This window comes from Capsicum annuum, chromosome 10 (assembly GCF_002878395.1).
Source record: "Capsicum annuum cultivar UCD-10X-F1 chromosome 10, UCD10Xv1.1, whole genome shotgun sequence".
NCBI lineage: Eukaryota > Viridiplantae > Streptophyta > Magnoliopsida > Solanales > Solanaceae > Capsicum > Capsicum annuum.
The window spans coordinates 113,620,632-113,764,810 of record NC_061120.1 but is presented as its reverse complement, the minus strand read 5'-3'; the positions used below and the strand labels follow the sequence as shown (position 1 = coordinate 113,764,810).

Sequence of the window (144,179 nt, the reverse complement as noted above, 5' to 3'; positions counted from 1 at the left end):
TAAGAAGTTGTATACATTTTATATCTTTAGTCCCCATATATTCATCTAAATTTATTTTTATTTGTTTTCCTGTTGACTGTATAATTTCATATCCATTTTCCAAAATTCTAAATATATATAATTTATCATGGTTGATATGTAGGTTTGGTATGTAGGTATTTGTAAGAGTAGTTAGGTAAGTGTGGTATATAATTTATTCTAGTCATAAAATATTTATCAAATATTTTTTTCAGTATGATTTTTATTATATCTACAATTTCTATATCCTTAAGTACATATAAAATAAGTATTTTAAATTTATCTACCATTGTATCAGATAAATAATAATCTATTTTTCATAAAATTGCTATTTTCAAAATATTTCCTTCATTCATGCACATAACAAAATATGATCACTTTAGATTGCTAAATACTAGATTAATCTTAAATAACATATTTTTCGGTCACTATTAGCGTGGTAATCTGGATACTTTTCCCTTAAACAACGCCTCTACTCTGGTTACTCCCCTATCATGGCTTTCTTGCCTCATCGGTTTCACCTTTAGGATAACATAGTTCTTAGAGATTTTTCTCCTTTTTCACTTTGCTAATAAACTTCTTAACATGCTATTTTTTGAATAATTCTACTATAAAGCAACTAACATGAACTTATTTTATCATATTATGATTGTTAGAAATTTATGAATTTAGTTATTCATAATAGTAAATGAATATACCTATTCTGGTAGGTTTAATAATTCTAAGATTTGTTCCTCCATAGATTTTTCCATTGAAATATACCTGTTTTTTAAATAATCAAATTATTTGTCGTAGACAAGAGAGAGTTTTTTGCTTCAACGCATGAAGGCTTGCTTCTTTCTGCCTTCGATGCGTTCATTTATAATGGATGATTTACATAGTTTTTCAAACTAATGTTTTACAAGTTCCTAAAAACTGTACACATATCTACATACTATTCCTAAAAAACAATAATATTTTACATAAAGTCTTACAAACTTAAAAAGTCAAAAAGTCTATAGTAGGCTAATAATGGTATCTACCTAACCTAGTAAAGACTAACTATACAATGTCTTTTATGTAAAAGAAATCAAAAGCTATAATAATTCACATGTTGAAAACTATAAGTCATATGTCCTTTTCATATCTTTTATGATCATTTATATAATGAACATAATTCTTTTCTATTAATTTCCCATTTTATTTCTGTTTCATTAAACGTTCCTGAATAATATCCACAATGATGTTCTATTTTTTCATTTTCGTACCTATATTTAAGTACTCCTCCATAACTACATTCACTAGCATCTGCTTCTACTATATATATAAAATTTTTATTTTCGTCAGGAAATTGTAATTTGGGTAATTCTTTACAAAGTCTTTTTATTTTCGGGACTTGTTTTTATCTTTTTTGTTATAATTATATTCTACATCCTTTTTAAATTTTTTCTGTAAAGGCTTTAGATTTTCTGCTAATTTTGATATATATTTCCTTACTTGGTTTACTAATCCCAAAAATGATTGTAATTTCTTTTATGTATCTAATTCTTCTTTCGATTTTATTATTTTTGTACTATATGTTGTTGAATTTTTACTCCACTTTTATCTATTTGTATTCCTAAAAATTCTATCTGGTTTTTCATAATTTCAGCTTTCTTTTCGCTTAAACTTATTCTCAATTTTCTATTATATCTGTAAATTATTCTAATAATTTTAAATGTTCTTCTTTGATTTTTGTATATAATAGTATATCATCTATATATACTATACAATTAGGTAATTGTTTAAAATAACTGTCAATGAAATGTTGATATCTACCTGGTGTATTTTTATATCCAAATGGTAGTACATTCCATTCATAAAAAAATCCTTGTGGTACCGTAAATGCGGTTAATTCCTTAGACTCTTCTTCTAACTTTAAATGGTAAAATCCTGATTTACAATGAAATTTACTAAAGTAATTATATCCTTGTGTTTGTCTTATTTTTAATATTTTATTTGGTATTGGGTAATTATATGTCATAGTTTTTGCATTTAAATTTCTATAATCAATAACCCTTCTACTTTTTCCTCTTTTTTGTTCACTATGTTTATTTACTATAAATGCTGAACTATTGTGTTTACTATTACTTTTTTGTATATATTGTTTTTCTAATAAATCATCTATATGCATTTTAAATTCTTTTAAATTGTCAAAATTATATGTTAATGGTTTTTGAGTTATTATGCTTAATTTAATTTTTATAGTAGTTTTATGTTTTTTCCATCCTTTTAATGTATCTTCACTATATAATTTTTCTAATTTTTTCTTAATTATTTCTATCTTATGTATTGAAAATATAGTTATTTCCTTTTTATTTATTGAAAATATGACCAGTTCTATTGTATCTTCAGTATTTTTTATATTTTCTAATTTTTGTGTAATTTTTATTTCCTTCTATCCAATCAATTTTATTTCTTATTTTATTAGTAACTCTTATTGCTCTTACTTTCTGTTTACATGGTGTTGTAAACCACCAATCCATTCTGGTTATTATATGTGGGTATATTTATCCAAAAACGGTATTCCTAAAAGTATATCTTTTGATGTTAGCTCATAATTATAAATTTCTTCTATTGTTAATATTTTATCTCATACTTGTGTTTTTACATTCTTAGCTTTATAAGTAATTAAGCTTCCTTCGTTATTAAATCCTTTAACTATTATTGGTATTTTTAATTTATCTCATTTACTTTCTGGTAAACAATTATATCTACATGAATTAGATTCTGCTCCTGTATCTATCATAGGTGTATAATATCTATTGTAATACTCTTCTACTACTATCTTTATTAATACATATATTTTCATATCATGTTAAAGCTCTTCTGCAGAATACTTTCTCTCTGTTATATGTTATAGATAATTGTGTATGCTCTATATTATATGGTTTTACTTGTTCTAGCCATTTTATTTCTAATATTATGTCTGCTTTTTGCATTTCTTCCTTTATTTCAAATTTTATTTTTATTTTTCTAACTCCTATTGTTATTTCTTTTTCTGCTATATTTTTAGTGTTTATTAAGTTTCTTGGTAGATCTGGGCATATATTATTGTCAGATTTTATTTCCTCATTTTTTACTAGATATCTTGCTCTATAATTTTTTTCTTGTCCTATATTTAAGAGTATTAAATATTCTTTTTCATTTATAGTTTATGTTATGTAATATTGGTTTAAATTAGTTATAAAACTTGTTTCATAACTTGTTCTTTTTTATAAACTTGATGATTCTATTTTTTCATAAGCTATTCTTTTTATTGTACTTATTCTATCATTTATTATTTCTAATTTTTTTTTATATCTATGTCTCTATAACTATAATCATTATTATCAATTGGTTTTACAAATTGTTCGAAAGGACTTTCTATTTGTATTAATTTTATTTTTTCCCGTTATTTTATGTTTTGTTGTTAATACATATAGATTTTTACATCTTGCTGTAAATATTTTACTTCCTGGAGTTAGTTCTATTCCTGATATTTCTCAATATAATACTAATGATTTATCTATATTTTTATCTGTTATTGCTACTGAATAATTCACACTTATTATAAATTTAAATTTTTGGTATATTAAATTTCTTTTTATGGCAGTTATTATACTTTTTTCTATAGGTTTTATAATTCTATCATCTGCTAGGTATAATTCTATTGGTGTATCTATTCCTTCTCTAAAACATGTTTTTATCAATATCTCTGTTCCTCCAAGGTGTACATATTTTATTGGGTCTTTACTTTTTATATCGTTTATTTCTTTATTAATTATTCTTTTTGTTACTAGTGGTATACTAGCTCTTCTTTTGCATATCTACAATCTATTACATGTTCTTTTTGGCTTACTACGTAGTATTCTTCTTTTCTTCTACTAAATATATTTTTTATTGTTGGTATTTTAAATATTTTTTCTACACTTAAATCTAATTCTTTTCCTTTTATTTCATCAAATATATGACTATCAAATATTATTTTTTGATCTGTTCCTTCTTCATTTAAATATTTTTCCTTTGTTATTATTTTTATATCTTCTTCAGTTATTTGGTTTATTCTTATATCTTCTTCAGTCATTTAATTCATCTAATTCACTATCTATTTCATTATCTGTTTCATTCTCTGAAATTTCATATATATTATCTTCACTTTCTAATTCATAATCTATATAATCTATCTGCATATATTCTGTATTTTCTATTTTTATTTTTGATATTTATTTATTTATTGGTTTTTAGGTAATTTACAATCTCTAGCTAAATATCCTAATTTTCTGCAATTATAACAAGTACATTCTTTTATAGATTTCTTTTTCCTATATGATCTTTTTTTATAATTTTTTACATAATATCTTTTTCTTGGTTTCTTATATTTATATTTTGATTTTTTGTATTTCTTATATTTCTTATGTCTTTTTTTTCTTATAATATCTTTCTTCGCAACCAAATTGAGGTGTTATTTTATCTTTGCAACATGCTAAGTTTCTTATTAGTGTTTTTTCCATTTTTATTTCTTCTCTATATTTTTCACATAGGTTTCTATACCATTGTTGTAAAAATTTTATTCTTGCTCCTAGAGTATCTACTATTTTTGCTTCATCCCAACTTTTTATTATTTTTGAACTAAATGGTTCAGGTAATTTACTAAAATATAATTTTCTTATTTCTTCTTTCTTCTGTATTACATGTTCCTTTATAATAATATTCTTTAAATGCGCAAGTATATTCATCTATGTAACATATATTACATATTGCTAATTTTAATATTAAATTCCTATTTATATCTTTCTCTTTATTTTGTTCTTCTTCTGTTGTTGTCATGCTGCTAAATTCGTCTTTTATAGCTATTTCGTATTTTTTTAATAATTCTATAGGTGTTAATTTAGTTGTAGTTGTTGATGATGTTTCTTCTGTAGGTTTGTTAGTTCTTAATACCCTTTTACTATTTTCAGTTAGATTTGAAAACCATAATTTCACTGTTTCTATTAGTGTTCTTTCTATATATTCTGGTGCATCTGTTACATTTATATTATTATCTAATAATTATTTTGTGATATATCCTATCTATAATTATATTGTTTTTTCTGTATCTATTACACAATCTAAGTATAAAAAGTTTTAATTTTTATTAACTATTTGTTTTGGTGTCCATTTGCCATATTCATCCTTTAGATTATATCTTTTAAACTTATTCTTATAATATGTAGGTTTTCTTATTTCTGATGTTCTAGGTATTATATTTTCATCTTCTTTTTTATCAAGAGTATTTATTTCTGTGTTTCTATTTTCTAAGTTTTCTTCATTAATTACTTCTTGTTTTTCATTGATTTCTAAATTTTTTGTATTTGTTAAGATTTCTGTATATGTTTCACTATCTTCTGAGTCATAATTATCTGTTTCTTCTACAGCTATTGTATTTATTTCTAATTTTTCTTTAAATTGATTTATCTCATTTAATAATTTTTGTTCTTTATCTTTTTCTTCTTTTCTTTTTGTCTTTTGTCATACAAATCTTTTAGCATTTGTAGTTCTTTTTCTAATTCAGCAATTCTACTATTTTTAGTTTCTTCTATTTTTCGTATTTCTTCTGTAGTTTGTTGTTTTATTTTTTCTATTTCATTTTTTCTATCTATTTCTTCATTTTTTTTTCTATTCTTACCATAACTGTCAATTTGTCTTCTAATTTTAATTCTTCTTTTTCTAACATTAAATATAAATGTTCATCTATTTTCTTATACCTTCTTCCTAGATTAGAAAATACTATTTTTATTTTTAATCCTTCATGGTTTTCATATATTTTTTCATCTATTATAAATTTTTCTTTGTTCATTTTTTATTTAATTGTTAATAGATCATGTTGGTATGTATATTCTAGACTATCTATTGTTGATTTTAAATTTGATATTTCTTCTTTTTGTGCATTTATTGAGTTTTTACTAACTCCGGCAATTATGTTATATTATAGTCTTTCTATCCTTATTTTTTATTCTTTACGTTTTTTAGATATTATTTGCTTTAATTCTTTATATTTTGGTAATTTTTGTACGTTATTCATCTAAATAATATTTTGGGGAATATCTAAATCTAGTTTTATCAAATAAATCATAATTAATAAATCAATCAAATAAATCCAAATATATACTACTTTCGTAACTTTAAACAGCATACACCCGACCCTTTCCTAGACCCTACATAGCAAGAACTTTAGTACACCTTTAAATTTCATACACAATTATGTAGGGTTGACTGGATATACTGTTGTTGTATAACTATGTGAAAGTTTATGGTTTTGTGCAGTGTCTTACATCTTTTTTTTGGATGATTGTTGGTGTTTCCACATACAATTTACACCTTAGTTTCCTATAAACTAGTTTGCTATAGGGAATTAGTACTGATTTAAGGCTTCTCCATAAACAAACAATGTTGGAAAATTCTTGCCTATTGTTTTTGTAGAGCAAGATGGCTTGTAGGGCCCCTCCTTATAGAATGTAGAACAATTTTACTGCTTTAGTACTAATTGCATAGGACATAATGATACTATAGCCATGCTGTGCCTACATGAAAATCTTAATAGATGAAATATTCTTATTTAGAATGCATATGAAATTAGGATGGTTTCCAGTGGCCTTTAGATTGCTGCTTGTCAATGGAATGATCTTTCACTTAACAAATATTATATTTGTAACTTTTAAGTTCTCTACTGTAAAAGTAGAATATCCTATAAACATAGAAAAGAAACAATTTGACAAGTGAGATCTTAGCTAGGATACCTGAAGAAAGACAGAATTGAATAATATGTTTATCTGGTCTTATTTGATATATTTTGCTTGTGCATATGCATTTTGAATATATCTTTGTCGATGTTATTTTAACAAGAAAGAAAAATGCATGGTTCCTCGATGCAATGATTAATTTCGAGTAAATAGTCTTCTATGTATATCAAGCGTTCAAATTCCCCCCAAAAAAATTCAAGCGTGGAATGTTTTCTGTGTTTGTGAAGTTTATGGTGGTTGTAAAGTAACTATTTATTCATATTAATATTAAAGAAACCTAAATCTTAATGCTCTACTGATATTTCAAAAATATCTAATCACACTTTTGACACAGATAGAGTGCAACTTTGTTATTTAAAGACTGACATATGCATTTCTTTTCTTTTATGTTTAAATGTATTGGAGAATTTAATATCTGGGAGTTGATTATCTACCAGATTAAGGTTTATATTATATTGAACTTAGAGATTTGAAAATATTGGTCTGAGAAATTAGTCCTTTGCTGGAATATTTAGTGATGATAATAATTATTTTAGAAAATTTTACCTTCGTAGCAGATTGGAAATTATGAGACCTGATTTGTGATTAGGGTGGTGATAATAATGCATCTGCAAAAATCTTCAATGTTGTAGTAACCTTTTTCTACTTCAATGTTATAGTGAGGAACTGAGATTAGCTGGATGGTTTCTGCTAAATGTGCTGGCCTACAAAAAGCCAACAAGAAACTGTTGTTTACACAATAATAAACTAGATGAAAAATACTTAAACACAACAAAACTATAGAGCGTACGTAGAGCATACCTCTACCTTGGCAGGTAGAGAAGCTATTTCTGATAAATTGATAGGAACTACTTATACCTGAGCGATTTTTGTGATTTTTTAAGATCAGAATTAATTTTTTTTCCTGCAACATCATTGCAGAAACTCCACGCAATAAGAAAAAGGCACTCCCTAATTTGTGCTGATAAGAAAGTATACATGTTGACTCAAAAGGAAAACAGTTAGATCTTTCTCTATAAAAACTAAGAGATAAAACCCACATTGTCCTTAACTTTTGTGTCCAAGCTAATCAACATCACAAGGAAGCAAATAAACACAAATATGCCTTTGTTGGTAAATGCAAAACTATTTACACCAGTCACATTATTTGTGCACTGTGGTATTTGTAGCCTCTATGCACTGTGGTAACTCAGTGTTTGATAATGTATATTTTATTCTCAGTTGTTGCTACTATTAAGTACTACTTCACCTTAGTTATTCAGTGTAATCCTCTTTAAGTTTTGTGTCTGTCCATGGCTCCATGCATATTTCACATATCTGTTATTATTTTACTCATCGATTACACGGAAAAAAGCGCACTCAGAGTAAAGGTGATAAAGATTCATAATTATTATCGTATCATATATATTGGGCCCGTGCGTACACGGGCATCCGTCATCTAGTCTAATATATAGAATGAATGACTCCTATTCTCTCTTTGGACGTCCTTTGTTACATTTATTAGTTTTCTCCTTAGTATTTATTTTATAACACATTATCAATATGAGATTATGTCATCTAGATCAAATACTTTCATGGGTAATAAAGCTAGAACTTATTTTTCTTAAAATAACGTCAAATCTATCGAAACATGAATTTATTTCCCTAGATATATTGGGAAAAACCTACTTATCTTAGGCACTTGATGCCGGAATTCATTTGAATGTTATGGCTCTAGCAGATGTAATCAAAGATAAAAATCAGGTATCTAATCAAGACCGTGTCAAAGCCATGATATTTCTCCGTCACCACCTCGATGAGGGCTTAAATGAAACGTCTCATTGTTAAGGATCCATTGTCTGTGGAATACTTAAAAAAATATTCTGAATTAATTTTGCATCCTTTTGTTGCTGAACTGCATAATGATCTTTTGATGAAAAATCATAAAAGTCAACCTCTTAATATTGCTCCATTTTTTGAAGTGAATGGAGTAAATTTTCACCAATCTAGACGTGAAAGAGGTCCTGACTCAAGTTATGATTGTGGTCATGGTCGAAGAAGAAATCTCAATCATGCTAATCATCTCATACTGAATAATAACCTTCATCACTTGCAGCGTAAGAAGTAGGGTAAAAAGCCTGAAACGGGGTAAAAGAAAAATATAGAAAATAGATGTTATAGTATGGAGGAAAAGGGCATTGATCATGTACCTGTTGCACGCTAAGACACCTGGTTGATCTCTATCAGGCATCCCTCAAGAAGGTAGATAATAATGCAGAAGCAAAATTTATCAATGAGGATAATGTTGAGCCTATTCATTTAGATATTGCAGAGTTCTTTAAATTTCCTAAAGGAAATGTAAATCACCTTGTCGATGATGGATCTGTAATGATCTAAGTATTTTACTTTTTTGTTGGTTGTATTAGGTTATATTCCTATTAGTAGTACTTTTCTAGTCTTGTAAATAAATAAAATTTGCGTAATATGGTGTTTGCTAGTAATACTATAATGATTACTTTGTTTGTATTTTCATCTTGAAGAATACATGGATACTCCTTAATTTTTATTTGGATCAATGATCAATCGCAAAGATATTTATGTGATTGATAGTGGAACAACGCACACCATATTTAAAGATGAGAAATATTTTTCCTACTTTTTTAGAAGAAAAACAATTATTGCAACAATCTCTAATAATTCAAAATTAATTGAAGGCTATGAAAAAGCTATTATTTCTGCCTAAGGAGACAAAACTTGTTATAAAACATATTTTGTTCTTTTCTAAATCCTCGAGAAACTAGTTAAGTTTTAAAAATATCCGCCAAAATGGGATATCATGTTGAGACAGTAAATGAAATTAATATTGAATATCTTGGTATTACCAAGAATGTATCAAGACAAAAATATGTATTAGAGAAATTACCAACCGTGTCTTCTAAAATATATTATGCAAAAATTAGTACAATTGATTGTAATACCCCAAGTCTGTACCCCGGATACTACACAGTGCTTATGACCCTGAAGGACCATAAGCTAGTCCATGACTGATACCTACTGTGAGCACTGAATAAAAATACTGTAATAATGCGGAAGATGGACTGAAATTCCATAAGGTTCAAAATACTATAATCCAAACTGAATAAAATTCTAAAATACTGAACAACTGTCTTAAATATTCTAGTCTGAAAAGCCTCTAACTGTCTGAATATGAAGTTGATGGGACAAGTTACCAACTAACTCCGACTACTAAAATAATGAACTACTGAATGTACTGAAGTAATCTAACATCCTCAGAGTATGAGGACTCACTACTATAACTGCTGCTGATAACTGGAACTGGCTATGTGCAGTCAGGAACCTGAGCATCCAAACCTATGGTATGAGACATCATAACGCAAGAAACAAGTATAGAATCAGTACATATGAATGTACTGGTATGCTAAATGAGGTAAAGCTGAATGCATGGGTTTATATGCATGAACAATAACTAACTGAATGATATGCAAGAGTTGGATTAGCATACATAGAGGATCTGTAACTACTGAACATACTGTGCATACTGTAACTGAGTATACTGGAACTGAATTTGATAACTGATAACTGAATATACTGATAATCTGAGATTATTGATATCTGAATTACTGATGACTGCGTGACTGTATCTGACAGTCTTGATTTTGTAGGACTGAACTGAGTTCTATTCTGAAGACTGAGACTGAAACTGAAACTATGGGAATTCTCACTTAACCAACATTCCCCTGCGTAAACTGAGTGGGGTCCAACCTGTAACCCAAGTTGGAAGGGTGCCAGTACCGTGCCACGGGTAAAGACACTGCTGTGGTCAAGTTTATTTGACGGGTGACCCTGAATAGGAAGTTGAGCCTAATCTGATAGGTGACCCCTGGATGGTAGACAAGCCTTAATATGATGGGTGACTCCTCACATCCTATACTGGATACGTAGTTCTATAATGTGATACTGCTACTAACTACTCTACCTGCCTGACGAGAGAAGTCATCACCTCTACACTCGCTCGGTGTTAGTTCCTACTCCCAACTTAATGACACTGACTGATTAGACTGGACTGGATTGAGTTAGCTGAGTTCGGTAACTGACTGAGTTCTGCTATTCATGATACTAAAGAGTTTATTCTGTAATTACTAAGTCTCTAGGTAAACAGCTAGATTATCGAGTATTGAGTACCCCCAGGACTCGATAATATTAAAAGTAAATCATGGCATAAGTTTTGGAAATATGACTATGGCTACATGTTCATAAATCACTCATTAAGACGTTTTAACGCACACTTGGGATGCATTGACTAGTACATAAATGGGGCTATTTTATTCACTTAGGCATTTAGACAAACACTTGGGGAACATGCTTAGGTCACATAATAGTAAACACACATTGTGATCATAGCTACATCAATCAACTTGTACATCGTAGGATCTAACATAAAGATCATGAAATTAAACACATATGATGACTAATTCCATGAAAACTTGTAATTAAATCATAGATGAAAACCCAACAATAACATGAAACATGAATTCAATTCAATTCTAACATAGAAAGCATGGAATCCAAAGTCTTATATTTTGAAAGGGGATTCTTGGGCTCCATGGAAGGTAAGGATCCATGAATGAACATCTAACATACCTAGGAATCTAAATTATTGAAGTTCTTGAAGACTCTCGTAGGGATTCTTAAGATTGCTCTTAGAACTTAGAGGCTAGGGTTTTCTATCTTTGAGAGAGAGAATGTCTTAAATTGGGAAAAAGTGAGTTAATAATGACCTAAATGCATTTTTAGGGATTAAATCCCATATCTGGATGGATCAAATACATGGAAAAAGACTAATTTAACCTTGGATAAAACTTTAATTTTTCATTGAAATTTTCGATTTGGGGCCCTGGCGCGATGCGGAGCTATCGTCGTGTCACTGAAAACTGACAGCTGGGAACTGGGCTGACAGTGCGACGCGACGTAATCACAGACCATTACTGGATTTGGACATTGGGAATTGGAGGCCCTACGTGATGCGGTGAGATCGCGGAGTCACACTGGAAATTAACAATTATCATTTGGACCCATGGCGCGACGCGCTACTGATTGAAATGACGGTGTTTTACGACTGAAACTTAAAATAGCCATAACTTCTTACCCGATTATCGGATCTGGGAAAATTTTATATCGTTGGAAAGCTGACTGCATTTCCTACAAGATGGTGGTCTAAATCTGGGAAATTTAGCCTAAAACAAAAATTCTACTTAGGGATTCTCATGTACTGAAGACTAAACTAAGCTGGGAAATTGTGGGGTATTACATTGAGGCATGCTCTATCATAAATCAGAAGTTTACCTATCTAAATATGTTTGTGCTTTGGCATGACTGAATAGGTCATCCTGGGTCAATAATGATGAGACGTATCATTGAAAATTTAAATAGGCACCCGTTAAAAAACCTAACAATTTTTGAAAGTGATGAATTTTAATGTGTTGCTTGTTATCAAGGTAAATTGATATCCAAGTCGTCACTACTAAAAGTTGGCATCAAATCCCCTTTTATTCTAGAATGTATATATAGGGATATATGTGGAACTTTCACTCATCCAATGGGTCATTTAGATATTTTATGGTCCTAATAGACGGATCTTCAAGATGGTCTCATGTGTGCCTCTTATCGTCTCAAAACTTGGCTACAATAAAATTATTATCACAAATGATATGATTAAGGGCACAATTTTCATATTATCCAATTAAGGCTATTCGCCTCGATAATGCGGGAGAATTATATCTCAAGTTATTGATGGTTACTGTGCATCAATTGGGATAAAAATTGAACATCCTATTGCTTATGTTCATATTCAAAATGGCCTTGCTGAGTCATTTATTAAGAATCTACACTTGATAGAAAAACCACGACTTATGAAATGAAATTGTCCATTATTGTTTGGGGTCATGCTATCTTGCATGCAACATCACTTGTTCGTCTCAGACCGAATCATTATAATAAATACTCTTTGTCACAATTGGTCCTTAGTCATGAGCCAAATATTGCTCGGCATGCCTTGTTGCATAAGGATATTCTCAAAGATACGATGTCGACTATGAAGAAATATATTCACTTGTAATGGATGCAATAACGTTTTGGTATCTCATCAGTCTAGTTGTACATGAAAATCTTGAGATACATCTAATGGATGTGGTTAGAACTTATCTTTAAGGTTCACTTAATAATGAAATTTATATAAGGACTCCAAAAGGATTAATGATACCTGATGTATATAGTCCAAAGTCTTAGAAATTGTATCCAATCAGATTACAAAACTCATTATACAGTCTAAAATAATTAGGGCATATGCGGTATAATCGTCTTAATGAGTACTTAATCAATGGAGATTACATAAATGATGTCATTTGTCCTTGTATTTTTATTAAGTAAACAACCTCAGAATTTGTTATACTCATTATTTATGTTGATGGCATAAATCTCATTGGAACTCTAGAAGAAGTCCAAAAGACAATGGAATATCTAAAGAAAGAATTGAAGATAAAAGATCTTGGAAAGACAAAACTGTGTCTTGGTTTGCAGATTGAACATTTAGCAGATGAGGCCTTCATCCACCAATCGACCTAAACCGAGCAGGTTTTAAAATGATTTTACATAGACAAAGCACGTCCATTAAGTACTTCAATGGTTGTTTGATCACTTGATGTAATTAAAGACCCATTTTAACCTTCAGAAAAAGGTAAAGAGATTCTTGGTCCTGAAGTTCCATATCTCAGTGCTATTGGTGCACTCATGTATCTTGCTAATGCCACAAGAACTGATGTAACATTTTCTATTCATTTGCTAGCAAGGTATAATTCTTCTCCTGCATATAAACACCGAAATGGAGTTAAGCATATATTGCGATATCTAAAAAGGACTATTAATATGGGTTTATTTTATACTAATAAAAATAGTGCAGATCGTATTGGTCATGTAGATGCATGTTATTTATCTAACCCATATAAATCTCGATCTCAAATAGACTATGTGTTACATATGGAGATACTGTTATATCATGGCGATCTACAAAGAACTCTATTGTTTTCTTTAAATCATGCTGAGATAATAGCTATTAATGAAGTAAGTAGAGAATGCGTATGGTTGAGATTAGTGATATATTTCATCAAAGAAAGATGTGGGCTGAAGTATGATATTAAGATACCTACCATCCTATATGAAGACAATGTTGCATGTATAGCCCAATTAAAGGGAGACTTTATAAAAGAAGATAGAATGAAACATATTTCACCAAAGTTGTTATTCACACATTATCTCCAGAGAAATGGTGACATTATGTGTAGTAAATTCGTTCAAGTGACAATCAAGCATATTTATTCACTAAATCTTTACCAACTTCAAATCTTGAGAAGATGGTACGCAAAATTGGAATGCAAAGATTGAACCATTTGAATTGTTGTTTTCATCAGGTGAGTAAGAATACACACTGTACTTTTTTTTTCTTAACCAAGTTTTTATCCCTATGAGTTTTTCTAATAAGATTTTAATAAGGCAACACACAAATACATATCCACTAGCTTTTCTTTTACACGAACATCTAAGAGAGTGTTGTAAATAAATGAATATCCATTCCTTATACATTGGATTTATTAGTTTTGTCCTTAATCTTTATTTTATAAGATTTTTTACATAACAAATGCAAATGTTATTTGTGTTTGCACTCAAAGAGTAGAGTGGATCTGGTACGATGATTGAAATGGTATTTTGCATGGTATTTGATATATTTTTTAAAGATTTTTTATTTTTAATATTTATAAGAATATTGAATACCATATGAAGTGAATTGTCACATATACAATAAATATATATTATTATAATATTAATAAATAATAATATTTTAATAAAATTAATTATTTGGAGTTAGAACTTTGAATATCCTATTTTGCTTGAAATTTCCTTTTTGGATAATTGATTAAAATTTTGAATTGCTTGCCTATAATTTCTTACAATATTTCTACATGTGTAGGGTATTAGTATGATATAATAGAAACGTTATTGAAAAATGAAGTCATGATTTACTATTATATAAGCATGGTTGGAATAAGAAGGTCCTACGGGATTCATCTAAATCATCTTTGATGAAAAATTATACTATTTATACATGGTTAAAATTAAACTTTATGTATATAGGGTAAATACTGAACTCTCTTTGTCTTTTTCATGTGTTTATTTTTTCATATTATGAACCACTGAAAATTTTGATTTCATCACTATATATGAGCATATGCAAATCAAAATCGAACAAACTATGGTTATCGATTTACCATACCACAACATACTAAAGTCACTTTAAAATACCAAATCATATTGAATTAATTATAACGACCTATTTCACTGTTATTAAAATATACCTCGTTATGGGTATGAATTACAAAGAATTTTGAAAACGCAATATCAAATTAGTGTGGGACGACACAACTTAAAAGTTCTGAATTAGGAATTTTTTGGGGCTTTCATCATCGCGATATAACGGATAGGCTGTTATATCGGCTTAACCATAGAGGCCTGTAGGCAGCTATAGTGGGACAATGAGACCAAAAAACCCAGTTGCAAATTTGTATATTCTCTTTTCTCCCCTTTAATTGCAAAGGGATGAGGTTCATTCAAAAAACCCTCCTAGGATTACCTCATGGCCTAGAAGCAATGGAGAGGAGGGATTTTTGCATTAATGGGGTAAAACCCATAGATTTTCACTAAATTTCACATCAGAAATCATGTTCACAGAGCTTGTAATAACCCTCTAGGTCATTTTTACATTTCCATACTTTTTCACCATATAAAGTTTTTCTATATCTGCCCCAAGTCATTTGTGACTTGGTGGAGCCGATAATTTAATTATAGGCTAGTTGGTTAGGTTTTTAGAGCTATTCTTTGTTTTGAAGTCTTCATTATTAAGGATTGAATATTGGGCATAAACTTTAGGTTAACAACCTTGTATGCCAATTCTAACAGTTTCATCAGCTTTGAAATATCGAGTTTAGGCTAGAGGGACCTTTGGTTCGGGTCTCGGGGCTGCAGGACTTATTTCAAGCTATGAAATGGATTTTGATAAAAGTGGCCTTTAGGTGTGACGTCCATATTTGATTGAAACGACTCTGGATGAAAATTTTGATTGCACTGTTAAATTCCAATTATCAAATCTGATAGGGTAGCATAGTTCATTTGCGTTAACAGGATCTCAAACGAATCCCAAGGGGTCTATGGAAATTTGCCAAAACTAAGTTTCAGTTGATGCATCAACTTAACTGGTGCAATTTCTTAAGTTGACTTTTGGTCTCTTAAGCGGTGGTCACTTGAAACACCCTGAATTTCAGCCCTTGAAAATATCTTGAGCTTTGAGCTAACTGTTTTGGTAATGACTCACTCTACGAGTCGTAGGGTTTCATTACGGGTCCTAGGGACAAAGTCGTAACCAAATAAGAAAGTAAGTGGCCAAGATCTGCTCCGAGTACAAGAGGCTTACTACGAGTAGTAAGGACTTGTTACGAGTCATGAGTACAAATCGTAGGGTGTCCAGTGTTTAATCCAATTGGGTTCTGTGTTTACTACGACTCGTAGGGTCTCATTACGAGTTGGTTGGTTGAGTTGTAAGGTTAGGAGTGGGTGGTGTCCTAGAGACTATCCTGGTTATGAATTGTGGTGACGAGTCTTAAGGAGTGGTTATGAGTCAATGGCTGACTTGTAGTCCAAGGTGACTCTTTCCAGCTTTTAAGTTAAGGGCATTCTGGATATTTCACCTCTTACCCAAATTAAAACCCACATCTTATAATCCCTTTAGGGTATCATTAGCCCTAAAAAACACATCAAAGTAACTCCCTAAATACTCTCAACAAGAACACTAAGGGTTTTCAAGAGGTTGATCACTTAGGGCTTTCAAACATCTTACTATTTCAGGCATGTGACTCTTCCCTCTTTATTAGTTTGTTAAATAGCATATGTATTAAAGTGTTGTCCACATGGAATGTTATGGTTTTGAAAACAAGGGTTGTGTATTTTAAATATTTATTGTTGAACAATGTTTTTCCATGGTTTAATTATGATTATTCATGCTTTAAATATGGTTTTGAACATGTGAGTGCATGGGTATTTTATGCTTTTTGGATTTAATTTAAAAAGAAAATGATTTTGACCTCTTCCAAACTATTTCAAAGGATTCAAGAAAATTTTAAAATAATTTGAAAAATTCACAGAGTCGCTACTTGATTTTTATCAAAAAATCAAGAAAAAGTTCGAAGAGATTTCAAAGATTTAAAAACAGAAGTAAATCTTTGAAATAAGAGAAACTGGGTAAGAGTTCAATTAACGCCCTAAGAAGATTTTAAGACACTTAAGAGTCCGTTTAAAACGGTTTACCAAAAATAACTAACTTGACTAACTAAAAGTGGTTAATTTTGGCAAAGACTTGATTTATAAAAAATATTAAAATTATTTATTTAAACATGACATTTATTATTCAAAGGAGAAATATACTATTTAAATTAAACTAAGTTGCAATTTTTCTATGAATTTCAAGAGGAAAATAATTTTTGTTTTATGGAAAAAGAGGAAAATTGTATAGTTATTTTCTTATTATTAATTATTATTATAGAAAAGTCAATTTTGTTATAGAAAATGCCTTTGAAAAAAATGCTAAGAGAGTACTAAAAGTGCTTTGCTAATTTTTGAAAATTTGATTTTCAAAACAAATTAGTTTTTTAGATTTGGAGATTAGTTTCTTCGGCTTGGAGAAAATTACTTTAACCCAAATAAACTGTTAATCATATGAACAAAATAAATTCCATTGTGAAATAAAATACTTAAATTTTTTAAAAGCCCATTTTAGGGAGAAGAACCGAAGTAGCCAATTTGTTTCATTTAGATAAGATAAATTAGGGGAGAAAATTATGAATTAAGTAAAAGAAAATTAAGATAAAATAAAATGACAACATCTTAGGGAATTTACCTAGATTAATTGATTAAAATGTTAGTTAATATAAATAAACAAAGATAAAATATAAGCTATAAAAAATGATTACAAGAATTGAAGTTGGACCCTTAATTGACCCTATCAATAAAGCTGTCCAGCTTTTGGGCTTTAAATTATGGACTTTGAGTCCTCTTTCTGCAGTGTATATTATATGTATATCAACCCTTTTTTTTTCTACATTTTTTCATATATACACTTTATATCAGCATATAAAAACCTGTATGCTCGCGTCCAACTTTATCATACGTCATATCTTGGATTATACCAGCCACTTTTGACCTGTAAATCTCATATATCTGACATATACTAGTGTATACCATCCTCCTTGATGCCGTATATCACTGCATACTAGTGCAAAACAATCCCCTTAGGACTTGATCTTGAGGTTTTGACTCGATATTGAGCCTCCTCGGCCCATCGAAGTATGCAAGAGAAGAGTCCATTTAGACTCCAAATCACGGTAATCATGCAAATGGAGAAAATAAGTATTAGCAAATGCTCTTTCAAACAATTATTTCTAAATAAAAATATACTAATCCAAAAAAACATGAGTAAAAGAGATATACTTTTGACATCAAATTTAATTATTTGTTTACATGAGAATGCATTCAATAATTCTTAACCATATCAACAATAAATATGTTATTCATTCATATAAGTTAATTCATAAAATATAAGTAATGATTGTCCAAAAGGTGTTTGAATTTTCTCATGCTTTTTTACCTTTAAGGTATCATGAATTTATGTATACCAAAAAAGTTCCAAGTAGTTAGAAATTAAAAGCCACGGTTGAGCAATAATAATTCAAAGACTTGTGGATTTGACTTGTGCCCACTATTACATAAATCTCACGGGATGAGTAATGGTTGAAAAGGGTAGTAATAATAAAGGACAAAAAAATATTTTACTACAAACCTATAAAAGAAGTTGGAAACTATTTTTGTTTTCTTATTTTTCAAAAGTTGGATTGAATGTTACATTGATATTATTGTCTTGCAGTGAAGAACCATGGTTTCAAGATTTATCAAATCATTCTTATATCAAATCCATATAGAAATCATTCCTATATCAAAACCATATAGTTCAAAAATTAACACACAACTGAGATAATAGGTAAACGCTAGATAATTTGTTAAACATCAAAACTATGCATTGGATGCAAAGAAAAGGGAGCATTATGTTACACCTCCTTGGTGGGTCTGGTATTTCTCTTGAGCTAAGATTGAATGGCTTTTATTTGTACTACATGATTGAATGATTAATGAATAATGAAAATATGAGAATGGATTTATTGAATGATTAATGAATAATGAAAATATGAGAATTGTTTTACTCATAGAGCAAACATATGGCTAGGCAATTTAGAACTTAATAGGTCCCTCATCTTTTGAAATTGAACCCTTAAATAACTTTTTAATAGCCTTTTTGCTAATTTTGACTTGTGCACCAGAACATCAATTCTCCTATAGGTACCAAAATTGCTTTTTTTCTCAACTACCATTCTAGCATGACAACCAATAGTTTTACACCATAAGCTGTTCAGCATTCTTTAGTCTTTTAATCACATCATGAGCACGGGAAGTAGCAAGAAATCGATCAAAACCCAAAAACACTTCTTCTAAAATAACGAATGAGAAATTTTTTTAAGAACATATGCACACATTCGTTAATTAATTTTTATTCCGATTTGGCTATAATAAAAAAAAATTGAAAATTGAGGGTCCAAAAATACACAGTTAGACATCGAGAATAACATTCTATGTCAATTTCCATATTTTACCGTATTGTATAGGTGACTAACACACAATAATATCAACGACAAGAGTCAGAACCAAATCAAAAGCGAGAGTATGAAGAAATTTATCTTTTGTGGGGTAGGAACCGGAACAATGAACTTTTCCATTGAACGGACTTCACCACAGCCAAAATTCGATTCCAATTTATCAGGATTACACTAAATTCGCCAGAGTTTGAGCTTCCGTCAGAATTTTAGTTACTGAGGTTAGAAACATACGCCTCCAGAACCCCTAAGTTTTTCCCCAAAATTCTCCCCCCCTTCTATCCCTCACTATCTATTTATAGGAAAAATTGGGGGGAAAGATTAGGGTTTTCGGATTTGAAAGAATGGATTTGAATTAAATTCTTGATCGATTTTTGAATTCCATAGTGAAACAAAGACCATTAATGGTCTTTGTCCTTGAACTGAATTAAATCAGTGCAAGAGGTGAAAAAAAGATGCTGGGAATTATTTCTTTGCCCGAAATAGTGCATCATAAACTAAAAAAGATGAAAGCCCTCTATTAGCCATGAACGACTGTACGAGAGGGCAAAATAGTAAATGAGGCATCTGGGGTTTTGCTGCTGTTGGTTGTCGTTGTTGAAAGCTGTTTCCGTTGTTGTTAATAGTTGTTGTTGTCATTGAACTCTGTTGTTGTTCGATGAAAGTTGTTTGCTATGATTGTTACGGTGGTTGTTATTTGCAGTTGTACGATGTTGTTTATGTTATTAGTTAAATCTGGGTTAGATAAAAGAGGTGGTGGATCGAGTAGATGGGGAAAATGGGAAAAAACAGAGGTGAACCAGGTTTGGGCCAGGTCAGGTGCACTTTTGGGCTGATTAGGGTGGCTGATTGAATAATTTAAGGGGTGAGGGTAGGGTTTTAAGGGATTGGGCCGACTGAATTTTATTGTGTATTGGGCTGGTGTTATGTGAGAATGTGTAAGAATTTGGGCTAAAATAACCATGGGTTACAATTTAAATCAATTTTATTTAAATTTTAATCACATTGAAAATTAATTGACCAATTATATTACAATTACGGTCAAATTGATTTCAATTGTGATCAAATTCAATAAATTTATCCACAATCCAATACAAATTAATACCCAATTTAATTTCAAGTTTCTTGATTTGATAAAAGAAAAATAATTATTTTCCGGATAACTTATTTTAAAGATAAAAAAATGTATGTAAAATTAAGATTTGCCCTACTTTTTTTTTTTGAGTTTTTTAAAGATAGATCTTCCTTAAAAATTGACTTTTTGTTTGAAATGATAATATTTAAGCAATTAAAATTATACTATCTCATATGCGTTTGTACGAGAATATATAATTCGCTACTCGAATGACAAAATCCCCCACATGAAGATTTTAGCAAAGCATTTATCTGGATAAAATAAATATTTTAATTTTATTTAAAGTTAAAGGACCTCAAAGTCAAAGCTAGTCGCGGAGGATAAAAATTAGGTGTCAACAACTGCCCCCTCCCTTTGGGTAGGGTAAATGCAAGTAATCTTGGGCAAAAGGAGTTTGACGTACCTAATTTTTGTCCGACCACAAATTTATTTTTGAAAGAGGTTGGTTTTTGCATGAGTTTCAAAGAGTCCACAAGCTTTTTCGATTTTTGAATTCTGACAAAATCAAAAAGTCGGGGAATAAAGAAATTGGGGCAAAGTTGGAATGCAGTCAATTTTCAACGAAGAGCCCAACCTATATATACCTGAGAGTCAGGGAATCAGACTGCATATAGTTTGATTCAATCCGTCGAAAAGACAGTCTCTTATTTAAGACAACCTTTGGTTCGGAATAAGTGACAAATATATTGAGTTATGTAAAAGAGGCTTGTATTTATCTCAATCACAAATGTGGGGCCCCTTTACACCCACAACTGATAGCTACATGGACAAAATTTCCAAAGCTTTAGGTGTGTTGTCACCTAAATTTTGAAGAAAAGGAAGACTACCTCTAGTGCGAGTTTAGAAATGCACTAAAGGTGAAACTTAAATTGAAAATGTCCCAAAATACCCACATGCCTTATGATAGGGGTATGGTTTAATGGTGGTGCAAGTCGTCCTTCAGCTCGTGTCTAAAGAGTTTGATTTTTCTCTTCAGACTATGTCCAGTTCACTGTTAAGAAAATGTTCCACATTGTGTTGCATCCTTTTTGGAGTCTTCCACACCTGTGGTTTTGATTTGAGAATTTCATCTTTTTGGATGATCTCGAAAACAACTCAAACAAATGATTAGTTGCGAATGTAGCATTACATAAACGTAAATTAGTGCAAACCTGTTTGAATATGCTGTGCTAAAATAGTTGAACCAATTTGCACAACTACTTTAAATGGAGTGATGGTCTAGCCTGTCTCATTGAAAACCAAATGACCTATTTTGAATAGAACATGCCACTTTGAATGGGGGTGATGGCCCAATATGTCTCATTGAAAGGAGGACAACCTATCTTGAATGTAACGTGTCACTTTGAACAGGGGCGATGACCTAATGTGTCTCATTGACAGGCAGACAACCTATGTTGCATGTAACATATTACTTTGAAAAGAGTGACAACCCAACGTGTCTCATTGAAAGGTGAATAACCAATATTGAATGTAACATGTCACTTTGAATGGGGTAACGATCAAATGTATTGGCCTAAAAGACATACAACCTATCTTGAATGTAACATGTCACTTTAAACGCTGTGACGATCCAACGTATCTGACCAATATTAAATGTAACATATCACTTTAAATGGGATGATGGCCCAACGTATTTCATTGAAATGCAGACGACCTATCTTGAATATAACATGTCACTTTGAATGGGGTGATGGCCCAATGTGTATCATTGAAAGGTGAACGACCTATCTTGAATGTAACTTGTCACTTTAAATAGGGTGATGACTCAACGTGTCCTCTTAAAGGGTGAAACCCCAAATATAATAAGATGTGTCCTTTTGAAAGGGTAGAAGGCCCAAATATACTAAGACATGTCATCTCGAATGAAATAACGATTTGGTATGTCCTTTTAAAAGGATGAATGATCTAAATAATATAAAATATGTCCTTAAGAAAGGGTGGATGACCCAAATAAGATAAGAAGAAATAGAAGATTTGTTGAACTTCATCTTTTGAATTAGGAGTCCTTTAAAAGACTTGTGCATGTCCTGAGCTTTTGGATTGAGTCCTCAAACTTTGAGAGGATACTTTTGCATTATTTCTTAGAGGCGATCTTGTATAATATTACCTATATAACTTAAAAAACACTCATTAATAATATAATAATTTGTTATAACTAAGTCAGGAGTGTAATAGAAGATAGAGTTTAAAGATAAAATCATTCGACTCATGATGACTTAGAGATAGTAGTTTGGATAATATCTCTACATCTTCATCATTATGCCTGATTATTTCCCTATAAAATTAGAGAAAGTGTTAGAGATCATAACGATGTAATATAAAAATAAATCAAGAGTAAAATAGAGGAGAGAAATTGTCTAGATTATTATAACAAGGCCATAGTGAGTCGATAATGCCCTTTGTCATGCTTAATGTTATAACCTTTATGACTTCGCTGTTCCTGCATCCAAAGGAAAATTCTTAGTTTTGAGAGACTGGCTATGTTAGTATTGTATTGCTATCCCGATGCACCTTATTGATCATTAATTTGCAAAACTTTTCTAATCTTGAAGTACAACTTTTGTGGAATTTTTGAAGATCTTCCTAAAAAATTCTTCCTCGGTCTATAACATATAACTCCCAAACTTTCTTATAACTTGTGACATTGTTTAGTATGGAATTTTTAAAACCTTCTAAAAAATTCTGCCCAGTCTAAAATGTAAAATACTTGAGTCATTTTTGACGTAGAGTACTTTAAGAACTTTAAAAAATTATGCATTGATTTTAGCTTCAGCAATGTCTGATTTTCAACTTTGTAGCAGATGTTAAGTTTTTGTGAAATTTTTGAGACCTTCTCTAAATTTTATACCCCACTCAACTTCATTTAACTTTGGAAAGGATCCTTTGATGAACTTTTGTGATTTTCTCAAAAATTTTGCAATAGTTTCTAAGAAAATATTAAGGGAAATATGATCGAGATAGTGTGAAACCTACGCATTCTATTGAGGTAAGAAATATAGTTCCAACATGAAGTGAAAAGGTAAATCTTCTAAGGGATTTACCTGTAATGCCCTGAATCTACCTCTTGGACGTCACACTGTGCTTAGAACTATAAGTGATCCTAAGCTAACCCATAATACTTGCATAACTCATAAGTAACTGAATATGTTACATAAATCTGAAAGAAATAAGTGGAAGATACGTCTTTGCTGAATATATTCAATACAAAACTGTTTAAAACATTTACACTTTAGTTTTACAAAACAAAACTTAAAGTAAATGCATCATCTTTAAATGACCGTCTATGAAGCCTCTACTAATATTGACTATAGGTAGCCGGGACATGACCCCCAACTATCTCTAATCAATATGACTGAATAAACATGCTACTAAAACTATAGTTGACTCGAGTCCTTGAATCAAAAGAACTTATCACCTGCTTACTGGAAGCTGTAAACTGTCTGATTATGATGTGTAGGCTACAACTGGTACCTACATTATGAGACAATGTAGCACATAGACATATATGTGGGCCAATACTTCGAGAATGTATTGAGCATGTGGAGATGAATGCATAATTAAGACAATAACTGAATATACACATAGACTTTCAAATGATACATGCTAAGTGTAAATGACTCACCTTGAGCTTGAATAAAAGAAAGACTGCATAATCATAGACATGAGTAATGTAGCATAAAGATAAACTTTGTGAGTCATAACACTTAGTTCTAATAGCTTTACTTTTAGTCTTTCTTATGGGAGTTTCTTCTAATTGACATAAACTATGTGAGCTATCATGGAGTCTAGCGTCTTACTCATGTTGGGAAGAGTTGTCCTATCCTTGCCATCAGAATGAAACCTTACTATTAGTGATCACTTTACTTCATCCATACTAGGAAAAATCTTAACCTATGGTGGCTCGAAGTTTCTAGGCATTAAGGATACACTCATCCGCATTCCCTTCTTGGTGCTAAATACTACTCCTAGAATACTTATATGCTCATACTTTAGGAAATCCACCTTACATTAGCATAAGAGTTTTATTGAGTTAAAACCAGTTATACTTCTCTTTATTTTAAATCATAATCAAGATGAACAAATATGGATTCCATATCTTATCTTAATATCAAAGATCAATATTTGCTTTAAATCATAGTACAAACTTATTAATGGAGCTTAAGAGCATAATCTTCTTGTAAACTCAATACTTGTACTTAAGACTTATAACACATGCTTAAATTCTTAGAAATTCATGATAAAACTTCATACTCAATAATCATCTTATTATGCTTCAACAATTTCAGTCAGAACACGGAAATTCAAATCATAATATGAATCTTATAAATCAAAACATGGATGTAAGTAAACCTTGATGCACTTAAAGCCTTTAATCTCATCGAAATATCATAATTCCATAATATGGCTATTTGGGTATGAACCCTAATTCAAAATAAATAAATTCAATCTTAAAATAATTTATTTTGGGAACAAGTATGAAAGAATAACTTTGTTCATAAACCCCACATACCTAAAGTTTCTTGACTTGTGAAGACAGTTTGAATCTTGGGACTTGAAGGATGAATTTTGGGTGAGGAACCCTAATCTTGATGTTCTTGATATTCTTAATGATGGGAAGAGGAATGAACATGTTAAGTGATTTAGGAAGGGGGGAAAATAATGCATTATTATGTGTTTTAGTCGTGGGTTGGGAATTCAAAGAGGAGAAAAGACCAAAAAAACCCCTTAGGAACCTTCTGGGAATCGTTTGGAAGCTGTCCCGATGTCTTAGGTCACGACTCATATATTCTGGGTATGGGCCGTGTATTGAGTCATCACCAGGAACCTAGATTTTGACCCCTACTACTATGGTTATGGCTTCTCTTATCATCTCGTATGGTCTACTTACGAGTCGGCATTAGGAGTCATAACCACTGGCAACTTTGACAATGCTTTAGTAATTTGGCCATAACGTTTCACCCCGATATCATATTAAGGTAAAATTGATATCGTTGGAAAGATATTTAAATTATCTCTCTATTGGTGGGTCTAAAGCTCTGAAATTCTTAGTAGAATAGAAGGTATTATCATTTGACAATGACTATAGTTATATACATCCCAAGAGTTTAATCGGTAAGGAATGTTTTGACTTGTTTATGAGCTAGGAGCTATTTAAGGACTTAATATATATCCAAGTAAGTTGTAAAGCTATCAAACATTAGGATTAATTCTTGGATCCTTAACTGGTCAAGATACGAGTCATATCTTTTGACTCATAACAAGTCATTACTACTTGTTGCCACCACTCGTAACTTGGACAGAAACTTAGAGAACCTAGGCAACTGACCTTATGACTTTTTTCATACAACTCATATAGTAATCTTATGACTCTAAGGGTCGAGTCGTACCTAAAATCGAATGTCAACCATTTCACACTATCTTAGCTATGACTACAACATAAGACTCATATGTTGTGTATATGACTTAAGGAAAAGAGTTGTACATTGCACAGTGATCTTAAATTATGGGGTATTACGATATCTCCCCCTTGGTATCATTCATCTCTGAATGATACTGACTTGTCTATAATACTAAGGAAAGTCTAAGATGATGTAAGGGACACTTACAAGCTGAATCATGACTTAATATCTGACTCTGAAACTGAGGCATGATGCATGGACTGAGTTGAATTCTTAATTTTCATGGATGCGAATATTTTACCTCATGGAATAGCCATACTCATGAAACTTTAGATAGTAAGACTAGATGGAAAGATGGAAAACCATAGGACCATATCTATTTGATTGATAAACGTAATTGCTGGATATACAAATTGAATCATACTAAAAGTTTTATACTCAACTAGAGTATTTCCTTAACACTCTTTTCAAGATGTTCTAATAACATTAAGGAGCAAAAAATTTTGGGCATGATCTAAATACGATATTTGAATAAGGAATCGCAACATGGCTACAACTCTATAACATGGAATATAGGCCTATGAAACATAAGCTAGGATAGAATTACTAAACCTTAGGCAATGCAACTACTAACTTCAAGATTAACCACACTTCTAAAACATTCCCTCAACTATGCTTTTCCCCTTGAATACTATACTCATTTGATGCAACTTATAATTCTCACATGGGTACATATAACTACTTTAGCCAAAGTCTGAGTTGAACTACACACTCTCACCATGTTCACACCTAACTCAAAATTACAAATTGCAAAACATAACACCACAATACTAGTCTGAACCATGAATTCAATTCCCTATGTGTGTTTCACAGCTCTCATCTCCCGAATAATTCTTCTTACCACTTCGACAACTAAATCCAACCTCTTACTAGGAATTTACTAGTGCACAATACACCCATCCAATTGTATAGCAACATGAAATTCAAGCATACCATTATAGCCGCATATGAAATTTTGGCAAACAACCCACCTAGGAAATTTTTCCCACCTTCTCTAATATCTCTTGTAAATGACCACTCCCATGCACTATCCCCAATAAAACACACTTATAATTCTCAACTAACCATGACATATATCAAAAGTTTCACCTAAATCTTCCTTCATACTTATATCCTTGGACTAAAACAAGCATACAACAATCTTTATCTAACAAGAAACATTTAATCTCTCCTATCTAAACAATTGTTCATCACCACAATCAGCTCCCCTCTTAGATTGAAGCCTACCTTCTAAGATTATGGATCTATTCCATATCCTTAGGACTAAGCCATAATTTCTTCACTCTAATGTTCTACAGATAAATTCTTAACTCATGCGAATGAACTATATTTAAAACATACTAACTCCATTCTTGGACAAGCCCTTCATATATACCATCATTAACTTTCTCTATCTTTAATAATCATCGTCATAGACTTACACTATTTTCGACAACATACATGCCTCTATAAACACATAGTCTAACTCATTTCCTTCGTAGCCTACAAATAATATATCCTTAAACTTTTATTTTTCCCTAATCCATGAGAATTAACATTATACCATAATTCTCAATATTACAACCTATAGCCCATAACTTAGCTGGTATGAACACCATATACTACATAACTAGCCTTCTTCTCATTTAGAAACTCAAGGGTACTACTAACCACACACAACCCTTAATAATCTTAGAAAATAATGCAACCCTATATCACCTTTTTCACACCTCTAAACCATACCTATAACATCATACTTAATTGCGAATAAATGAACTTAAACTCTTGCATACACTGCTCTAACCTACTAGATCTATCCATATAACTAGTATCACTAACCAAGCAATCATTATTTCTACCTTGATGATCATGCACTATTCAAACATAGTGTCTAGTGCTTGACATGATTAACAACACAACCTCACATACAATTCTTGCTTGAAAGTGATAAAATAAAACACCAAGAAACACTAGTCCACTAGAACCTTATAATAACGATAATCAATCATTAATCATATGGTACATCTTATTATAATCCATTAGCATATCCTCATTCTACACATTACTAGTATTTACCCATCTATGTACCCACAACCACAAGGGAAGCCTAGATTAACAAAACTCAACCACCAACTACTTTTATTAATAACTTATACTTTTCTAACACTATGTAATACAATCAAGAACCCCTTTCCTACTTTAAGCATACTCTGAGTCACCTTAACAAGTAACTCTTTCTCTACTTTCCACCATAAAATCTATACCATATTTACTACCCCTTTAGGTAATGGCCAAAGATGCATCACCTCAATCCTTACTTAATAACATGCATAGATCCTTCACTATACTCTTAACCAGTCACAATTTCTAACTTTCTTTTCGATACACTTCTTGATCCATACTTATAACTTTAAGGTATTCTACTACCTATGAATTATAACATACTAAATCACACTATATCTTAAGGAAAACTATATTCAATAATATAGGTATATAACTTCTCTTCTCATATGCATTATTTGTAATGAAGGGCTAAAGGAAAAATCTAATTACGTAGCATGTCATGTCTTAACTGCACTACTCATATAAAAGAGGACATAAGCTTTCAAATTAATGGAACTTAAACACACTAGTGAGATCCTCCAAAGCCCTTTGTCCGACTTCTGAAACTACCAATAGTAAATCTGAGAGCATCATCTTGGGAGGAATTGAAACTTACTAATCATGTTATCTCAAAAATAAGTCATAGATGGAGAAATATAAAGTAACATATGAATCGATAGAAGTTTCTAAGAGAAAAACTTTATAGCATGATCTAGAGCATGAAGAAGGGAAATATTTCTTAAATGCCCTGTAGTCTCTAAAAGAAAAGTACAGACGTCTCCGTACCGTTCCACAAGACTCTACTAAACACAACTTAATAGACACCCTAGGACACTTGAACTCTATGCTATGATACTAAGTTTTTAACGCCTCGAGACTACCCCCTAGACGTCACATAATTGTTAGAACCACAACTAATCCTAAGGTAAACCATGATACTTGCACAACTAATGAGTAACTGAATATGTTACATAAATCTGAAAGAAATAAACGGAAGATATATCTTTGCCAAATATATTCAATATTAAAATGTTTAAAACTTTAAAACTTTTGTTATACAAAACAAAACTAGAAGTAAATACATCAACTTTAAATGACCATCTATGAAGCCTCTACTAATATTGACTATAGGTAGCCGGGACATGACCACCAGCTATCCCTAATCAATATGGATGAATAAATATTCTACTAGAACTATAATTGACTTGAGTCCTCAAATAAAAAAACTCATTAGCTGCTAACTGGAAGATGTAAACTGCCTGATTATGATGTGTGGGCTACAACTGACACCTATATTTTGAGACAATGTAGCACATAGACATATATATATGGGTCAGTGATTTTAGAATGTACTAAGTATATGGGGATGAATGCATAAGTAAAACAATAATTTAATATACATAGACTTTCAAATGATGCATTCTAAGTGTAAATGACTCACCTTGAGCTTGAATAAAACAAAGACTGCAAAATCATAAACATGAGTAATGTAGCATAAGGATAAACTTTATGAGTCATAATACTTAGTTCTAACAACTTTACTTTTAGTCTTTCTTATGGGAGTTTCTTCTAACTAACATAAACTATGTGAGCTATCATAAAGCCCAACGTCGTACTCACATTGGGAAGAGCTATCCTATCCTTGCCATCAGAATAGAACCTTAATCTTAGTAATCACCTTACTTCATCCATATTGGGAAAAATCTTAACCTATGGTGGCTCATAGTTTCTAGGAACTAAGTATACATTCATCCGTATTCCCTTTTTGGTGCTAAATACTACTCCTAGAATACTTATATACTCATACTTTAGGAAATCTACCTTACATTAGCATAAGGGTTTTATAGAGTGAAAACTAGTTATGCTTTTCTTTATATTAAATTATAATCAAGATGAACAAATGTGGATTCCATATCTTATCTTAATATCATAAGATCAATCTTTGCTTTAAAATCATAGTACAAACTTATCAATGGAGCTTAAGAGCATAATCTTTTTGTAAACTCAACATTTGTACTTAAGACTTATAATACATGCTTAAATTCTTGGAAATTCATGATAAAACTTCATCCAATAATCATCTTAAAATAATTCAACAATTCCAGTCACAATAAGAAAGTTCAAATCATAATATGAATCTTTGAAATTAAAACATGGATGTAAGTAAACCTTGATGCGCTTAAAGCCTTTAATCTCATGGAAATATCATAATTCAAGAATATGGCTATTTGGGTATGAACCCTAATTTAAAATAAAGAAATTCAATTTTAAAACCATATATTTTGGGCAAAGGGATGAAAGAATAACCTTTTTCATAAACCCCACATACCTGAAGTTTCTTGACTTGTGAAAAAAGTTTGAATCTTGAGACATGAAGGATGAATTTTGGGTGAGGAACCCCAATCTTGATGTTCATGATATTCTTAATGATGGGAGGAGGAAATAATGTGTTAAGTGATTGAGTATGGGGGGAAATAATGCCTTCTTATGTTTTTAGGTCATGGATTGGGAGTTTAAAGAGGATAAAATACCAAAAAACCCCTTAGGATCCTTCTGGAAATCGCTTAGAAGCCGTCCTGACGTCTTAGGTCACGACTCGTATGTTTCAAGTACGAGTTGTGTATTGAATCATCACCAAGAACATAGATTTCGACCGCTACTTTCGTGGTTATGATTTCTCCTATCATCTCATATGGTATGCTTATGAGTCAGCATCAGGATTTGTAACCACTGGCAACTTTGACAATACTTCAGTAATTTGGCCATAACGTTTTATCCCAATATCATATTAAGGCAAAATTGGTATCTTTGGAAAGATATTTCAATTATCTATCTGTCGAAGGGTCTAGAGCACAAAAATTCTTAGTAAAACATAAGTTATTATCATTTGAAGATGACTATAGTTATATACATTCCAAGAGTTTATTCGCTAAGAAATGTTTTGACTTGTTTATGAGCTAGGAGCTATTTTAGAATTTAATATATATCCAAGTAACTTGTAAAGCTATCAAACATGAGGAGTGATTCTTGGATCCTTAACTGGTCAGGATATGAGTTATATCTTATGACTCATAACAAGTCATTACGACTTGTTGCCACCACTCATAACTTGGACAAAAACTTAGAGAACCTAGTCCACTGACCTTACGACTTTTCTTTATACAACTCATATAGTAATATTATGACTCTAAGGGTCGAGTCATACCTAAAATAGAATGTCAACCATTTTACACTATCTTAGATACAACTACAATATAAGACTCGTATGTTATGTATACAACTTGAGGAAAAGAGTCATACTTTGCATAGTGATCTTAAATTGTGGGGTATTAAATGACTGAAGCTGACACATGCCGCCTACTTATTCCTTTCTTGGGAATTTAGGTCAATTGTAGTTCATACATAAAATGAAAATATAAATTTTCTAAGGCATTGATCGAAGCCAACATAGGCCACCTACTTATCCCATTCTTGGTAATTTAGGTCAAACATAGTTCATACATAAAAGGGATGTTTGATATTTTTGATAACGTAACCAAAACCAATACAGGTCGCCTATGTATTCCACAAGAAAAATCAGGTCGAACCTAGTTCATTAAACTAAAAGGTGCAATTACAAGGAAATCATAAAGTACAATTACAAGGAAATAAAGTGACAGAATAAAATTACAAGAAAATAAAATTAGAAAGTACGATTACAAGGAAATAAAATAACAAATTCCAACTGCAGGATAAAAGGACACCAAAAGTGTGCCTTTTGAGAAAAATTCATGCTTCTTCTGATTGATGGTGCCACTGACTACCTCTTATAATTGGGAAATGGATTATTGTTAACATTACTGGGAGCTTCTTCAAGCATTATTGCCTTGGTGACAATCTGATCCTGAATTTTACGCTTGAGAGTGATACACTTCTCTACATCATGTCCAACAACTCCAGTATGGTAAGCGCACCACTTTTTTGGATCATACCAATTAGTAAAAGTATTCATAGGCTTTTCTTCCACTGGATGAAATAGCCCTGCTTCTTTCAGTCTTTCATAAAGTTGAGTAAGTGGTTCTTCCAATGGCATAAATATCCTGGGAGGATTCCTTTCATGGTTGGTAGAAGGTGCAATGTTTTGGTAGTTTTGTGGTGAAGGTTGAGGATGATATATTGCTTCCGCATTATAGACTAGATAGTGAGCATGCCGAAGCATTGAGATGCTATCAAGGGGGTTTCTTGTAGGTTGAAGAACTTTCTTGAGTCATCACTCCTATTACTTCGTTCTTTTTTTCTTTCTATTTTAGAAAGAGCTAGGTTGGAAGCCCTTATGAGTGGATTATAGCTCTGTCAAATTTATTATCTTTCCTATTTTAAGGCCATCCTCAATCATTTCCCTAGTATTAACAATTTTAGTAAATATTTTTCTAGCCATTGCTACCATGCAATCAAAATATTCTGTATTTAGTGCATGAATGAAGTAACTGATCATTTTAGCTTCTTCCATAGGAGGATGTACCCTGGTCACTTCTTTTCTCTAGTGTATGGCATATTTACAAAAACTCTTATTTGATTTTTGGATTAGCTTTGTGATAGAGATCATATCAGGAATGATATCGACATGAAACTTGTACTGATCCACAAAATCATTTGCAAGGTCATCCCAAGTGCGCCATTTAGTCATATCTTGCTTAGCGTACCATTCTAGAGCCTTTCCACTAAAACTTTGACTAAATAGCTTAGCCCGTATTCCTTCATTCTTGACCATACCAATCAAATTTTCACAATAAGTTTTCAAGTGAAAGAAAGGATTTCCAGACCCGTCAAACTTTTAAAATTTCAAGATCTTGTAACCAGGAGGCAAACTCAATCTTGGGAAATGCACACAACTCTTCATACTTCATACTTTGGTTTCTCCCAAGCCCCTGAAGGTTTCTCATTGTATCTTTCAAGACCTTGAGATTTCTATTCACCATCTCATTAATGTATATTCTTGGATCATTCTTTGTTTCAATAAAATGATTAGCATCTAAGCGGTATAACCTTTGAGTTTGTGACACTGGTGGGGAAGTAGAATAGGTGTACACTGGTAGAGCTTGGTGTGACAATGATATATCCTAAACCTTTGGATGATTAAATGTGTACCCAGAAGGGGAATTCTGAGAAGTATAAGAAAAATAACCTTCCTGATTAACTCCTTCTGACATTGAAAACATAGGTCCTTTTTGTCTAGCACTAGGAGGTACAGTTTTTTTTGGAGGAGTCTGAGAAGGTGTTCTACTTTTCATCACCATGAGCCTTAGCTCAGAAATTTGCTACTCTAAACCAGCAATGACCTTTGGGGTTATTTCTCTTTCTATTAAGGCACTCGGATCTATTGCCTTAGAGAAGGTGGGAACTGAATCATATAAAATATTTGTGCTAATCAAACTAGAATCCATAGTTGAATGAGTCATTCTATTAGACCAAGTAAGAACTGATGAATCTGTAGTCACTTTTTTGAACTTAGATCGTGTGAAATACCGATGTTCTACTAATGATTTTCTTTTTATCTTTGTAGAGCGAGCAAGTTCGACTACCAACATAAATCAGCCTCTATAAAAGAAAAGGAAAACACTCAAAAAGGTAAAATGTTAGTTCATGAATCATAATAATTAATCAAAGTAATATGAAATAAATAACAATTGTTTAGCTTGAAATAGATTAGCCCAAAATTTGAAGAATGGGGCACTTTTTGGAAAGTGGTTGAACGATCAAACTTTTGACCATTTGACAAATTTTGAATTTAATGGGGAAAATAACATTCTGAATAAAGCGAATTAAATAATCCGAATAGGTCAGGTGTTTATGAATAAACGCCCTAAAGGCATATTTGGAAGGCACTTTGAAAGACATCCTACTCTTGCCATTAATAGAATACCTGGATAACACTAGATATAATTGATAACGAGCAAAGGCGATTTGTGAGAGCAACACGGTCAATGCAAATTGGACAGTGACCTACTGAATTTTGAATAAAAATCAGGTAATTTGGAAGGGATTTTATCGATAGACTTTTAAGGACCTTTTTTGGAGAATACAAACTTTTTGAGTCTTATATGCCTAAAAACGCTCTAAGCCTTCGAGATAGAATAATGGACTAGTCTTGTTTCAAGCCGAACGTATGTTATTTAAACATACAAATTAAGCGAATATAGATAAAGCAAAATAATGGAGTACTTTAGTACATAAATTATTTTTAACGCGTCCTAGCATATATATGACCTTTCAAGCCAAAGGTAAGCCTAGAAATTGAAAGATATACATGTCGTGTGCAAGATATTCCATTGTCCTCAAATATATATCAAGGGAAAATGGTCCATTCAATTCAGAATTACATCCTTCAATTAAAATACATAAAGGATGATCGTCTATTATTGACTCGTGGTCAATAGACGTAAGGTGGATTTTTTGAATAGGCCCAATACCCCCTCAGATATTGGATCGTCCTAGGATCATGCCTAAAAGGGTTTTGGTTTTGCTCTATACTAGGTATCTAAAGTGGGATTTGATCAGGTTCCTAGGTGGACAACTCGGTTTTGAAAATACAAACAACCATCGGATGCCAAACATGCCAATAAACTGTTGTATTTCTAAAACTTCATTTAAAATTGATAAATAGGGGCTGGAATATTTGCAAAACCCCAAAATAGTTTAATAATCAGAATATGAAAGTATGCCATGAAATGCAACATTTTAAATTTTACGAAAACACATAAGCAAACAAACAATTCAAGTATCACAAATCCAAATAAAATTAGTCAAGGAATTAGTTCAAATATTTGGTTAGAGCCTAGTTAAATCCCCAGAAAAGTCACCATTTCTATTTTATCCTTTTCGAATTTCATTTAAAAAGAAAATGGTTTTTATCTTTTCTAAACTATTTCAAAAGATTCAAGAAAATTTTAAAATAATTTGAAAAATTCATAGAGTTCCCACTTGATTTTTATAGAAAAATCAAGAAAAAACTTCGAAGAGATTTCAAAGATTTAAAAACAGAAATAAATCTTTGAAATAAGAAAAATTGAGTAAGGGTTTAATTAACGCCCTAAGAAGGTTTTAAGGAACTTAAGAGCGTCTGTTTAAAATAGTTTACCAAAAATAACTAACTTGACTAAACAAAGTGGCTAATTTTCTCAAAGACTTGATTTAAACATGACATTTATATTAAAAATATTAAAATTATTTATTTAAACATGACATTTATTTATTCAAAGGAGAAATATTCTATTTGAATTAAACTAAGTGCAATTTTTCTTTGGATTTCAAGAGGAAAGTAATTTTTGTTTTATGATAAAAGAAGAAGATTGTATAGTTTTTTTCTTATTATTAATTATTATTATAGAAAAGTCATTTTTGTTATAGAAAATGCCTTTGAAAAAAATTCTAAGAGAGTATTAAAAATGCTTTGCTAATTTTTGAAAAGTTGATTTTCAAAACAAATTAGTTTTTTAGATTTGGAGATTTGTTTCTTCGATTTGGAGAAAGTTACTTTAATCCAAATAAACTATTAATCATATGAACAAAATAAATGCCATTGTGGAATAAAGTACTTAAATTTTTTAAAACCGGTTTTAGGGAGAAGAACCGAAGGAGCCAATTTGTTTCATTTAAATAAGATAAATTAGGAGAGAAAATTATGAATTAAGTAAAAGAAAACTAAGATCAAATAAAATGACAACATCTTAGGGAATTTACGTAGATCAATCAATTAAAATGTCAGTTAATATGAATAGACAAAGATAAATTATAAGCTACAAAAAATGAATACAAGAATTGAAGTTGGACCCTTAATTGGCCCATCAATAAAGCTGCTCAGCTTTTGGGCTTTGAATTATGGACTTTGGGTCATCATTCTGCAGTGTATATTATATGTATATCAACCCTGTTTCTTCTGCATTTTTCATATATACGCTGTATATCAATGTATAAAAACCTGTATGCTCGCATTCAGCTTTATCATACATCATATATTGGATTTTACCAGCCACTTTTGACCTGTAAATCCTGTATATATGGCATATATCAATGTATATCAGCCTCCTTGATACGTATAACACTGTATACTAGTGCAAAACAATCCCCTAGGACTTGGTCTTGAGGTTTTGACTCGATATTGGGCCTCCTTGGCCCATTGGAGTATGCAAGAGAAGAGTCCGTTTGGACACCAAATCAGGGTAATCATGGAAAAGGAGAAAATAAGTATTAGCAAATGCTCTTACAAATAATTGTTTCTAAAGAAAAATATACTAATCCAAAAAAAAAAAAAACGAGTAAAAGCAATATACTTTTGACATCAAATTTAATTATTTGTTTACATGAGAATGCATTCAATCATTCTTAACCATATCAACAACAAGTATGTTATTCATTCATATAAGTTAATCCATAAAATATAAGTAATGATTGTTCAAAAGGTGTTTGAATTTTCTCATGCTCGTTTATCTTTAAGGTATGATGAATTTATGTGTACCAGAAAAGTTCCAAGTTGTTACAAATTGGAAGCCACAATTGAGCAATAATAATTCAAAGACTTGTGGATTTGACTTGTGACCACTATTACATTAATCTCACAGGATGAGTAATGGTTGAAAAGTGCAGTAATGATAAAGGACAAAAAAAATATTTTATTACAAACCCATAAAAGAAGTTGGAAAATATTTTTGTTTTCTCCGTTTTCAAAAGTTGGATTGAATGTTATATTGATATTATTGTCTTGCAATGAAAAATCATGGTTTTAAGATTTATCAAATCATTCTTATATCAAAAATATATACAAATCATTCCTATATCGAAACCATATAGTTTGAAAATTAACACACTACTGAGATAATAGGTAAACACTAGATAATTTGTTAAACATGAAAACTATGCATTGGACGTGAAGAAAAGAGAGCATTATGTTACACCTCCTTGGTGGGTCTGATAATTCTCTTAAGCTAAGATTGAATAGCTTTTGTTTGTACTACATGATTGAATGATTAATGAATAATGAAAATATGAGAATGGATTTACTCATAGAGCACATATTTGGCTAGGAAATTTAGAACTTAATAAGTCCCCCATCTTTTGCAATTGAACCCTTAAATAACATTTTAATAGGCCTTTCTGCTAATTTTGACTTGTGCACCAATACATCAATTCTCCAATAGGTACCAAAATAGCTACTTTTCTTAACTACCAATCTATCACCACAACTAACAGTTTTACACCATAAGATGTTCAGATGGTAAGCATTCTTTAGTCTTTTAATCATATCATGAGGGCGGAAAGTAGCAAGAAATGAATTAAAACCTAAAATCACTTATTTTAAAACAACGAATAAGAAATTTGTTTGAGAACATGTATATACATTTTTAATCAATTTTTATTTTGATTTGGCTACAATCAGAAGCAAGTCAAAATTGAGGGCCCAAAAATACATAGTCCGACATCGAGAATAACATTCTATGTCAATTTCTTTATTTTACCGTATTATATAGGTCACTAACACACAACAATATCAATGAAAGAATCAAAATCAAATCAAAAGTGAGATTACAAAAAAATTAAACTTTTGTGGGGCAGGAATCGGAACGACAAACTTTTTGATTGAACGAACTTCACCACTATCAAAATTTGATTCCAATTTATCAGTATTACACTAAATTCACCAGAATTTAAGATTGCATTGAAATTTTGGTTACATGAGGTTAGAAGCATGCACCTCCAGAACCTCTAAGTTTTTTCCCAAAATTCTTCTCCTTCCCTTCTATTCCTCACCATCTATTTATAAGAAAAATAGGTATGGTAGGGGGGGAGAGGGGAGATTAGGGTTTTTGGATTTGAAAGAATGGATTTGAATTGAATTCTTGAGAGGTTTTTGAATTCTACAGTGACACAAAGACCATTAATGGTTTTTGTCCTTGAACTGAATTAAATTAGTAAAAGAGGTGAAGAAAAGAAGTTGAAGGCTATTTCCCTGCTCAAAATTGTGAACCATAAACTGAAAAAGATGAAAGCCCTCTGAATTTAATCCATAAACAACTGTATGAGAGGGAAAAATAATAAACGAGTCTTCTGGGGTTTTTCGTTATTGGTTGTTATTATTGAAAGCTGTTTATGTTGTTGTTGTTGTTGTTGTCATTGAACGTTGTTGTTGTTCGATGAAAGTTGTATGCTGTGATTGTTACAATTGTTGTTGCTTATAGCTATACGATATTGTTATGTCGATGGTTGAAGTTGGTTAGAGAAAAGAGGTAGTGGATCAGGTAAATAGGGAAAAGGAGAAAAAATAGGGTTGAATCAGCTTTGGGCTGAGTTAGGTGCACTTTTGGGCTGAATATGATGGCTAATTGATTAATTTAAGGGGTAAGGGCAGGGGTTTAAGGGATTGGGCCAACTGAATTTTGTTGTGTATTGGGCTAGTGTTATGTGAGAATGGGTAGGAATTTGGGCTAAGATAGCCATGGGTTACAATTTAAATCAATTTTATTTAAATTTTAATTACATTGAAAATTAATTGACCAATTATATAACAATTACGGTCAAATTGATTTCATTATGATCATATTCAATAAATTAACCAAATTAAACCGCAATCTGATATGAATTAATACCCAATTCAATTATGAGTTTCTTAATTTGATGAAATAGAAATAATTATTTTCTGAATAACTCATTTTAACGATTAAAAATGTATTTAAAATTAAGATTTGCGCTACTTTTTTTTTTAAATTTCATGATAGATCTTTCTTAAAAATTGACTTTTTTTTAAATGATAATTATTTAAGCAATTAAAATTATACGATCTTGTATGTGTTAGTACAAGAATATATAATTCGCCACTCGAATGACAAAATTCCCAATGAAGATTTTAGCAAAACATTTATTTGGATAAAATAAATATTTTGATTTCATTTAAAATCAAAGGACCTTGAAGTCAAACCTAGTCGTGGAGAGTAAAAATTAGGTGTCAATAATGGGTATGGTGAATGAACTAGGGAGTTATGATTTTCCCCCAAATTGTGACTTTTGAAGTGATTATGAACTCAGCCCTATAATGTGAAATTGGTTTTTAATTACGAGAGATGTGAGAATTTGAAAAATTGAATTGTTCTTAAACTATTGCATTATGATGTTGAATTGAACCTTATGAAATTGTGTTTTTACAAACTTTGGCCCAATTGAACCAAATGGGTTATGAATTCCCTATGTGATATGATTATTTGGGCATGTTGTTGTTACCTTTCAAGTGTAGTTGGAATGAAGATACTAACAATGTATGCCTTAATGTGGAATATGGTTCAATGAATGGGGATGTGTGATACTTGTTTTAATTGGGCTCTAATAAGGGTTGTGTAGCTGAGTCGTGAAAGTGTAGGTCCAAGTGACCAATACTGAAAATCGTGCTAGCCAGTGCGAGGGCCGTTATGGAATAAGGGTTTGAGTTCCCTTGCCCACAACTAGGTGGTTTAAGTCCATCTTATTGATATTATTATTGTTAGAGGGTTCGAGTCCCCCATACAACATTTTATGATCGGGTGCTTAAGTTATCTTAGTATATGATTGGAGGGTTTGAGTCCCCTGTGTATATATATGAGATTATTCTCTAGTTTGTGTGGCTACACGCACTAGGGTCCAAATAGGGGGTGAGAACTGGGGCCCATATAGCTCGTGGGTACAATTATATGACGGTTGAGCTACACAATCCAGGCTAAAGCTTTAAGAGCATGTTAAGAGTTGTTCCCTTTCTCTACATGTTATAAGTATATGTATATGCATTTGATTTGAATGATTTGAAACTGTTGATCATGGAATTATTTTATCTTTATCCCTGAGTTACATGATAGCATTCACCCTGCTAATTGTCTTTGGATGCTGTTTTCCCATGAGATACAGGATGTTTCCATACCTATACTTCTTCTGCTTAGTGATTGTAGATTAATCGAGAGTCGACTTGAAGTGGTGAGCTTCCATTCTTTGAAAGGTTCCATTTTAAGTTTATGTTTTTCTTTTGAGTTATAGACTATTGGATACTATTTTTGTCTATAGTCGAGGGCATATCCTGACACTTTATTGATATTCAGTTTGGTAGAGGCTTTGTTGGACTACTGTGGACTTGGGATGGTTTGGTTGTTGGTTGGTTTAGTGATACACATATCATAATACCTTTAATTTGAAGCTTTCTTATTTTGTTATATATTTAGAATTCATTTGATATGGGTGTAAGGTGGTTGATGGTTTGGGTGTGGTTTCCGGTCCTTGTTGGACTTGAGATACCCGTCATGACCAACCCCTGGTTTGGATCGTGTCAAGGAAGTATCAGAGCCTAGGTTCATGGTCCATTGGGTGTCCACAAAGCCATACCTAGTTGAGTCTCTTTTATAAGGTGTATTGTGCATCATACTTATAATGGGGAGAGGGTACGAGGCATTTAAAAATATTTCCCTTATTGTCTTATTTCAGGCTATTGGGTTTAAGGTCTTAAAATCTCTTCTAATTCCTGTTTGTTCGCTTCTTAGATCATACCTCCAAAATGATCTAAATCTCATTGAAAATCCTCTATCCTACTTAAGGATAATATGATGGGACACACCTTGCTTATGGGGTACAAACCCAATCTAGCCATCTAAGGGTCTAGTTCCTAATTATTCTTTTGGAATTCCACTGATCCCCTCTAGTCCTCCCTGAGCTCCTCAGCCTGATGTGTCGAATGCAAAATTTCCTTAGTCTATTCATATGTTGGATTAGTTGGTAGCTTTTTACTCTGAGAATGTAGCTTCTGTTACTCCATCTTTATAGGCCACAAGGGTTCTCCAGTTTAAGAGGTTAAGTCCTCCAACCTTTACTGGTGTTAAGGTTGAGGAGGATCCTCAAGTTTTTTTAGATTAGATGGAGAAGATCTTCTAGGTTATGTATGCTATGGATGTTGAGGGTGTAGAATTCGATGCCTATCAATTGAATGATGTAGCATACTAGTGGTATGAGGAGTGGGAATAGTCTAGGAGAGATGACACTGAATCTACACTATGGGATAATTTATCTAATGCTTTTCTAGACTGCTTCTTTCCTAAGAGCTGAGAAAGGCAAAAGTAGAAAAGTTTGTCAATCTACAGCAAGGTAGGATGATCATCAAGGAGTATGCCTTAAAATTCCATTAATTGTCCCAATATGCTCCCGAGTTAGTGTCTAGCATAAGGGATATAATGAGGAAATTTACTTCTGGGTTATCCTATTATTTGATTGTAGAGAGTAACGCTGCCTTGTTAAACAAAGATAAGAATATCTCCAGATTGGTTATGTATATGCAACATATTGAGAAAGAGAAGAAAAATGAGGCAGAGATAGGGGAAAGACAGAATAAGAAGTTTAGATTTTTTGATCAGGGTAAAGGTCAGTAGTAGAGTGGTAGAGATATTAAAAGTTGTTTAAGAAGAAGTGGGGAAGTTCTGGTTCCTACTCTATGGCTAGTTCTCCTTATCTGAAGCCATTGGGTGATTGCCGTTCTCACCATTGTAGGGGGTTTAGGGAATAGGGTTCCCAATCTCAGGCTGGTGGGGCTAAGTTAGCTCTATTATATCCTTTTTGTAGATTCTGCGGGCAGGTGCACCGTGGTTTCTGTGAAAAGGAGAGGAATAGGTATTTTAAATATGGTTAAATTGGTCATTTGTAGAGGGATTTTCCTTCTAAGGTTGCTTCTTGGGCATATAAGATTCCTGCTGCCACTTCATTAGCTCCTGCACTAAAGGGTGTTGCTTCTGCTTTTGGTACCAGTACTGGCTGAAATCGCTTGTATACCCTTACTACCTGTCAGGACTCTGAGGTTTCTTCCGATATCATCATTGGTATGTTATAACTCTTTTCTCGTGATGTGTATTACTTGATCTAGTTTTGATCTCAAGTATATCCCTGATCCTTTTTCTATTTCTACTCTAGTGGGTGACTCTGTGGTTGCTTGAAGAGTCTATATGGGTTGTGTGGTATCTGTTGGTGGGAAAGAAACTCTGGTAGATCTGATAGAGTTAGACATGGTTGATTTCGATGTCATATTAGGGGTGGACTGGTTGTACTCATGCTATGCCTCCTTAGATTGTCGAACCCGTAAGATCATGTTTAAATTTTCTAATGGGCCAGTCATTTAGTGGGAATGGGGTTCTCTAGTGCTTAAGGAAAGATTCATATCATATCTTAAAGCCCAAAAGTTGATTTCCAAGGGATGTCTTTATCATTTGGTTCGGGTAAGGTTTCTAACTCGGAGGATCATTCGTTACAATCCATTCTTGTGGTTAATGAATTCCCTCAAGGTTTTTTCTTGACGATCTCCCTAGTGTCCCTCTCGATTGGGAGATTTATTTTAGGATTGACCTTGTTTCGAAAACTCATCCTATTTCTATCCCGCCTTATAGAATGGCTCCGACTAAGTTGAAGGAGCTTAAAGAATAGTTAAAAGACCGCCTTGACAAGGGTTTTATCCATCTTAGTGTGTCTCCGAGGGGTGCTTCTATTGTTTCGTGGATAAAAAGGATGGTTCCCTTCAGATGTACATCAATTACAGTCAGTTGAATAGGGCTACAATGAAGAATAAGTATCATATTTCTCGAATTAATGATTTGTTTGACCAGCTTTAAGGTGCTAGATGTTTCTCTAAGATTGATCTTAGGTCTGGTTATCATCAACTAAAGATTAGGGAAGTGGATATCCCTAAGACTGCCTTTCGAATCCAGTTTGGTTATTATGAGTTCTTAGTCATGTCTTTTGATTTGACTAATGCCTTGGCAACATTCACGGACTTGATGAATAGGGTCTTCCATTCGTTTTTGAATTTGTTCATCATCGTGTTTATAGATGATATTTTGGTGTATTCCAAGAGTGAGGTGGATTATGCCGATAACCTCTATATCGTGTTGCAAACCTTAAAATATCATTATTTGTATGCTTATTCTTCAAATTATGAGTTTTGGTTGAAAGACATTTATAATGACCCTTCAGTTTATTTATTGTGATTCTGCTTAGTTTCACTATTAGAGCTTTTCCATAGCTGCCCAAGTTATTTATGACTTGCTGGAACTGCTAGTTTGATTACTGGGCAGTTTGTTTGGTTTTTGGGACCATTTCCCTTTTTAGAAGTCTTCGATAACTCCAAATGACCACCGAGCAAAAACCTCAGTAAAATAATATCAGATATGAATTCAAACTACGCAGGAAGCTTCGGAATATAAAATTTAGGTTGGATAGCACTGGAGCTCATTTCGACCTATTGGTCAAAAAATTGGTAAATTGGAAATTTAGGTGTGAGCCCCACATTTAGTCAAAATGACCTTAGATGGAAAATCCAACTTCGCCAATGCATCCAGAATGTCAAAATCAGTGTGGTTGCATATTTCATTCGCTTATATTAGATTCTAGATGCATCTCGATGCATTGGACAAAACTTTGAATTTATTCCAAGTTTCAGCTGTCATCTGGTGCAGTAAATGTACCGCAGTCACAGAGGCTTTATCATGATCGTAGCCGCATATCCGTGATCGCATGAATCGAGGTCCTGGGAAGGGTTATTTAAATATCTTTTTGGTCTAGAATTAGCCATTTCTCTCTTGTCTTGAGTCCCATAAACCCTAATAGAGTGTGTAGACCTCAAATTAAGTCTTGGGTGTGGATTAAGATCTTGAATAACTTGCATAATTGTGATTAACATTGAATCTAAGGTATGAATCCTTCATTTATAGTATTAAATTCTTGATTATTTGACCCGAAACTCCAAATAGATTAAGGCTTGATTTTAGCCCAAATATGATTGATTTTTACCAATTTCTTAAGGGGTGTGACTCCCTAATGGTATTTGAACAACGGGTTTATCTCACAAACTCATTTTCCATAAGTGGGATCTACTTGGGTGTTTTTTGGTGTCATTTTGGACCTGAAGTACAATGGTGCAATATGGGTATTGATGTTCTTGTAATAATGCATAAATGTGTTCTTGATAGCTTGGCCCCCTGAAGAAGCTTCAAGGAAAGAGAAACCAAAAGTTATCGATTCGTGAGCTATATTTGGATTTGAGGTAGTTAGGCTTACTTCTTGTTAGATTGAGCTTTATTATAGTACGACTTTGATATCTTGATAAGATTGGGCGGATTTTTAGGTGTTGAAATAATAGATGGCAAATGTTTGGGATTAGTTGAGCCACTTAGGCTATTAAACTCATAAAGTGTGATACTTGACTTATTGCCTAGAATTTTGGTTAGTTGGACTTGTTATCTCATGAGTAGCATGAGAATGATCTAGTTGCTCTATTTAGCGGGGAGTGACCTAGTCACTCATACTAAATAGTAAGTTGACCTTAGTTGTGCGTAGTTGTGGAAATTACCCTAGTAGCTTTGGATGAATTAAGAGTAATACTTGAGGAAGAATTGTACCATATTACTAGTGTGGAATGATAAACCTCTATGACAAGACTTAGATGGCTTAATTTAGTTTGGGTAGAAGTTGAACTTGAAGAGGAATTTGGGTTATTAGAAGCGGAACTTGACACTTAGAATATGCCTTTGGTAATATGATGGCTAACTTCGGTAATTAGTTATTTCATGATGTTGGTATTGGAAATGATGTGCATAATTGGTTGCTAGATTCTTGATAATGCTTGGATAGTAATGAATTGTCTTATAAATCAAACACATGCCTATGCTATTACTTATTTCATTAACTAAATTACCATGTGAGCCTTGAGGTATATTATCACTCATATTATGTTCAAGCCAGTGATTCAACTAATGTTTGTGCTAAAAATGCTCTTGTGTTAATAATGTGAATCATGCTAATAAAGAGGGTCTCTAGAAGATATAATTAAGGCTTGCACTTGAAAATGCTAATGATAATATTAATCCTGGTAATGTAGTGAGTGTTTATACCATATGAGTATACTTGTTCATTCACCTATTAATATATTGTGTTGATAATGAATGATGAGGTACAATGATATGTCTTTCCTTAATTTTCCTTTACTCTATCCCTCGTGGGGCTTGCATTTACTATTGTTTGGATGGCTTATCTATGTATGATGATGCCCGGTAAGTTCAGAGGATATATTTATAATATGAGGATGCTCGATAAATTCAGATGATATATTGATGTTATGATGATGCCCAATAAGTTTAGAGGATATATTGATGTTATGATAATGCCCGGTAAGTCTGGAGGATATATTGATGATATGATGATGCCCGATAAGTCCGCTGGATATATTGATATTATGATTATGCCCAATAAGTCCGAAGGATATATTAATGTTATGATGATGTTCAGTACGTTCGGAGGATATACTGATGTTATGATGATGCCCAGTAAGTCTGGAGGATATATTGATGATATATAATGCCCGGTAAGTCCAGAGGATATATTGATGCTATGTGTAGTAAACATGTGTATATATATGTTTATGTGTGATTATGCCTTTATATGATTACATCTGTATGTGTTTCGAAGATATGATGTTAATCTTGGGATGTCGGATATAATTCTTCGATACTAATCACTTGTTAAGCGGTGTAGCTCTAGCTAGAGTTTAATAGTGAATAAAAGTTGTATATGCCAAATAATGAATTAGGAAAAGTTGGTAAATGGGATATTGTGTGGAATTTAGGGATTCACCTAGTGAATTTAGATAGCATTGGATAAATGGATTAATTAAGGTATATTGCTTATTTAAGTGAGTTTTGTGGGGACTAGTTGACTACTAAGTAACTATCTTACTAGATGACTTGAAGTCTAGAATTCTAGTTAGTGAACCTTGTTTGTTTGAAATGTGATAACTAGCAACTGTGGTTGTTACGTGGCTAATGGTAATAATAGGTTAGCATGGGTAATAATATTGATAACTAAGTTATGATGTCGATTACCCATTAATTGAGGATTTGTATATTAATGATGATAGATACTAAGAGATATTAATGATTAGATATATAAGAGTATAATGTAAATTTGTGGCTTTTTCTAGATGGTGATTAGCGCTATTATGACGATTAGAAATGGGTATTTTTTAAATTACCCTATAAGCAAATAGTGAACCTCGACTAGATGTTGGATGTTGGTTAATTAGGGAATAATGGTTAGTTACTATCCCATGAATAATGAGTATGTAAAGAATCGGTTGGTCTAATAACTAGAGGCCCTTTGATGATTTGTGAATTAGTAGTTTAATAATGAGTATTGGTTAGTTAATAGTAGTGCGTAGATTGAGTATATAGATGAGATAGATTTCTAAATGGTGATATGATTATTGCTATGAGTACTTTGGTAAATGTTATTCAATTGCGGCTGTAAAAAGTACATATTGCAAGTGAGATGGGATGACCTTCAATTCTAACACCGGCGGTTCCTCAATGGATGGATGAGCTGGTGGAGTAGTTCGATACTATAAATCTAGATCAAGATTATTTGGAGCATAATTATAACCATCACCATGCAATGCACTTACCAACTTATCATACTCCTCGATACCTTTAGACTAGAAATTCAAAATCACATCTGCAAAAACATTGACACCTAGCCTCTCTTCCACCGAAACAATCATATCCGAACCATCATCCCATAGAGAACCAGCATAAACATCATGAAATAAATCTGTCTCCTCATCATCTATATTAATCACAGACACTACTCTCAGTTTATTAGGCTGCTTCATAGATTTGCATACGTTGAATGTCACATATTCATCATTGAGTCGCAGTATCAGATGTCCTTCTCCAGATCAATCAGTGTCCCAAATGTAGCCAAAAATGGTCTCCCCAAATATAATCAGGACTTGAAAGTCCACTTCACAATATAATATAACAAAATCAATAGTAAATATAAAATAAGACACTTTTACCAAAACATCAAAAAGGATACCAACAGGCTTCTTCACTGTCTTATACTCCATTACTAGTCTCATGGTAGTGGGTTTGGGAGATCCCAACCCTAACTATTTGAACACAACTAAGGAAATGGGGTTTATTCTAGTCCCCAGATCACATAATGCTCGGGTAAAGTTGAAAGACCCAATAGTTCAAGGTATTGTGAAAGCGCCAGGGTCCTCCTTCTTCTCTACCAAAGATCTAATGACGACAACACTTCAATGATGAATATTGTCAACAGGTTCATAACTGACTAAAATTTTCTTGGTGATGAAATCCTTCATGAATTTTGCATATCCTAGTATCTTCTCCAATGCCTCTACATGCGGTATACTGACTATTAAATCTTTTAACATAGATAAAAAATTTTGATACTTACCTTCTTCTATTTTTTTTCTAGTCTTTGCTGATAAAGAGGAAGTGGTTTTGGAATGAGATTTAGCACAAGTTTAATGTAGTATCCATGATATTATTACATATTTATTGATACGTGAAATACCCATGCTCCCCAAGTGTTTGTCAAAATACTTATGTGAATTTACTAGTGCAAGCATGAAATGTTATTATGTGATTTCATTTCTGCACAAGCTCATGTATATCAAATATTTGAGAAAAATGTCTAAATGAATGCATTATTAGTAAGTAAGTACTATTATGCTATTAAATTCATGCAGTATATTACTTTTCATATTATCGAGTCCTGGGCATTCAATACTCAAAAATCTAGTTGTTTATCTAGAGATAAAGTAGTTACAGAATAGTCTCAATAGTGTCATACTAGTAATACTCAATAATTAGCCCCAGTCTTAGTTCAGTAGTCAATTCAAAACTCAGTGAACTCAGTTCAGGTTAGTTAGATAGTACGATCAGTAACAATTTAGTCATGCCTAGTATAGATTAGAAATCAGTTCAGTGTCTATTCAGTTGGGAGTAGAAATTAGTACTGAGTAAACCCAGGAATGGGGGCATTCCTGCCAGCATAGGGTTTAACCCATAGTAGTAATCCTTGAGTTACGAACTATGTAGCCAGCGTAGGTTGAGATATCTTTCTGCCAGACTAGGGTTGATACATCTCGTATGAGTTTTTCTGCCAGCGAGGGTTGACAAAAGTTCTTCCTTCTAAAGAGGGTTAACTCACAACTTATCTTTACCTATGGCACAGTATTGACACCCTTCCAACTAGGGTTACAGATTGGACCCTAATCTATTTAGAGAGGGGCATATCAATAAGATAACCACCTCCCATAGTTTTAGTTTCTGTCTTAGCATAGAACTCAGTTCAGTTCTACAGATTCAGAACTATTAGACACAGTCACCAAGCTTAGTATAGAACTCAGTTCCATTCTACATACTCAAGATTGTCAAAAATAGTCACTCAGTTATCAGTACTACAGTATCAGTAGACTCAGATATCAGTTAATCAGTATTTAAACCTCTGTATCCAGTGTTAACATGATATCAGTTATAGTTAATGTATTCATTCCTGTACTCTTATTTAGGTACATCCATGTTACTCAGCTAGTTGTTATCCATGCATATCATCCTACATCACTTATCATACCGATATATTCATAGTACTGGTGCATACTTTTCTTTTGTGCTATGATGTCTTATATCATAGGTTCAGATGCACAGGCTCCTGATCGTACTTAGCAGCCCGCATTATTAGCAACAAATTTAGTGGTAATTTCTCATAGTTCGAGGATGATGTTATCTTTTAGTATTTTAGTTGTTCAACATTCAGTAAATGAAGTTAGTTGGGGACCTATCCTATCAACTCCATATTTAGATAGTTAGAGGCTTTTAGGCTAGAGTATTGCAAATAGATATTCAGTTTTCAGTGTTCAGTATTTGTTTATAGTTGTGAACCTTATGACGACTTCAGCCTAATTTTTGCTTTTATTTTAGTATCATTATTATTACCGTGTGATTATTCAGTGCTCATAGTTGATATCAGTCATGGGTTATCTTGTGGTCCTTCGGGGTCATAAGCTCCGTGTAATGTCCAGTATACAGACTCGGGGCATTACACGTACCACCTATGAGTTTTCTATGGCTTTTAAGTTGAGGTTATTTTGGACATTTTCCACCCCAAGCCCTTAATACTCTCCGTCTTATAACACTTTTTGGTCACTCATTCTATACTTTAGAAGATCAAACACTTTCTAAACTCTCTGTAAACCTTCTCAAGAAAGATTGGGCTATGGTTTCTTCAAGGTGGCCATCTAGAGGCTTAGGGATTAAATCTCTCCATGAATCTCCATAACTCAGGCATGTGACTCTTCCTTCATTGTTAGTTCACAAAAATCAAATGTTTTAAACATTTTCATGAATCATTAATGGTGGTTTTAAAAACCATGGTTGAGGGTTTGAATGCATAATGGTAAGTATTGTTTTCTCATGGTTTAAATTATGATTATACATATTTTTATAATGGTCTTAGACATATGGATGCTGGGGAATTATGATATAAACTAAGGGGTCATGGTTAACCCTAACTTGATAGTTTTTGATTGAATAATGGGTTGATAATGGCTTGCCATCAACTTATTTGCAAAACTGCCTATGAGAATGATCTTGTCATATGTTGAATTGTGTTTTGAACTAAGGCATTGGCCTAATAATGTAAGTGATTGGTAAATGGTTTTATGAAAGCCTTGTTGTCCATAAATTGGTTTTAATTGCTAAATGGTTTTGATTCACTAAATGTTGAATTGAATTGATTTATTAGTTTAAATAATGAGTTCGTGTCCCAAAGTTGATTAATAATGGCTATGACATGTTGTACGCTTGCAAGTGGGGTTGGTACGATGATACTAATGGGATGCCTTTGGTAAGTAATTGGAATAATGTTTATGTGTCTATAATGAATGTTTTGATTGTGATTTAAAGTGTAATGTGTAGCCGAACCATGAAAGTGAAATCCAAAAGACTAATACTGTAAATATTCTTAGTCGGTGCGAGTGTCTATATGATTGAGAAGTTAGAGTCCCCTGAATAGATATATGAATGGGAAGTTCGAGTCCCTCATAATATATACATTGGTGCTTAAGTCACCTTGATTATGCCAGAAGGTTTGAGTCCCCATAAAGGCATATACAGTTATGGATATTTTCTGGGTTGTAGGGATACACACACTGGGCCCCCTCCAACTAGGAGAGAGCTAGGCCCATATAGCCCGTGGGTTCCTTGTTATATAACGGTTATGCTACACATTGCATGTTAAGGTTTTCAAAGTTCATGCTAAACCTTGTTCCTTATCCTAGCATGATATTTATATGTATGTATAAGATTGCATATGATTATTAAGTTAGTTGTAAATAATGGCATTATTTTATTCCTCTATCCTTGAGTTACATAGTTGCGCTTCAACCGCTAACTGTCTTTGTATGTTGTATCCCCATAAGATATAGGTCCCTGAACTTCTTCTACTTTTTCTATGCAGTGATCAAGTGTTTGAGTGGTTTGTGAGTTATCATTGAAATAGTGAGCTTCCATATTTTGGAAGGCCTCATTTTATTATCTTTATTACTTATGTCTTAGACGTTATTTAGAATATGTTTTTAGCTATTGTCGGGGGTACGTACTGATATTTTATTAACTTTAAATTTATAGAGGCTTTGGTTGATTACTATAGACTTAGGTGTGTTGTTTTGGTGGATTGGCTCAGTAATGGATGGTTGTTTTGTTATAGGTTATTGTCTTAGACATTTTATGAATAAATATTAGTTTTAGTATACAACATCTTGTTATATGTTCAAAAATCATTCACACTTGAGGTTGCTAAGCTGACTAGGTTAGTTGAAGGGGATGAAATCTGGTCCACATGGGACATGGGATACCCATCATGGCAAGGCCCTAGTTTGGGTTATGAAAACATTGGTATCAAAGCCTAGGTTCATGTTCTATTAGTGTCCACAAATTTGTGCACTCATAAGAGAGGGTCTATGAGATAATTAGAAATATTTCCCTTTTTTGTTGTTCTACTTTGAGCTGTAGAGTCTAAGGTCTTAGATTTCTCTAATTCCCCATTTGTTCATTTTTTTAGATCATGCCTCCTAAATGATTTGAAGCCCATGGAAACTCCTCTACTCCACTTGGGGACACTATTGATGGGATACACGCTGCTTATGGGGTTCAGAGTTGGTCTAAGGGTCCAGTTCCTGATTGCCCTCCTGGAGTTCCAATAGTTCCCTCTATCCCTCCTCGATCTCCTTAGGCAAATATGACAAACATTGAGTTTCATCAGTCTATTCATATTTTGACTCAGTTGGTAGCTTCTCAGTCTAAGCGTGGTGCTTCTATTTCTCCATCTTTTGAGCCCACAAGGGTTAGCCAATTTATGAGGTTAAGTCCTCCAAATGTTACTGGTGTTAAGGTTGAGGAGGATCCTCAAGCTTTTATTGTTGAGATGGAGAATATCTTCTTGATTATGCATGGACCAGATGTTGAAGGTATGGAGTTTGTTGCCTACCAATTGAAAGATGTGGCTTACTAGTGGTACAAAGAGAGGGAATAGTCTGGGGGAAGTGATGTTGACTCTACATTGTAGGATGACTTTTTAGTGCCTTTCCAGACCGTTTTTTTCCTAAGGAATTAAGAAAGGCAAAAGTGGAGGAATTTGAGAATCTAAGACAAGGTAGGATATTGGTCAAGGTGTATGCCTTGAAATTCCATTGGTTGTCCAAGTATACTTCTAAGCTGGTGTGTAGTATGATATATAGAATGCATAAGTTTGCTTTTGGCTTGCCTCGTGAGTCAATTTTAGAGAGTAAGGTTGCCTTGTTGAACAAAGATATAACTATTTCTCGACTTGTGGTTTATATGCAGCAGGTTGAGGAAGAAAAGAAGAAGCAAGCTGAGATTAGTGAGAGGCAAAGTAAGAAATTTAGATTTTCTAATCAGGGTGGAGGCCAGCAGCAGTGTGGTAGAGATGGGGAAAATGGCCTAAGAAGAAGTAGGGGAGTTCTTGTTCTTTCTCTACGATGTACTCCTTACCCAAAACTATCGGGTGATCTTTCTTCTTATCATGAGGAAGGGTATAAGTCACAGGATGCCTAATCTCAGGCTGGTGGTGCTCAATCCTCTCTATCACATCCTTCTTATAGATTCTATGGTGAGCCTCACCGTGGCCAGTATGTGAAAGGGAGGAACCAATGTTTTAGTTATGGTTATATTGGGCATATGCAATAGGATTGCCTATCCATATTTGTTTCTGGGGCCAACAGGGTATCTATTGCTACCTTATCAGCTACTGCAATAAAGGGTGTTGTTCCTACTTTTGCTTTTATTTCTGGCTCCGACACTGATCGGAATCACTTATATGCCATTGTTTCTTTTTAGGACTTTGAGGCATCTCTCGATGTTATTATTGGTATGTTTAAAATATTTTTTCATAATGTGTAATATTTACTTTATTTGGGGTCCACTATCTCTTTCGTGACCCGATTTATGGCTGTATATTTTGTTTTGGTCCTAATTATATTTTACACCCTTTTTCTATTTCTACCCCAATTGGAGACTATGTGGTCGCCAGAAAATTCTATATGGGATATGTGATATCTGTTGGTAGTATAGAACTCAGGTAGACTTGATAGAGTTAGACATGGTTGACTTTGATGTTGTTTTGGGGATAGACTATCTACACTTGTGCTATACTTCTTTAGATTGTCGACCCATAAGGTCTTTTTAAATTCTCTAATGAGTCAGTCATTGACTGGGAGGGTGGTTCCCTAGCACCTAAGGGAAGGTTCATATCATATCTTAGAGCTCGAATTTGATCTCTAAGGGTTATCTCTATCATCTGTTTTGAGTTAAAGATTCTTTCTCAAGGAGGAGGGGGATACTTTTTTGTATTCCATCCCAGTGGTACATGAATTTCCTAAGATCTTCCCTGATGATATTCCTAGTATTCCTCACGATAAGGATATTGATTTGGTATTAATCTTATCCCGAACACTCGTCCTATATCAATTCTACCATATAGAATGGCTCCATCTGAGTTAAAAGTTCTTAAAAAGCAATGAAGATATCTTTTAGGCAATGATTTTATCCATCCTAGAATGTCCTTGTAGGGTGCACCTATCTTGTTCTTATATAAGAAAGATGGTTCCCTTCAGATGTGTATTAATTAGTGGCAGATGAATAAGGTGACTATAAAGAATAAGTACCCTCTTTTGAGGATAGATGATTTATTTGATCAGCTTCAGGGTGATAAGTTCTTCTCTAAGATTGATCTTTGGTCCAGGTATCATCAGTTAAATATTAGGGAAGTGGATATCCCTAGGACAACTTTTTATACTCGGTATGGGCATTTTGAGTTCTTGGTGATGTTGTTTGGTTTGATTAATTCCCCTGCACATTCATGGAATTGATGAATAGGGTTTTCTATCGATTTTAGATTTATTTGTCATTGTCTTTATTGATGATATTTTGGTGTACTCCAAGAGTGTGGGGGATCATGTCAATGACTTCCATCTTGTGTTGCAGACCTTGAAAGATCAATAGTTGTATGATAAATTCTATAAATGTGAATTCTGGCTGAACACTATTACATTTCTGGGTCATGTTGTGTCTAGTGAGGGGATCATGGTGGATCCTTAAAAAGTTGCAATGGTTAAGAAGTGGCCTATACCCACAACTCCTACCAATATTCAAAGCTTCTTGGGTTCAGCTGGTTATTATAGTAGGTTCATGGAAAGATTTTCTTCTATTGCTACTTCATTGACCAAGTTTACTCAGAAGAAGGTAAAGTTCTTGTGGTCTAATACTTGTGAGGTTAGTTTTGAGAAGTTAAAAAATAAGTTAACTTCAGCTCCAATCTTGACTTTACCTGTGGGTACTACAGGTTTAGCTGTCTATTATGATGTGTCTTGGGTTGGATTGTGTTCTGTTTTGATGCAACATGGCAAGGTGGTTGCTTATGCCTCTAGACAGTTGAAGGTTCATAAGAGGGATTATCTAACTCATGACTTGGAGCTATTGGTTGTGGTGTTCGCATTGAGAATTTTGCGTCATTATTTGTATTGGGTGCATGCTGATATCTTTTTAGATCCTAAGATCCTGTAGTATGTGTTTACTCAGAAAGCACATAATCTCAGTAAAGAAGGTGGCTTGAGTTGCTAAAGAACTATGATATGAGTCTTTACTTCCATCTAAGTAATGATAATATGGTTGTTGATGATCTTAGCAAGTTATCCATAGGGATTCTAGCCCATGTGGATGAGGATAAGCGGGAATTGGTGAAGGGCATTCACTATTTGGCTTACCTTAGAGTTCGTCTCTTTGGCTCTGAAATGGTGGTGTGTTTGTGCAACAAGTGGCGTAATCATCTCTTGGTTCAGAAATAAAGGAGAAAAAGGTATTAGATCCTCTCTTGATGAAGATCAAGGATGATGTGGGTAAGAAGAAGGTAATGGCTTTCAAGACCAGTGGTGATGGCATCTTGAGGTTCTAAGTGAGGTTATGTGTTCCGAATGGTGATGGATTGCGATGTAGGATTTTGGTTGAGGCCTATGAATCGTGGTATATGGTTTATCTTGGTTCAACAAAGATGTATCATAATCTTAAGGAGATGTATTGGTGCAATAATATGAAATAGGATATAGCCAACTTTTTGGCTAAGTGAATGGTGTGTTAGCAAGTGAAGGTTGAGCACATGAGGCCCGATTGGATACTTTAAGGGATTGAACTGCCTGTGTGGAAATGGGAGGTAATTAATATGGATTTTGTTACCGGCTTTCCACGGTTGTAGAATCAATGTGACTCTATTTGGGTTATCGTGGATAGAATGACTAAGTACGCTCACTTCTTGCCAATAGGACTATTTTTTCTGCTAAGGATTATGTGAAGTTGTTCTTTCAAGAAGTTGTGAAGTTGCATAGTGCACCTGTATTGTTTATTTTGGATCATAGTACTCAGTTCTTATCATATTTTTAGCGCTCTTTTTATAGTGGATTGGGGACTAAGGTGAGTCTTAGTACGAATTTTCACCTGTAGTCGGAGAGGTAAGCTAAAAGAACTATTCAAACATTGGAAGGTATATGACGAGCTTGTGTGATCGACTTTGGTGGTAGCTGGTATGACCACTTTTCTCTCATTGAATTTGCCTATAACAATAGTTACTATTCTAGCATTGGTATGGCTTTATTTGAGGCATTGTATGGTAGAAGGTGTATATCTCCTATTAGGTATTTGAGGTTGGTGAAGCGTAGATGTTTGGCCCCAATTTCATTGACCAAGCCATTGAGAAGTTGAAGGTGATTTGGGGTAGGATTAAGACTGCACAAAGTTACCAAAAGTCCTATGTGGCTGTAAGGTGGAGGGACTTGGAGTTTGAAGTTGAGGATTGGGTGTTCTTGAAGGGTTTTTCCCATTAAGAGAGTAATGCGGTTCATGAAGAAGAGGAAACTCAGTTCCTAATATGTTAGGCCATGCTTAGTTTTGATAAGGATTGGTAATGTTTCATCTGAGTTGAAATTCCCTTCTAGGATGAGTTCCATTTAGCCGGTATTCCATGTGTCAATATTGCAGGAATATTTGGGTGATCATCCGTTGTTTGTTCCCTTAGAGAACATTGATATTTTAGATTCTTTCTCCTATGAGAAGGTCCCGGTGAGAATCTTAAATCGGCAAGTTCGTCGATTGCGAACAAAAGACTTGGCTTCGGTAAAGGTTCTATGGCATAACCAAAAGTATAAGCTAGTTGGGAAGCCGAGGAGGACATAAAGTCCAAGTATTCATTCCTATTACCTATTACACTAATTCATGCTTTAGTTATGTGTTGCTCTCAACGCCCTTGTTTTCTATCCTTGTTGAAGGTAGATCATGAATTCCTTGATGTTTTATTTTTTGTCTTAAAGGTAAGAGTAGAAATGTTTGGGGTTCAATCGTGCTTGTATTACCTTGTCTCATCATTCGAGGATGAATTTCCTTGATCCTAAGTGGAGGAGACTGAAACCACCCAAACTTTGGCCTTTCCAAAAATTCTCGAGTCTTAGACCTTAAGTCCATCATAAGACTCACACCATAAGTCATATGGTATGGTGACGATTCTAGGGACCCTAGTCGTATGTTGACCAGTGTGTTATTAACCAAGTTTTGTCCTAGGTATGTAAAGACTCCATACGAGTCGTATGGTCAAGTGACGAGAGGATAGGGCTAATCGTGTATTGTCCAGTGTCTAGCCCATGATGTTATGTCTTGGATACGACTTGATGGTATGGATGTTAGGTGTTTTTATGCATTCTAATGTAACTATTCTAGCCTTTTTAGCCTTGTTTTCAGGATGATTCATGTGCTATATGGGGTGATAATGAGAAGAATGTACATACAAGCTTTAAAGCACGTGATTACAATGTTCAAATTGTCTTCCAAATAAGTTTGTACTTAAATGAGTCATTTAGAGTTCAATCGTGAACTAGCGTTACTAGGTTGAGCTAGGTGCTTGTATAGTTGATCCCATTGGATTCTATTGTGTTGAATGTGTTCCAAATGGTTTTAATGTGTAATGATGAGTGGAATAACATTTTGTTAATGTGCAATGTTAAATTTGATTAAGTTAAGAGTCTCAACATAAAGTTAAAGATCAATGCAAACTAGCCTAGGCTTAGCTCTTGTTTTGATTCATCGTTATGGATGTAGTGTTGTTTAAATTGCCAATTCGTGGTGTGTGATTTTGTATGATTCTTTGGGATCTAAATATGATGATATTTTGATGTTGAAAAGGCTAGAAATCCATGGGAAATACACCACAAGCGAAGGAATGAAAGATTGGAGGACCAACACTTAACCAAAATATGGAGAACAACTTCCATAGGGTCAGGGAGATTAGCCTGCGATGCCTCACTAGGAGCCGGGCTATAGGCAGGGTGCAACCTTGCTGAGGGAAGCTCTCAACCTACAGTGATGCTTCACCTGGAGCGGGGCTCAACCAAATGTGGAGTTCGCTTTCCTCCCTTGCTCACAAACTGATGGAATTCGACTCCTACACGGCTTGGGATACTTCTATTACTATAAATACATCATTGTCACATTTTTTAAATATCTTTGAACATATTTTGGAGATTGAGGGGATTCTACAATTTCATATTTAGGTTTTTATTATTTTAATTTAGTTCATACATGTTCTTAGTCATTAATTACCACCTTGTGATTACGATTATGACTATGCGTGGCTAAACGCCATTTTCTAGGGTTAAAGCCAAAGACATGAGTAGTATTGTTTTGAATTGGGTTTGTTATCTTTGCTTATCATTATTGGTTGTGTGTTCATCTTTGAGTTAACTATTTTAAGGATTAGCTACCATTAGAATAGATCAATTCTCTACCTTTTGAACTCGGGAGAAGGAATAGGGGATAGAACATGAAGGTGAACAAAGTATGGTTTGTATTCTTTTATGAAATAAAGAATTCAAATTAGTGTCTAGGACAGGGATGTACTCAGATACCTTATTTGATTCAAACGTAGGATGATATCTTAAAGAACTTAAGTGGACTATTACATCCCCGCTCAATGAAGTAGTTGTAAGGTTCAACTTAGGTAAAGGATTAGAGGTCGGGAGACCATGATCACGCAATTAACCCTATGAATCAACAACCAAGATAAGAAAGTTAACGAATGAAGTTCAATAACATAGTAGGATTGTTCAAAGTGCTTTAATTTTGGGTTTTCTCCTATTGATTATTTCAAGACCTTTACTTTATGCATTGTTTACTTACTCTAGTTATAAATTACAAACTCTCAATTTGGTTACGTTTCCTTCCACTAAATCTAAATTTTTAACTAAAATGGAATTGTTGTTGAATCAACTGTTCATGGGATCGATACTTGCTTTCATTAGGCCACTTAACTTCTTGATATGACCACGTACACTTGTGTGTGCGCTAGAGCGCTGTCAAGTTTTTGGCGCCATTGCCGGGGACTTGAAATTAAGAAACTACTTCTTTTAGTTTTAATTTTAGATTTATTTGGTGTTTTTACGCTTGGTCTTGGTTGAGTTTTTGCAGGAAACAGGTTTACAAAAGCTGGCAAGGGATCCAAACTTGGTTGAACAAAGCGCCAAACATGAGCAACTTTTCCATCAAAGAAGAAGAGAAGCAAACCTTCTCCCCCAAATTCTACAAATCTAAGAAAACCCAGAGAATCCTACTATAATGGTTGAAGAACAACAAGCACGCAGGACGGTTTGAGAAGTGGTAGTCCCACTTCTGACAAACTTGACTTCCCCTATTCAAAGACCGGCTGCTAGGGGGAATTTCGAGTTAAAACACAACACGGTGCAACTTTTTATCAGTAGTGGACAGTTTCCAGGGCTTTCACATGAGGATCCACAAGTCTACTTGCAGAATTTCATTGAGCTTACTGATATATATTTATTCTTACTGCGGTGAATATAGAATATGTGAGGCTGACACTTTTTCCCCTTTCACTTTTGGTGGAAGCAAAAAGGTGGTTGATTGTGGAGCCGACCAATTTAATCACATCATGGGACAACTTAGCCAAAAAGTTCCTCATCAGATTATTTTCATCTGGCAAGACTACAAGACTTTGTAGTGAGATAGTGAGATTTAAGTAGAAGCCAGATAAAAACCTCTATCATGCTTAAAAATGATTCAAGGCTCTTTTTAGGGACTGTCCACATCACTAATAGTCCAATGAGGTACTTGATCATACTTTTTTTTATAATCAGTTGATCACAATACAAAGATTTTTCTAGATTTCTCCATAGGTGGGCAAGAGCTAGAATTGACTTATGATGAGTTCTACATATTGTTAAACTACATAGCACAAGAAAATCCCATATGGCATACAGATTCTAGAAGTGCCATGAAAAAAATTGCGGGTGTATTGGAGGTGGACCAGTTCACCAATTTATGATATCAGGTTGAAGCATTGCAAAATATGATAAATAATTAGTTTAGCAGCCTGAAATTGGGAGCTTCACAGCCTATAGCAGCAGTTAATGCAGTTTAGCAAACTAGTGGTTGGTGTGAGATCTACAGAAATAGTGGCCATTCAGCGAATATGTGTACTTCAAATTTGGAATTAGTAATGGATGTGAGCAATGCTCAAAGTCCAAATTATGGTAATGCCTACAACATGAAGTGGCAGACTCAATCGTGGAACAAAAAACAACAAATTCAGCAACCACAGGACCATGGGAATCAGTCAACTCGCAATATGGAAAAGATGTTAAAATAACTTCTACCTAATCAAACATAGTTGGTTGCGGACATGAAAAATTTGTAAGCTTCCCAGAGAATCTTAGAGTTGTAGATGGGGCAGTTACAAAAAGCACTAAATACTAGGGCACAAGGTGGGTTGCCCTGAGATATAGAAAATCCAAAATAGGTTATGGTGATCACCTAGAGGAGTGGTAAAGAACTTCAGGGAGAACCTTCGAAGGTAACTAAGGAGGTAGATGTTGAGGGGGTAACTCTACAGGTTTCTAAAAAAGTTGCTGCAAAATTAAGGAAGCTTGAGAAGTTGAAAACTAAAGTTGCTAAATCAGAAGTAAAGAAGACACCACCACTACCCTTTCCTCAAACGCAAATTAAAGTGAAGGAGGAAGCAATATTTAAGAAGTTACTTGATACATTCATAGAGCTTCATATTAACTTACCTTTGTTAGATATTTTGCAGGGTATGCCCAAGTATGAAAAGTACTTAAGGGACGTGGTTGCTAATAAGGTGAAGTTGCAGGATATGGGGGCGATAACACGCACTGAAGAGTGTAGAGCTATAATGACTCAGAAAATTTCTAAGAAATTAAGAGATCTTGGAAATTTTACTCTCCCTATCCAAATTGGGAGTAGAGTGGTCCATATGATAGGTGACTTAGGTTTGAGCATAAATTTGATACCCCTATCTCTCTTTGAAATATTGGTCTTGGAAAGCTTAGATCGACCACTATGGTTTTGCAGCTCGAAGACGGATCAATGGCATATCCAAAAGGAATAATAAAGGACATCCTCATAAAGTTTAGTAAATTCATTATTCCTACTAACTTTATTGTTCTTAATTTTGAGGTAGACGAATAGGTACCACCCATCTAAGGGTGTCCATTCTTAGCAACTAGAGGAGAGTTGATTGATGTAAGAGAAGACACATTCAAAATGAGGGTAGAGGATGAAGAGGTGGTATTTGATATTTACAAAGCACCCAAAAGAACTTCCCACTATAAAGATTTATGTATGATCAATGTTATTAAAAATGACAAGTGTGGGGTGGTTAGTCCATCAACGACCTCTTTGGACTACTTGATTGTGCAGCCTAAGCTTCTACCTCTTAAGCCTGACATGATGAATGTTGATAATCCTGAAAAGGATAGAGTTGAAAAACCTATTTCTCTTGAAAATTTACACCCAAGAGGGGTGAAGAGAATAAGAAGATGGAGGCCGAAGAGAATAAGAAGATGGAGGCCAAGTATGAGAAAGAGAAGACAGGAATATGGTTGAGTTGAGATTGGTCATTCCATGACACTAAATTAGGCCCTGCTACAGAGGAAACCCAAGTTAAGTAGGTATGTTTTATTTTTAGTTTTTATTTTTTATTTCATGTAGTTTTTGTTTTTCTGATTGAGTCGCAGGTTAATGGGAAGTCTGAGTACCAAAAACTTGAGCTATGGGGCATGGAAAAAATTGAGTGTGGGGTCCCATGGATCTCATTTATGTATAAAGATGCTACTAGCTAGGCCTAAAGGACTTAGGAAGTATTTCTATCTCTTAACTTTAAGTTCACTTTGGGAACAAAGTAGATTTTTAAGTGTGGGGTGGGGAAATTTCTTAATTTTGGCTCAATTTAATTTTTTTTTTGTGTAATATATTATTGTTGGTGCTGTTTTTGATTTCATGGTGAAATTTTTTTGTTGGTAAAAGCATGTTGAATGAGTGGATTGCTAATTTTGAGACACATAGGCTCAAGTTTTTTACCATTGTACTTTTTGACTTAAATTTGAATTATGTTATTGTTTGATTGGGAGTCTATGATGATACTATTGAGTTGAGCATGCTCTATGTGCATGTAAGGTTTCTGTATATTCTTTGCTACATGTGATGTTTAGAACTTGCCTGGTGTGTGTGCAAAAAGAAATAAAGAGTGGGTTTGGGAGATGATATAGGCATTTCTTTGATAGCCTTCTTTAATACCTTCTTTTTTACCAACCCTTATGCATAATCCTATTTAAACCCCATTTAGACTTTAGATTTTTATTTAATAGCCTCATATTTAGCCTAATCTTCTTCTTTGGTAAACGTTAATTTGATCTAAAAAAGCTCCTAGGCGCTTTAATGAAAAATTTATTGAGTATGGAGTTTGCAAAATAAGAGGAGAAAAGGTGAATTTGATTCCCTAAGGTAATAGTTATTGGTGTTGATAAGTGATGTGTGGTGGATGGGTGTGATAGACATTATGCTAGAAATATTACCACAATTGTGTAAAAGAAAAAGAATTTTTTTGTGGTAATAAGAAATACTTTCACCATGTGTTTGTGAAAATGCTTAAAAGAGATGGGGCTAAAACAAAAGATATGGGTGGATGAAAAAGTGTAACTTGGTTGTTGGAGATTGATTTTTAAAGGTATAATATAGTGTAATAAAGCACTTAGATAGGTTAGCCACTATTTCCAAAATAGTTTCTGCCCGTTCCTTAGCCTACATTACAACCCAAAAAAAGACCTCATTGATCCTAAGTTCATCATTGTGATATTCGTGGAGCATTACATTAAGGACAAGCTTATGGTTCATTCTTTGTAACTTGTGAATTCCTTGTGAGAGTGAGCTTAATTTGATTCTTTTATCCATCATGTTATAAATTGCTTAATTGTGTGTGGTTATGGGTAAATCTCTTGTTGTGACGGACACATGTTTGATGAATGAGGGTGATTTGTATTATATCCTTTATTGAATGATAATCATGAGTTTTCCAACTAAGTGAGTCAATTTTAGAGGCTAGGATGTTTTGGAGTAGCGTTCATAAGCTTTCAATTATGTTTGTAACATGCTTAGTGTAGAAACTTGCTTTCTGTGTAGTCATAGTAGTACTAGCTAGAGTTTCTTACATGTAGTATAAGTGTAAAGTCTCCTTAGTTGATGATGATTATAGTTAAGAATTTTTCAAGGACGAACAAGGTTTTAAGTATGGGGTAGTGATGTTGGGTGTATTTTTGCATTCTAGTGTCACTATTCTAGCCTTTTTAGCTTTGTTTTTAGCATGATTCGTGTGCTATATGGGATGATACTGAGAATAATGTACATATAATCTTTGCAGCACGTGATTACAATGTTCAAAGTGTATTCCAAATAAGTTTGTACTTAAATGAGTCATTTAGAGTTCAATCATAGAAACTAGTGTTACTAGCTTGAGCTAGGGGCTTGTCTAGTTGATCCCATTGGATTCTATTGTGTTGAATGTGTTCCAATGGTTTTAATGAGTAATGATGAGTGTAATAACTTTTTGGTAATGTGCAAGGTTCAATTTGATTAAGTCAAGAGCCGGAACATAAAATTAAAGATCAATGCGAACTAGCCTAGGCTTAGTTCTTGTTTTGATTCATCGTTATGGATGTAGTGTCGTTTAAATTGTTAATTCGTGGTGCGTGATTATGTAGGATTCTTTGGGATCTGAATATGATGATATTTTGATGTGTAAAAGGCTGGAAATCCATGGAAAATACACAATAAGCCAAGGGATGAAAGATTAGAGGACCAACACTTAACCAAAATTTGGAGAACAACTTTCATAGGGTCAAGGTGATTAGCCCACGATGCCCCACTAAGAGAAGAGAAATAGGAAGGGCACAGCCGTTCCTAGAGCATGCTCAACCTAGCGTGACTCCTCACCTGGAGCGGGTCTCAACCCAGGGCAGCGCCCCCTCTACTCCCTTGCTCACAAACTATTGGAATTCAACTCTTACACGGCTTGGGATACTTCTATTGCTATAAATACATCATTTTCACATTTTTTACATATCTTTGAACATATTTTGGAGATTGAGAGGATTCTACAACATCATATTTAGGTTTTTATTATTTAAATTTAGTTCATACATATTCTTAGTCATTAATTACCAACTTGTGATTACGATTATGACTATGCGTTGCTGAACGCTCTTTTCTGGGGTTAAAGCCAAAGACATGAGTACTATTATTTTGAATTCAATTTGTTAACTTTTCTTTTCATTATTGGTTCTGTATTCATCTTTAATTTAACTATTCTAAGGATTAGCTACCCTTAGAATACATCAATTGTCTACCTATTGAACTTGGGAGAGGGAATAGGGGATAGAACATAGAGATGAACAAAGTACGATTTGTATTTTTTATGAAATAAGGAATTTAAATTAGTGTCTAGGATAGGGATGTGCTTAGATACCTTACTTAATTCAAACTAGGATGATAGTTAAAAGAACTTAAGTGGACTATTACATTCCCGCTCAAAGATGTAGTTGTAAGGTTCAACTAAGGTAAAGGATTAGAGGTCGGGATACAATGATCATGCAATTAACCCTACGAATCAACAACCAAGATAAGTAGGTTAACGAATGAAGTTCAATAACTTAGTAGGATTGTTCAAAGTGCTTTAACCCTGGGTTTTATCCTATTGATTGTTTCGAGACCTTTACTTTACTCATTGTTTAATTTTCTCTAGTTATAAATTACACTCTCTATTTGGTTACATTTGCATCAACTGAATCTAAATTATGAACTAAAATAGAATTATTGTTGAATCATATCTCTGTGGGATCGATACTTGACTTTCATTAGGCCACTTTACTACTTGATAAGACCACGTACACTTGCGTGTGTGCTTGGGCGCTGTCAAGTTTTTGTCGTATGGTGTTGTGACGAGTATAACACTTTTAGGTCACTCATTCTACACTTTATAAGATCAAACAATCTCTAAAATCTCTCTAAAACTTCTTAAGAAAGATTGGACTAGAGTTTCTTCAAGGTGGCCATCTAGAGGATTAGGGATCAAAATCTTTTCATGAATATTCGTACTTCAGGCATGTGACTTTTCCTTCATTATTAGTTCACTAAAATCATTTGTTTTAAACATTGTTCGTGAATAATTAATGGTGGTTTTGAAAACCATGGTGGAGTTTTTGAGTGCATAATGTTGAGTATTGTTTTCTCATGGTTTAAATTATAATTATACATGTTTTGATAATGGTTTTACACATGCTTGGGAATGGTGATTTAAACTAAGGGGTCATGGTTAACCCTAACTTGATGGTTTTGGCTTGAATAATTGTTTGATAATGGTATGCCCACAACCTGTTGGTGAAATATCCTATGAGAATGATCTTGTCACATGTGGAATTGTCTTTTGAACTAAGACATCGGCTTAAAAATGTAATGGTTGGTAAATGGTTTTATGAACGCCTTGTTGAACATAAATTGGTTTGAATTGCTATGGGTTTGAGTCCCTAAATATTGATTTGAATTAATGTCTTCGCTTAGACAATGGGTTCGAGTCCCAAGGTTGATTAATAATGGTTGTGGCATATTGTACACTTACAAGTAGAGTTGGTATGAAGATACCAATAGGATGCATTTGGTAAGTAATTGGAACAATGGTTATGTATGTGTAATGAATATTTTAATTGGTATTTAAAGTGGGATGTATAGCTGGGTCGTGAAAGTGAAGTCCAAAGGACTAATACTTGAAATCACACTAGCGGGTGCGGGTATTTATATATTGGGTATTTCAGGTCCCCTGAATGGATATATGAATGGAAGGTTCGATTCCCCCATATTATATACATTGGTTCTTAATTCACCTTGACTATACCGGGAGGTTTGAGACCCCCATAAAGGCATATACGGTTATGGATATTCTTTGGTTAGTGGGGCTACACACACTGAGGCCCTTCCAGCTAGAGGAGAGATGGCTCATATAGCCCATAGTTTCCTTGTTATATAATGGTTATGCTATACGCCCAGGTTAAGGTTTTCAAAGTTTATTCGAAACCTTATTCCCTATCCCGACATGATATTTATGTGTATGGACATAATTACATATGGTTATTGATTAAGTTGTAATTGATGGAACTATTTTATTTCATTATCCCTGAGTTACATGCTAGTGCTCCAACCACTAACCGTCTTCGGACACTGTATCCCCACACAATGTGGGTCCTGGAACTTCTTCTACTTCTCCTGAGTTGCATATTTCAAAAGGCCTCATTTCATGGTTTTTATTACTTATGTCTTATAATTTGTTTAGAATATATTTTTGGCTATTGTCGGGGGCATGTCCCAATAGTTTATTGACTTTGGATTTATAGAGGCTTTGTTGGATTACGGTGGACTTGGGTGTGTTATTTTGGTGGATTGGCTCGGTGATGGAAGGTTGTCTGGTCATCGGTGATTTTCGTATACATTTCATGAATGAATATTAGTGTTAGTTTGCACTATCTTGTTATATGTTCAAAAATAAACCAACACTTGAGTTCGTTGAGATGACTAGGTTAGGTGAAATGGGTGAACTTCAGTCCATATGGGACTAAAGATACCGGTCATGGACAAGCCATCGTTTGGGTCATGACAATATGCTTCAATGTCATTTTTCATTTTCGGCCTAAAATAATTTTGGGACAACAATGCCATCATCCTTTCAACACCCGAATAACCAACATAAATAATATCATGTGTTTATTTAGGGGTTTTCGATGTAATCCATCACCTTAGGGCACAACGATTATCCACCTTAAAATATAATAGATCATCCTTAATCCAATACTTTCTAATAGTAATTTCTTTTACTTGATCATCAATTTCACATAGAATGAATCATATGCAACACTAAACTCTATCTTATCTAGGAAATCAAAATCAAGTATAATGATTGCATAAACTGCAAGAAATACCTTTATACGACTCCATGCATCCACAACTTGATTTTTCTTGCCTACTTCAAACTTAATTTCTGTTGAGTTTTGAAGTATGTATTAGCCATATTATCCATCTTGACAACAAATTTTGTTCCCAACAAATACACTTGCCATATTTGAAGACAATGAATGATGGCCACTATCTCTTTTTCATGAGCAGAATACCTTTGTTGCATAAGATTTAATTTTTTCTTCTTAAATATTATCGGATGATCCTCTTGCACTAGCACACCACTGACATAATCTCAAATATCAGTGTAAACTTCAGTCAAAATCAAGAAATTATAATATTGGTTCGAAAGCAATGACCATCTTCAATGATTGAAAGCCTTTTCACTTGCTTCATCCCAAACCCACTAACATTCTTCCTCAACAAGTCAGTAAATAGGGAAGCTTCTTTGAATAGCCAGCAATAAACTTGTGATAATAGCTTTCCTAGCCTAAAAATGAATTCAATTCCTTAACCCCGCTTGGTTCCTGCCAATATATAGCTCCCAGATATTTGGTCCTTGAAAATTCCAAAGTTTTTAAACTCACTACCCAGATAAGACTCTCATGATGAGTCGTAATGCATCATTACTGGTCTTAGGGTCCCAATCGTAGCTTGGCCAGTATGTTGGGTTAGTGTTTCTATTGTGACTACGACTAAGGGATACGAGTCGTAAAGACTCAAGACAAGTCGTATAGTTCCATCCGTAGGCAAACTAGTGTAATGCCTAAAGTATTTTGTCTTGACTACGACTTAGACCCTACAAGTCGTAGGGTATCTTAATGAGTCATAGGGTTACTAGAGGTAAGTTCCCTAGCTACTGTCCAGACTATGACTCATGGAAATGAGTCGTACTGAGTACTTACGAGTTGTATAGTGATCCGTAGTCACTGGAGACAATTTTTCAACTTTTAATTAAGGAAAATTTAGACATTTTCCCTTTCCTCTAAATTGTGATCCACGACTTGAAACCTCTTAGGGTGTCATTATCACTCCAAAACAAATTGAAATAACTTCTCAATCTCTCTCACATTCTATCAAGCAAGATACATAGGGTTTCTAGAAGTTGATTAATTTGAACTCGCCAAGGCAGTATCCAACATCTGCTTCTCCTTGATTTTAGCACCAAAAGATGACCGTGACACTTCTTGCACCAACATACCACCATCCCCAGAGTCCAAGAGGCGAACTCTAAGGTTAGCTTAATGGTGAATGTCCTTCACCAAATCCTGTTTCTCCATATCTACATAATCTAGATTTCCTATGGATAATCTGCTAAAATCATAAGCAACCACGTTAGATTTACTTGGGTGGTAGTGAAGAGACATTTGATAATTCTTGAGAAGCTCAAGCCACTCTTTTGCCTGAGGTTAGGCTCTCTCTGCATAAACTTATACTGCATGCTCTTATGATTAGAAAAGATATCCACATGCACTCCATACAAATAGTGACGCCAGATTTTTAATGTGAACACCACAACTAATAATTCCATGTTATGAGTCGGATAATTTCTCTCGTGCACCTTTAGCTACCTAAAGGCATAAGCTATCACCTTACTATGCTACATAATAACACAACCAAGTCCCACATAAGATATGTCACATAAGACCACAAACCCATCAGTGCCTTCAGGAAAAGTCAAAATCAGAGCCGTAGTTATCTTATCCTTCAACTTCTCAAAACTACCCTCACAAGCATCTGACCATAAGAAATTTACCTTCTTCTAAGTCAATTTAGTAAAAGAGGTAGCTTTAATCAAAAAATTTCCACAAACCTACAATAATAACTAGCTAAACTTTAGAAGCTCCAAATATCGATTGGAGTCATGGGTCTAGGCCACTTATTCACTAGTGAAACCTTCTGCAAATCCACCATGATCCCTTCACTAGAAATAATATGACATAGAAAAGTTACAACGTTCAACCATAATTCACATTTCTCGAATTTGGCATACAACTGCTACTCTATCAAGGTCTACAATACAATGCAAAAGTAATTCACATGATCCACCTTGCTCTTAGAATACACCAAAATATCATCTATGAAAACAATGATGAACAAGTCCATAAACTGACGAAAGACCCTATTCATCAAATCTATGAATGTCATCGGGGCATTGGTATGCCAAAAAGACATAACCAGAACTCAAAATGCCTATAGCAGTTATGAAAAATAATATTAGGGATATCATCCTCCCTAATATTTAATTGGTGATACCCGGATCGAAGATCAATCTTGGAGAAAAACTTAACACCATACAACTGGTCAAATAAATTATCTATCCTTGGAAAAGGGTACTTGTTCTTTACCGTTACCTTATTCAACTGTCAATAATAAAAATACATGTGATGGGAACCATTCTTCTTACGCACAAAAAATATCGGTACGCCCTATGGGGACATACTAAGATAGATGAAACCCTTATCCAGAAGATCCTTATGCTTCTCCTTAAGCTTCTTTAACTCAGTCGGAGCCATTCTATATGAAGGAATAGAAATTGGAAGACTGTCCATAACAAGATTAATCCCAAAATCAATCTCCTTATCTGGAGTAACACCAGGAAGGTCATCAGGGAAGACCTCAAGAAATTCATTCACCACCGGGACAGAATGCAAATAAGCCCCCCCGAGTTAGAATCTTTAACTCGGACTAGATAATAGAGATATCCCTTAGAGATTAATCTCCGAGATATAAGATAAGATATAAAATTCCCCTTATGATCTAAGGAACCACCCTCCCACTCAATAACCAGCTCATTAGGAAATTTAAAGACAACCTTAGGGGTTAGACAGTCTAGAGAAACATATCACGAGTGAAACCAATCCATCCATAATATGATATAAAAATAAACCATATCTAATTCAAAAAAATACACCACAGATTCTTTACTAATAACAGATACCACATACCCCCTATAGACTCTTCTAGAAATCACAGAGTCACCTACCGGGGTAGAAACAAAAAAAGGGTCCGAAACACACTCTAGACCAAAGCCAAAATGCACAACCACAAATGGGGTACATAAGAGAGATGTACCTTGGATTAAGTAAATAGTACACATTTGCGAGAAAAGAGTTTTAACATACCAGTCAAGACATCAGTCGATGCCTTGGACTCTTGTCAGGTAATAAGAGCATAAAGGCGGTTACGACCAGTGCCAAAACCATATGGTGCACACTTTGGTGCTCGAGCTGAATATAAAGAAACTGGAACCTTGTTTGCCCTGAATACCAATAGGGAAATTTCTAAGCATATGCCCTGGCTGACCATAGTTGAAGCACCTGTCCCTCCCCTTATCATAGAAACCCAGATATAATCTACCGCAAAACCTACAGAAAGAATATGATGGAGTTGATTCAGCCCCACTAGCCTAAGATAGGGCACCCTATGCCCTAAAGTTGTTGCCACTCTGTAGACATCTATCACCCGACAACCTTTGGTAGAAAGCACTAGCTATTTAGTAAGACCCAGAGTTCCCCTACTTCTTCTTGGTCCACCTACCACCATCCCTGCTATTTTGCTGTTAGCCACTACCCTACTCAGAGATTCTAAACTTCTTACACTGCCTATCACCTATCTCAGCCTGTTTTTTCTTTTTCTCCTCCATCTATTACATGTAAACAACTAACCTAGAGATATCTATGTCCTTGATAAGTAAGGTAGCCTTACTTTTAAGGATCAACTCAAGAGACCGTCCTAAAGAAAACTTTCTCATTCGGGCCCTGATATCAGACACCATCTGTAGAGCATACTAAGACAAATGGTAAAACTTCAAGGCAAACTTCTTAACCAACATGTTCCCTTGTTTCAAATCAACAAACTTCTCCATATTCGCTTCTCTCAACCTCCAAGGAAAGAAATGGTCCAGAAATATGTTAGAGAAATCCTCCCATAAAGATAACTTATCACTATCGCCCTTTGCTTGATCCCACTCCTCGTACCATTGGTACGCCATATCTATCAGCTGGTAGGTAGTAAACTTTACCCCTTCCATATTTTTATTATGCATAAATCTGAAAATCTTTTCCATCTCATTCAGAAAACCTTAAGGATCCTCCTCAACCCTAACACCTATAAAGGTTGAAGGAATCAACATCATGAATTAGCCAACCCTTGTGGCCTTAAATGATAGAGTAGTAAGAATACAACGCTCAGACTGAGTAGTTACCAACTGTGCCAATATGTAAATGGACTGATAAAACTCAGCATTCGCTATTTCAGTTGAAGGAATCTAAGAAGGACTAGAGGGAATTGGTAAAACTCCAAAACAATTCAGAACTGGACCTCTAGTTCGGGTATGGATCCCATGAGTAATGCATGTCCCATTAACGTCATCCCTAATTAGGATAAATGAGTTTCTATGCGTATCAAATTATCAAGGCACAATTTGAAAAATGAACAAATAGAAATTAGAGGAGAATTCAGGACCTTAGACTTTACAGCTTGATAACAGAATACAAGAAAGAAAAATATTCCTAAATGTCTGGTAGCCTCTCCCTTATGAGTATGGCGCGCTATACAGCCTTAAAAGAGACTCTACTCAAAACAAATTTGTGGACTCCTAAGTGACCATGAACCTTGGGCTTTTAATCTAATCTGATATGACCAAAACCAGGGCGTAGTCGTGTCAGGTGCCTCAAATACAAACACCACCCATACCAACCCATAGTAGTCATACAAAGCCTCTATCCGAAATCAAAACAATATTCGGTCGAGACATGCCCTCAACCCTAGATAAAAACAAAGTCTAAGAAATAATAAAAGTATGTAGATAAGACCATAACATAAAATAAAGCCTTCTAGAGTATAAAAGCTCACAAATTTAATCCAACACCCAAAGCAAAGATTACTTAGCAGGAGGAGTAGTAGGGCCGGTTCCTGCACATGTGGGGATACAATGCCTGAAGATGGGTTAGTGGGTGAACGCTAGCATGCACACAAGATAAGGATAAAATAATGCCAATATTTTAAAAAACAAGTAAGTAACTATATGCATCCATATCAATACATATAGATATATATAATCCATATCGGGAAAGAGAATTGTGTTTAGCATGCGTTTAAAACCATTAACTTAGGTTTGTGTTGCTTAACTATCCTAGAACAACCCACGTGGTATATGGGTCCAGTGTTACCGCCCTAAAATTTTTTTTAGTTTAATTTATGGTTTTATTAATAAAAAATTTTCAAGATGGACCAACCCATCAAAAAAGTCCAAGAAATTACAAAAAAAGAAACAAAAAACCGGTCCAAAATAGTTACTAGGCCCAATAAAATAAATAAATAAAAGGGGAAGTAGGATTTCTTAATTGAGCTTAGAGCTAAGCTCCACTTCAGAATGCCTCTTCCAACATGTTTTCTTTTTTCAATACTCAGTTCTATCTTCTTCATCTATGGGTAATTAATACTGTGCCTTGGATGCGCCATGTTGGAGCTATTTTCAGATTGCATGAGTAAGTAGTATTCTTTATTTCTCTATTTGATGCTCTCACCTTTATTTAGATCTTGACTATATTCTTTCCTTGCTAAAAACTAAGATAAGATCTCTAGTTTATAGATGTTACCAGTGCATTTTGGTGTTAACACATTGAGTCCAGTCCACTGATACTTGTAACTTCCTCCAAGTATGTTATGTCCCACTATGAGCTTAGTGTCTCTCCTGTAACTTTCTTTCACTCTCTATATCATTCTTGAGCTGCAGATGTATCTGGGATGAAGATTCTGGGATGCTCAAAGCTGTTGATATTTGGATGGATTCAAGTACCTCAGTCGCTTGATATACAATCTGACCATGAGACCCCAAATCTGAAGAGATGTAGATAGGCTAGTTAGTATTTTCACTTTTTTGTTTACCTTATCAGATTGTACATATAGTGCATGTGAAACTTCTTGTAGCCATTCTAGTCCCCATATCCCTTTGTTGGTACTAATCTCAAATATGGGCATTGCTGTTTGTCACTGTTAAGGATCTTTTGCCTAATCTTGGTAACTAATGGAATGTTGTAAATGTGAAATTAGGTTATTTAATTTCTAAGTTATCAAAGTAATCAGCCAACTAATTTCCCTTTCTAAATACATGTTGTATAATTACCTACTTACCTTCCAGTAATTGCTTTATCTGCTCTACAATATGTATTATTTTCTATGGTACTTCCTAGTTCTTATTTATGAAATTCTGCATGGCGAGTGAATTCGTATGAATGATTACCCTATCTTGATTACCCTATCTTACCCTATCTTGATTACCCTATCTTGACCTATTTAATTGCAATGAGTTTCTATATAAAGTATAGCCTATGCTTATGCTTTTATATTATTCGTGTCATTTGTGATTGAACCTTCTACATATAATAAATCACCTTGTACATCCCTCAAACAAAATTCCCATGAGCTCTTTCCTGGGCTCCCTTTAGAAGCTCCATCTGTATTATACTTTCTCTAACCTTGTTCTGGTAATCTCCATAATACTAGATTTATTCTTATTTTAGGTCTCAAATGACTTAACTATTGTAGGATTAATGGCTATTCTGTAGAAAAATCCAATCTTGGCTTTCTAACTTTCAGCAACATTCTCAGGTGCCTAGTGACATTATATAATAATCTATGACATGTCACCATTCTACCTTTATGTTTCATGGTGTTCCTTTTCCTCCATAGCTCTCATATGATAATTGCTGGTACTTCTCTACAATACACCTACTCCCTCTACTTCACTTGAGCTTCCTACAAAGCTTGTATTGTTTCTCTTAAACTTAGTCCTTAAATATTGATTCCTACAAAAGAAAAAAAATAGGACCATGTCCTGTTAGCAGCATAAGATCTCAGTAGCACGTGAGATATGTCTATTGTGTTGGGTTATGACAACACCAACATTTTGAAGGACCATGTATACCTCATATTCTTATTGTATCATCCACTACAACTCTTCCTTTTCACATCCTCCACATAAAAAAATCATCTTAAATGGAATCTTTTTTATCCACAACTGCCTATAGAATTCAGTAGGATCTTCTCTTTGCCTTACATACTCCCATGTTGTTTTCACTGTAAACAATCCTCTTGGTTCTACACTCCATATTGCTTTATCACCTAGTTTCTGCTGCATTCATGGTCTTACATTATGTATCACATGCTCCACTATTTCCTTAGGCAACACTTGCTTCATTAATTCTTTATTCCAATTCCCTCCAAGTATCAAATCCTTCACACTTTGCAGGTTAGATTCCTCTTCTTTGCTGTCCTGCAGAATAGAGTAGAAGTCTCCTAGCCTACTCAAATTATCAAACCACAAGTGAGAATTCCCTCTTCTAATCCTTCAAATAATAAGATTATCAATTAGGCTCTTGTTACCCCATGAACAGGCCCCGATGCGTGTAGCCGCATGAACCAAAGATATCATAGGGGCAGGTGATTCCTGTGTACCCTTCACCCTCCATTATACATATGTACAAGTATAACTTAGTGGATTCCCATGTATCCCACAAGTATATGGTCGCCATGACCAATTCTCATATCGGCAAATATGAGTTTCCAAAGTCTGTCCATTGGACTCACGCCTTCAGCTACCATAACCCGCCATTATTACCTAATTAAAAAATTTGCACACAACCAATTTAGATTCCATAACTATATTATGCAATGCAATAGTTTCAATAAAAGTAAAACTATGTGACAAAACCATTCTTATAGGCATTTTAACAAACAAGTTGAAGGCATATAGTTTCCAAAACCAAAACCAAGAATCAATTGACCATTCCAATGAATCCACATGTTCAATTCCATAACTTTAACATGGAAACTATAAGTAAAACATGGAAAAACAATATTCATCCATTAGCAACCAAAACCTCCAACATAAAATTCAAAACCAAACAAATCCCATAATTAAATCATGAAAACCATTCATTAAAACATTAATTTAGTTGAACTAAAAATGGGGGAGGAGTAAAATGACTTATATACCAAAGATTACGGAGAGAAACCACCCTTATAAGCCTCAAAATTGATTGTATTAAGAAAGGCCTAGCCTTCCTTGAACCAAGAGCCTTAAGAGAGATTTGAGATTTCTTTGAGTGTTTTTATAGATAATACTAAGGTAAATGAAGTTCCAATAGTACTTTAAGTCATAGTTTCAAAGGGGTTGAGAGGGAAAATGTCCAGAATACCACCAACTTAAATTGTAAAAATTCCCGCAAGGGGTAAAAGTTGTGCACCTCACTCGTACCCCATCATACTAGTAGTACACCTAACTCAGAGCCAGTATAGAAAGTTAGAAATAACTTACTATCTACCATATGAATCCCTTTTCCTAAGTCATACCATCATCATGCAAAAATTTCCTACCTAGCCGTACCCTAAGTAAAATATCAAGGCTAGACGATGAACAACATACGGTTTAGACTATACCACTTATATAATGTACATGACTCTTATGATGTCCACTCATATCTTGGATAGTGAATAACCTACCACACATATGACTATCATACGACTTGGGCTACTAAGTTGTACCCATATCATACAACTAGTAAGCTTGAGTCGTATGATGGCTAGAGAGTTTGAAACCCAAGAAATTTCTAAGGACCAGAACCTAGGATATTTCAGCCTAATTAGGTATTATGGTTCAATGAATGGGATTGTGTGTTAAGTGTTTTAATGGGTCTTAAAATAGGGTTATGTATCTGGCCTGTGAAAGTGGTAGGCCCAAGGACCGAAACTGTAAATCGCGTTTGACAGCAAGGGGGTCTAAATGGCTTAGGGTTTGAGTCCCCTTGCTTGTGTCCAGGTGGTTCGAGTCTACCTTATTATATGATTAGGAAGTTTGAGTCTACTATAATAAATTATATGATCGGGTTCTTAAATTTCCTCAATATATGGTTGGGAGTTTGAGTCCCCCATGCATATATATATATATATATAAGATTATTCTTCGATTCGTGCAGCTACATGCACTGGGCCCAACTAGGGGTGAGAGTTAGGGCCTATATAGTCCATGGGGTACTATTATATGATTGCTAAGCTACACAGTCCAAGCTAAAGTTTTAAAGTATATGCTAAGCCTTGTCCCCTATCCCAACATTTTATACAAGTATATATGTATGCATACATGTTTGTAAACATACACATTGAGTTGAACTGGATTTTTGAATTTTCATTACTTTATCCTTATCCCTGAGTTACTTGATAGTGTTCAACCCACTAACGATCTCCAGATGTTGTGTCCCCATGCGATACAAGGTCTGAAGGAAATTCTACTTTTCCCAAATAGTACTCTCTTTGTTTTGTTATATGTTCAGATTTTATCCGCTTCTAGGAGTGTTATATCTTAGTTGGCTAGGCAATAAGGGGGTGGTCTTTGGTCCTCGGTGGACTTGAGATACCCTTCACGGCCAGGCCCTGGTTTGGGTCGTGACACAATCCATATTAACTTACACGTTCTTAGGATCCACTCACACCTAGTTTTTGCTAACAAAATGAGCCAGAAATTTAATCTCATGACAATAAAACTCATTTTTTTCAACTTGACATAGAGTTGATATTCTTTAAGTCGTTGCAGCGCCATTCTCAAATGCATCAAATAATCTTCTAGTGTTATATTATAAATGACTATATCATATAAGTAAACAACTATAAATTCATCATTGTAATCGTAAAGAACATTATCCATTAAGTTATAGAAAGTAGTCGAGGCATCAGTAAACCCAAATGACATTGCAAGGAATTCATGCTACCATATCTAGTCAAACAAATGGTGTTTGAGGAATCCCCCAGCTATGTGGACTTTCTAATAGCCAGACCTTAAGTTTAAATTAGAAAAGAAATTAGTCTTAGATAACCTATCTAGAAACTCTTGAACCAGAGGCACCAGATACTTATTCTTCACAGTTACTTTGTTCAGTGCAAGATAGTCAACATACATACATAGACTTCCATCTTGCTTCTTTTAGAACAAATTGGGACACATAGAAAGCCTTCGAAGTCTTGATCAATTTGTCCTTAAGCAATTTAGACAACTATTTCCTCTTTTCTACCAACTTCAATGGAGACATACAATAAGGAAGGCGTGCGGTGGAATTTATCCAGGAATCAAATCAGTCATATGATCATTTTTCCTTTTTAGAGGCAACTCTTTAGGCATTTTTGATGGCATGACATACTTGAATTCTACCAATAACTTAGCAACATTATTTGGGACTTCAAGCTGTACATCAGGCTTTACTTCAACCAAGGCAGTAAGATAATCATACTCACCCTTCTTCAAACCTTTTTCAAAAATTATGGCAGATAACATAACAATAATTCTAGTGTTTCATCTTATTTTCCTCATTAAAGGGTCGAATACCATTCACAAATTTGGGGTTATTTTCCCATAAACATCAAACCATCTAAATGAGGAAATTGAGTGATCTTGAATTTCTTTATAAAGTCAAACCCAAGCAGAAGATTGAAGTCATCAAACGAAACCACAATCAAGTTATGAGTTCCAATCCAAAACTTATGACCAGTGGGACAACAAGCGCCATGCCACATCCTAGTTGCACTGCAGAATTTATAGTCTTCATCCTTGTTGCACAAGTATTCACTTTAGCCTATGTGCCCACACATTTTTTGAAGTCACAAAAGTGTGAGTAGCACTGATATCAACAATAGATGCAACACTTTTTTCCCCAGTTTTCACATAATGTACATTAAAGAACTGTATGCATTCAACAAATCATCAACACCTTCACCAATATTAATCAAGTTATTTACATTATCATTTTTCTCCACTTCCGCTATATTCACGCTAGACAACATATTCAACAATTGTAGTATGTTAACATAGGTAAATTTCCAATCCCTTACTTTATTTTTCCTCTTCGACTAGAAGTTCATTGATCTTGCCTTGTATTAGATAGTTCCTGGCCTGATGCCAAGGTGTTTGACAAGTCCAATAGATCTTTTCACTGGTCTGCTTGTTTTGGTTAGACGGAGTAGCATCCATCCTTCCTTTGCCTTTATTATTTTCCTCATGCCTACGATTATCCTTTTTTCAGTGTTTGTCCTTCTCCTTCTTCTTTAATTTTGAAGGAGCAGGATTAGGGACAACACTGTTATAACAAAAATAAATTAATGCATCTGCCGCTATAATAGCACTAGATAGATCTTAAACTTTTTGCCTATGTAGTTCATTTTGGGCCCAACCATGCATTCTAGAAATGAAGTTGTACAACATATCTTTAATAGACATGTTCGGAATATCTAGCATCAAAGATGAAAATTCCTTCACATATTCCCATATGGAACCAAATTATTTCTACCTTTAGTCTGTCCCTAGAAACCCAATATGAGTTACTAGGCAAAAATTTCTCATAAATTACATCGCTCAGTTTTGTCCCATGTATCACACTTGGGTTCGCCAATACTTTTATCATCAGCATTCTTTGTACACCACCATAGCAATGCATCGGTCCTAAAATAGTAAACTATTATAGTCAATTTGTTAGTTTTAGGCATATAAGCAATAGTAAAATAGTGCTCTAAGTCCCACAAAAAATTTCCAAGTTCCTTGGCACCAAGAACACCATTAAAGTACTTTGGTTCAAAAATTTTAATTTTCGCATATTCTTCACCACCACGTAATGAACCATCAATAGATTGGTGAAGGACCACCACCTCCATCTTTAAATATTTATTTTTCTTCAAAAAACCCTTAATTTGTGTACCCATAGTTTAACTAAAGGAGACAAGACCAGCCAATGAACGGTCAACACCAATAAGATAATCTATCAATTTTGTTCTGATGCTATGGATTTGAGTCATGACTTAGAAATATACATGATAATTGAAAAACAAAGGCCCAAAAAGATAATCTTGTATTTCATTTTTGAGAAATATTATTAATATTATTCCTAAATTTGCTAAGTTTTATGGGGTTTTCTATTATATTTGGTTGAGGCATGGCCGTATTTTTAAGTTTGGTGGAGTGGAGTGGCTTGTTAGATTTTTTTAAACCAATTCATCTGTATCATCTGTAAAGCCAACCAACATTTTTAACATTGCAATTTTTAATGCAACCCATCATAGTTAATTTCGCTAACCAACACAACACAAATCTCTAATACCAATTGACAGAGGGTCAACTTTTTAAATCAAACCCAATGCGGTAACCACATGTGCTATGACTCTTGCCCGAACTTTTTCCACTCAACACTTAATTTTCCTAGGCTTAAAAAATTAAATAGATAGGCATATAAAATATTGAATTCCAAACTTTATATTCAACTCATGCCACAAAGAACCACAAATAAGGCTTAACAAACAACTGACCAACACAGTCAAATCTGGCTTAAGACAACCTATTTGTGCCTATTTATAGCCACAACTTGTCACATGTTATTCATATACTAGTTACATGTGAAACTTTTATTTCTATCATGATTCAATTGACATCCCCAAATGTTAGGATAAATTTGAATTCACATACATATTTAAATTACAACAACAACAAAGCTTTACCAATGTCCAGAGTGGTTGTAATTACCCAGCTGTGTCTTATTTAAGGCACACGTCCAGTGCCAACACATCCTTGAAAACACTTATGTCAATTTCACACTTGGGCCCTGGGAATCTATGTAATTGCACATGTCACTACCTTGTCAGCACCTAAGCCACCTAACCCAGCTGTGCCTGACCCAACTTACTTTGTCTTAGCCACGTCTTTGCAACATACCTTGCCTTAGCTTAAATCGGCGTTAGCCTTGATTAGCCTTAGCTCACCTGCCTGGTCATGCCTTAGCCACGCCACTGTCAAACACTTGATGTTCCCTGCTGACATACTCATGTGTAACTAAATTTGGCCTAAAACTATTTGGTCTTGGCTAGGTTGTCCTATAAATCCCTAGTTAAGCCTGAGACACCCGAACCACCTGAACCATTAAGTCGAAGGTCTAACAATGGGTTAGAAAAGTAATAGGGCAGGTCATTTAGTTAAGAGATCTGGGTTGGTGGGTAGATCTACTAAATCAATTTACTTAATTATATGTGAATCAATCGAGGCATCCACCTATTAATGTGTAACAGCCCGCATTTTGGGATAGAATAAAAACCATGACTCTGATGCGTTGATAATCTCAGAGCCTTAAATCCTATGCCAATTTGGCATATTTACGTAGTATGTGAATCCATTTGAGCATGAATTTAGACCATAAAGGTCCTTCAACTTAAGGACGAGTTGAAACTATTTCGATCAATTAAGTTTTAGGGGACGTTGTAATTTGTGAGCTTTTATTGATCATAACTCTCTATATATGTCGAATTAGAGAGCCTACTATATGTCAAATGATAGGTCTTTGAGTTAACTTTCTAATGATACCAATTTTTCTAAAATCCGACACCAGAGCAAGAATTTATGGACTTTTAAAGTAGTATACGTCGTCTAACCAATCACACATAGCCACTAGAAAGCATATGTGATAGCATATACAGTGCCTATATAAATATAAACGATATCATATGTGGCACCTACATAAATATAGGCGATATCATATGCGGCACCTATGTAAATATATGCGATATCATATGCGGTGCATATCTTATGGTTTTAAGTGACTTAAACACTCTATTTTTATGGCAAAATGGTCCTTTTCCCACCCTTATTCATCCATAAACACGAAATTCAGTCCCCTATTCTCCAAAATACATCCATATTCATCTAAAAATTCTCAAGAACACTCCCAAGGGTTTCAAACTAAAAACCCAAATAAATTAAGATTTAACCGTGGGTTTTCAAAATTGATTAGAGAGATTCAGAATCCCCAATCCACAGGCTTTAAGAAGCACCATTATTTTCCGAAATAGAGGTACGCGGGGTTTTCCAAAATTCTCATGGGCATAGAAAATAATGTTTTAGAATGGGGTTTTTGAATCTATGTATATATTCATGTATTAAATATTTTAACATCATTGTTTTGGCCTTTTGATCTTTCCCCAAAGTTATTTGAGAATATGAATGTATGAAACCATGTATTTAAGAATGAATTCTTGTTGAGAGCATGATTTTTGATGAATTCCCTCTTATTAAATATTTTTCAGATTTCTGATAGCATATGAATTGTTTTACAATGCATCCTTGAAAAGCACTATATGAGATGATTAAACTTTTGTTATGATTTAAAGGTTGTTTTAAATCACTAAAGAGGGAATCTAGCATAAATGTTTAATGTTCATAATGCATGTAATGAAAGAGTGAATGGATTTTCTAAAGGCACTAGACCACCATATGTTGATGAAGTTTTTGTATGATTTGAGACTTAAGTTTCAAAACACAAAATCTTCTATATCAGTTGCATGTTTTTGGTGGTCTAAATTATGCTTTAAATGAAAGATTTATCTTAATGTATTATGTCTCAAAAATCATGACTTCCAAGTCTTGGTATGACGATACCAATTCAGACTAATGCCATATCATACTCAAACTAATAGACATTTCTGACTATCATGATTTTAGATATTCAGAATGTTACATGTACAGAAAAGGTTAAAAATAGGCATACAGAGATGTTAGGTGGTTACCTGAAGAGGGCTTGAATTCAAGCAACTCATTGCCTAAAACCGTGGTTTGCCGACTCGAGTATATTATTATACGTTGATGTATGTATCGTGTGGCATATCAAATTCAGGAACTCTAACCCTTGTGGCATACTCGGGTTAGAGGCTTCCCCGCTGATTCAATGGTGGATTCCATATCGCCCGTGGAATATCAGACTTGTAGGGCATACCACCTAATTCAGAAGTAATACACAGATCAGATTTTGATATTTATAGACTGGTTACATGTTTTCAGAAGGTACCCATGTGTTTTTCAGAAACTGTTTTATGCATAATATTTAATGAACATTTGCTCTCACATATTTTATATATCTGTGTTCAATTACTCTATTTTGGATTGCTTCGCATGCCAGTACAATTGTGTTGACCCCCTCTTCCTCCCAAGTACTGAGGTGTAATCTAGGGGTCCAGATCCTTAGTAGAGTCTATAGATAGGGTTGTCTCAAAGTTTGGTTGGTGATCCTTCTTTGCTTCAGAAGGCTTAGTCATTTAGGTATTTATTTCAGTGTGGCTTTTGGTCTTCTGGGGGCCTTATCCTAGTTATTCGAATAGTATTTCTGTAGAGATTTCGCAGATTGTTACAGATGTTTATTAAATATTGTTGGGAATGTTTTTAGGCCTTTAACTTTTTTAAATTGTTGACTATGTTTCCTTATTATTATGTCTATTCCGTATTACTTTGATCATATGAATTATGAGCATAATTACTGAATAGACAGAGGGCGTTTTGGGCCTTCGGGTTCGGGAATGATCATCATGGCCAGGGCCCCGATTTGGGTCGTAACAAACTTGGTATCAAAGCACGGTTCATGGTCCTAGGGTGTCTACAAAATCGCATCGGGTAGAGTCTTATTTATGGGTGTGTAGCGTGCCACACTTATAAGTAGGAGGCTATAAGGCATTTAGGAATGTCTCTCTTTCTTCAGGTTCTAGTTCGTGCTATAGAGTTAGAATGCTTCTCCTTCATACTCTAATTCGTTCTATGGTGTCACCCATATGAAAAGAAAAGTTATCCTAATTTCTTCCTCACTCTGGTGTTTCCAGATATTCTCTGATTATCTAGCAAAAATTTTAGAAGTTCTACAAAAGATGGGAGAGGAGTTCCCTAGTGTAAAATTGTGTCCTCGTTCTTATGAGGCGTTCAGTTAAGACAAGAGTAAGATGTGTATTCTTGAGTCATAGAATATTGTGTATCAATCTTCTGTCTCTTGTAATATTGATATCATTGTGTTGTTGAAAACAAAAGTCTAGTAAAGCCGTGTGAGGCCTATTTTGATTCACTAGCAATTTGTTGTTCATCTTGTTGTTCTTGTATTTGTTGGAACTGTATTTTCACCCGAGTAGTAGTATAAGTTAGTGTATCGATGTCATGACCTATTGGTAGTGAAATTAGACCAAGAAGTTTGTGATATGAAGTTATAAGGTTAGAGGTCAGAGTAAGGGTGACTTTTTTGATTAAATATTTATAGTTGAATAACCATTGATTGAGAATGATATACCCTTTTGTGGTGGTAGACTAATGTGGTGGTACCATTTATGAATTGTATGGTAGTCCGTAGAGGAAGTGCTGACTCAGAATGTTATTTGTTTTCTTCCTTTCAAAATAGAGAAAGAGCCTAGAGTGGATACTTAAGGTGGTTATAGAAACCCCTTATAGGCTATGAATGAAAATGTCTAGATTAGCCAGTAGGTTGTAAGTATAGACTTATTGTCATATGGGGTATCTGAAGGTAGTCTAAATGCACATTGGGATGAGTAAGTGTGATGTGAAAAAGCCGTATAAGTAGATAAAATTGTATGGTTATAATATAAGCTTAAGGTTTATCATGTCTATTATGTGACCTTACCCCTTAACCTTCGTCTTATTGGTAGTTGTAAACTAATACTACTTGTGAGAAAGTATGTAGCATATTTTAAAAGTATTTGGGTAGAATATCTCAATTTGAAGGGTTAGTATATTTATATTATGTTGCAATCTTCATTGTTTGTAAATGATTGATGCTAGACTATAGACTTGAATTTAAATGGTGTAGTGATGAATAGTGGCAAGAGATTAATAATACATGTTTCGTGGGATTAGATTTGTAAGCTTGATGTGTCGAAATAGTATGTGCTAATGGACTATGACAAGGAAAACCGTAAGGTCATGATCTATTATTGTGGTTATGAATTCCTAGTGTACTAGTTTTTCTTGATGTTTATTTCATAGTTTCTAAGTGAGGATTGTCTGTAAGGTTGATTGTAAATCATGTTTAGCACTAGACATTAAGTTTGAAACAATTGATGGCCAAGGAGGTGGATGTGATGATTCCTTGGTTAATGATACTAGTTATATGGAAGTGATCTATAGGCTTGAACAGTGTATGCAAGTGCCTAATTTTATTTGATTCATAATGAAGTATGACGTTGTATATGTGATGTAGAAGTATGCCCAAGGTGGTATGAAGCTGTAGTATTTTTCTAAGGCTATTACATGTTGTGTGTGGCTACTGGTGCCGTTGAGTTGCTAGGTGAAAAAAAACTAGCTAGATGGTATATGGTATTCTAAATAGCCAAGTTAAGGACCTTTGATTGATAGCATTGAGCCTTTTGATATGTGCTTGATTCTCATGGTAGAGGAAAATAAGTTTGAAGTTTCTATGTTGGTAGACTATGATAGAAATAGAGTGGCTCATTGAAGACTTGGTGATACCCATGTTAGGTGTTATAATCTAAGCTCGAGTCCTTGAAAGTTGTGCTAATAGTAATAAGAGTAGAGGCACTAGAGGGTGTGCACTTCAACTTTAAGGATACTCATGAAGATTCGAAGTTAGTAAGTGTTCGAGTAATAAATAATCACTATTGGGGTTACAGAATGATAGAGTGTGCCTCAGGAGGTAGTCTTAGCAGTGGGTGTTCCACACTCATATGTGGTCTTTCGGGTTAAGTTTTATTAATTTTTTGTATTGTCATATTTTAGAACCCAGAGTGCAGTGAGTGTAGTTAAGTATAAAGTCTAGTAAGGTATTTCCCAAAAACTTAAGATGATGGCTTGAAGCTAAGGGGGAGATGACTAAACTAATAACCAAGTAATACTCTCAGATTCTTGTAGTGATGTCATGATGATATAGAACATCAAAAAGTAAGGGTGAATCTCAACCCATTCCTATCTCAGTATTTCTCAGTGATCCTAATACCTACTCATGCTTTATGATTTAGTTCCATGATCAGCTCACGTTCATACATATGATAGAGAGTCATGTACTCACGCTTTATAATGTACTCCATTTCCATAACTCATGTTTTACGCTAAATGATTGGAGAGATTCATCTTATAGCCATGAATACCCTAAATTCTGAGCGCTTTGGTGAGTCCCTATTGTTGTTTTGCTATTCCTCAGGCCTCAGATGAGTGTCAAGCTTCATATAGTATTATTCCATACCTCCAGATCTTATACTCTAACCTTTTTGTGACTCCTCCTTATGCGATGATAATGGTGGTGAGTAATTATTCCTTGTTGATGGAAGATCATAGTACGCTTATTTAGATAAAGCCATAAGTATGAAGTAAGATTTGGGGCCAAGTTTTTATTTATGTGACGGTTAGTGGAATTTTGTATGTGTATGTCCATGGGGTAGCTCGTGGGAGTGATATTGATTGCGGTTTAGAGAATATGTGAAGTATACCTTTATGAGTGTTTTCTTTGAAGTTCATATATGGTTAAAAATATAGGCTTGAATGACATGTCGAGATTGTTGTAAAGGAATGCAATATGCGCTAGCGACTTCATAGTAAGAGTTCAGAGTAGTCATTGAATTGGTAAGGCATGTTATACTTAGGATGTGATCTTTAAAGGAGATATAGAAGATTGCATAATATGGTTTAGAATAATAGCATGGTCTGGCATGTTGTATTTTTGAGACTTAGAGTTAGGCTTGATCACGGCGAAGGGATTAAGTTATTTCCGACATTAGTAGAAAGATTTGTCAATGCTCATATGAGAATTTTAAGTTGAGTTGAATGAATATGATATTTAAGGAGAATAGTATAGTTAAGTGATATTCCAGAAGTATGCTAAGCTTAAAAGTAAGAAGCTGTAATGCAAAAGGCCTTGTAATTCTATCCTAATTCAGGAGTTATATGCCTATGTTCCAAACTGCAGAGTAGTGTCAATGTGGTGATTCATCAGTTGGATGTCTTGTGTAATCCATACCCAAGATTCATGGCTCCCTATTACTGCTAGAATTTCTTTAGAGAATTATGCTGAAGAGATACTCCAGTTAAGTATGAGGGTGTAGTATAACTCAGTCTGTATGGCCAATAAGTCAGTTTATCAGTCAGATTCGCATGACTTGTTTTCTCGTCTTTGCACTTATTCATGCTACTTGAAATCTCAGACATGCTACTATTAGAGGATAGAGTATACCAGTAGCTACGAGTATAGCCCAGTTCATGCATCATGCATTAAATTTAGATTCCAGATGTTCAGTTATGATTCAATTCATAGGTGCCCTGTGCATCGCCTCAGTTTTCCTAGTATCTTAGTGAATTGAGAATTCATAGAGGGACATAGGGTACCAAGGTAGAGATACCCCATTCAGTTGCATGCATATATTCTTATTACAAGCTTCACATTAGTTATTATTACGTATTTAGCCATACGTTCATACGTTAGTTCAGTCAGATATGCATGCATTAGAAATGCATGTTTAATAGAAAAATTCAGCTTATCAGTGTATTCAGTCATGCATTCATGATAAAAACTCGGTCACAGATCCATGCATTAGATATGCATGATTCATTATGAGAATTCAGCCTATGAGTAGATTCAGTTATGTATTCCATGCCTCGGATATGTATGTCCGGCATAAGCATTTAAAAAATCAGTAGTTCTAATCTTATAGTCATGTTTTCGATCAGTGTATTCTTTCTTAGGGAACATATCATGTCCGCGTTATCTCATACCCTTAAGACTTCGACATTGTATCCATCATTCGAGGACGAATGATCCCAAGGGGAAGATAATATAACACCCCGCATTTTGGGCTAGAATAAAAACCATGACTCTGATGCATTGATAATCCTAGAGCCTTAAATCCAATGCCAATTTGGCATGTTTATGTAGTATGTGAATCCATTTGAGCATGAATTTAGACCATAGAGGTCCTTCAACTCAAGGACGAGTTGAAACTATTTCAATCGATTAAGTTTTAGTAGACATTGTAATTTGTGTCATCTTCTATCGACCATAACTCTATGTATATGTCGAATTAGAGCGCCTACTATGTGTCAAATGATAGGTCTTCAAGTTAACTTTCCAACAATACCAATTTTTCTAAAATCCAACACCCGAGCAAGAAGTTATGGCCTTTCAAAGTAGTATGCATCGCCTAACCAATCACACATGGCCACTGGAAAGTATATGCGATAGCATATGCGGCGCCTATGTAAATACAGGCGATATCATATGTGGTACCTATGTAAATATAGGCGATATCATATGAGGTGCATACCTTATGGTTTCAAGTGACCTAAACACTCCGTTTTTGGGGTAAAATGGTCCTTTTCCCACCCTTATTCAGCCATAAACACGAAATTCAGTCCCCAATTATCCAAAATACATCCACATTCATCTAAAAATTCTCAAGATCACTCCCAAGGGTTTCAAACTAAGAACCCAAATAAATCAAGATTTAATCGTGGGTTTTTAAAATTGATTAGAGATTCGGAATCCCCAATCCACAGGCTTCAAGAAGCACCCATTATTTTCTGAAATAGAGGTACGCGGGGTTTTCCTAAATTCTCATGGGCATAGAAAAATAATGTTTTAGAATGGAGTTTTTCAATCTATGTATATATTCATGTATTAAATGTTTTAACATCATTGTTTTGGTCTTTTGACCTTTCTCCAAAGTGATTTGAGAATATGAATGTATGAAACCATGTATTTAAGAATGAATTCTTGTTGAGAGCATGATTTTCGGTGAATTCCCTCTGATTATGAATTTTTCAGATTTCTCATTGCATATGAATTGTTTTGCAATGCATCCTTGAAAAGCACTATATGAAATGATTGAACTCTTGTTATGATTTAAAGGTGGTTTTAAATCACTAAAAAGGAAATCTAGCATGAATGTTTAATGTTCATAATGCATGTAATGAAAGAGTGCATGGATTTTCTAAAGGCACTAGACCACTATATGTTGATGAAGTTTTTGCATGATGTTGACTTGAATTTCGAAACACGAAATCTTCTATATCAGTTGCATTTTTTTGGTGGTCTAAATTATGCTTTAAATGAAAGATTTAGCTTAATGTATTATGGGTCAGAAATCATGACTTGCAAGTCTTGGTATGATGATACCAATTCATACCAATGTGATATCAGACTCAGACTAACAGACATTTCAGACTATTATTATTTTAGATATTCAAAATGTTGCATGTACAGAAAAGCGTAAAAATGAGCATACAGATATGTTAGGTGGTTCCCTAAAGAGGGCTTGAGTTCAAGCAACTCATTGCCTAAAACAGTGGTTTGCCGACCCAGGTATATTTATGCTGACTTAAGTGTCGTGTGGCATATCAGATTCAGAAACTCCAACTCTTGCGGTATACTTAGGTTGTAGGCTTTTCTGCCGAGTCAATGGCGGATTCCATATCACCCGTGGAATATCAGACTTGTAGGGGATACCACCTAACTCAGAAGTAATACACAGATTAGAGTTTGAGATTTACAGACAGGTTATATGTTTTCAGAAGGTGCCCATGTGTTTTTCAGAAACTGTTTTATGAATAATGTTTGATGAACATTTTCTCTCACTTATTATATATATATATATATGTTCAATTACTCTACTTTGGATTGCTTCTCGTGCCAGTACAATTGTGCTGACCCTCCCCCCCTTTATCCCAGGTATTGAGGCAAAGTCTAGGGGTCCAGATCCTCAATAGAGTCTACAGACAGGGTTGTCTTAGAGTTCAGTTGGTGAGCCTTCTTTGCTTCAGAAGGCCTAGTCATTTGGGTATTTATTTTAGTATGGCTTTTGGTCTGCTAGGGGCCTTGTCCCAGTTATTCAGATTGTATTTTAGTAGATATTTCCCAGACTGTTGCAAATGTTTATTAAATATTGTTGGGCATGTTTTCATGCCTTTAACTATTTTAAATTGTTGACCATGTTTCCGTATTATTGTGTCTATTCCGTATTACTTTGATTATATGAATTATGTGCATGATTACCAGATAGACAGAGGGCGTTTTGGGCCTTCGGGTTCGGGAATGCTCGTCACAGCCAGGGCCCCTATTCGAGTCGGGACATAATGAAAAATAATTTTGAGTTTAATTTTGGGTCAAATTTACCCTTGATTTCATACTTTGGGATCAAATTTACCCTCATTGTTAGAATTTTTTTCACACATACGGTTCTTTTAATAGAAAAATCCAAATAAATATTAAATGCCCCATTCGTTAAAAATAAAACACACCCTAATCTAAATGTAACGCCCCAAAATATCATCCTAAGATGCCACACGGTGCCCAAGGCTAATTGTAGCCACAAGCAAACCCTTTAAGACAAAACACTACCCTTGGGTTCCAACGCAACATCATACACGCTATGCTAAGGATATATATATATAAGTACACATCATATTACATTGCACAATGCATGGAATATCGTTAGACTGTACATATATGGAATGTCTATACACAAACCAACCCATTAATACACTAGTCTAACATATCCTCAATACAGAAAAATCAACGAGCCATTGGGACAAACCCCCAACTGACTCAACAGACCAAAGGGATCACAGAACAAAAGCACCAAAACTAGAAAATTGGTCCTCGAACCATGAGGACTCACCACTGAAGGAACGTAGATGTGGCCCTCGGGTATCACTGTCGCAGCTGCGGCTGAGTACCTGAACCTACATCATGGTAAGAATGTAGCCCATAGAGAAATATGTGGGTCAGCACAAGATACGTACTGAGTATATGGGGGCGCATGCAAAATATAAATAATATCATAAATTTTGTAAAAACGTACATACGGACCATAATGATACACCTGGTTTGAGTGACATTGAATCATGCAACTCATAACATCTAAGATAGGAAATGTAGGAGAAAAACCTCATAAATCATTATAGATCATCATAGGCAACTTGACTTACCACATCAAAACTCAAAATGACTCGATATTTCAATAAACATGACTCTTATGGACAGGGGAGTTTCCTATAAATGAAAACCCCACGTGAGCTACGTGGAATACCAACGTTTGAAACCCCCGTTGGCGAGAGTGTCATACTCTTTGCCAAGGAGTACGACCTTGAAACTGCAATAATCACAATCGGGCTCTCTGGCCAATAATATCATTATCAAACAATCCTACGATGCCACATAGGTTTGGGGAAATACCAAATTTCCCTCTCGGTGCTAAGTACTACTCCCCGACAAGCTCAGAACACGTTAGGAAATCCACCACAACATCACAAGGGTCTATCATAAAGACCAAATCAAATCTGTTTCTCATTTATCAAATCATATCATTTTGTCGATTCCTAACTCAACATATTTTAGCTCAAAACATTTTAATCTTCGTCAACATCAACAAGGTATCAATGCATTGAACCATAACCGACTCGACATTTGGACAAGGATATGAACACTCCATACATAATATTTTCAACAATTTAACTCATTAAAATCATCCGGAAAATACCAAGACTCATTGCAACTTCAATATCAACATTTCTCAATTTGCCATCCAACTCTCATTTAAATGTACTTGAGACATCAACCCATAGTAGGGATATAGAATTTCCAATATCAATTATAAATTCATAATAAGGAAATAGTGGAATGATAGTATAAATCAAGGCTTAACAAATTAAATCATCATATTCTCATAATCAAATACTTTTTGGACATAATTCCATCTCAATATCATACACATATCAAATGACATAATCCCATAGCTCATGGACAATAATATAAGATATAAAACCATATTTTCAATTTATGGTAAAACATGTAAAATCTCTTGTCAATATAGTTCAACAAAAATACCGGGCACAAGATCGAAAGGATAATCTTGTTCAAAGACCCACATTCCTAAAATTGGAAGATGAATATGAACTTTCGACTCCGGAACTTTATTCACGAAAATAAACTGTGCTTCTCAAAACCCTTAACATGATCAACTCGAATCCCAAATCAATTTAAAATTTCTACGGTTCAATTAAGAGATATAGAAGGATGAAATTTGGAGTAGTAGGGTTGGAGTTTGAGCCTTAGGAAATTTTGGAGAAAAATTCTCTATTGAATTCTCTTAATGAACTTAAATTAATGGTTTACCCGGTTGAATTGGAGTGGAAATGACTAAAATACCCTTAAAAATCAAATAATGTCAAATTTGTCCTTTGGTGGACTGTTTTGATAGGCGGAAGTAGATCGATCATAACTTTTTGCTTCGATGGCCAAATTGGATGAAACCAATTTCATTGGAAAGAAGACTTTCAGAGATTTTTGTTGATATATAGTAGCTCACCCAGATCATTATGTACAAGGAGTTATGATCATTTGAAGTTGATCCTAAAATTCGTCTGGCCTCAGTATTTTTTCCTGCACATTTACTGTTCACCACTGTTCACGGTTAGATCAGAATGATCATAACTCATCGCTCGAGTGTCCATTTTGGATGATCCACATATTGTTGGAAAGTTTATTCAATGATCTACGCGATGAAGGGTTGCATATCGAGAAATTCAACACAAAAAACTTATTAATCACGATAACGAACAGAATTCAACACATTTTCATTCGAGATCTTAACAGAAAATTTTTTCGAGGTATCACATCATCTCCCCCTTCGAAAAATTCATACTCGAATGCTGATAGGTAGGTCAAAAATACTATGAAAATGAGTATATAGAGAAAAATCATCTTTCCCAAGCATATACTCCATTCTAGATTTTTTTGGATATCGTAGAAAACACATAAGCCAAGATAAACATAGCAATAAGGATTAAATCAAACAAGAACGATACCTTTGACATGCTCAGAATTCGTAGGAAAGAGGTGGAGATATTTGGCGTGCATATCCGCTTTGGCTTCCCAAGTAGCACTCTACACGGATTGATTTCGCCAAAGCACTTTAACCAAAGGAACTTCCTTGTTTCTTAACCTACGAAATTGAAAGTCAAAAACCTCAAACGGAATCTCTTCATATGAAAGACTATCTTGAATACCCGAGCTTTCAGAATGATCAATCACAACAGAATCACCAATAGACTTCTTAAGCATAGAAACATGGAAAATCGGATGGACGTTAGGTAACTCCGCGGGCAATTCAACCTTATACGCTACCTTCCCAATGCAATCCACAATCTTATAGGGACCAATGTAACGGGGACTTAGTTTCCCTTTCTTCCCAAATCTCTTTACCCCTTTCATGGGTAAAACTTTCAAGTATACTAAATCACCAACATCAAATTCAAGGTCTTTCCTTCTTACATCTGCGTATGATTTTTGATGACTTTGGGCGGCTTTCAACCTTTCCCAAATAAACTTAACCATCTCCATGGCCTCGAACACCGCATCCGGTCTAGTCGCGGTAGCCTCACCAACTTCAAACCAACCAATGGGTGATCTACACCTTCTACCATACAAAGCTTCAAACAAGGCCATTCCAATAGTAGCATGAAAACTGTTATTGTAAGCAAACTCGATTAATCCTAAGTTCTTATCCAAACTACCTTTAAAATCAGGCACACAAGCCCTCAACATATCTTCTAAAGTTTGAATGGTCCACTCGGCCTGACCATCTATTTGCGGATGGAAAGAAGAACTTAAATGAATTTGGGTATCGAAACACTTCTGGAAAGATTTCCAAAATTGAGTACCTCTGTCAGAAATAATAGCCAAAGGGATTCCGTGAAGTCTGATGAGTTCCCGAATATATATTCTAGCATAATCTTCAGCTGTATACAATGAATGCACAGGTAAGAAATGAGCTGATTTCGTCAGCCGATCTACGTCAACCCAAATCAAATTATGATGGCGATGAGAAGGAGGCAAACCAACTATGAAGTCCATATTAACTTCTTCCCACTTCCAAGTAGGAATGCTAAACTCTTGCATCACACCATTGGGCCTTTGATTCTCTATTTTAACCTGTTGACACATGAAGCACTTCGCCACAAATTCTGCTATGTTTCTCTTCATACCGTTCCACCAATAGATTCCCCGCAAATCATGGTACGTCTTGGTAGCAGTAGGATAGATGGAGTATCGCGTACCATGCGCTTCCTCCATAATCCTATGCTTCAAGTTATCAACATCAGGAACACATAATCTTTCTCGGAGTCTCAAAACGCCATCTCCCCCTTGGGAGAAAACCTCCTCCTTTTGGTCTTTAACTGACTCTTTTAACCTGACCAAGGTAGGATTCCTGTCTTGCTTATCCTTCAGTTCCGAAACTAAAGAGGATTCGGAACCAGTTTGCACTCCCATACTACCCTCAGCATCACTAAACAACCTAACCCCTGATCTAGCCAAATGATGTACCTCACGGGCCAACTCCTACTTACCAATCTCCACATGTCCTACGCTACCCATGGATTTTCGACTAAGGGCATCTGTTACTAGATTGGCCTTGCCCAGATGATATAGCACGCTCATATCATAGTCTTTCAGTAGTTCTAACCATTGTCTCTGCCTAAGATTTAACTCCTTTTGGGTGAATACATACAACAAGCTCTTATGGTCTGTGACGACGTCGACATGGACACCATACAAATAATGTCTCCAGATTTTCAAAGACAAAACCACAGCAGCTAATTCAAGGTCATGGGTAGGATAATTCTTCTCGTGAGGCTTTAGCTTCCTGGAATCATAAGCTATAACCTTGCCCTTTTGCATCAATAAAAAACCCAAACCGACTCTAGAAGTATCGCAATACACCACAAAACCATCAACACCATCAGGCAAAGCCAACACAGGGGCAGAAGTGAGTCGAGTCTTCAACTTCTGAAAAATCTTCTCGCAAGATTCGGACCATAGGAACTTCACTTTCTTTTGGGTCAAACGGGTCATAGGAGACGCAATAGATGAAAACTCTTCAACAAAACGACAATAATAACCAGCTAGACCTAAGAAACTTCAAATATCAAAAGGAGAAATAGTCTAGGCCAACTCTTTATAGCCTCTATCTTTTGAGGATCAATTCTAATACCTTCGAAACAAACAACATGACCCAAAAAGGCTACAGAGTTTATCCAGAACTCATACTTACTGAACATAGCATACAACCGATGAGTTTGAAGAGTTTCCAACATGATTCGAAGATAATCCGCATGATCACCCTCACTTCGGGAGTAAATAAGTATATCATCAAGGAATACTATAACAAATAAATCCAAATATGGCCGAAATACATGGTTCATAAGATCCATGAAAGCCGCTGGAGCATTAGTTAACCCAAAAGACATCACTAGAAATTCAAAATGACCTTAACGAGTTCAAAAGGCTGTCTTGGGGATATCACATTCCCTAACCTTAAGTTGGTGATAATCGAATCGGAGGTCTATCTTCAAAAAGTAGCTCGCACCTTGCAATTGATCAAATAAATCATCAATTCGAGGAAGAGGATATTTATTCTTGATAGTAACCCTATTAAGCTGCCGGTAATCAATACACATCTGCAAAGAACCATATTTCTTATGCACAACCAGGACAGGTGCACCCCACGGGGACACACTAGGTTTGATAAAGCTTTTGTTTAAAAGATCTTTCAATTGCTCCTTCAACTCTTTAAGTTCCACGGGAGCCTGCGATATGGAGGAATAGAAATAGGTTGAGTATCGAGAAGAAGGTCAATCCCAAACTCTATCTCTTGATGAAGAAGTACTCCAGGGAGATATTCCATAAAGATATCAAAAAACTCATTAACAACATTAATTGACTAAATGGTCGGGGTTTTAGACTTAGTGTCTTTAACCCAAACCAAATGGGGGATGCAACTCTTGGAAATCAACTTCCTAGCTTTGAGATAGGATATGAAACGACCCTTAGGAATCACAGAACTCTCGGACCATTCGAGGATAGGTTCATTAAGAAACTGAAACTTGACCATACGGGCACGACAATCAATAGACACATAGCATGAGTGAAGCCAATCCATACCCAGAATGATATCAAAGTCAACCATATCTAGCTCAATCAAATCAACATACATAACCCGATGAAAGACAGTAATGGGATATTTCTTATACACCCGCTTAGCAATGACAGACTCTTCTATCGGAGTAGAAACCAAAATAGGCTCAGAATTAGTTCAGGATTTGTTTTAAAATTTACAGCAACCAGAGGTGTCACCTAATAAAAACTCAAACTGGGGTCCATCAACACATAGACATCAAAATAGAAAACACAGAGTCTACCAATAACAACATTGGGAGAGTCCTCCTACTCATGACGAGGTGGTATAGCATAGAAATGATTCTGGCGTTGACCGCCAGCAGTACTAGATGAAGCACCCTGAGGAGGAACTGGATGGGTTGCGGGAGGCAGGGCACTAGTAGCCTGGTTTTGGGGACGGGCATCACGACTCTGCTGTCTGGCATACGGGCAGTCTCTAAGTATGTGGCCCAACTTTCCACAACCAAAACAGGCCCACTTCCCCATATAACACTCCCTAAAATGGTCTTTACTATATTGAGCACACGAAGGAAGATGAGGCCAGTTGCTTAGACTGCCCTGAGACCTAGAAGGTACTGATCTATTCCAGAGCTCCTAGCTTCCCCAATATATAGGAGCACTAGCTGAGGAAGGCGCAGGTATAAATGGACTTCTCTAAAACTGAGGGCGACTCTCTCTAGAGAATCTAGTCTGACCAGACCCATGTTGCTCCGATCTGACTCTCTTAATCCCTCTTACTCTTTCGCTTTCCTATATCTTGTCTGACTCAATCTGTTGGGCATGAATCATTAACTTAGAAAGATCAATCTCCCAGTTGATCATAGCAGATCTACATTCTTTCACCACATAACTCGACACCCCAGTTAGAAACTTGCTCAAACTAGTCCTCGAGTTAACCATCATATTAGGAGCGTACTTTGATAGCTGATTAAACTTAAGACAATACTCCTTAACTGACATAGAGCTTTGTCTCAAATTTATAAACTTCTCTATCTTAGCTTCCCGTAACTCAAGAGGAAAGAATCTATCGAAGAAAGCATCTTGGAATAATTGCCAAGTCACCAGAGCGGTATCTTCCTCTCTACCCTTATTCTATATCTGCACCCAATCATAGGCAACATCCTTCAATCGATAAGAAGCCAGCTCCATACTTTCTTTCTTGGTCACGTGCATAATCTGTGTAATTTTCTTCATTTCATCAATATACATATGCGGGTCCTCACCTACTCTCCACCTATGAAACTCTAGCGGATTCATTCGCATAAAGTCATGAATTCATGCTGCTGCCGAATCATTTTCCTGCGTAGGTGAAGCATTGGCCTGAGTATTGGTGGTAACTACCGGGCTAGCATCTGAAAAGCTACTCAAAATTTGGCATGGGATACCATCTCATGTAACGAATCAACGGGTTGAGGTTGGTTATTGTTTCCACGAGCTCGACGTGTAGGCATTTTTTTTCATAAGAATGCACGAATTAACATAAGAAGAAAATAGTTGTAAGCATGATAGACTCTTATAGAAAGAAAGAAATGACTTTTCCTAGAATGCCCCGCAGCCTCTTGATCATAGGTGTGGCACGCTACACACCGATGCTCAAGACTCTACGTAACGTGGCTTGTCAAACTCCCTAGGACTCTTCACAACCTTAGGTTCTGATACCAAGTTTGTAACACCCCAAAATATCATCCCGAGATGCCACACGGTGCCCAAGGCTACACGTAGCCTCAAGCTAACCCTTTAAGACAAAACACTACCCTTGGGTTCCAACACAACAACATACATGCTATGCTAAGGATATATATATAAGTACATATCATATCACATCGCACATGGCACAAAATATCATTAGACTATACATATATGGAATGTCTATACACAAACCAACCCAACAATACACTAGTTTAACATAGCCTCTATAGAACAAAATGAACGAGTCATTAGGACAAACCCCCAACTGACTCAACAGACCAAAGGGATCACAAAATAATAGCACCAAAACTAGCAACTTGGTCCTCAAACCATGAGGAATCACCACTTAAGGAACGTAGATGCGACACTCGGGTATCACTATCACGACTGCGACTGAGTACCTGAACCTATATCATGGTAAGAATGTAGCCCATAGAGAAATATGTGGGTTAGCACAAGATATGTACTGAGTATATGGGGGCGTAAGCAAAATATAAATAATATCATCAATTTCATAAAAATGTACATACAGACCATAATGACACGCCTTGCTTGAGTGACATTGAATCATGCAACTCATAACATCTTAGATAGGAAATGTAGGAGAAAACTCATAATCATTATAGATCATCATAAGAAACTTGACTTACCACATCAAAACTCGGAGTGACTCGGTATTTCAATAAACATGACTCTTATGGACAGGGGAGTTTTCTATAACCGATAATCCCACGTGAGCTACATGGAATAGCAATGTTTAAAACCCCCATTGGTGGGAGCATCATACTCTTTGCCAGGGAGTATGACCTTAAAACAACAATAATCATAATTGGGATCTCTGGCCAATAATATCATCATCAAACAACCCTACGGTGGCACATAGGTTTAGGGAAATACCAAATTTCCCTCTCGGTGCTAAGTACTACTCCTCGACAAGCTCAGAACCCATTAGGAAATCCACCACAATATCACAAGGGTCTATCATAAAGACCAAATCAAATCTCTTTCTCATTATCAAATCATATCAATTTGTGGATTCCTAACTCGACACATTTTAGCTCAAAACATTTTAATCTTCCTCGACATCAACAAGGTATCAATGCATTGAACCATAACCGACTCGACATTTGGACAAGGATATGAAGATTCCATACATAATATTTTCAATAATTTAACTCATCAAAACCATTCGGAAAATACCAAGACTTATTGCAACTTCAATATCAACATTTCTCAATTTGCCATCCAACTCTCATTTAAAGGTACTTGAGACATCAACCCATAGTAGGGATATAGAATTTACAATATCAATTATAAATTTATAATAAGGAAATAGTGGAATGATAGTATAAGTCAAGGCTTAACAAATTAAATCATCATACTCTCATAATCAAATACTTTTTGGACATAATTCCATCTCAACATCATACACATATCGGATGACATAATCCCATAGCTCAAGGATAATAATATAAGATATAAAACCATATTTCCAATTCATGATAAAATATGTAAAATCTTATGTCAATGTAATTCAACAAAAATATCGGGCACAAGATCGAAAGAATAATCTTGTTCAAAGCCCGACATACCTAAAAATGGAAGATAAATATAAACTTCTGACTCCAAAACATTATTTACGGAAATAAAAGTTGCTTCTCGAAGCCCTTAACATGATCAACTCGAATCCCAAATCAATTTAAAATTTCTATGGTTCAATCAAGAGACATAGAAGGATGAAATTTGGAGTAGTAGGTTTGGGGTTTGAGCCTTAGGAAATTTTGGAGAAAAATGAGCTATTGAATGTTCTTGATGGTCTTAAATCCATGGTTACCCGGATGGAGTTGAGTGGGAATGGCCAAAATACCCTTAAAAATCAAATAATATTAAATCTATCCTTTGGTGGACTATTTTGATAGGCTAAAGTTGATCGACTATAACTTTTTTCTCCGATGGCCAAATTAGATGAAATCAATTTCATTGGAAAGAGGACTTTCAGAGATTTGTGTTGATATATAGTAGCTCACCCAGATCATTATGTACAAGGAGTTATGATCGTTTGAAGTTGACCCTAAAATTCGCCTGGCCTTAGTATTTTTTTCCTGCACATTTACTGTTCACCATTGTTCACGGTTAGATCGAAATGATCCTAACTCATCGCTTGAGTGTCCGTTTTGGATGATCACATATCGTTGGAAAGCTTATTCGATGCTCTCGTGATGAGGGGTCGTATATCTAGAAATTCCACATAGAAAAATTATTAATCACGATAAAGAACAGAATTCAACACATTTTCATCCGAGATCTTAACATAAAATTTTTCTGAGGCATCACACTAAACCACCCAATTTGATCCATAAAAAATACATAAATAAATATACCTCTCCCTCAGTTCTATTGGTCAAATTTTCCAACACATAAATATACTTCCCTTTCAACATGCAGAGCTATTAGGTTGATTACAAATGAATAAAAAATAAAAGGAAATAAGATAACACCGAAGCAAGGAATCAGAGAAGATGTCTATTAAAAACTCTTCTCTTGTTCCAATTATTTTCAAATTTCAAAATTTGGTATACATCTCTATGTGCATGTATATTCTAGAATCTGTGGATAAGTTTTTTGATCAAATTACATAATAAAAAATTTATGTAGATCAAAATTATATGTAAGACATAAGAATGAAGATATGTCAAAATTGGTGCATAAGGAGACCTCTTAACTTGATCATCTAAAAAAATATTCAGTGTACCTAATCTATTGAATTTGATCTCTACGTGCCATTTTTCATGAGCTTTGCACTGATGCAGATCGATGGAATGGGAGAGGGATAAATTTTTTTATTTATTTGTATTGATGCATATCCAGAGTATAGTTTTCTTGTTTCTTTCTTGTTAAATAAGAGGGAATATTGTTTGGCTGATGAGATTAACATTTGATTATTTTTAACAGAGAAAACTCCCCCTAGAGATGACATATTTAAATATTTGAGATGCAAAAGACGACTGGTAAATTTATCTCTGTATCTTCTTCATTTTTTTCTCCTTTGTTGTTCCACTATAGGTTATGCAGTTGATGCAATAAAATCTTTTGACATTGTGTATCATTTGTTGTTATTTTTTGTATATGAACCAGGGAAGCAATTAAGGAAATGGTTTTCCATGGGGCACCTACAATAGTCATAGCAGTTGCCCTGTCTTTGGCGGTTGAAATTACAAATTTAGCTTCTTTTAAAGGGACTAATGATGATACAACAACTCATCTATGGAAGAAATTGGAATACCTTGTCTCAAGGTAATTATTAAGTAGCATTTGTTAAACTGGTTTCTGCTTGTCTTTAAAACTTACAAATCTCTAGCTTATCAAATTGCTTATGCCTTTTTGGAAAGTAAGAAGGACATGGTAAAAATCTGAATTTCCTACGTGCATACGACCAACGACTGTTAATCTTTCGGATGCTGTTGTTAAGATCAATGAAGTTATAGACAAGGTTGCTGCCCAATCTAAAGAAGCCAGTGTTGTTTTTTGGTTAACATTTGGCATTGAAAATTATCCAAAGACACCTTCTTTATGAAGTAGAGAAGAAGAGAAACTAGTGAAGAATGGTTCAACTTATTTGCAGGTAGTTGACCAACTAATTTTATTAACCTGCCCTTTTTTTTGGGTGCATGACACTTACCCCCTATTTTATTCCATCAAGCGTACAAAGAAGTCATTGAAGTTATGCTCGGGGATAATTTTATTCCAAATAAGGCAACTGGGTCATATGGTGCTAGTTTTCTTTAGAGTCACCTAACATACTCTTAGAAGATAACAATCTTGACCTATTGCAAAAGCGAAAGGTAAGTCTGTGTAGATACAGTACTAATTTTTCTTTTAATTCACATTTTTGTGATTGGATCAGTGACATACTTGACCTAAATTACCTTCTCCTATATCTTAAGTGTAACTAATCTAAAGTTCAAGTGTATATTTTTGTATGGTGCAACAATACTATGAATATGTGTTAGAACCGAATGCTATTGTTGACTTTCTTAGTTCTTTAGACACGTTGTGGAATTCTTCTTTAGAAAGGGTTACCTTTCTAAATTGGAAATGTTCCTTTATTGGTCATAAAAAATGGTTACCTTTTACTTCTCAAAAAAGGTCATATTTCTCATATTCAATGGCCATTGGGTTTCTATGAAAGTCATGACAGAGAAGAAATAGGAAGAAATTGTGAAAACCATGATTATTTCTATATGGCTAATTTTTTATTTTGTTCATTTTGATAGTCTAGAAATGGCTATATATGTAACTAATCCTGGTGTTATCCAGGCCCTTTATGCTGAAGGAATTTTAGAAAGGGCTTACTGCTCTGAAACACATCCATTCAACCAGGTGGGTACATGACTTCTAGCTATTTCTAAATTTAACTTTTTTCTGCACTTTTAGAAGTAATTTTTAACTTATAGTTAAATTATGATGAATGGAACTAAAAGTGTAGTGCGTATCTAGTTATCCTTGGTAGATACATCACTTGGCATTTTCATGCCTTGTCCTTTTTTGTTGGTTACTAGTTGAGCAATTAGGGCGTAGTGTGGTGGGTTGGAATTGATGATGTAATTCAGTATTTTCTTTATGTTGCTACTATTGACAATCTATGAATTGCTTCAAAAATAATTTATGCTTAAAGTTTTTGTGACTTTTCAATTACAGCAGCATGCAACCTGGCTGAATCTATCAGTATAAATTGTTCATGTAGACTAAACTCAAAAGTCTACCCAGTACATTTTTGAATATGCAAATCCCTCTACCAAAACATTAGAAAACACTACCTAGTCCCCCTTGACCTCATTATAGATCTGTCCCCAAACTATAAAACTTTTCTTTACTTGATGCTTCTCATCATTTTTTTGATAATGGAATAAATTCTAATATTAATAATTAGCACTAGATGGTACTGAAAAGGTTACACACACTAGACTTGTCCAATTACATGACCAAAGACTCTAGCATGTCCAGAAAATAAAAACCCAACACATCAGTAGGAAACAACCCACTATTACAAACCAATAATTCTGAATACATTTAAATTTTATAACGATGCACAAACTAAATTCCATATCAGAAAAAAATTCTCCCCTGCATGATTTTTGAGGATAGTCATCTTTTATCCTAGTGTCACTTGTCTTTTCTGGCAACTTATGGCCAAAACTTATTCAATGGTGTAAAATGGTATATTTTACAATGTTAGATTTAAGGCTTACAACATTGCTAGGTGTAAATATGGTGCAGAAACGTGGTATGATTGGGTTGAGGTGCAGTTGGATTTTGATGAGGAGACTTGAGGTTAGGTTTAAAGTCTGAAAGTAGTTAGTTAAAGTATTGATTGAAGCTTCAACGGAACAGGGGAAGTACTTGGGAGATGGAACTTTAAAGACTATTTCTCTGAATTCTTTTGCACTGTTATTATAATGAAAGTATTACATCAAAGCTATTTCCATTTGACAACAAAGAAAATCAGTCATTATTACATTGGAATCTGCATACAAAGGAAGCTGGGGGAGCTTTGCACATAATATAGCAAAATTTATCTATGAACCATGGAAAAGGAGTCATAGAAAAGCATCCTAAAGCATCTTTGGATGAGGCTTTCAACAGCAATAGTGGATGGCGAAGGCAATGATGAAGGCATAAATGCATATTGTAGATGATTGCATAAAGATAATAGGTGGAACATTGATCTCCTAGAAAGATTTTCTGGATAGATTCATCGTCTAAAAATTCTAGAACTCAAAATCTATCACAGGAGGCCCTAACTATGATATGAGGAGATGGACATGCAATACTTGGAAGTCAGACATTCATTTATTATTTAAGTTCTTTCTAAAATATCGACAAAGCATGTCTTGTTGTCAGAGAAGTGGATCTGGAAATAGATAAAGTTGAGTCCTGACTGGTGGAAACCATCTATAGTTTGTTGGCCAATAGAAGTAAGAAGAGATTGGGTATAAATCATGCTCCTATACCCATAAAGATGTGGTAGCAAAAAAATTTTAAGTAACTCAAAGATTAATATAAAGGATTTATCAAGATACAAGAGGAGACCTCCCTCAAAACCATTTGCATTAGGATCACATTAAGGTGAAAGAAGATGGTAAGATGGTGCAGAGGGAGATAGAAGTGACTAAAGAGGGATACGTGCACAATATTTCGATCTGATGCAAGAATTTGGTAACTGTAAAAACATAAGAGGAAAAGAGATAAGGTAAAGACTTTGATCCAGTGGATTATAAAGTACAACTACCCTTTCTAGTGAAAGAATTGGAGAGTCTCAAGGCAAACCATGTGGAAGCTCTGCAGGATGGGGAAAATTCAAATTGGATGACACATTGATAGGATTCAAAAGGGAAAGAGCCATCCTTTACTATAGTGGGCCAAATTATAAGGGGGAATATTTTGTCCTTGGATTTGTAGACACAATAGAAGTAGAAAAGTCCTAGTATTTTAGTTTTGAAGCTAATTAGACATAGTTAATATCGAAATTCAAGCAAATATCATAGCTCAATACACAATAAATTTGATCAAGAAGGGAAAAAAGAGAATGAAATCATCCTATGTATGAAAATATGGGGTATCAGATTGGTACCAAAAGTGTACATTTTATTCATCTGAGAGATACAAAATTCAAAGTACATGAAAACAAATGCACACAAAATTAAATTGCTTGATTCTAGCAGATATAAGAATCAAGATATGATCTTATTTGATTTAATTACCCAAACTATCTATAGAAAATCAGATACAATTTTGATTAGATCAATTAATATCCTATAAAATTAAATCTTAAATATTCACAAATCAACATGTAAATATGTGTCTTGCCTAACTTACTTGCAAGAATTTTAAATTTTAGTTTAAACTAGCCGTTGTTGGAAATGTCTGTGATATGCAGATTTGATGGTATAAAAGGCATGTTTCTTTAATCTTCCCTTTTATGAAGTGCCTATCGACTTTAACATGTTTTATTCTGTCATGTTTAACTGGATTGTGAGAAATATCTATGGCCTCTTTATTATAACATCTCAACTACATTGGTAAAATGAAATGGTTTTTTAATTCTCCCATCATCTTCATGAGCCAAAGCATTTCACAAATCCCATAGGCTATAGGTTGTTATTCAGCTTCAACTCTGCTGTAGGCTATAACATTCTGCTTTTTACTCATCTAGGTCACAAGATTTCCCCAAATAAATGTATGATATCCAGATGTAGACCTCCTGTTAGTAGTCGAACCTATCTAGTCTGCATCTGTAAAGCTTTCAATGCCCCTATGTTGACTCTTTTTGAAAAATAATATTTTTCTGTAATGCCTCAAATCTGATACTCAAAATGCTACACGGTGCTAGTAATCCGGAAGGACCACAAGTTAACCTATGACTAATATCTGTAACTTAGCACTGCATAATATGCTGTATAAATGTGGAATAAAAAGGTTGAAAGGCCATAAGGTTCAAATATCTGATAAAACATAATATCTGAAAATACGATATATCAACACCAAAACTGAAATAAAATGTCTGAACATGCTAGTCTGAAAGTCTGTAAACTATCTAAAAACTTTAGAGTTGATGGGACATGTCCCCAACTAACTTCGTCTACTAAAAACTAAAATAATAAAGTAAAAAATAATGATTCCATCCTCGAATAATAAGGACTCAGTGCAAATTTGTTACTGATGGCTGAATCTGAAGCTAAGTGCGATCGGGAACTTGAGCGTCCGAACCTATGGTATAAAATGCTATAGCACAAAAAAAAAGTATATGTCAGTACGTCTAAATGTACTGGTATGCAAAGTGTGGTAGGCTGAATGCATGGGTTTCATATGCATGAACAATACTAACTGACTGAATAACATGAACGTGAGAATACATGCATGAATACATAATTGTATAAGAGATCATGATAATACTGACTACTGAGTCTGAATGCTGATAACATGAGTTTTGTATAGCTGATATACTGTTAACTAAGTGACTGTGTCTGAAAGTCCTTATTCTGATGGAACTAGTTGAGTTCCGTATTGAACTGAGTGACTGTATTTGACAGTCCTAAATCTGAAGAACTATTTGAGTTCTTTTACTTAGACTAAGACTGAGACTGTGGGAATTAGTCATCTAAATAATATGCTTCTTTTCTGTAGAGAGTTGGGGTTTAATCTATAACCCCAATTGAAAAGGTGTCAATACCGCACCACCGGTAAGGACAAACTGTGAGTGACCCTCATCTGGCAGTGTCCCCAAAGGAAAATGGTGGGACCATTAACTTTCAGTGTTAATCCACCTCATCAACCCTCAACTTTCAGTGTTGATGTCTCAACCTATGTTGGATACATAGTTTTGGAATGAAAGGATTGCTTCTAAGGGTCACACCCTCTACTATCAGTGTGTGCCCTCATCCTTAGGTTCGCTCGATGCTAAATCCTACTCCCAACTGAATAGACACTGAACTAATTATACTAAAATGAACTGGACTGAATTCATTGAGTTTCGTGGACTGATAGAATGTTACTAAATTTTGTTAACTGACTTAGTTCATGAGATTACTGAGTTTTCCTGAGTCATGTAACTTATTGAATTCTACTGAGTTCTAAAACTGATTGAGAATACTACTGATCATGGCATGACTGAGATTATCTAAAAAATGACACTGGCTCTAGGGACACAACTAAATTATCGGGTACAAATACCCCCAGGACTCGATAGTATAATACTGATAAGACATTACACTTTTTGAACATATGTCCATAGTCAACAATTTATAGTATAAACATTGGGAATTTTCATGTAGTTTTTGTATGTCATAAGCTTACAAGTGAATAGGAATACATATAAATATGTGATAATTTCGTAAGTCTAATCTCATGAGCATTCCACTAAACCATTATAATGTATAACAATAACATGGAGGTCATTGTGAACATAAGGGTAAAGCATGGATTCCTCAATTTGGTCACAATTGAGTCATAAAGCATAATTCTTATTCTTTTAGGTATTTTAGCAACCACCTTGCATGCATAACTTGAGGCTTAGGAACGAAGATTAAAATAATACATCATGACAACATTTTTCACTTTAAATACAAGAATTCCAACCACATGCCAACATAATTTCATTATATGTATTAAAGATTTCAACTTGGTAATCATACAACAACATAAACTTTGATATAATTCAATCCATAACATGTAATTCAAAATTTATATTTTTGAAAGGGTTTCTTTAGCTTCATGGGTGAAAGGAACCCATCAATGAACACTTTAAATACCATAGATGGAAGTTTCTTGAAGATTAACGATGGAATCTCCTAGATTGGAACCTTCAATTGAAAACCCTAGACTTGTTCTTGAGGGAATTTGAGATAAACAACTATATTTTGGTGAAAACTAGTTGAATCTCGTGTTATAGGCTTATATAGGGGTGGAAAATTGACCCTTTTTACCTTAAAGATACGGACATTTAATGACTGAAAATTGGGCATTGATGTGATTGGCACGTCGATGGCATCGATGCGATACCAGATGTGTCGCGCCATGATTTCACCAAGCCTTAGTTATTTTTATTGGCAGTCCCTGCAACAATATTAACCAACATGATAATTGATGCGGCGCACCAAGATCGCATTGGTCCACTATTTTGGGATACTAAACATAGTCTAAATATGTTCTGAAAAATCTAAAACTCTCCCGAAAACACCTATCGACCTCTCTCATCATGAATCAACAAAAATATGGACCATTAAGGGACATTAAGGTCACAAAGTAAATTACCGACTTTCGAAGGCCTAAAATAAACTAAGTTTGAAAACTTAGCTAGAATTTTCTAAGTTTGAGACCCCTTGACAAGCCTAAAAGGATGAATTAAGTTTAGAAATTTTGTAGGGTCATACAATATCTCCCCTAGGAAATATTCATCCTCGCAATAAGATGAACTGAAATGGGAGAAATTATAAGTTGAAGTATATACTGATTATGAACAACTAAAACATGACTACATGACTGATAAAACTGATTTACTGAGATTCATACTATCTAATGCATGATTTCATGACTGAGATGATACATGGATGCATGACTGGGAGTACTGATTCACTTGTTCATGAATATATGATGCACGAATACATGAATGACATGATACATGACACATGACTGAATATGCAATGGTAGTTGATACCAAGTTTATAATGCAAATCTGAGCATGAAATTGAATACCAAGTTGTAACTGAAATTTGAATATGAAAATGAATAAGCTTTAAGGAAAGTTATTACCTTTGGTTGAGTCTAAGTTTGCGGAGAAAAGGTAAGGGTACTTGGTTCGCATGTTTGCTTCTTCTTCCAAAGTAGCTCCCTCAATGGACTAATTCCACAAACGAACTTTGACTAGAGGAACTTTTGTGTTCCTCAATCCGCGAGTCTGGTAGTGAAGAATTTCGATTAGAATCTCTTCATAAGAGTGGTTGTTTTGAATTTCTATGCCCTGTATAAGGACTACAACTGCTGGGTCACCTATGCACTTCTTAAGCAAGGAAACATAAAACACTGGATGGACTGAGGCTAGATCCGAGCAATTGTGAATTTTGAAGGGAACGACATATCGGGGACTGAGCCTTCCCTTCTTGCCGAACCACTTCACTCCCTTTATGGGAGAGATTTTCAAATAATCATGATCACTAATCTCAAAATCAAAATCTTTTTTGCACACATCTGCGTATGATTTTTGTCGGCTCTAAGATGTCTTGAGCCTTTCTCTGATTAACTGGACTTTCTCTAAGGTATTGAATATCAAGTTAGGACCTACTACTGTGGCCTCACCCACTTCAAACCAACTGATTAGACATCTGCATCACCTATTGTAGAGAGCTTCGAATGGAGCCATCTTAATGCTCGAATAATAGTTATTGTTGTACGCAAACTCAATCAAAGGCAAGTTGTCATCCCAACTACCCTTGAAATCAATTGCTCAAGCTCGTGGAAAATCTTCTAAAGTCTGGATGGTTATTCTACTTGACCATCTATCTAGGGATGGAAGGTTGTACTGAGGTAAACTCGAATACCTATACCCTTTTAGAATGCTTTCCAAAAATAAAAGGTGAACTGGGTATCTCTATCTAAAATAATAGACAATGAAACACCGTTTAATCTAACCAACTCCCTAATATAGAGTTTGGCGTAATCCTCGGCTGAATAAAAGCTATGGATTCGAATAAAATGAGCTAATTTGGTCATCCTGTCTTTAATGACCCAAATTGAATCATGCTGATGATGATTACGGGGCAAACCCATCACAAAGTCTATGTTGACTTCTTCCCACTTCCAAGTGGGAATATTAAACTCATGTATAGATCCAAAAGGCTTCTGATGCTCTATCTTAACCTACTGACATGTAGAGCACTTAGCCACAAACTCTGCAATATCTCTCTTCATACCACTTCACCAATAGATCTCCCACAAGTCACAGTACATCTTAGTGGCCCCTGGATGAATAGAGTATCGCGCACCATGCGCTTCTACAAGAATTCGTTGCCTTAAGTCATCTACATCTGGCATACACAGACGACCCTAACAACGCAATACACCATCTCCCCTTTGGGAGAAAACCTTAACCTTCTGATCTCTAACTAACTCTTTCAACTTGACTATACTGGAATCTTTATCCTATTTTTCTTTCACCTCAGAAGCTAGAGATGATTTTGAGTTATTCTGAACCCATATACTATCTTTTGCAGAATCGACTAAGTGGATACCTAGTCTAGTATGCTGATGGACTTCCTGATCTAACTTCTTCTTGCTATCCACAACATGGGAAAAACTACTTATAGACAGTCTATAGAGAGCGTCGACCACTATATTGGCCTTGTCCGGATGATAAAGGACACTCATGTCATAATCTTTCAAGAACTCTAACCACTTTCTCTGACGAACATTTTGATCTTTCTGAGAGAATATGTACTGAAGGATTTTATGATCTATGAACACATCTACATGTACCCCATACAATTAGTTTCTTCAAATTTTTAAAGCAAAAACTATGGCCACTAACTCCAGATCATGAGTCAGATAATTCTTCTCATGGGGTTTAAGTTGTCTTAAGGCGTAGGCTATGAACTTACCATGCTACATGAGGGAACAACCCAAACCTACTCTACATGCATCACGGTACACTACAAACCCATCTGAACCATCTTTCTTTTGTACGAATAAGACTGGTATACCCACGGGGACACATTGGGTCTAATGAATCCCTTATCCAGTAGATCCATCAACTGCTCTTTTAATTCTCTGAGTTTTACTGGTTCCATTCTGTATGGAGGAATAAATATAGGCTGATTATCTAGAGAAGATCAATGTTGAAGTCTATTTCTCTTTCAAGAGAAATTCCTGGAAAATCTTCGGGAAAGACATCTGAGTATTCATTCACTACTGGGACTGATTCAAGACTGGGAGTTTCAGAACTAGTGACCTTAACTCAAACAAGATGATAGATACATTTCTTAGATATCATTTTTTGTGCCCGAAAGTAGGAAACAAGTTGATCTCTAAAAGCTAAAGTACTACCCCTCTACTCTAGGACAGGTTCATTCGAAAACTGAAACTGGACAACTTTGTTTCTGCAATTGAGTGTGGCATAGCAGGATTGAAGCCAATCCATGTCGAGAATAACATCAAAATCAGTCATCTCTAATTCAACTAAGTTTACTGATGTAACTTTCTAAAATACCATAACTGGACAGTTCCTGTATACCCGCTGGGCTACGATAGTTTTACCCACTGGGGTAGAGATTGAAAAGGGCTCTGCTAGAATTTTGGAACTGACTCCAAAATCAATTGCTATATAAGGAGTAACAAAAGATAAAGAAGCACCTAGATATTGCAAAGTGTAAACAGGTATATGAAAGATCTGTAACATACCAGTGACCATATTAGGAGAATTTTCTTGATCTTGTAGGAACGGAAGAGCATATAGTCTATTTGTGCATTGCCCATTGGCAGCGCTGGAAGTGGAACCCTACTAGTTTGGGTGACCAAACTGGTTGAGGAACGGTTACGCTAACCCTGAAAGCCTGACTGAGGACAATCTCTGACCCTGTAGCCTAGCTTGCCACATCCAAAATAGACATCACTTCCAGCTCTGCAAATACCCTAATGGTTCTTACCAGAAGTCTAAAAAAGAGGATGAGTGTAGGCACTACTAACACTGCCCTGAGGTTTAGGGCCTAACGCCCTATCCCTACTGTTGTCTCTAAATTTTAGCACTAGAGCACTGGTTGAGGAAGGAGCTGGAATAGATGACTTAGAGTGGAACTAAGAATAATTCCCACCCTCTGACTTAGGTTGAGCAAAGTTGAAACTACCTATCCTTGCTCTCTTATTATACTTCTCTCTCATCTTGATCTTCTGCTCTTCTATCTATTGAGCATTGATCATAAGCCTCGCTATGTCCATCTCACTAATTAACATCGCGGAACTGCACTCTTTGACCATACTATCATTCACTCTAGAAACAAACTTACTCATCTTAGCCCTGTTGTCTGCAACTACATGAGGAGCGTATCTAGCTAATTGAGTATACTTAAGAGAATACTCTTTCAATATCATGTTGCCCTTCCTGACATTGATAAATTCTAACATTTTAGCTTTTCTCATCTCTATAGGAAAGAATCTATCCAGAAATGCAGTGGCAAACTTCTCTCACTCAATAGGTTCTGCATCTATAGTCCTCTCTGCCTTTCACTATTTGAACTATATGTGAGCCACATCCTGTAACTGATATACAGCTAGCTCAATACTCTCACAAGCGATAACCCCCATGATTTCTGTAACCTTCTGAACCTGATCAAGAAATTCCTGAGGGTCTTCATCGGACTTAGACCCAAAGAAGGATAGAGGATTCATTCAGGTAAAGTCCCAAATCCTGGCTACAGCTGAATTAGCCATTGAGTTAGCCAAATGACAGCTAGTCATTCATTCAAGGTAGTAACTGAATTATCAAGAGTAGTGAATGCAGCTCTGAACTCTGCATGAGAAACATATTTGTCCAAGGGATCTTCTTGGACGGGCTGAGGGGCTGACTGATTTCCATTTCTTCTTTTGGGAGGCATGTTCTTTAACTGAAAAGGGAGAAACGGATTAGACTGAGAGTTAAATTTGAGCTCATGCTCACTGGCATGACATGGATACGGAAAAAAAGGAAATTGTTCCTAAAATATCTTATAGCCTCCTGTACATAAATGTGGCGCGCAACACACCCATGCATAAGATTCTAGTAGATGCTGTTTTTTAGACTTCCTAGGACACTGTTGAACCTGGCTTTGATGCCAAGTTTGTGATTCTCCAAATTTGATACTCGGAATGCTACACGGTGCTAGCAATCCCAAAGGACCATAAGCTAACCTATGACTGATATTTGTAACTGAGCACTGCATAATATACTGTACAAATGTAGACTAAAAGGGATGAAAGGCCATACGGTTAAAATATTTGATAAAATATAACATCTAGAAATATGGTATATCAATACCAAAACTGAAATAAAAACTGAAATAAATTGTCTAAACATGCTAGTCTGAAAGCCTCTAAACTGTGGAGTTAAAGAGACATGTCCCAAACTAACTCTATCTACTAAAAACTGAAATAATGAAGTAATGGAATAATCATGCAATCCTCGAATGATGTGGACTCAATGCAAATCTACTACTGTTGGATGAATCTTAAGCTAAGTACATTCAGGAACTTGAGCATCCGAAACTATGGTGTAAAACACCATAGCACAGAAGAAAATTATATGCCAGTACATTTAAATGTACTGGTTTGCAAATTAAGGTAGGCTGAATACATGGGGTTGATATGTATGAACAATACTAACTGACTAAATAACATAAACATGAGAATAGATACATGAATACGTAACTGTAAAAGAGATTGTGATAATACTGACTACTGTGTCTGAATATTAATAACATGAGTTCCATATAACTAATATACTATTAACTGAGTGACTGTGTATGCCAGTCTTGATTCTGATGGAAACAGCTGAGTTCCATACTGTATTGAGTGACTGTATCTGACAGTCTTGAATCTGAAGAACTATTTGAGTTCTTTTACTGAGACTAAGACTGAAACTGTGGGAAGTAGTCATCTAACTTACATGCCTCTTTTCTGTATAGAGTTGGGGTCCAATTTGTACCCTAATTAGAGGGGTGTCAATACCGTGCCACTGGTAAGGACAAGCTGTGAGTTACCCTCATCTGGCATTATCCCCAAAGGAGAATGGTAGGACCCTCAATTGGCACCTATTAATCCACCTCATCAACCCTCAACTATCACTGTTGATGTCTCAACTTATACTGGCTACATAGTTCTTGAACGCAAAGATATCTTCTAAGGGTCACGCCCTCTATTATTAGTGTGTGCCCTCATCCTTGGGTTTGCTCAGTGCTGAATCCTACACCCAACTGACTAGACACTAAACTAATTATATTGAAATTAACTGGACTTAGTTAACTGAGTTTTGTGGATTGACAGAATGTAATTGAATTCTTTTAACTGACTGAGTTCATGAGATTACTGAGTTTTCCTAAGTCATGTAACTGACTGAATTCTACTGAGTTCTAAAACTGACTGAGAATACTACTGATCATGGCGTGACTAAGATTATCTGGAAACTGATACTGGCTCTAGGCATACAGCTAAATTGTCGGGTACAAGTACCCCTAGGACTCTATAGCATGATACTAACAAGACATGACACTTCTTGAACACATGACCATAGTCAACAATTCATAGTATAAATGTTGGAGATTTTCATGAAGTATTTGTATGTCATAAGCTTACACATGAATAGGAATACATATAAACATGTCATAATTTTGTAAGTCTAATCTCATAAGCATTCCACCAAACCATTACAATGCATAACAATAACATGGAGGTCATTATGAACATAAGGGTAAAGCATGGATTTATCAATTTGGTCACAATTGAGTCATAAAGCATAATTCTTATTCTCTTAGGCATTTTAGCAACCACCTTGCATGCATAACTTGAGGCTTAGGTATGAACATTAAAATAATATATTGTGGCAACATTTTTCACTTCAAATACAACAATTCCAACCACATGCAAACATAATTTAATTATATGCATTACAGACTTCAACTTGGTGATCATACAACAACATAAACATTGATATGATTCAATCCATGAATCAACACTTTACAAACCTTAGATGGAAGTTTCTTGAAGATTTACGGTGGAATCTCCTGGATTAGAACCTTCAATTGAAAATCCTAAACTTGTTCTTGAGGGAATTTAAGAGAAAAAACTATATTTTTGTGAAAACCTAGCTAAATCTCGTGTTATAGGCTTATATAGGGGGTGGTAAATTGACCCTTTTTCCCTTAAAGATGCAAACATTTAATGACTAAAAACTGGGCATCGACATGATTGGCGACGCCACGCATCGATGGCATCGACACGATACCAGATGTGTCACGCCATGATTATGGCAAGCCTCAATTGTTTTTACTGGAAGTACCTGCAACAATGTTAACCAACACGATAGGCGATGCAGTGCATGAAGATCACGTTGGTCCACTTTTTTGGGACACCAAATGTGGTCTAAATGAGTTTCGAAAAATCTAAAACTCGTTCGGGAACACCTCTCGACCTTTCTGATCATGAATCAACAAAAATGTGGACCATTAAGGGACACTAAGGTCACAAAATGAATTGCCAACTTTTGAAGGCCAAAAATAACCTAAGTCTGGGAACTTAGCTAGACTTTTCTAATTTTGAGACTCCTTGACAAGCCTAAAACAATAAATTAAGATTAGAAATTTTGCGGGGTCTTGCATTTCCCCAGAGAACTTTAAGATATCTTAGGATTCTATATACCTCTCCTTGGTTCTCTTCCTTTGAATAGTGCATAATAGACTAAGTTTACAACAAAAGCTATATCAAGTCGAGTATGTGACAATTAGATTAAATTCCCCACTAGTCTTTGATATTGCTTGTGGTCAACCGAATTTCCTTATTTCTTTCCAAATCTTATATTCAAATCAGTAGGTGTTTTAGATGGATGACATCCACTCATCCCTATCTTTTTTAGAAGATCTAGTACATACTTCCTTTGTGACACCATAATTCCTTATTTTGATCTCGCCACTTCGATGCTGAAAAATATTTCAACTGATCCAAATCTTTATTCTCAAACTCTGAGTCCAACTATTTTTTTGAATTTTTTATTTTGGACAAGTCATCTCCTATAAGTATAATATCATCTACATAGACTATCAAGATAGTTGCCATTCCATTAAGAGAATGTCGAATGAACATGGTATGATCTGCTTGCCCTTGAGTGTACCTTTTTTTCTCACAAACTGAGTAAGCACTCAAACCAAGATCTTAGAGATTGTTTGAGTCCGTGGAGAGATTTTATTTATATTTCACACTCTAGTTCCATACCTTTCTTCAAAACTTAGAGAAGGGTCCATGTAGACTTCTCATTCGAGTTTTTCGTTCAAGAATGCATTCTTCACAACTAGTTGTTGGAGGGACCAATCAAGGTTGAAGTAATAATCAGAAGAACCCTTATTGAATTCAACTTGGAACCAGGAGCAAATGTCTCAAGATAGTGAATCCTTTTGCAACCAAATATTCCTTATACGTATTTATGGACCCTTCTAATTTAAATTTGACAGTGAACACCCACTTGCATCCTACTATTTTCCTTCCACATGCTATTTCCATAATTTTCTAGGTTTCATTTCTCTCTAAAGAATTCATTTCCTCTAGAATTGCCTCCTTCCATTAGAGCATGTTCAAAGCATCCTGCACATTTCTCGATATCTCTATTCTAGATAATTGAAAAAGAAAAACTATATAGCAAAGAGATAAGTTTTTATATGACACAAAATTTGAAATGGGATTGTTGGTTACTTTTCTTACCCCCTTTATGTTTGGAAATTGGAAGATCAAGGTCTAAACTAACAAGGGGTAAATCAAAATTAGGTTCTAGAACATTTGGTTCTGATGAGAGTTCTTGATCTCTTTTTCCTGGTTCTAGTTACTTCTTATGTAAACCTGTAATTCCTTTGTTTGTTCATTTTTTTTGTCATTAATTGTATCATGAAAATGCTTTATTATTTCAGTATCCTTATTTTCATTATTTAAGTTGAGATATCTTCCCTTATCTAGGTTGTTATTACCAAAAGAACTATTTCTTATATCTATCATAAAACCAGGATCCTTTTGCTTCTCACGTGTGAGGTCAAGAATATCCCTCAAATCTTCACTATGTTTCTCCCTCTAAGATGAGTTTTAAATACAATCGTGATTAAAAAAGGTCAACCATTATGTCAATAACCTTTCTAGTAATCAGGTCATAACACTTGTAACCCTTTTGACTAGGGGCATAGCCAACAAACAATGTATTATTTAGCACGTGGATTAAATTTATCCTATTATGATCATGAATATGAACAAATACACTACACCCAATGACTCTCAAAGAGTCAATTTAGAAGTTGGGAAGTATGTCTTGAACATACTGAAAAGAGTTTTAAAACAAAGAACACGGGAAGATATCCTATTAATAAGATAGGTGAATATCAAAAGAGTTTCTCCCCAAAGAAATTTAGGGACTCCGCTTGTGAATATTAAGGCTCTAGTTACTTCCATAAGATGCCTAGTTTTTCTCTCTGCTACTCCATCTTGTTTGGGGTGTATCAAGACATGAACTTTGGTGCACTATTTCCTTAAAAGTGAAAAAATTGCTTAAGTATCACTCCAAAATATTTAAATCTTCTCATGAAATTGTGTGTCAAACATAACATAAAAGGCCTCAAATATATAATTTACTTCCCTTTTGTCTTACAATAGGTACACCCAAGTTAGTCTAGTGTGATCATCTATGAAACTCACAAACCACCTTTTTCCATTTGTGGTTGCTATCCTAGAAGGTCCCCAAAAATCACCATGGATTAACTTGTAGGGTTTTCTGGCATAGTCACTTTGGGTAGAAAAAGATGAACGTTTGTGTTTAGCCATTTCAGAATATTCACACTGAAAAGAGGATGTCATTTTATTTATGAACAACTAAGGTAAAAAGAGTTTCAAATAATGAAAACTAGGATGAACAAGTCTATAGTTCCATAACATGACTTTATTATAAACTAGAATATAGTTCAAACAAGTTGAACTAAAATTTATTAAATTGTCGTCGTCTTTAAGAAAATAGATATCTTCAGACTCTCTATCATTTCCAATCATCCTCTTCGAGACCTTATCCTAAAATACACATAAAATATCATCAAAGATAGCATAACAATTAAGGTTTTGAATCATTTTGATGGAAAAAATGATTATGAGGCAATTTTGAAACATGAAGGATATCAAAAAAGAGGAAAATAAGGGTCAGTTTGACTGTCCCTTTCCTAGAAATTGACAAAAAGGAAACATCAACAACTTTGACTTTTTTATTTCTCACTAAAGGATTTTAAGTCGAGAAAAAAATAAAAGTTCCACATCATGTGATCTCTAGCCCCTGAATCTATTATCCAAGAGCTTATACTAGTAGAATTTGTACTCGAAAAAACATATGGGTACATTACCTATTTTGGTAAAAGAAAAGTGGGAGTAGAAGGATTAGGTTTACTGGATTGGAGAAGTTTGTGCAGTACCTCTAACTATTCCTTGGTGAATGGTGGAATTTTGGAAAAGATTTTAGCCCCAGTTTTTTGCTGGTACAAAGAAAGTCCTGGCTATCATGATTTTCTACCCTTTTTCTATTCCAGTTGGGTGGTTTTCCATGGACTTTCCAGCAAGCCTTATGAGTGTGACAATATGTTTTGCAAGAATCACATCACGATTTCTTTTTCCTACCATACTCATTTTTCACAGCAACTAAAGCAAAGGAATCTATATTTTTTGCTTTCAGGTTGGAATCTATTTTTAGCATAACATTCCTCCTTGTTTCTTACGTGCCTAATTTCAGAAAATATTTCCCTCAAAATGGGCAGTGGAGTTTTTCCAAGAAGCAACGAACAAAGTTCATCAAATCTTGGTTCAACCATGCTAAAAACAAATATATCCTCTCACTTTCTTCCTTTTTCATTGCTTTTACTGTATACTTCGAACACTCTCATTCATCATTATCGCACTGATTAAATCTTTTCGTAGGAAAACCATCTCACTATAGTAAAGATCAACACTTCTCTTTCCTTGCCTTGCTTTTCACAATTTAATTTTTAATTCAAAAGTCCAAGAGACATTTTTTAATCAGAATAAGTCTCTCTAATATCCTCCCAAACATCCCTAGCAGTAGGAATGAGGAATAAATATGGTTTAGCTATTGCAGGTTCCTTGGAATTTAATAGCCAAGCAATTTCCATCAAGTTTTTTGGTCTCCAGGCATTTGGTTTTGGGTCTCCTAGTTCAGGATTTCTCATTTCTCCAGTCAAGTGCCAAGTTTTCCTAGACCATCAATTGCCAGTCGAATAGATGATGCCCATTCCAAATAATTCTTTCCATTCAACTTGTGAGAAATAAGTTGGAAGAAAAATTGAGAAGAATCGTTGCCTTATTTCATTGTTGTCTTGGTTGAAAATTTGTAAATAGAACTCTTGGCTTTTGTTAATGCCGTTGGGTGTTGCAGCCCAGTAAATGTTGATTGAGTCATAAGAAGCACAAAAGTAAAGTTGCTCTGATACCATGTGAGATTGGTATCCAAAGTGTATATTTTATTAATGTAAGAGATACAAAATTTATAGTACAGAAAGCAAACACACACAGAATCAAATCACTTAATTCTAGCAGATATGAGAATCAAGATATGATCTCATTTGATATTATTACCTATACTATCTATAGAAAATCTGATCAAATTTTATCAAATCAATTAAGATACTACAAAATCAAATCTTAAATATTCACAAATCAATATGGGGAACTAGGCAATAGTAGGAACTATAGATGTAGAGAGAGAAAAGCCTAGCTCCTTGCAATTGAAGGTGCAAGAAAAAACACATCCTATATTAGAAGATGTAATCCCACTGAAGATTCAACTTCCAGTTGAAGAAAATTCTAAAAGCTTAAGTACTCCTGTCTATATTCAAAAACATAATATTAGACTAAGTACAAATTTGGAGTAGATTTCAAAGGATGAGAGGAGAATGCAAAAAATTATTCATAAAGATTGATTACAACAAATGAAATAATAAGGAGAAGCAATCAATCTTAAAGAAGAATGGGATAAATTAATTGAAAGACTTAGAGCCAGATACCAAAATTCATGAGTAATGGTACTAGAAGTAGGAGGATACTTGGATATCAAAGAATAATGAAGATGGAATGTAAGAGGGCTGTATTGTGCTAAGAAAAAAAAGTGATGAAGAACATTCCACACACCTAAAGGGTGATGTGATATGCTTCCATGAAATAAAGGTAGAAGGAGAGATTACGGATATAAAAAAAGTTCAAGGAAATTGATGGGTCAACTATGTTCAATTGAAGAAAAGTGGGACTAGGAGAGGAATTGTCATAATGTGGGATAATAAGGTTTGGTAAGGAGTTAGTAATATGGTTCAGTGTTTTAAAATGCAATTATGGGGCGCGCCCTGGGCAAGGAACTGGCAAAACGCCTTGAAGAATAGGGTGGGGCTTATTCTTATAAGGCTTATGTCTTAAGCACCCGAATGTATTCCCTAAGCACACCTAATGCCCAATAATCGGGGCTCGCCTAACATAACTTAGCAATATAGGTCGAATTCCTTAATTAACATTGTTGACCCATATAATTCTATAATAAATAAATGATTCTTAATAATTTTTTTCATCTATATAAATAAGCATATGAAGAATAACTCAAATAACAAGTCATTTTATTGCATATTTACTATTTGAAAGTAGCGTGAGGGTGAATATCAATTAACATTTATTTTAAAAATACTTATGTAGCCAAATTTTACATCTTCACTTGTCACTGGTCTTCATATTATTACCATACATCTCCAAATTATCAACTTTTGCATTTGTCATACGTCTCAAAATAATAATTATTTGAAATGATAATTATCATGAAATATTTGAATCCTCATTCCACTTTGGGTTGTCATCTACTTCAAATGAATAGTAAGTAAATTATTGTGTTTTATTATCTCAAAATTATCATGAAGGTACTAATAAAGTTTATTGTTTATTTTCTTTCAGGGGTGTAAATTGCATAGTATGATAGTAATATATTTTACAAACATGTAATTCTTCTATTATCTGAAAGTTTAGATGTTAGAGTTGATTTGCATATCATAATAGCTATTCTAACATTTCTTTATTTATACTTGTAAAATTATATCAGAAATTTTATTTTCTATGAGTTTGTATAATCATGTTTTAAATTGTTTATAATTTTTTATTTATAACACTATTTTCCTATATTATAAATTTAAAATATAAAGGAATCCATGGGGCTTACGCCTGCCCCGCCTCATGCCCCTCATCTTTTTAAATACTGATGTCGATATTTATTCAGTGTCTTATAGTTTCATGGGAAAATGCCATGACTTTCATTAACATCTTGAAATGATCAATACCTGAATGATAGGTAGGAGAGGGAAGACACTGGTGGGAAATTGGGGCATCCAAAGGGATATTTTCAAGCCTTGGGTCCCCTATCGAGATTAGAAATTTTCAGTCCCTTGGGTCTTGGAGATCTCAATGCTGTTAGACACCTCTCCAAAAAAGACTTGCAATATAATTAGGTTTGGATTTGTCAGAGGGAAAATTCACTTGAAGGAAATGAGATAGACAGCCAATAGTTGTAAGATTGGACAAGTTTCTTTTTTCTGAAGAATGATGCTAACTCAGGAACACTAACAATTTATTCTACAAAAAGTGACATTTGATCAGTCATCGTTGATGTTACAATGTAGAGAATGGGAGTACACAAATTCCTATTTCAAGTTTGAAAACTACTGGTTGAACACAAAAGGTTTCAATGAAAGAGTAAAAAAGTGATGTGACTTTTTCAACTACAATGGAAATCCTGTTTATATACTGGTGGCCAAATTAAAAGCTCTAAAGGGGAAGTTGAAGGAATTAAGTAAGTCAACCCGAGAAAACATGGGCATATAGAAGAACAATGTATTAAGACAATAACTAGCTGAGTTGGAGCAGATACAATAGTACAGAGAATTAGAGAAAAAGAGGTAGCCTCTAGGCTAGAACTTACTATGGCATTTAAACACATAGTCAGACACAAAGAGATTGCAGGGGAGACAAGGATCCTGGAAAATATGGCTAAAATAGAGAGATATTGTTACGGCCTGAGGCTACCCCCTAGTTGTGACAATGGTGCTTACGGTCACGAGTGACCACAAGCTAACCCATAAGCTAGTACCTGCTGTGAGCACTGAATAAAGTAACAAGATACACATGTGTAGAAGTAAACTGTCAATGCCATAAGGATTAAATACTAATAAGATTATGTAAAATTGGATACTAAAATATATATCAAAACGTGTCTAAATGACTGAAAACATCTGATAAAACCAACTGGCTATCTAACTAACTAACTGCATGCATGAAAGCCTCTAAACTGAGTGAAAAGAGTTGATGGGACAGGCCCCAACTAACTCCAAACTGAACTAACTGAAAGGAAATGTAGAAATACTGAAATAACATTACTGGTCCTCAAAATAAGAGGACTCACCACAATTGTTATTGCCGATAAGATGAACTGTCTAAGCGCAGTCATAAAACTGAGCATCCAAACCTATGATATAAGACATCATAGCGTGATAAAAGTATGTGGTTAGTACTTTGAATGTACTGGTATATAAGATGAGGTTAGGTTGAAATACATAGGTTTATATGCATGAAATACTGACTGACTGAATAGTATGAGAAAATGACTGACTGAAAAAATGAGATAATTGATGCATAAAATGCGTGAAAGCTGTAAAATCTAAGAATACATGTCCAAGCATATAACATAATACTGAAATAGACTGTAAACTAAAATACTGAAGTCTGGTATTGAATAACTGATGAACTGCATGCTATGGTCAAGCAAACCTAAATTGAATTCTGAACTGAATACTAAACTGAGTGTTTGGGAGGTATCATCTAACTGACATGCCCCAATCTGAGCTAATCAGGGTCTAACCTGTAACCCAGTTGGAAGGGTGTTAGTACCGTTCCGTGAGAACTAACAATGGATTGTGGATCCACTAAACTAATTTCCTGAAGGACTAATGAGTCACCCTAAACTGGAAGGTTCTCTAATGAGATATGTGTTACCCTTAATTGGCAGGTAAACACTTTATCAACCCTCAACTGGCAGGTTGATATCTCTAACCTATGCTGGCTCTATAGTTGTAGAACTCAGGGACTACTACTAAAGGTCACACCCTCTACTGGCAGGTGATCTCCCATCCCCGAGTTTGCTCTGTGCTAAATCCTACTCCAAACTAAATGACACTGAATTACTGAACTAAACTAGCTTAACTGAGCAACAAACTGATCATGATAACCAACTGAATGGCAATGCTCATGGTGTATCTGAAACTATTCTGAATATACTGAAATTATATACATAACTAAGTATTAGGTGTTCATAACCCTCCAATACTAAATAAAAGTATCAATAAGGACATGTAAAGCTTTAAAACCCATAATAAAGGATCACTGCTCAAAACCCAACATTTAGGTATTTCATCAAACACATGGGCGTCATGAATTTAAGCATAAGAATAGGTAAAACATGTTATTAAAACATAGTTACAACACTAAAACCATGAATTAGGTATTTAACATGAAACATTCATCATTGAAAAGTGTAAAGGGCTCATCTTATCAAAAACCACTTGTAATCAAAATCAATAACAACTTCATGGAGATAATTTATCATAAACATGTTTAAAAAACTCACAATTTGATATCAAAAGGGTATTCTCGGACTCCATGGGTGAAAACGTCCCATAGATGAATATCACACATACCTTGAATCTTAAATCTTAAAAAAGAAACACAAATCTTTAAGCTTCCTTGAAGCTTCTTAGATTTGGGAACTTGATTCTTGATTTTCTTGGAAAGAAATAAATGAAATTAATGAACTTGGGGGATTTATTAGGGTTTGTTTTTTAGAGGCAATTGGGAAAAAATGGCATATAATGCCCTAACTGACATTTAATTTGTGTTTTTATGAATTGGATTGAGGGGAAAAGACTTAATTGCCCCTCAGACATTTAAATTCGTATCTAGAATGCGGATTAGAGGAAGACCACGATGCGATGGGTACCTAATCGCTTAGCCACCGTGATGCACCACTATCGCAGTGAGCTGCTAGAATCGAAATCCAAACATGACTCAACCTCATCCAAAAAATCCAAAACATCCCGAGACTTTCTCTTTACACCCCTAAACATGAATTAACTCAAAAACCTACGTCTCGGGGTCGGGAAGACTCATTTAAATATCCTCGAAGTTAAGATACCAAAAATAAGACTAAGTCCCTAACACTTGGTTAAATTTTCAGGCTTTAAGCCTCTTATACATGAAACTAGGAGTTAAAGTGAGTTAAGAAAAGTATGGGGCATTACAATATCTCCCCTTTGGGAATATTCATTCTCGAATGAGACTGATTCAGTTGAGAATACTATGGAAACTAAGATCATATACTGGACATGCATAACTAAAATCATGATTACATGACTGATTCTAAAACATGGTAGATGAACTAGAATAATTCGTGAATGCATGCAATGACATGAGAATAATTATATAGTTGGGACTGAGAATGGAGAAGAGTCAATCTAAGAATAACTGTTACCTTAAGTTGAGTCTGAGTTTGTAGAGAAAAGATAAGGGTACTTGATACACATATTACTTCTACTTCCCAAGTGGCTCCCTCAACAGACTGATTCTGCCAAAGAACTTTGACCAAGGGAACTTCTTTGTTCCTTAGTCTACTAATTTGACGATCAAGGATCTCTACTGGGATTTTTTCATGAGAAAGGCTATCCTGAACATCTATGCTTTCAAAAAGAACTACAACAACTGTATCACCAATACACTTCTTTAATAAGGAAACATGAAACACAGGATGCATTGATGCCAAATATATAGGAAACTCAAGCTCGTAAGCTACCTTCCCAAAATGACTAAAAATTCTGTAAGAGCCAACATATCTGGAACTAAGCTTCCCCTTCTTGAAAAATCTTTTCACCCCTTTCATGGGTGAGATTTTCAAATATACCAAATCCCAACCTCAAACTCAAGGTCTCTTATTCTCATATCTACATAAGATTTCTGATGACTTTGGGTTGTCTTAAGCCTCTCCTTGATCAATTGAACCTTCTCTATCTCATCAAACACTGAATCTGGTTCGACCAAAGTTGACACACCTGCCTCAAACCAACTAATAGGAGATTTACATCTCCTCCCATAGAGAGCCTCAAATGAAGCCATCTGAATACTGTAGTAACAACTATTGTTATAGGTAACCTCGATCAAAGACAGGTGATCATCCCAACTTTCTTTAGAATCAATAACACATGCTCTTAATAGGTCCTCTAAGGTTTGAATAGTCCTCTCTGCCTGACCATCTATTTAAGGATGAAAAGTTGTACTAAGAAAAACTTGCGTACCAAGATCCTTCTGAAAAGCCTTCCAAAATTGAGAGTTAAACTGTGTACCTCTATTTAAATTAATGGAAAACGGGACTCCATGCAACCTAACCAACTCTTTATTATAGAGCTTGGCATACTCCTAAGGGTGAATAAGAAGTATGAACTAGCAAGAAATGGGCTGGTTTTGTCATTCTATCTACAATGACACATATCGAATCATGCTAACGGTGTGAACATCGCAAACCCATCACAAAATCCATGTTCACCTCTTCCCATTTTGAAGTAGAAATGTTGAACTCCTGATTGTACTACTAGGCCTCTGGTTTTCAACCTTAACCTGCTGACAGTTAGAAAACTTAGCTACAAACTCAATAATATCCCTCTTTATCCCACTCCACCAATATATTTCCCACAAATCACAGTACATTTTTGTGTCTCCTAGGTGAATAGTGCACACCATGCACTTCTGTAAGGATTCGCTATCTCAAACCATCTACACATGGCACACACAGTCTATTTTGACATCACAACACACCATCTCCCCCTTGGGAGAAAACCTCTACCTTCTAATATCTAATTGATTCCTTTAACTTAACTAAATTGGGATCACTTGCTTCTCCTTCACTTCGGCAACCAAAGAAGATTCTAACCTATTCTGAACCCATACACTACCTTCAGCTAAATCAACCAACTGAACACCTAATATAGCAAGCTGATGAACCTCCTGAACTAACATCTTCTTATCATCCTCAATATGAGAAACACTACTATAGACAATCTACTAAGGGCATCTTCCTTTACATTGGCCTTCCCAGATAATACAACACACTCATATCATAATCTTTCAACAATTTTAACCACCTTCTCTGACAAAGATTTCAATCTTTCTGTGGGAACACGCACTGCAAACTTTTATGATCCATGAACACATCAACATAAACCCCATACAAATAATGCCTCCAAGTTTTTAAGGCAAACAAAACAACGACTAACTAAAGATCATGGGTAGGGTAATTCTTTTTATGAGGATTAAGCTGTCTAGAGGCATAGGCTATGACCTTATCTTTCTACATTAACAGATAACCAAGACTAACTCTAGAAGCATTACAACGAATAACAAACTCATCTAAACTATCTGGCAAAGTCAAGACTGGGGCTGAAGTGAGTCGAGTCTTCAATTCTTGGAAACTCTTTTCACAAGAATCTGACTACAGAAACTTGACTTTCTTCTAAGTCAATCAAGACATGGGGATGCAATAGACGAAAACCCTTCAATAAACCATTGATAATAGCCAGCCAATCCTAAGAAACTCTTGATATATTATGGAGAAATAGGTCTGAGCCAGTTTCTCACTTCTTTGGTCTTTTGAAGGTCAACTCTAATGCCATCACAAAAAATAATATGGCCAAGAAAAGCTATTGATCTTAGCCAAAACTCGCACTTACTAAATCTGGTGAAATACTGACGGGCTCTAAGAGTCTTCAGTACAATTCTTAGGTGGTCTACATGATTATATTCACTATGGGAGTAGACAAGAATATCATCAATGAATACGATGACGAACATGTCCAAGTATTGCTTGAATAATCTGTTCATCAAGTCAATAAAAGCTGCTAGGCCATTCTTAGTTTTGAAAGCTACTTTTGAAATGTTATATTCTCTGACTCTGAGCTGATAATAGTCAAATCTGAGGTTTATCTTAGAGAAATAACTGGCACCTTGAAGTTTTTTAAACAATTCATCAATCTTGGGGAGTGGATACTTATTTTTGACTGTGACTTTGTTTAACTGATGGTAGTCGATGCATATTTGACAGAATCATCTTTCTTACATACGAAAAGGACTGGAGCACCCCATGGGGAAACACTGGGCCTAATGAATCCCTTATCTAAGAGATCTTTCAACTATTCTTTTAACTCTTTTAGCTTAGATGGAGCCATTTTTTAGGTCAAAATAGAGATAGGATGGGTACTTGGAAAAAGATCTATTTCGGAGTCAATTTCCCTTTCGGGAGAAACTCTGGGAAGATCTTCAGGGAACATATCTAGAAATTCCCTTACTAATGAAACTCACTAGAGACCTAGGGTCTCAAAACTAGAATCTTTGACTCAAATGAGATGGTGCATTAACCCCTTAGATATTATCTTTCTCGCTCAATAATATGACACAATCTGACCCCTAAGCGCTGAAGTACTACCCTTCAATTCAATAACTGGTTCATTAGGAAACTGAAATTGGATGGCTTTATTTCTACAATCAACTAAGTCATAACATAAGTGAAGCCAATCTATGCCGAGAATGACATCAAAATCAGTCATCTCTAACTCTACAAGGCCAACTGAGGTGACTTTCTTGGATATTGTGATCGGGCAGTTCCTATATACCTTCCTAGCTATAATAAAGACACCTACTAGAGTAAACACTGAGAAGGGTTCTGCTAAATATTTAGGACTGATACTGAAATCGACAGCTATATAAGGGGTTACAAAAGAAAATGAAGCTCCAAAATCTAACAAAGCGTAAATATAAAGATGAAAGAACTGTAACGTACTCGTAAACACATTAGGAGAGTTTTCCTAATCATGATGGGATTAAAGTACATATAATCTATTTTGGAACTGAGCACTGGTTTCATTGGATCCGACACCCTACTTAGTCAGGAGATCGAATGAAACTAGAGGACGAGTAGATTGACCCTATTGACCACTTTTTGGGCAATATCTTACTCTGTGGCTTGGCTTGCCATACCCAAAACACACATCACTGTCGGCTCTACACACACCCTGATGATTCCTACCATATTTTGGGCAAAAGGTATTAGCATGACTGTTGTTTACACTACCTTAGGGCTTAGAGCCTGGAGCCTTATCCCGGCTGTTATTCCTAAACTTTGGTATTGGTGCACTAGCTAAAAATAAAGTTGTGGCTGAAAACTTCTGATAGAATTGAGAACGGTTACTACCCTTTGACTTAGGCTAAGAAAAATTAAAGCTACCTATTTTGGCCATCTTATTCTCTCTCTCTTTCTCCATATACTTCTACTCCTCAACTTGTTGTGCATGGACCATAAGCCTAGATATGTCCATCTCCTTAATCAACATAGCATTTCTACACTCCTTGACCATACTATCAGATAGACCAGAAATGAACTTACTCATTCTAGACCTATTATCAACCACCATCGAAGATGCATACCTCGCCAATTGAGTAAACTTAAGCAAATACTCCTTCACACTCATACTACCCTGGTTATAAATTAATGAACTCCTGCACCTTATCTTCCCTCAACTCTAAAGGAAAAAACCTAATTAGGAATGTCATGGTAAACTCCGCCCACTCTGCAGGGCTTGCCTCATCACCCCTATCACCTCTTCACTGCTTATACCAAGTTTGATCCATATCCTGTAACTGGTATGTAGCCAACTATGAACTCTCACTTGAAGTGACAACCATGATATTAGTCACCTTCTAAACCATATCAAAAAAGTCCTACGGTTTCTTCTTAAACTTGTATCCCAAAAACAAAGGAGGGTTCATTTGGGTAAAGTCCCGAATCTTAGCTGCAACTATCTTAGCCACTGGATTAGATGGGGCAACAACCTGATGAATGTTCTGGGCAGCTACTCAGTGAGCTAAGGTAGTGAATACAGCGCTGAACTTGGCATGAGAGACGTGCTTATTGATGGGATCTTCCTAAATAAATGGTGGTACGGGCTGGTTCCTTTTCTTCTTTTGTTATTCTTTCTGGGAGGGATTTTCTATAATAGAATAAAAAATGTATTAGAAAGAGAGTTTAAATAGAGCTCATACTCAGTTACATGACATGAATAATGAAATATGGGAAATGTTTCCTAAAACATCTTGTAGCCTTTTGTCCATAAGTATGGAGCGCTTCACACTTATGCATAGGACTCTACTCAACATTACTTTCAGACTCCCTAGGACATTGTAAAACCTTAGGCTCTGATACCAAGATTTATCACACACTTAGACTACCCCTTAGTCGCGACAATGGTGCTTACGATCATAAGTGACCATAAGCTAACCCATGAGCTAGTACCTATTGTGAGAACTGAATAAAACAAGTATATACATATGTACAGAAGTAAACTATCAATTCCATAAGGTTTAAATACTAATAAGTAATGTAGGAATGGATACTAAAATACGTATCAAAATATGTCTGAATGAATGAAAACATTTGATAAAACCAACTGGCTGCATGTCTGAAAGCCTCTAAAATGAGTGAAAAGAGTTGATAGAATAGGCCCCAACTAACTCCAAACTGAACTAACTAAAAGGAAATGCGGAAATACCGAAATGACATAATTGGTCTTGGATATATGAGGACTCATCACAATTGCTGCCACTGATAAAATGAGCTATCTAAACGAAGTTAGGAACCTGAGCATCCAAACCTATTATATAAGACATCATAGCTTAAATAAATTATGCGGTCAGTACTTTGAATGTACTGGTATATGAGATGAGGTTAGGCAGAAATGCATAGGTTTATGTTTATGTAGATGATGCTCTAGTCTTTCTGTGAAATAGTGTAAGAACAAATATTAATATTGTAGGTCATATTTATTATGCTTGAAGTAGTATCAAGACTACATATCAACTAGGAAAAAATCTTTATATATCCCATTAATGAAGTAGTAGATATAGGGAGCCTGGCAGAAAAGTTGCGACACAAAGTGGGAGAACTCCCAAAAACTTATCAAGGTATGCCAAAGGTTGACATATAGATTGTACAGGGTTGAAATTTACATCTCAAAAGACACCTAAATAACTTGGAAATAAAAATGGATAGCAACATTCTATCCAATAGTTGAACAATTTAGTAAGTTAACAGGGAAAATGAAACTACAATAATGGAAGATAGACAACAAAAAGACATTGTCTGTCATTCTCAATTCTAGATATAGGGACCTAGAGGTAGGATGACTATGTAAGATATGGAAAGTAAAGTGTCTTATAAAGTGAAGTGTTTTTCTTGGGTTTTGTCTAGTGAGTAGTGTTGACTCATGAGAATTTGAATAAAAAGGTTTCCAACTATGCTCCAGATGTTATATATGTAAGGAACAAGCAGCGACAATCAAACATCTTTTTTACACTGTAAGTGGATAAATTGGCTTTGGAATATCTTCATCAACCTGAGAAAGATCATGTTCTCTGAAGCTAGGGAATATTAAGGGAGTGCTAAACTTCTGGAACAGTGATGGCAATGCAATAGAAAAGAGAAAAGATGGAAGATTGTCATAGCATGTATATGATGGACTGTATAAAAATAAAGAAATCAGAGATATTTTGAGGACAAGTAGAACAATTTCCATAAGTCCAAGATAAATTTTTTAGATCTTTATTACTTTTGGTATAAATACACTTCAAACAAAAGATATTTTTAATGTTTTAGACTATTTGTAAGAAAAGTAGCAGATAGGAGATCGAGTTGTATGTTGTAGAACCTTTGAAGGGTACTACACTTCTTGATTTAGTATACCTGCAAATATATAGTTTAACTATTACCACTCTCATTATTTTTTTATAATATATATGCTTTCCTTTTTCCTATCAAAGAATTATTTAAACCTTTCTAATCATATAGTCCATACTATGCATAAGAGATTGTCCTCCAATACTTCTTTCGTCTCTTGTTAATTTTGTGTTTGCTAAATTTGGAGTAGCTCTCTAAAATTTTATGATATTATCAAGTGAAATCCAAAATGCATAAAAATATAGACCAAGCCTTCCATGTAAAACTATAGTGAAGTAGCAAGTAATCCTTAAAAGGAACATATGAGTTGCCCACTATCCTAGGGACCAGGTCCCCAAACAATGTTTGTAGTAATAAGACCAAACAATAATTAAAGATTAATGTAAAGAACACAAGATTTTTACGTAAAAACCACCTTGCTCAAGGGAGTAAAACCACGACCTGCCTTGTACGATTTCCAAACACTTCATTATCTTCAAATAACTTAAATAGAGATTCTACAGTTCAATGGATTAAACTCTGAATACTAAATGACCTTGTTATATCTCTATTACAAGACCCCACCATAATAACTCTATTGCTATCAACTGAACCAACTAACTCTAGCTGATTCAACCATTGGCTAACTTTAGCCCTAACTGTCAACTAACTCTAGCTGACTAACCACTAACCATTGAGTAATTAACATATAATGAAATGACCTACAACAACTTTGCAAGAGAGTAGGTTTGAGCTTTAAAGATCACTAAACAAAGACTCAAATACAACAAAAACATATGAGGAACAAGTTTGATTGATCAGGTCATTGTTGCAACTGAAGTTTTACTGATTATATGATTCAAGAGAGATTATTAATATTTTTGTGTATAGGAGTTAGAGTTTTCTTGTTGCATCATGATGTATAAATATGAGACAAGAAAAGCTAGGACACTTTTGATTGGTTGAAGTACACCTCTGCCACCTTTCTCACCAACTTCTGCCACCAGTACAGTTTCTAGTTGTAATGCTGACTTGCTACAAAGTGCACAGAACCAATGAACCTTGTCCTAAAGAACTGCAACTCATCATCAAAATCAACTCGGTAACTTCATTGTGATCAGGTACCTATAATGGTTTATCAATCATCAAAAATAATTTCCCCCTTTTTTATGATGACAAACCCATATTCCTCTAATCATGGGTTCCTCTCCCCCATCACTAATACCTATGAACATTCCCCTTAAGATACATAACTATTCTCATACCTATTCTCTCACCCCATTCTCCTCATGTTCCCCCTACGAATAGAACATGATTCCATTCAAGTACAAATAAAAACTAACACATATGGAAACTTCATCTTTCCCCTTTTGGCATCATCAAAGAGAAAAAATAGTAAATCATATAGAAAGTAAACTACTATGTTAACTCATGGCCATTGAGGCTACACTTGCAGGAATAACAAAAAGGTGATAGCATCAAACACCAATATTCATTTATCAACAATGAAAGATAATATATAGTAGATAATAAAAGCATTAAAGACCGAGAACAGGGTAAATACCACTAAGTAGGGAACACAAAAAAGGTCCTAGGAAACACATGTAACAATGAGACATAGAACAAAAAAGGGACCAGGTTGGGAGGACTTAGAAAGGAGGACCAGAAAATTGATGGAAAAGGAAAGTCATTCTTTCTTTTTCAGCAGCACGGTTCTTTAAGAGTTGTTTGAGTCAGGTCCTCAACCGTAGTTTCCAATGCTTGAACCTTTTACTTCAACAGTTCATTTTCAGAATGAAGACTCTAACTTCCACCACGTCCTTCCTCCTCGCCTTGAGGAGGGCATCCTTTAAACTTGAAACATTAATATCCTTCTGGGCCACAGCCTGTCATCTCTTTTAATTAGCTTGTCAACCTTGTTTGCACATCAATCAACTCAACCACCACACCCTAAATTTGGACTTCATACCACTCTTTTGGGGAACACACTCATTATCCTCTAAGGTAGATAGTATGAACATTTTCTTGGAGGACCTGTCCTTCCCTAGGATGTAAGGAACATCAAAGTAGGCAAAGATTATTCAAGAGGAATCCATAGGATAAACCATGCTTACCATCCTTTATTGTCATCACCTTATGCAAATGTTTGGACATGATGGCAGAAAAATTGACTTGCTTGAACTTGGTGAGGGATTCCATGAAGAATAAGTTTGAAATAGTCAAGGCAGTGTGTCTCTCAATGCAAGGAAGTAAAGCCTTGTTGACCAATTCAAACAATAATTGAAACATACCTTTGAGTGATTTCTTAGTCATATTCCTTATGTTCAGGCCATTTAGTTTACCAGTATACTTAAGAAACTTCTTTGAGCCATATACATCCTTTGGGGACCTGATTCCCTGAGTTGGTACTAAGTGTTTCTCCAAGAAGCTATTTATCTAGAGTGATGTTAACATCATAAACCTGAGTGGTCAAGTGCAAGGTATCCTCAAAGAAGGTGAGATCATGATAGAACATAAAAACTTTTTTCTTACGAAGAACTAGAACATGAGGCTAAAAAAATATTCCTAATTTTGAAATTTCACTATTTCTAGCAACTTCACTATCTCAGGCAAACCAGAGACATTAGGATCAAACACTTATCCCTATAATACCTATTGTGTTTTGAGCACTTCTTGCCTCTTCTCTTTAGTAAGATCTTTCACCTTGTGCTTGGAAGTAGATACTTTGGAATTGGGACCTTGTCCCTTAATATGCACACCAAAACCTTTGGAAGGCCTGGAGGATTTGAGGATAGGACCTAATTCCTATATATATTAAGACTTATCCCACTTGTATTTACATTCGCTTACTGACCTAGGCTTCTTATTCAAGATTCTTTTGCTTGCTTGCTTCATCGATGGTGTCATAGTGTCAGCCCTGGATTTAAACCTGTGACCAGTTATACTTTTAGCAATATCCTAATCAATTTCCTTTTCATTATTATTATCATCCATCTTCTCTACAAATACGACTACTTCATAGGGAACTTTAAACTCAGTTATGGACCTCTTCTTCTAAATTTACTTCTTCCTAATGTTACATTTATTCTCTGTCAAGGCAACCTCCAACAATCTTTAAGCACTCCCTTGAGTCCTATAAACTTTAGTAGACTTTGATAGAAGTCTCGAGGTAGTAAACACTCATTGTTTGTAACTTTCCAATGTACAGGCCTATCATCACTATCTATATTCTTGAGCATCTTTCTCTTTAGCCTTTGTGGGACCTATTTTCTCCCTAATATTTTCCTCTTCAACTTATAAGGGGCTATTATTTTGACACCTAGTTACAAAGGACTCCAGAGAATTATCTCATTTGAGAAGAAAAGGAGTCCCAATGTTCCTAGGTAACTCTTTACTCAAGTAGTTAACCCTTGGATAACCATAACCTCACTAACGACAAAAATTTTAGAGGAGGTTCCTCTCTCATTAGGTAAATCAACATCAGAAATATGCTCATCAACTGAGGGACTCTACTAAACTACTTGTGTACTAGGTTCCTTTGATACAATACTTTTAAATTATGGGACAGTTGAAAGTTCATGGGAACCAAGTTTAAAATAGGGTCTATCAATATATAAGTGTTGTACCTCAAGAAGAACAAGAGTTACCAAAGTTTTTATGGATGTATCCTTGATGGCCTTCTTCAGGGGATGAGAAGAGGCCAAATTTGTCATTTTTTAAAAAATAAAGAGGATTATATCACTTGGCAGGGAAGAGGGAGTGAGTTAGATAGAAGGATTACGGAGATAGGGGTTGATAGGAGATGATGGATAAGAGACCAAGAATTTTGGGTTCATTTATTAATATAGAAGAGGGGTGATTGAGACGTAGTAGAAGAATTTGCTTGAAAGGATGTTTCTAAAATGAGAATTTGAAGAATTAGAGCAATAGAGAACTGATGCTATAAGAATTGAGATTAAATAAGAAGAGAGAAAGAAGATTTGATATTTAAATATAGGGGAAGTAGAATGATTATGGTTTGAAAGGATGAGAGTAAAGTGACGTATTTGGTCAGATGTCTGAGATGATCGGCTGAAAAGGGGGTTTTACAACTTTTTGGACAAGGGGGAAACTATGTGCCACACTTGACTCAATTTTTAGAAACTTATATTAAATAATAGTACATGATACTAAACTTAAGAGGGACCTAGTTCCTTCATAAATTTAAGTATCAATGCATGAGCCTATCTCACCTTTCTTTTTTATCTTTGTCTCATTACTATGGGTATATATCAACAAAGACTTGAGACTGAGTTAGACAAGTGTAGGATTATTTCACATGGATATGTTCTTACAAGATCATAGCCAAATTGGAAAGTGTAGAAGATCCCGACATGATTAGTTTGGCCGAATAAGTCCCAACTTCATGAGGTTATTTTCAAACTGATCCCTGGTGAGTTCTTTGGTGAAGACATGTGATATTTGATCTACTGTGTTACAAAATACCATTTTTATCAATCCCTTGTCCACACTATCTATAATACCCCATACTATTCTTTGCTTTGTTCAGCTTTCAGTTGCATGAATAAGGGGCTTAAGGCTTGAAACTTTTAGTATGTGTTGGGGACTTAGTGATTTTTAAGGCCTCTAAACTCTGAGGATTTTTAATTTGGTCTTCTCAATCTTGAGATATTTGTTTGTGAGTTATGTCATGTTCAGGGATATAAGAAATATGTCTCAAAGAAGTTTTGGATTTTTTAGACGAGGTTTGGGTCATATTTAGATCACAAAACTAATGGGTCATCACGATAAACCTGCATCACGGCCTTATTCCCGTTCTCATACAAATTATATTATAGTTAATGAAATAAACGACGATGATAGGACCGCATCGCAGTAAGCTTATCACATCCAGTTTTGAATTTCAATGCCTGAGGGGCAATTGGGTCTTTTTTCCTCAATCTATCATTCATAACATGATTTGGGCATCAGTTAGGGCATAATTTTTCCTTTCTTCTTCAATTTTCCTCTCAAGATAACCCTCTTCTTCCCCCAAGAACAAGAATTCAATTCCTTTATCCCTAAGAAATCAAGAATTCAAGTTTCCCAAGTTCAATAACCTTCAAGAAAGCATCAAGAATAGCATTTTTCCTTTCAAGTTAAAAGCTTAAGGTATGTAGGGTGATCATTTGTGGGTCCTTTCACCCATGGAGCACAAAAACCCTCTTTCCAATTAAAGAATGGATTTCTCTACTATTATCGTATTTTATATTGCTTAAAATGGGTTTAATTTATGTTTTCACAGTGATTTTAATTTAATTAAGCCCATGTTTGATTCCATGCAAGACTTTAAATTCCTCATGCTTTGTGTTTGAGCTTTCCATACTTTATCAAGTGAAATCCATGATAAATCCTAAATTTATGATTCTTAGCAAGCATTTCCTTGTTAAATTCATGATCCCCACATGTTTGGTGAAATGTCTATGCTTCTAGGTTTTGAACTATGATCCTTTACTACAGTTTTAAGCTTGTTATTGTATTCAATAATCATTTAGTGTTGAGGGGTTATGAACACTCAATACCTACATATTTTACATGATTTCTAGATTTTTAAGTATGATTCAATTAAACCATGATTATTCCTATTTATTCAGCTATTATAATCATAATGATCACTATCAGTCATAAAATCATGCTTAGTTAAACTCAGTCCAGTTACAGCTCTAGTGTCAGTTCAGTTGGGAGTAGGATTTAGCACCAATCAAACCCAAGGATGGGGGCTTACCTAGCAGTAAAGAGTATTACCCTTATTAGCAATCCCTGAGTTATAGAACTACGTCGACGGCATAGGTTGGAGATGTCTACTTGCCAGTTAAGGGTTGATAAGGTGTTCACCTACCAGTTGAGGGTGACACATATGTCATTAGTGCATCTATCAGTTGAGGGTGATTCCTTAGTCCTTTGGGATACCAGTTTAGTGGATCCACAAAGATTGGGTTAGTACCCATGGCACAATACTAATAGCCTTCTAACTGGGCTTACAGGTTACACCCTGATTAGCTCAGATTAGGGTATATCGATTACCTGATGCCTCCCATAATATCAGTATAGTATTCAATGTATATACAGTTCAGGTTTCTTGACCATAGAATATAGATTTATAGTTATTCAGTAATACAGATTTCAATCATTCAGTTTATAAATTATTTCAGAAATATGTATATGCTTGGTCTTGTGTTAGTACCCAAGGCATTTTAGCCTGACTTTATCTCATATACCAATACATTCAAATTACTGACCGTATACTCTACTTTGTGCTATGTTATCTTATAACATAGGTTCAAGGCTTAGTTTCCCAACTACAGTTAGATAGCCACCATTACTCAGCAGCCATAGTGATGAGTCCTTATCTATTGAGGACATATTATCTCTCATTCATTACTTTAGCATTTTATTATTTTCATTCAATTGGAGTTAGTTTGGGGCTTGTCCCATCAACTCCTCAGTGAGTTAGAGGCTTTTCTAACAATCAGACAGTTAGTTAGACACTTATCCAGTTTATCAATCTTTTCAGTATTATCATTTGTTTTAAATTGACAGTTGGATTTAAACATTTTATCAGATATTTCAAACATATGGTTGAACCACATTTTTAGTATTTCGATTAGTATCACATTCAGCAGTTTATCTTCTGCACATATATACTATTGCTACTTTATTTAGTGCTCACAACAGGTATCAGCTTATGTGTTATCTTGTGGTCACTTATGATCGTAAACACCGTTGTCGTGATTAAGGGGTAGCGTTAGGTCATGACAAAACTTGGTATCATAGCCTAAGATTTTATAATGTCCTAGGGTGTTTAAAGGCCGCATTAAGTAGAGTCTTGTACGTGGGTGTGAAGTGCGCCACACTTATGGACAAGAGGCTAAGAGACATTTTAGGAAAATTTTTCCTTTTTCCAGTATTCATGTCATGCAAATGAGCATAAACTCTATTTAAACTCTCTTTCTAACTCATCTTTTATTTCGTTTATAGACTTTGCCTCCTAGAAGAAATAATAAAAGAAGGAATGGGGACTAGCCCACACCTCTATATGTTCAGAAAGATCCCCTAAATGAACATCTCTCATGCTGAGTTCATAGAAACTTTCACTACCTTAGCCTATTTAGTAGCTGCTTATAACAACTAGTGAGTTGTTGCCCTAGCTAATCTAGTGGCAAATACAACTATAGTTTGGATTTAGAATTTTACCCGAATAAATCCCCCTTTGTTTTCTGGATCTAATTCTAAAGAGGATCTGTAGAAGTTTCTTGATATGGTTCAGAGGGTGACAGATATTATGGGTATCACATTGAGTGAGAGTGCAGAGTTAGCTGCATATAAGTTGCAGGATGTAGCTAACACTTGGTTTAAGTAGTGGAAAAAAAACTATAGTGTTAATGTAGGGCCTGTTAAGTAGGGAGAGTTTGCCATAACTTTTCTAGAAAGGTTCTTCCCATTATAGTTGAGGGAGTCCAAGATTCAGGAGTTCATTAATTTAAAGTAGGGTAGCATAAGTGTGAAGGAGTACTCACTTAAGTTTACTCAGTTAGCGAGGTATGCTCCTAATGTAGTGGCTGACAATAAGTCTAGAATGATTAAGTAATTGTATGGTGTAGCTGATAGTGTTTTTAAGGAGTGGAGGAATGTCGTGTTGATTAAGGAGATGGACTTATCTAGACTTATGGTTCATGCTAAGAAGATTGAGGAAAAGAAGCTTAAGAAGAAAGAGAGAGTGAATAAGAGGGTCAAAATAGGTAGTTTTAACTTTTCTCATCCAAGGTCAGAAAGTGGTAATCATTCTCAATTCTGATAGAAGTTTTTAGCACCAGCTCTATCTTCTGCCAGTGCTTCAGTGCCTAAGTTCAATCAAAATAGTTGGGATAAGGCGCCAGGCTCTAAGTCCCAAGATAGTGTGAATAGTGGTCATACTAATACCTCTATGGTAAATGTGCCAGGCATCATCAGGGTATGTGTAGGTCTAGTAGTGATGTGTGTTTTGGATATGGCAAGCCAGGAAATAGAGTCAGAGATTTCCCAAAGGTTGGTCAGCAGGGTTAGTCCAACTGTCCTCCAGTTTTAGTTGGTCGCCCAACTCAGCAAGGTGCTACTTTCAATGCAACTAATGGTCAGTGTCAAAATAGGTTGTATATCCTACAGAACTGGCAAGATTAGGAAAGTTCTCTAGATGTATTTACGGGTATGTTACAGGTCTTTCATCTCCATGTTTATACATTATTAGACCCTAGATCTTCACTCTCCTTTATAACCCCCTTATAGCAATCAATTTTTATGTCAGTCCTAAATCTTTAGTAGAACCTTTTTGTGTCTACCCCAGTAGGTAAATCTATTATAGCTAGATGATTATACAGAAATTTCCCAATTACAGTATCTCAAAAAGTTACCTCAGGTAATCTTGTAGAGTTAGAGATGACATATTTTGATGTCATGATCGAAATGGATTGGCTCCACTTATGTTATACCTTAGTTGATTATAGAAATAGAGTCATTCAGTTTCAGTTTCCCATTAAACCAATCATTGAATGAGGGTGTAGTACCTCTGTGCTTAGGGGTCAGATAATTTCGTACATTGAGGCAAGAAAAATGATATCTAAAGGGTATGTTACTATCTTGTGTGAGTCAAGGAATCTAGTTCTCAGACTCTAAGTCTCGAGTTAGTTTTAGTAGTAAGGGAATTTTTTGATGTTTTCCCAAAAGGACTTTCCGGTGTTCCTCCTGAAAGGGAAATTGACTTCAAAATAAATCTCCTTCCAGATACCCAACTATCTCTATTCCACCTTACACAATGGATCCAACTGAGCTTAGGGAATTAAAAGAATAGTTGAAATATCTATTAAATAAGGGATTTATTAGGCCCATTGTTTCCCCATAGGGCACTCTAGTCTTGTTCGTGCGTAAGAAACATGGATCTCTTAGAATATGCATTGATTACCTTCAGCTGAACAAAGTCATAAACAAGAATACGTATCCACTCCCCAGGATTGATGACTTGTTCGACCCACGTCAGGGTGCCAGTTATTTCTCTAAGATAGACCTCAGATCCTTCTATTATTAGCTCAAAGTCAGAGAATGTGACATCTTGAAGACAATTTTTAGAACTCGGTATGGTAACTTTGAATTTTTAGTTATGTCTTTTGGACTGACAAATACCCCTGCAACTTGCATGGACTTGATGAACAAAGTGTTTAAGAAGTAGTTGTACATGTACATCATAGTCTTCATTGATGTAATTTTTATCTATTTCCTTAGTGAAAATGATTATGCAGACCACCTAATAATTGTGTTACAGACCCTTAGAACTCATCAGTTGTTCGCTAAATTCAGTAAGTGCGAGTTTTGGCAATGATCAGAATCTTTCCTTATCCATATTATTTTTGGTAATGGCATTTGATTTGACCCTCAAAAAATTGAAGCAGTGAGAAACTGGCTTAGACCCATCTCTCCATCAGATATCAAGAATTTTTTAGGTTTGGCTGGCTTTTACAGATGATTTGTTGAAGGGATTTCTTCTATTACACCCCTCATGTCTCGATTGACTCAGAAGAGGGTCCAATTTCAGTGGTCAGATTCATGTGAGAAGAGTTTTCATGAGTTGAAGACTCGACTCACTTCATCCTTAATCTTTGCTTTGCCAGATGGTTCAGATGGGTTTGTAGTTTACTGTGATGCTTCTAAAGTTGGTCTTGGATGTGTTTTGATGAAGAGAGGTATGGTCATAGCCTATACCTATACACAGCTTAAACCCCATGAGAAGAATTATCCTACCTATGATCTTGAGTTGGCAACTATTGTTTTTCCCTTGAAAATTTGGAGGCATTATTATCTTTATGGAGTATATGTTGATGTGTTCACAGATCAAAAAAGTTTGCAGTATGTGTTCTCATAGAAAGATTTGAATCTTTATTAAAGAAGGTGGCTTGAGTTTTTAAAAGATTATGACATAAGTGTTTTGTATCATCCAGTCAAGGCCAATGTAGTAGAAGATGCCCTTCGTAGATTGTCTATGGGTAGTGTTGCTCATGTTGAGGAGGATTAAAAGAGGTTAGTCAGGGAGGTTCATCAGCTTGCTATATTAGGCGTTCTGTTGATTGATTCAGCTGAGGGTAGTGTATGGGTTTAGAATAGTTCTGAATCTTCTTTGATTGTCGAAGTAAAGGAAAAGCAAAATAGGGATCCCAGTCCGGTTAAGTTGGAAGAATTAGTCAGAAATTAGAAAGTAGTGGTTTACTCCCAAGAGGGAGATGGTGTGTTGTGTTTTCAATGCAGGTTATATTTTCCAAGTGTTGATGATTTGAGGCAGCAATTTTGGCAGAAGTTCATGGTGCATGATATTCTATTCATCAAGGATCCACCAAGATGTACCGTGACTTGCAAGAAATTTTTTGGTGGAATGGTATGAAGAAGGATATTGTAGAGTTTGTGGAAAAGTGTTCAAATTATCAACGGGTTAAAGTTGAGAACTAGAGGCCTAGTAGTTAATTGCAGGAGTTCAGTATCCCCACTTGAAAATGAGAAGTAGTGAGCATAGACTTTGTAATAGAATTACCTTGTATGCGTCGTCACCATGATTCGATATGGGTCATTTTAGATAAAATGACCAAATCAGCTCATTTCTTGCCAGTTCATACATCCCACTCAGCTGAGGATTATTCCAGGATTTACATTAGAGAGTTGGTTAAGTTGAATGGAGTTCCATTTTCTATCATTTCATATAGAGGTACTCAATTTACCTCACTTTTGGAAGGCTTTTCAGAAGGGTCTTGGTACCCAAGTTCATCTTAGTATAACTTTCCATCCTTAGACAGATGGTTAGGCAGAGTGGACCATTCAGACCTTAGAGGACATGTTGCAAGCTTGTCTTATTGATTTTAAAGGTAGTTGGGATGACCACTTACCTTTGATTGAGTTTGCTTATAATAATAGCAATCACTCCGGTATTCAAATTATTTAATTTGAGGCTCTCTATAAGAGGAGGTATAGATCTCCTATTGGTTGGCTTGAAGCAGGTGAGGCTACTTTAATAGAGATAGATTCAGTATTTGATGTGATGGAGAAAGTTCAGTTGATTAGGGAGAGACTTAAGACACCCAAAGCCGTCAGAAATTTTATGCAGATGTGAGAAAGAGAGACCTTGAGTTTAATGTTAGTGATTTAGTCTAATTTAAAATCTTTCCCATAAAGGGAGTGAAGAGGTTTGGCAAGAAGGGAAAACTCATTCCCCGATATGTTGGTGCTTATATAATGTTAAACCATTTTGAGAAGGTAGCTTATGAGCTAGAGTTGCCTGCAGATTTGGCATCAGTCCATCAGGTGTTTTATGTTTCTTTGTTAAAGAAATGTATTGGCGACTCAGCTGTTGTTATTCCTTTAGAAAGTATAGGTGTTCAGGACAACCTTTCTTTTGAAAAAGTACCAGTTGAGATCCTTGACCGTCAGATTCATAGGTTGAGGAACAAAGAAGTTCCCTTGGTTAAAGTTCTATGGTGGAATTAGTTTGTTGAGGGGGCTACATGGGAAGCAGAAGCAGATATGCGTACCAAGTACCCTCATATTTTCTATGGAAACTCAACCTTAGCTGGATATAGTTTTCCTTAGGTTGACTCTTTCTTATTCTCAGTTCCAACTATATAATCATTCTCATGTTATTGCATACATTCATGAAATCAGTTCAGTTCATGTATCGTGTTTCAGACTCAGTTATGTATTCATGTCCCCAGTCATACATGTTCAGTATCTGACCGTAATAACCCGTACTATTCTTAGCTCTATTCAGCTTTCAATTGCATGCATAAGGGGCTTATGGCCTAAAAATTTAACTATATATTGGGGAATTAGTCATTTTTAAGGTCTCTAAACTATGAGGATTTTTAATTTGGTCTTCCCAATCTCGTGACATTGGTTTTTGAGTTACATCATATTCAAGGATGTAAGAAGTATGTCTTGGAAAAGATTTGGATTTTTTGGATGAGGTTTGGGGTATGTTTGGATCATAAAACTAGTGGGTCATCGTGAAAATCCTGCATCGCGTCCCGATTCCTATTCTCATGTAGACCGCATTGCGGCGAGTGAAATAAATGACCACGATAGGACCGCATCGAGTTAAGCTTGTCGCATCCAGTTTTGAATTTAAATGCCTGGGGGGAAATTAGGTATTTTCTCCCTCAACCTAATCATTCATAACAGGACTTGGGAATCTGTTAGGGCATACTTTTTCCCTTCTTCTCTACTTTTCCTCTCAAGAAAACCCTCTCCTTCCCCCAAGAACAAGAATTCAATTCCTTTTTCCCCAAGAAATCAATAATTCAAGTTTCCCAAGTTCAAGAATCTTCAACAAAGCATCAAGAATAGCATTTTCCTTTTAATTTAAAAGCTTAAGGTATGTAGGGTGTTCATTCATGGGTACTTTCACCCATGGAGCCTAAAAAACCTATTTTTAATTAAATAATGGATTTTTATACTATTATGGTATTTTATATTTCTTAAGATGGGTTTAATTCATATTTTCACGGTAATTTAAATTTAATTCAGCCAATGTACGGTTCCATGCAAGATTTTGAATTCCTCATGCTAAGAATTTGAGCTTTCTATGCTTTATTCAAGTGAATTCCTTGATAAATCCTAAATTTATGATTCTTAGAAAGCATTCCCTTGTTAAATTCATGATCCCCACAAGTTTGGTGAAATGTCTATGCTTTTGGGTTTTGAACCATGCTCCTTTAGTACAGTTTTTAAGTTTGTTATTACATTCAGTGATCATTCAGTGCTGGGGGTTATGAATATGCAATACCTACATGTTTTACATGATTTCTATATTTTCAAGTATGATTAAACTAAACTATGATTATTCCTATTTATTCAGTTATTATGATCATAATGAGCACTATTAGTCATGAAATCATGCTCAGTTAAACTCAGTCCAGTTTCAGTTCCAATGTCAGTTCAGTTGGGAGTAGGATTTAGCACTGAGCGAACCAAGGGATAGGCTCACCTGATAGTAAACGGTGTGACCCTTAGTAGTAATCACTGAGTTACAGAACTACGCAGCCAGTGTAGGTTAGAGATGTCTACCTGCCAGTTGGTTGACAAGATGTTCACCTTTCAATTGAGGGTGACACATATCTCATTAGTGCACCTATCAGCTAAGGGTGAGTCCTTAGTCCTTCAGGACACCAGTTTAGTGGATCCACACAACTAGTGTTAGTACCCATGGCACAGTACTGACACCCTTCTAACTGGGGTTATAGGTTGGACCCGGATTAGCTCAGATTGGGGCATGCCGGTTACATGATAACTCCTATAGTCTCAGTACTGTATTTAATGTATATTCAGTTCAGGTTGCTTGACCATAGAATACAGATTTATAGTTATTCAGTAATACAGATTTCAATCATTTATTTTATAGATTACTTGGTCTTGCATTCGAAGATATTACAGTTTTCATGCATTCATGCTCAATTATTTCATGTTGCTCAGTTAGTCCTTATCTCATGTTAGCAGTACCCCAGGCATTTCAGCTTGACCTCATCTCATATACCGATATATTTAAAGTACTGACTGCATACTCTTCTTTTCGCTATGTTATCTTATAACATAGGTTCAGAGGCTCAGTTTCCCGACTGTTGTTAGACAACCATCATTACTCAGCAGTTGTAGTGGTGAGTCCTCATCTATTGAGGACATATTATTTCTCATTCAGTACTTCAGCATTTTATTATGTTTAGTTAGTCAGAGTTAGTTGGGGGTCAATCCCATCAACTCCCCAATCAGTTAGAGGCTTTTCTGATAATCAGACAGTCAGTTAGACATTTATCTAGTTTATCAGTCTTTTCAGTATTATGAATTATTTTAAGTAGACAGTTGGATTTTGGTATTTCATCAGATGTTTCAGACTGGTGTTTGAACCATATTTTTAGTATTCAGATTAGTATTATATTCAGTAGTTTATCTTTCATACACATGAACTATTACTACTTTATTTAGTGGTCACAGCAGGTACCAACTCATTAGTTAAGTTATGGTCACTTGTAATCGTAAGCACCATTATCGCGACTAAAGGGTAGCCTCGGGTCGTGACATTGTCTCTGAGAAAATAGTGACTGATGTCTATGTGCTTGGTTCTCTTATGGTGGACTAGATTTTTGGCCATGCTCACTACATTTGTGTTGTCACAAAACAAGGGAACACATTTAGACATGATCCCAAAGTCTTTAAGTTGGTGCTTGATACAAAGCAGCTGAGCACAACATGAAGAAGTTGCTCATCTTTTGCTTTAGCTATAGATAAAGCCACTAAGGTTTTCTTTTAAATGCCCCATGAGATTAGGGAAGAGCCTAAGAAGTGAGTCATTCTTGAGGTGCTCTTTCTGTCAATAAGGTACCCTGCGTAGTCTGCATCAGTATATCCAACTAAATCAAAATTATCACCAACATGATAGAGCAGGACCAAGTCGGAAGTGTCTTTGAAATATCTCAAAATTCTTTTAGCAACCTTTAAGTGGGATTTTAGGACATGTCTGAAATCTTTTACACATCCCAACACGAAACACTATGTCAGGCTTGCTGGCTGTCAAGTAGAATAATGAATCAATAATTCCCCTGTACATAGTCTCATTTACTGAGGGACCAGGTTTCTTTGAATCCATCTTTGATGAGATTCTTATGGGAGTGTCAATGGGCTTGGCATCCTCTATGTGAAACCAATTTAATAGTTCTTTGATGTACTTTTGTCGCCCACTAATAGTACCATTTGCACTCTACTTGATCTGCAACCTAATGAAGAAGTTGAGCTCCCCTATCATAATCATATCAAACTCCCTACTCATCAACTTTGCAAATTCATCATATGGGGAACTGGTTGTAGCTCCAAATATGATGTCATCTATATACACTTGTTTAATTAATTGATATTTTCTACTGACTTTTAAGAATAGTATATTATCAATCTTTCCTCTCTTAAAACCATCTTCCAGTAGAAATTTAGAGAGTTTTTCATACATGTCCCTGGGGCTTACTTCAAACTATAGAGAGCCTTGTCAAATTTGAACACATGATATGGAAAATCAACATTCCCAAAATCTGGGGGTTGCTTCACATTTACCTCCTCTTTTAGAATTTTATTCAAGAATGCAATCTTTACATCTATCTTGAATAACTTAAATTCAATATAAGAGGTAAATGCTATAAGTATTTTGATATTTTCCATTCTAGCAATAGGTTCAAAGGGCGCATCATAATCTATCCCTTTTTCTTGATTATATCCTTGCACAACCAACCTTTCTTTGTTTCTGATAGTGTTTTCATGCTCATCTTCCTTGTTTCTATATTCTCCACCTGGTCTATACCTCATCTGGTCTCTATAACAGTTTTGTCAACAGGCCTGAGGACCAGGTGTCATACCTTACTTCTCTCAAACTGATGCAACTCTTCTTGCATGATATTTATCCAATTTATATCTTTTAGATCTTCTCTTATATTTTTGGGCTCAATTTTACACATAAATGTTGAGAAGGCACACAAGTTTCTAGCTCGATTTCTGATCTGCATTCCTGAGTCTAAAGGAGAAAGGAGATTATCAAGAGGATGAGAGTATTGATGCTTCTAGTTGGATCTTTGTTGAGGGGGTTGAGAGGGAAAGGTACCAGGTCCCTCTGAGGTACCTCCTTGAGGAGATTGATATTCTACAAAATTTGAGTTAAGGTAGTGATCCTTTTATAGGGATCGAGTTGAACCAGATTCCTGATGATCGAAAGAATCATTCTTGTCTTCATGAGCTAAACTAGGTCCTTGAGAATCCAACATCTTCTCCCTCTTCATCTGCTCTTTCATTACTAATCGAGTTTCCTGGATCTTGTATAAGTTCTTCAAAATCAACATCATCTTGAGCATACCCTTATCCTGAACTTCCAACTTCATCAAAAACCATATGCATACTCTCTTCTACGCAATAAGTTATTTTGTTATAAACTCTGTAGGCCTTGCTATTTGAGGAAGAACCAGTAAAATTCCCTTATCACTTTTTGGATCAAACTTTCCTAGATCCTTCTTCCCATTATTCAACATGAAATATTTGTACCCAAAAACTTTGAAATAACTCATATGTTTTCTCTTGGTTAAGAGCACATACGGGGTTTTCTCTAGAATAGATCTAATAAGGCATCTGTTAATCACATAGCAAGCAATAATAACAGTTTCAGCCCAAAATTTCTTATCTCTACATGTATCAATCAACATTGTTCGAGCAATATGCACCTGTGTTCTATTTTTTCTCTTTAAAACACCATTTTGTTGAGGTGTTCTAGGAGCAAAAAAATTATGATCAATCCCAAGCTCATTACAGAAATTATTGAATTTAGCATTTTCAAATTCTACATCATGGTTTAACTTGATCCCTGTAATCTTCTCATTGTACTTTATTTGTACTTGTTTTACAAAGGTTGCAAATATAGATAAGGTTGCTTGACAAAGATTGCAAATACAGATAAGATT

At 34.8% G+C, this 144,179-nt stretch overlaps 1 pseudogene; it reads left to right on the top strand.

Annotated features, from left to right (window-relative positions):
• The first annotated feature begins 51,505 nt into the window (after positions 1 to 51,505).
• On the top strand, positions 51,506 to 99,950 carry LOC107844856 (annotated as a pseudogene).
• Positions 99,951 to 144,179: the final 44,229 nt, after the last annotated feature.